Source organism: Phragmites australis, chromosome 2 (assembly GCF_958298935.1).
Source record: "Phragmites australis chromosome 2, lpPhrAust1.1, whole genome shotgun sequence".
Lineage (NCBI taxonomy): Eukaryota > Viridiplantae > Streptophyta > Magnoliopsida > Poales > Poaceae > Phragmites > Phragmites australis.
In genome coordinates, this window is record NC_084922.1 from 42,272,380 (window position 1) to 42,393,278 (window position 120,899).

General features: G+C 44.0%; 13 protein-coding genes, 1 long non-coding RNA gene and 1 pseudogene across 18 annotated transcripts; 6 read left to right on the top strand and 9 right to left on the bottom strand.

Annotated features, from left to right (window-relative positions):
• Nucleotides 1-11,433: 11,433 nt before the first annotated feature.
• Nucleotides 11,434-14,626, top strand: LOC133907331 (ethylene-responsive transcription factor WRI1-like). The gene is made up of 7 exons (XM_062349352.1): nucleotides 11,434-11,651; nucleotides 11,762-11,844; nucleotides 12,037-12,090; nucleotides 12,495-12,583; nucleotides 12,723-12,847; nucleotides 13,103-13,179; nucleotides 13,545-14,626. Exons 1-7 carry the CDS (start codon nucleotides 11,434-11,436, stop codon nucleotides 14,033-14,035), a joined length of 1,137 nt encoding a protein of 378 aa, XP_062205336.1. The 3' UTR covers nucleotides 14,036-14,626.
• An 8,464-nt stretch (nucleotides 14,627-23,090) lies between these two features.
• On the bottom strand, nucleotides 23,091-26,074 carry LOC133908981 (vacuolar protein sorting-associated protein 36-like). Its single transcript, XM_062351234.1, has 8 exons — nucleotides 25,282-26,074; nucleotides 24,999-25,199; nucleotides 24,303-24,396; nucleotides 24,162-24,219; nucleotides 23,922-23,991; nucleotides 23,585-23,720; nucleotides 23,414-23,498; nucleotides 23,091-23,336 (listed from the first exon to the last, which is right to left on the bottom strand). The coding sequence occupies exons 1-8, from the start codon at nucleotides 25,927-25,929 to the stop codon at nucleotides 23,288-23,290; spliced, it is 1,341 nt and encodes a 446-aa protein (XP_062207218.1). The 5' UTR covers nucleotides 25,930-26,074; the 3' UTR covers nucleotides 23,091-23,287.
• A 921-nt stretch (nucleotides 26,075-26,995) lies between these two features.
• Nucleotides 26,996-32,391, bottom strand: LOC133908980 (beta-glucosidase 5-like). Of its 2 annotated transcripts, XM_062351233.1 has the most exons (14): nucleotides 32,285-32,391; nucleotides 32,046-32,199; nucleotides 30,382-30,445; nucleotides 30,170-30,228; nucleotides 29,707-29,782; nucleotides 29,549-29,620; nucleotides 29,358-29,445; nucleotides 29,017-29,275; nucleotides 28,647-28,762; nucleotides 28,353-28,567; nucleotides 28,090-28,118; nucleotides 27,806-27,908; nucleotides 27,500-27,587; nucleotides 26,996-27,364 (listed from the first exon to the last, which is right to left on the bottom strand). In XM_062351233.1, exons 1-14 carry the CDS (start codon nucleotides 32,374-32,376, stop codon nucleotides 27,133-27,135), a joined length of 1,647 nt encoding a protein of 548 aa, XP_062207217.1. In that variant the 5' UTR covers nucleotides 32,377-32,391; the 3' UTR covers nucleotides 26,996-27,132. The 2 variants fall into 2 exon arrangements, 1 of the variants encoding a protein (XP_062207217.1); XR_009908282.1 differs by lacking the exons at nucleotides 26,996-27,364; nucleotides 28,090-28,118.
• Nucleotides 32,392-44,426: 12,035 nt separating this feature from the next.
• Nucleotides 44,427-51,325, top strand: LOC133908982 (probable ADP-ribosylation factor GTPase-activating protein AGD14). 3 transcript variants are annotated; one of them, XM_062351235.1, is made up of 13 exons: nucleotides 44,428-44,836; nucleotides 45,558-45,619; nucleotides 46,058-46,145; nucleotides 46,232-46,293; nucleotides 46,390-46,483; nucleotides 46,681-47,112; nucleotides 47,221-48,174; nucleotides 48,258-48,389; nucleotides 48,464-48,580; nucleotides 49,077-49,157; nucleotides 50,293-50,422; nucleotides 50,500-50,539; nucleotides 50,609-51,325. In XM_062351235.1, exons 1-13 carry the CDS (start codon nucleotides 44,741-44,743, stop codon nucleotides 50,655-50,657), a joined length of 2,337 nt encoding a protein of 778 aa, XP_062207219.1. In that variant the 5' UTR covers nucleotides 44,428-44,740; the 3' UTR covers nucleotides 50,658-51,325. The 3 variants fall into 3 exon arrangements, with proteins under 3 accessions (XP_062207220.1, XP_062207219.1, XP_062207221.1); XM_062351236.1 differs by lacking the exons at nucleotides 48,258-48,389; nucleotides 48,464-48,580 and having other exon boundaries at nucleotides 44,427-44,836; XM_062351237.1 differs by lacking the exons at nucleotides 44,428-44,836; nucleotides 45,558-45,619; nucleotides 46,058-46,145 and having other exon boundaries at nucleotides 46,226-46,293; nucleotides 46,390-46,448.
• Nucleotides 51,326-52,049: 724 nt separating this feature from the next.
• On the top strand, nucleotides 52,050-53,389 carry LOC133908984 (uncharacterized). The gene is given in 4 exon segments (XM_062351238.1): nucleotides 52,050-52,218; nucleotides 52,306-52,368; nucleotides 52,484-52,705; nucleotides 52,707-53,389. Coding segments are annotated over 3 exon segments (807 nt in total). The 5' UTR covers nucleotides 52,050-52,218; nucleotides 52,306-52,327; the 3' UTR covers nucleotides 53,251-53,389.
• An 804-nt stretch (nucleotides 53,390-54,193) lies between these two features.
• On the top strand, nucleotides 54,194-56,107 carry LOC133908986 (non-specific lipid transfer protein GPI-anchored 2-like). Its single transcript, XM_062351241.1, has 3 exons — nucleotides 54,194-54,881; nucleotides 55,230-55,319; nucleotides 55,719-56,107. Exons 1-3 carry the CDS (start codon nucleotides 54,509-54,511, stop codon nucleotides 55,838-55,840), a joined length of 585 nt encoding a protein of 194 aa, XP_062207225.1. The 5' UTR covers nucleotides 54,194-54,508; the 3' UTR covers nucleotides 55,841-56,107.
• A 1,769-nt stretch (nucleotides 56,108-57,876) lies between these two features.
• LOC133907371 (type I inositol polyphosphate 5-phosphatase 10-like) lies at nucleotides 57,877-61,830 on the bottom strand (annotated as a pseudogene).
• LOC133908985 (putative pentatricopeptide repeat-containing protein At5g40405) lies at nucleotides 61,604-64,061 on the top strand. The gene is made up of 2 exons (XM_062351239.1): nucleotides 61,604-62,809; nucleotides 63,163-64,061. Exons 1-2 carry the CDS (start codon nucleotides 61,838-61,840, stop codon nucleotides 63,988-63,990), a joined length of 1,800 nt encoding a protein of 599 aa, XP_062207223.1. The 5' UTR covers nucleotides 61,604-61,837; the 3' UTR covers nucleotides 63,991-64,061.
• An 8,314-nt stretch (nucleotides 64,062-72,375) lies between these two features.
• Nucleotides 72,376-72,928, top strand: LOC133907376 (uncharacterized). The gene is made up of 2 exons (XM_062349413.1): nucleotides 72,376-72,595; nucleotides 72,696-72,928. Exons 1-2 carry the CDS (start codon nucleotides 72,382-72,384, stop codon nucleotides 72,926-72,928), a joined length of 447 nt encoding a protein of 148 aa, XP_062205397.1. The 5' UTR covers nucleotides 72,376-72,381.
• Nucleotides 72,929-73,353: 425 nt separating this feature from the next.
• On the bottom strand, nucleotides 73,354-76,304 carry LOC133908988 (uncharacterized serine-rich protein C1E8.05-like). The gene is made up of 3 exons (XM_062351243.1): nucleotides 75,640-76,304; nucleotides 74,784-75,199; nucleotides 73,354-74,213 (listed from the first exon to the last, which is right to left on the bottom strand). The coding sequence occupies exons 2-3, from the start codon at nucleotides 75,162-75,164 to the stop codon at nucleotides 73,605-73,607; spliced, it is 990 nt and encodes a 329-aa protein (XP_062207227.1). The 5' UTR covers nucleotides 75,165-75,199; nucleotides 75,640-76,304; the 3' UTR covers nucleotides 73,354-73,604.
• A 1,067-nt stretch (nucleotides 76,305-77,371) lies between these two features.
• On the bottom strand, nucleotides 77,372-80,769 carry LOC133908989 (F-box protein SKIP24-like). Of its 2 annotated transcripts, XM_062351244.1 has the most exons (5): nucleotides 80,236-80,752; nucleotides 79,978-80,151; nucleotides 78,359-78,521; nucleotides 78,097-78,262; nucleotides 77,372-77,829 (listed from the first exon to the last, which is right to left on the bottom strand). In XM_062351244.1, the coding sequence occupies exons 1-4, from the start codon at nucleotides 80,487-80,489 to the stop codon at nucleotides 78,134-78,136; spliced, it is 720 nt and encodes a 239-aa protein (XP_062207228.1). In that variant the 5' UTR covers nucleotides 80,490-80,752; the 3' UTR covers nucleotides 77,372-77,829; nucleotides 78,097-78,133. The 2 variants fall into 2 exon arrangements, with proteins under 2 accessions (XP_062207228.1, XP_062207229.1); XM_062351245.1 differs by lacking the exon at nucleotides 77,372-77,829 and having other exon boundaries at nucleotides 78,123-78,262; nucleotides 78,394-78,521; nucleotides 80,236-80,769.
• On the bottom strand, nucleotides 79,301-79,971 carry LOC133908990 (uncharacterized). Its single transcript, XR_009908283.1, has 2 exons — nucleotides 79,574-79,971; nucleotides 79,301-79,488 (listed from the first exon to the last, which is right to left on the bottom strand). It is a non-coding gene; the product is annotated as an uncharacterized LOC133908990 (long non-coding RNA).
• Nucleotides 80,770-80,879: 110 nt separating the features above from the next.
• LOC133908987 (cysteine synthase-like) lies at nucleotides 80,880-84,142 on the bottom strand. The gene is made up of 10 exons (XM_062351242.1): nucleotides 83,791-84,142; nucleotides 83,339-83,448; nucleotides 83,203-83,260; nucleotides 82,871-83,134; nucleotides 82,619-82,756; nucleotides 82,095-82,146; nucleotides 81,933-81,982; nucleotides 81,777-81,836; nucleotides 81,574-81,654; nucleotides 80,880-81,423 (listed from the first exon to the last, which is right to left on the bottom strand). Exons 1-10 carry the CDS (start codon nucleotides 84,034-84,036, stop codon nucleotides 81,334-81,336), a joined length of 1,149 nt encoding a protein of 382 aa, XP_062207226.1. The 5' UTR covers nucleotides 84,037-84,142; the 3' UTR covers nucleotides 80,880-81,333.
• An 8,666-nt stretch (nucleotides 84,143-92,808) lies between these two features.
• LOC133908991 (NADH--cytochrome b5 reductase 1-like) lies at nucleotides 92,809-98,450 on the bottom strand. The gene is made up of 9 exons (XM_062351246.1): nucleotides 98,080-98,450; nucleotides 96,758-96,899; nucleotides 96,580-96,670; nucleotides 96,413-96,490; nucleotides 96,210-96,290; nucleotides 96,027-96,116; nucleotides 93,923-93,988; nucleotides 93,335-93,421; nucleotides 92,809-93,211 (listed from the first exon to the last, which is right to left on the bottom strand). Exons 1-9 carry the CDS (start codon nucleotides 98,189-98,191, stop codon nucleotides 93,119-93,121), a joined length of 840 nt encoding a protein of 279 aa, XP_062207230.1. The 5' UTR covers nucleotides 98,192-98,450; the 3' UTR covers nucleotides 92,809-93,118.
• A 7,350-nt stretch (nucleotides 98,451-105,800) lies between these two features.
• On the bottom strand, nucleotides 105,801-106,911 carry LOC133908992 (uncharacterized protein At5g19025-like). Its single transcript, XM_062351247.1, has one exon. The coding sequence runs from the start codon at nucleotides 106,663-106,665 to the stop codon at nucleotides 106,015-106,017; it is 651 nt and encodes a 216-aa protein (XP_062207231.1). The 5' UTR covers nucleotides 106,666-106,911; the 3' UTR covers nucleotides 105,801-106,014.
• Nucleotides 106,912-120,899: the final 13,988 nt, after the last annotated feature.

Here is a 120,899-nt window from a genome sequence, read left to right on the forward strand (position 1 = left end):
ACCATAATATCATAATAATAAGAACTAATTATTAATACACTATACTAATTATCACTGACATTTTTACCAATAATCATGATTAGACAAGGTGAATGACCTCATTTAGGCAAAAAAAAAAATGACTCATTCTATCCGACATCTATAAAGAATATTCTTACATAGCATTATCCATCTATGTTTTAACCAAGCATCTCAAAAAAGTGACATCCATTCTCATCTATCCAATCAAACACATCCAAATTAGATAGCCTACCCAACTCTCCTTCAAGCTCCAAAAACGCGAGGAATAAGAAGAGGCTAACTACCTTGCCATCACCGCGAGTAGGCCGTACCGTGGCTAACGATTGAGGTAGAAGTATATCATTATACAGATCATATTTGAAGTTGAATTTTTTTAGCTAGATTATAAGATCCTCTACAACATATATATTTTAAAAAAAAATCATGACTATTTCAATAATATTTTGAACTTTTTTAGCATTAGAATGCTGTTTTAGCTATGTGTTTTGGATAATATCCCAACTCATGTAGTCTAGATATTCGATGCCGATTTCGTCGGATATTGCTACGCCGATTCCAATGCTGATTTCGAAAAATATCGGATACTGATTCCAAACAAAAATATCCGATACTGATTCAAAAAACTATGCATTTCTGGTTCTAATCCGAATCGATCAAAAACTATCCAAGCTGTTTTCACCGTATCTGGCGCTAGTCATGACCGACACAGACAATCGCTGATGCTGGGTCATCAGCAACAAGGGCGCACGCAGCCTAAAACATAAGTGGGACCGACTAGTGACAGGGCCTTTTAGCTTTATGAAAGAAAGCCTAAGTCCACCGAAGACAAAAATTTGAGTGGGGGCATTTGCCCGCGTTAGACCTTTACTGGGTTGGCCCATTAACAATGGTCAGCATTGCAAACATTCCTCGACTGCTTTGCGAGCTCCGCTGCCACCGCGCCCTCCACGACGTGGTGCTGGCAGCGCACTAACGAGAAGACGACCGGGATCGTGGAAGCAGTGATGGTGGACCAGACCATGTCCCTCACGGTGATCGATTCGATCATGGCCAAGAGCGACTGGGCTGGCGTTGGAGTGGTCCAGTAGTCTGACGGAGGAGGAGGAGGAGAAATACGGCGACACATCGTTGTGGCTGGTTTTCTGATCAGAATGCATGATGCATTTGCAGACATTTTATGGCCGGGACAAGTCTAGTTTATATATGTTCGTAGGGACATTTCATTATCCACAAGTAGCTTCGAAAATGGATGAAAATACTTCTTCGAAGCATTAAGATGTATATCTATGTTCGGTTGATAGGTAAGTCCAAGTGTGCGTCTAATAGTAATGCGACCTGAAACAATAAGCTCGTTATTTCGCACTTAAAGATGGCAGTGCGACGTGGATTTGAATCACATTTTGTCAGCACATGCATTCCGACGAATTGAGCATCTAAGAGCATCTTGTATCAAGAAACTGACAGATGTGAGTCGAAGTGGGGACGTTTCGAGTGGCCATGTTGTGCTTCGAGCTAGAGTGTTGCATAGTCCGATTTTTCTCCTTGAACGTCAATACCAGATTAAAAAAGTAGAAAATATATTCACAACAGATTTTGTTTCGTTAAGTTAATTTTAAACAACGCTATGGTTTAAACAGATTCCAAGGCGGGCTCCTGGTTCAAGAAAAAACATGCTCAAAGTTTGCAATTCATACTAATTCCTACGTACCCATCCTTCGCCCAATCAGAGCGTGACACTTGCACACCAGATCCGGCCTGCTTGGCACCCGAGCATCGCAGTCTGCCGGCAAAAAGTGAGCTTCGAGCCCATGCTGTGTCAACGGCGGATCTACAACTCCTATACGAAGATGACCAGGTAGTATCGAAACATGACAAAACGATGATCCTGGGACTTGAGTGCACGCGGTGTGACAACGGACTTCGGGACATGAAAACTGGAAAAGGACCGAGTCATGCGTATTCTTGTCACCCCTGACGTTTCAGCATCTCCTTCGGCACGCCTCAGCATGCCATCCATATCATGATGGAGAGCATGTGACGAAGATCCTTCTTCAAGATAGCGAGGCTCCAGTGGTGCTCATCCAAGCTCGATCTCGACCCGGCATGCCTAACCAATAGGACAGCACTTGTCCCTACTGGGGGGCTGTGCAGCCTCTCAACTAGGTCAAAACTGTGAAAAACGTGTGTGGCAAGTGCACATATGAGTGAGTGCGTACTGCCGTGGTGTGGATGGCAATGTGGGTATGCATTTACATTGCACCCTTACAAAAAGAGAGAGAAGAAATTAGATAATAGTGAGAGAGCGGCCTAATGTAGGCATTTCAAAATTGGAGTCAATTCTCTCCATTTTATTATGTTTATTCATGACATCTGAAGAATATGTTTCAAAATATTTGTCCATTGAGAAAATTAAGAATATAATTATTGTAATATTTCCACTCTCTACCCCTAATTACATGTTATGAAAAAGGGAAAATAGTTATATCATGTAATTTAATAGGGTATGGATGGTCAATTCCTGTTGACTTCTTCTTATATCTAATACAGTGTGCATGATAGGTTATGGATAAATATAGTGAAACAGAGAAAGTATTTTGCATGTGTCAATCGGAAACGAAACCAATAGATAATTCCACAATAACGCGATTCACATCATGAAAACAACAGAAGCATAAGCGATATGCTTTATCCTCGTTACAACATCAATATTTGGCCTAGATTTGTTAACTATCAACTCATTACCCCCAATCACTATGGACTAGTTCTTTTTAACGTGGTCAACTTAATTTGAAGGCTTGGTCCTATCGACTCCGAATTCATTTTTTTGGGCCTTCAGCCCAACAAATGATAAGCTTTCAGCTTGAATTCATACAGCTCTTGGACTCAACAGGTTGGTGAGTCAAGGCCGACATGGCATTTGTTGAAGCTGTGACCCAAGGGCATGTAACGCGGAACGTGCCCATTGACAAACTCCCGCACCGCAAATGGTGAAATGGGTTAGAAAACTTGGAGTTTTATAATAGAGTTTGGGTCTGTTTAAATCTTTAAAGATTTGATTTTTTTAATATGTCTATATCTCTTAGAGATTTATTCTATCATTTAAGGATTTTGGCGTTGTATATATGGGGTAACAACCCTCATTGTAAACACAGATGAGGTGCGGGAGTTTGTCAATGGGCACGTTCCGCGTTACATGCCCTTGGGTCACAGCTTCAACAAATGAGTTTACAATGAGGGTTGTTACCCCATATATACAACGCGGAATTGTTTTTCTCGAGGGATCGCGGGACTATACCCGGTGACAGAGGTTTCTTAACATGTTATCAGCAAGAAGCTCCGCCGAAGATCAAGCTAGCAGAATGAATCTGTACTGCATCGACATCTTCATCGAGTGAGTAGGTCATGGCCTACCCTATATGCCCTATGTGGCACGAATCTATTTGCGAGAATTGAAAGGTACGATCGATTCGATACATATTCTCATTACTATTATTTTTGTGTCAAAATAGATATGGAATCGCATGAACAGTACTGGATCGCAAGAAGCAATAGCGAATCGCATGAATAGTAATGAATCGCACAAACAGTAGCATCGAATGTATGAACAGCACATCACAGAGAACGACATTGCATCATCAACGTGAACATGGCTGATTGGTCCCACAGCCGCCACCACGCCCCGACCGACAAACAGGCAGTCATCCCCCTACACAAGAATGCGGTGGCTCGAAGGCCACCACCACAGATCAAAACTAAAAAAAGGGTATACCACCGCCGCCGTGCCGGTCGATTGCAGCCCGTTGCTCGTCGTGCGCCCGAAGCTGCACCACCTGAAGTGGCCACACCGCGCGTCGTGCAGGCCGCCAACCGCGCCGCACCTCCCAATTGATGGAGCCGCCCCGCATGCCGCCTCCTCCCTTGCCTGGCCACGCTCGGCCGCCGTTGCTTGAAACTGGCTACCCACTGCCGCCTGCGGCATGTCGGAAAACTCACCCGTCGCCCGAAGCATGCGCCGTTGTGCTGCTGCAGCTCCTGTAGGCCCGACCAGCCACCTACAAGTGGCCGAGAAGCTGCCGGTCGTGCGCCGTTGTCTCCTCCCCGGCCAGCACACCACCACGCCATCGTTTGTAGTCTTCGTGGCCCTCTCACACCGGTCGTCGGTGCCGCTCCATAACGGCCACGCAGATGCCGCACCGCACCGCACGTATCGCCGATGCTGCCCTGCCGCCAGCTGCCGGCGCCACCCCGCACCGGCCACGCCAGCGCCGCTCGCTGCCGTCGCGGCCCCCGTCGCACCGTGCGCCACCGACCTGAAGTCGGTCACTGCAGGGTCGGAGTGGCGACTAGGGTTTGAAAACCCTAGCTGCCCTATTTTATGTGAAGTGCGCGGGCCAGAGTGAGCCAGGCCGACCCAAATAAGGAAGAAGGCTAGTGGGAATAAAGAAAAAAGAGAAAATCTGAAATTTTGCATTTAGCCCCTAGGTTTCCATTTATTGAGCGTAGTTTCTGTACTTTTGCGTTTAGGCCCCTAGTTGTTTACAAAATTATCCAGAAGCCCTGTTTTTTCATATTAGACCCTATGGTTTCTAAAAATTATGCAAATCCTGGAAATTTTGCATATAAACCCTAGGACTTTATAGAAAATCCCGAAGATACCTTTTCTTGCAGAAAAGTACCTCCAGAATTTAAACTTTGTGTCTGTTTTGCAATTATGAAGTATTTATTTCTATGTTATTTTTACTATTTAAATTGCCTATTACACGTTGAAATTCAGTAAATTTTGAATAATAGTATAGAAAATATTGGAAAATTTATAGCAATCCTATTTAACAACATGATGCACCTTTCCTAGCAGTAATACTTGTCTCATTTAAAATATGAAGATGGTTGGCATCACGAACATGGAGTTCGCTGAGCTGAGTGCAAATGGCTACAACTATCTCACTTAGGCATCGGATGTCCGGATTGTATTTGGAGCGAAAAAGCTTTGTGCTACCATTGACCAGGAACAAGTAGTGCAACGGTTCCTACGGAGGATAAGAATGATTAGGTATTTCATTTTCTCCACCACCATCTCTCCCCACTTTGAAGGATGTGTACATGGTAATGATTAGTGCTAAGGCACTATGGGAAGCAATGCGGGAGCGTTTTGAGCGTCTTAAGTACACCATTAAGCCTCTCACAGAGAAAGAATGGGTTCGACTATGTTTCTATGACTATAAGCATGTTAGAGAGTACAACTTCGCGCTGCATCGTATTTGCACAATTCTATGTCTCTGTGGGAAAGAGATCACAAGAGGAGAAAACTGAGAATACTCTCCATTTTTTTACCTGATGAGGCAGAATCCACACGCAATCATCATCAATCAAAATACAAGAAGTATTTTGAACTGATTGATGTGTTGAAGTTTAATGAAGTTCACGACAAAGTCATAAACAAGAACTTATCCCAACCGTAAGGAAAGAGCAGTGGCCTAGAAGTCAATCACAGCTCTTTCATAACACGCAAGAACTGCAATAATAAGCGAGGGAAGAGAGGAAGGAAAGTGGTAGCAGACAAGGTCAAGCCTGGTGATGATAATGGCAAGATAAATAAAGAAATCAAGCCATATTGTGAGCAGAATCAGAATCTACAAAGCATCATAGCATGTTACGGAAGCATACCAGAACAAAGAGAAGGAGCAGCCAGAAGCACACCTCACCATTGCAGTGGGAATGGAGGTGGAAAAGTAGCTGCAATTGAAAGGGAAGCATCTCACATGGATGCTGATGATGCTCCCACACTAGCAATAAAAGACCTCCCAATAAAGGATACAGCTGCCTCTACTTTGCCCTCCTTTAGTACCATAGAAGATGCCATGAAGTATGAAGCGGAAAAGAAAGCTATTATAGAAGAAGTGGTTGGATATCTCACAGACTCTATCTAGAATTAGAGCAATTAGCTATTTATCTAGTTGCTGAATTTAGAAGAATTAAATGAATAAATGAAAGCTCAAGAAGAGCAAGTTTAGCTGCAAACAATATTTTTTGATATAGAATATGTGTGGCATCCGCATGGAGAAAGTGTGTTTTGTGGATAGTGAAACCACAAACACTATCTTAAAAGAAAAGATGTATTTTCAGTCTATCAAAAATAGCTCTGGAAAGGTGATGACTATCACTAGTATAAGAGCTATAGTCATACTACATATGAGAACTACTGTGCGCATCAAAAAAGCATTGCTCTATTCTAAATCCACAAGAAATCTCTTAAATTTTATATATATTCATGCTAAATCCAGGTAGAAACTAGTGAAGAAAATGGTAGGTAGCACCTGCTCATCACTAAGCGTGATAATGAAGTGAGAATATTAGAAAAACTTCCCTGCAGGAGCAGTGGTTTATATTACACTGGCATTAAAACACCTGAAGTGTTCACTCGTAGTGCAGAATTATTCTTCCTATGATATGATATATTAGGTCACCCTGGTCTTAGAATGATGAGAAATAAGGTCATGGCATAAATTTAAAAAAAATCCGAATCATGAAGATTTTGTATGTCTTGCATGTGATATCGGGAAATTAATTATAAGACCGTCTGCCTTAAAGGTACAAGATAAAATTCCTGCATTTCTGGATAGAATCTAGGGGTATTTGTAGTCCTATTCAGTCACTTTTTGGCTTATTTTGGTACTTTATAGTATTGATAGACGTATCTTAAGTGGTCGCATGTATATCTATTATCTACCCATAACCATGTCTTTGTAAAGTTGATCTTGCAGATCATACAAATCCATTAGAATGGACAACGCTGGAAAATTTACTTCTAAAGCGTTCGATGATTATTACACTGGTATGGGAATTAAAGTTGAACATTCTGTACCGCATGTCCACACTCAAAATAGACTAGCCGAAGCACTGATTAAAATAATAAAGTTTATTGTTAGACCTTTGTTGCGACCCTGTAATTTACATGCTATATGTTGGGGACATGCAGTCTTACACGCAGTAGCTCTCATTTATTATAGACCATCCTCATATAACATCCATTCAACTATGCAACTAGTGCAAGGGTAATTATGAAAAAATTTCATTTATGCAAACCTGTATGTATGGTTTATATGACAATATCGCCGCCATAGCAAACCGCTATGGGACCTTGCATACGGTCTGTTTCACTGACTTCATATTTGATGAAAATAATTTTTCATTATTAAGGGGAGGAAATAAACCATTTGATGAAGAATATCGAGAAATTATTTGGCAGGTTGAAAGAACTATGGCACATAATCCTCGCACTAGTGAAACATATGATGAAGTAAAGAAAATTATTATTTTGCAGAAATTAGCAAATAATCTGCCTAATCATTTTTGCGATTTGAAGAGCGTGACTAAGTCGCATGTGCCTGCACGCAATGCACCGGAGTGGGTGGAAGTACCAAAAGAAGGTACCCCTCATCTTGTCCTAAGAGCACCAAAAAATAAATAAATGACAAGAAATTCGGTTCCTTAAGTCCCAAATAGCTGGAGACGTCTGATGAAAATGGGAAATAAGAGCTTACTATAGTCGATCACAGAAATGCCCCAAAAGAAAAAAGGAGAGCCAGTTGAGACCTAGCGATGGTATGGAATCTCAAAAAGTAGACATACTAGATTTGAATCTTCCCACGTAGGAAGAAACCAGTGAAAATGTGCGCGCTGAAATAGAAATTGACGCTGGTAAACAAAAGGGTCTTGCTCTAACAGTAATAAATAATGAAGAAACACCTGGAAGTGCACCTGAAACAAATTACGAAGAGCAATATGAAGAAGCACTTGAAAATGTAATCCATGATGAAATAGCAATGAACTATGTGAATTCAAGGGAATCATGGAACAGAACAACCATAATAGTCAATATATACTTCGCAAATAAAATTGCCACAATCATAGATCATGACATTGAGCCTGCATCACTCACTGAATGAAGAATGATGTCAGATTGGGAAGACTGGTAGAAGGCAATAACAGCTGAATTGTTGTCTCTGAATAAAAAAGAGGTTTTTGGGTCAGTATGCTGCAAACCTCCCCACATCACACCAATAGGATACAAGTGGATTTTTGTTCATAAGAGAAATGAAATGAATTAAATTGTGTGATACAAAGCACGACTAGTGGCACAAGGTTTCACTCAACGGCTAGACGTTGATTATGAAGAAACATATTTCCCGATGATGGGTGACATTACCTTTAGATATTTAATCTCAATGACAGTCAATCTGGAGTTGAAAATGAAATTGATGGATGTTGTGACTGTAAGCCTTGATTCGGACATTTATATAAAGTTACTTGAATGAATACCATTGTTGAATCAAGATAGAAGAAATAGATATCTTTATAATGTACAATTGAAGAAGTCGCTATATGGGTTGAAACAGTCAGATCCTAGAATGGATTTTTGCATATGAAGATGATTTGAATATCATTGGTACAAAAGAAGAAATAGAAGAAGAAAGCATGTACTTGAAGTATGAATTTGAAACTAAAGATTTGGGTAACATAAAGTTTTACTTAGGCCCACAGCTAGAGCATGTGACAGATGGAATTTTAGTACATTAGTCAAACTACACTCAGAAGTTGTTAGAGCGGTTTGGTTTTGAAAAAAAATTCATTTCCCACTAAAACCCCTATGATCGGAAGTTTATTGTAAGCAGATCAAGATCCATATAGACCTAGAGAACATGGGGAGGAAGTACTAGGATCAGAATTTCTAATACAACACATAGCCTACTAAAAGGTATTGGAAGGGCATAAAGGATATTTTGCGTTATTTGCAAGATAGAAAAGATCTGGGTCTGTTCTACAGAAAGAATTAGGATCTAAGCCTGGTTGGATACACATGTGCTGGGTATCTGTCAGACCCACATACAGTAAAATCACAGACTAGCTATATTTTTCTATGTGGTGGAACTGTAATTTCTAGAAAATTTTCAAAACAAAGTCTTGTATCTACTTCGACAAACCACTCAGAAATAATAGTTTTATATGAAACCGCACAGGAATGCACATGGATTAGAAGAGTGATCAATCATTATCCAGCAGTCGTGTGGTATGAACACCACTAACACCCCCACTATTATCCATGAAGATAATGTTGCATGTGTTACACAAGCACAATCAGAATATGTGAAAAGCAACTTAACAAAGCATATCTACCCTAAGGTTTTTTATGCTCATGAATTGCATAAAATAAATAAAATAAAGGTAATACATATTAAATTATGTGAAAATTTTACAGACTTATTCACTAAGTCTCTCCCTGCATCTAGTTTTCAAATGTGTAATCGTGGCATTAGGATGATAAGCTTTGAGAGTTGCACATTTCAGGGGGAGAATTTTTACATAATACCGATACGAGAAATTAAACCTTAGTTAAGAAGATTAAGTATCCAAAGATAATTATGAAGATTATATAAAGTATTTTTGGTGAATTGTACTTTTTTTCTCTTAGATAAGTTTTTTTTAAGTTTCTCATGTTAAGTTTTTAATGAGGCAATTCTTGTGACCATGTCATAAGCTATGTACTCTTTCTCCTAATTTTTTCACTGGGCTTTTAGGGGAGTTTTGATGAGACTATGCATTTCGCGAGAAATGCTTAAAGGGAAGTGTTAGAAACTTGAAGTTTTACAACAGAATTTAGACCTATTTCGATCTCTAAAGATTTGACTTTCTTGGAATATGTCTCCATCTCTTATAGTTTTTCTGCACTATATACACGGGGCAACATCTCTCATTATAAAAACAAATAATAAAGAATAAGTAGCTTTTCCTCTACATTATATTTTTTTTATAATTATTCTTTTAAAAGATCGCTAAATTACACCCGATAGCAACGGTTTTTCAACAAAATGGATAGTGTCTATTAGGAAATTGGACCCGGGCAGAAGGTATTGCAAATCCATATATAGCTTTGTGATAGTTTGATCAATTTATCTATAATTTTGTAAAATTTAGCTACTCAAACAAATCAAAATAGGATATAGTTAGTACGGCTTAAACTTGGTGCACTTTACTGTTGGCCTTTACAAGGAACCGAGACTAGTTGAGGAGGCGTGTAGCTATATGTGTAGACCATTCAACTTCTAAATTTTTTTATACGGATTTGAATGTATATTTTTCTTGATAAAAATCACCCGTTCTTTCTAGTTTAGTTGAGTTTTTTTTCCTTCTTAAAAAACTATTGGCCTTTACATTGGTTGGTAATGGTAATTATAGTATGGTTATTTCCAAGCAGACTAACAGAGTATAATGTGATGTACAGTACAAGTATAGTCGTGCCTTCTGTCAACAGAAGTCAACAGGTACGCACCCGCACGGGCACACGTGTCTTGTTGCGAAGGCAGACTGGAAGACTTCGCTGCTGAGAGGACCCACTGGAGCACGCAAGAACTCACTCACATCATCTTCAATTATATTCTCTTTATTTCATTTCCTTCCCGATTCCTTTTCTTATTTTCATTCCCTTTATTTTCTCTTATCTTCAATAGTTTTCATTCGAAGGAAATTGCGAAGGAAAAGTAGAGAGAATCCCGTCTCAGAGGGAATGGCCTTAGAATCCTTTCGTGATGAAAACCGTGAAGAGAAACTGTTGAAGCGCTGAAGAGAACGAAAATTCTTTCACGACGAGATTTTCACCCCGGAAAAGAAACGATTGGACATGGTCTCACAGTGAGTGAGCGTTCGAGTTCTTTCACAGTGGAGTCTCATCCACACCCAAATTTCGCAGCGCGGCCCCTCCACGTACAGCCGCGAGAGCACTCCGATACTACTTTCATTTCCATTTACTTATTACTAATATTTTACTATAGCAATTTTAATATTATATTTTTAATAAAAAAGTTATAAATATTTAAAAGTATACAATACTAATAAAATATATTTTAAAAATCTAATAAAAGTTTAGATACCTATAAATTTTTCATAAAAAAACGTAAAATTAAAATTAATATAGTAAAAACTTTTATAAAAACATAAAATTAAAATTAAGTATTAAAAAATTAATAATAGGTAAATAAAAACGAAGGTAGTCCCAAGCTTCTGCGGGACCTGACTGCAAAAGGCTCACTCCCATCGCCAAGGCCGGACTGGACAAGTGTCGATGCGCCCGCCCTCACATAAGCCCACCCACCAACGGGCTCCGCTGCACCCACTCATCGATTTAACCATGGTTAATCACCTCCCCAAAAGAGGATGCGGGTGTGGTGAGCTGGTGCTCCATTTCCTCTATATAGGCAACCTCACCTGCTCTGCCTCTGCTCTGCTTGCCATTAGTAGCAACCGGCTACCCACCTCCCTGTACGCCTGCTGCCCCCAAGCCGTTCAAGAGCACGAGTTGGAAGCGATCACACCAAGAAAGCAAAACCGCCGCCTCTGCCTAAACCCTGGTCATTCGCCATGACGAAGCCGCCTTGCGCAACTACCCCGCTTTCCCCTTCCTCTTGTTCTTGGACCTCCTCCTCCGCTTCCACATCCTCCGCGGGCTCCTGCTACGTGCCGTCGTGCTCGCCGAAGCACAAGAAGAAGAAGAGCAAATGCAAGAGGGCCCAGAACGGCGCCGGCGATGCCGTGGTCGTCCCAAGGAGCAGTTCCTCCATCTACAGGGGTGTGACCAGGTGAGTGATCAGGCCGCGGTTTCACTTTCGTTTCTCGCTCTATTGATCAAAGGCGTGTGCTTGTTTGATTTCTGAGACTAGTAGGTGCATTGTTGTGTTTGTTGGTCTAGGCACAAGGGCTCAGGGAAGTATGAGGCGCACCTGTGGGACAGGCATGCCCGGAGCCCAACAAAGAACAAGAAGGGCAGACAAGGTGAAGTCTTTGTTTGCAGGCGATGCCAAATGGGACTCCTTTCTCTTTTTTCTTTGGTCTTCCTCTATTTATTTGATTATTTGAGTCCACTGTTTTTACTTATTTTTGTAGCTTACGAGCTGACATTCTTGTTTTTTTGCTTGTTCCAAATTCTGTTCTGCAATTTGCGTTCGGCTGCCTTGGAATTCGTGTGATGTGTGGATGTTCCATGCCCGATTGTCTTCTCGCTTCCAATAGTTTATCTAGGTGAGTCAAGATCCTCTCACATATGGGAAAAAGCTCACGAACTTTTCTATGCTATGATTCACAAATTATTCGGTATGGCCCCGATTGCATTGCCCCTAATAGCAGCATACACATTGCTTTGTTCAGATTAATTTCGATTTTGGAATCTGCGACTACTTTGTTCTCTTTGAAAAGTTAGTTTTTTGAAAGTTCATTTTGGAAAGAGCGATAGAGTGGGGAAAAGGCACCGTAGGGTAAAGTGTAAAGTATTGCATCTGGTTTGTCCTTATTCTGCAATGCATACATCCTGAAACGTTTTTGCACAAACCATTAAAGATTTGCATTGCACATTTGTACTACTATTACCTTTACAAATGAAAAAATATCATGCATGGGTTCAAATCCTTAATCTTGTTTCTTCGCAGGAGGTTTTGACAGTGAGGAGGCAGCGGCCCGCATCTACGATCTTGCAGCACTCAAGTACCGGGGCTCAAAGTGTGTACTCAACTTCCCAGTAAGTTCAGGGTGGTCGGCATGTATCTATCCTGGTCTCAGTACTGTACTTTGCTACTAATTCGATGCGAAGTCAAAGTGAAGCTTGCTTAGGAGTGTCTGGTGTGAAGATAAGCTCCCTCTGTGATAAATTAATGCAGCTGGAATCGTACAAGCAAGAGCGTGAGAAGATGCAGCGCATGACGAGAGAGGTGTACTTGGCCACTCTGAGGCGCAGGAGCAGCGGCTTCTCGAGAGGCGTCTCCGAGTACAGGGGAGTGGCAAGGTACACACACGTTGCTTGAACTATCTCTGTATCTATCCAGTCAAGCAGTAGCTCAGTGGCTCTGCCCAATGCATTATCCACTTAGTGCTTCTTGAATCCAATGCGACAAACTAGCTTGAGGTTTTTGTGTAGCTCGTCTGCAATTTGACTGCGATTTTGTGCTGTCACCCTTCCTTCCTGTGAGGCCATATTGCAAGTCTGAATGATTTTTCTTGGTGATCAGAGGAAGTACTGATCCGAATTTCGGCTTTGCAGGCACCACTACAATGGCCGGTGGGAGGCCAGGATAGGCCACGCTAGCGGCAAGAAATACCTCTACTTGGGGACATTCGGTATGTGTCTCTTCTTTGGTCTTCAACTATACTATTTGGCTACTGATCTGAAGAAGCCACATTTTGCTACAAAATCATAGCACACAAGTTCACTGCCGTATCATCATGCGTTCAGCATTCTTCAATTTGGTAATACATGTGTCACTAGTAAGCTGTAGCCTGCATTTTTACACTCTGATCAGGATGACATGCTGAAGCTGCATCTGAATTTCTCGCGTTAATAATATTATACGATTTTCTTGGATGATTTGACTTTTGCCAGTGATGATTATACATCCGATAGGCTTTTGTGCATGCTGCTGCTGTTGTGGAGGTCCACAGAATGTACTCCTGAATGGTCGGTCCCCTTGGATCTTTGCCTGCAGATACCCAGGAAGAGGCAGCCCGGGCCTACGACCTCGCAGCTCTAGAATTCCGGGGGCACAGCGCGATCACCAACTTCGACATCAGCAGCTACACGGACTACCTGCAACCACCGGTCACCAAGGCCCAGCCACAGCCGGTTCTGAAGCCCAAGGACGAGGCACCGCTCCCCATGGCACATCCGGCGCCACTTCTGCAGCCCAAGCCCGAGCCCGAAGACGAGCCCGCGGCGCTGCCACTGGGCCCGGTGCTCCGCGACGCGGACGACGTGGACCACGCCATCGCCGAGATCCTACCGGCGCTCGGAATGGACCCCGCCGAATTCGAGGAAAGGTACCCGGCCCGCCGCGCCCGCGCGCCCGGCTGGCCGTCGGACGACCTGCCGCTGCCGGACAGCGTGCGCTTCGAGGACGACATCGAGTCCCTGTTCGACGCGCCCGGACCTGCCGCGGCCGCCACGATCGGCTCGCTCGCCCCCGGCCGCTGGCGGTGAACCGGTACGTGGCGTGCGCTGCATGTCGCGTCCGCGTAGGTCGTACGTGTCGCCGTGCCGCTGTGCCGCCGTGCCGGTGCCTCTGGCGGCGTAAGGTGCGTTTTGGTTTTGGGGGCGAGGCGGCCGGTGAAGTGTTGGGTTTTGGAGTGTAAAAATGCTGTGATGTGGCCGCTCTCCTTTTGCCTTTTGGAGTACGTGCAAGTGGGAGGAGGCACAAGCTTTTGGGGTGCACTGTCGAAGCCGTGGCACTTGTGACTTGTCGGCTAACGACGCACTGCAGCAGCAGGACTGCTATCCGGTTGTCCAAGTTGGATGCCGTGACAAGTGACGCACACTGTTGGTAGGAAACTGATGAACTGACAGGTTTCTTATTTGCTTTTGCGTGTGTTTAAGCCTAGTGATGAGACGACTCTCTCACGCGCACACTCGTTTTGATTTGATTGACATGAGCGTGTGTGGATGCTTAAGGCCCCATTAATGTTTTAGTGGTGAGTGGTGCCGTACTGACGCTGCGTCGATCGTCCACAAGATATTGTTGTCCACTACAAGCTAGTAGTACAAATCAAGTAAAGCGTACTTGTAGGCAGATCACTGACGAGTTGTATGTAAAATCAATCAATACCTAGAAAGTAGTGAAGAGGGCTTGCGCGAAGTAAGCAAGCATGGATGGAGAGGCATCCTCTGCAGTACTGTATTGTCACTGACACGTGGGATCGGATTCATGTGTCAGTGACTGTTACTGCACCGTGCAGTACTGCAGAGGATCTATGTCTAGCATAGATGGCTTTGCAGGGTCCATCGTAGATTCGTAGATGCTCTAGGCTTGGGACAGTTGTTCGCGTATATTCTCGTGCATGAGCGTGCGGATTTAACCATTGTGACATAAGATTCAGCAGAGGTTGATCTACCATAGCTGCGTCCGGCCCTCTTGGAAACACTCTTTGTGATATAATATCATCTCTAACTATATTCTCTTCGTTTCGTTTTATTTTCGATTCTCTTCCTTTTTTTTATTTTTTTTATTTTTTTTTATCTTCAACAGCTTCTTTTTTTAGAGGAATCTTGAAGGGAAACGAGAGAGAATCTCGTCCTGAAGGGAATAACCTTTGAAATTCTTTCGTGACAGTAACTATGAAAGAAAACCGTTGAAGCGTTGAAGAAAATAAATTGGAGCGTTGAAGGAAATAAAAATCTTATAGTAAAGGGATTCTAGACCTTAAAGGAAAACCGTTGGGCCTGTTCGTTTAACGATGCTAAGACCCGTCTCGTTTAACGATGCTAAGACCCGTCTCGTTTAACGATGCTAAGACCCGTCTGTGACAGGCCATTCCTTGTGGTACAAAAAATGATGGTTCCTTGCCATTTGAGAGAATGGATTCGGGCTTTATCTTTAGTGTGGTACTCCGTTCAACTCTAGCGGTGTGATGCTATGTGTGGTTGGTTCCATCGAAGGTGAAACAGAAGATTAGAACATCTTAGAGACTAATGTGTAATTCTACTTTTCTAAGAGGTTTCTCTGTAATCAGTAGTTTGTAATTTTCATGTTACATCAATGAAATACACCCGGTTCCTTAAAAAACTGGAGAGCGGAAGGCTAAACAAGCTGCTGATGGTGAGTAGTAGATAGTATGGACAAGTTAGTTTTGCAGGGCGTGCCGGCGTGAACAAATGGCAACATTGAAATTAAGAGCATCTCTAAAAGTATCGCCAACACACACGTAGGGTCCAGAATATCATCTATATGTGACTGATGTTGATACAAAACTATAGATGGCTCTGATATTATTGTCGGTGTATCAGGAACCAGGGGTCCCTGAGTCTTGAGACCGGGCCGGCCATCCGCCACGTGTCACCATCCCGCGAGGTCCCCCCTGCAGGATGAGAAGAGCTTAAGTTCCGGGAGGAGGTGCTCGGGGCTGCAGCCTCTGGTTTCCGAGCACCCCAGTCCCCCGATGACCCGCAGAGTCCAAGTACCGAAAAGAAAGTACTCGGAAGGGTTCTCACTTACCCCCGAGTACCGTAATCCCCCGATGATCCAGACAACCAAGTGCTCGGGAGAGAGTGCTCGGGGCTGCACGTGGCAGCCCCCGAGAGAGTCAAGTGCTCGGGAGAGAGTGCTCGGGGCTGCACGTGGCAGCCCCCGAGGACTCGGTTCCCCGAAGGTTTCACCGAAGTGCTCGGGAGAGAGTGCTCGGGGCTGCACGTTGCGGCCCCCGAGGACTCGGTTCCCCGAAGGTCCTACCGAAGTGCTCGGGGAGAGTGCTCGGGGCTGCACGTGGCAGCCCCCGAGCACTTGGTTCCCCGAAGATTCGCGCAAGATTGCCCGACGACCCGAAGGGTCCCATCGGCGGGGTGTCAGCCAGTCAAAGGTCCAATGCCGCATTTAATAGGCACGTACGGCTTGACATCCTGACATTCTCAGCTGCCCACGCCCTAGTGTCAGACATTGCCATGCTTTGGCAGGGGGACGTGGGTCCATTAAATGCACGGGTCCCGTCCCGTATCATCCGGGTACCTCGGGATAACGTTGCCAGGATCGAAGCGCTCCTCCTGCCACCCTGCCCTGACAGAAAAACAAGACAGGGTGGGCGCACCGGGCGCCTCTATGGCTGTAACACCCTGAATTTTAGCATATAAAAATATAGCAAAAATTCGCTCCAAATTAAAACTTTTTCTAATTATTAAACTAGTATAAAACCAAGGAAGTATATATTTGATATATATATACTTGTATGTATATATTCAAATATATTATTTTGGCTAAGTATTGCAGAAAGCACCAAGTTAGTTCTAAATTAATCGTTGCAATGAATTGATCATATGCATTTTGGTTTATTGGTTCTTATGGTTCTTTGCATGGTGATTCGAATTGAATACTTCTCAATTCGAATACATTTTAATTCTTCTCGGCAATTCCCTAATTCAATTCAGATCCGAATTCAAATACTCCTGTTTGAATTCAATCCCAGATATCCCAAATCCAGTTTCAATCAAATCCTTCTCATTTTCATATTCGAGTGCGGTTCAAATCATTCATGGTGCATTCAAATGCCTTCCCGTTCAATCGCTTCGCAAACTCAGTTCATTCGTTTCGAATCAAGTTCCAAATTCGAATCTCATATCAAATCCATTTCTAATTCAAATCTAATTTGAATTATGCCAATCCAATTTAATTCGAATACATTCGTTTGAATCTTTCCGAACCCGGTTACCAATTCAAATTATACAAATTGAATTACACAATCCACTTCAAATTCAATATATTTATTTGAATTATCACCAATCCATTTCGATTCGATTGCATTCAAATTGAATCACTCAATCTCAATTTGAATATTTCCAAATCCTATTACCAATTCAAATTATTCAATTTGAATCCTTGCAAATACAAATACAATTCAAATACATCTATTTGAATTATCACATATTTCATTTACAAATTCAAATACATCTTTTGCAAATCAATATATTTATTTGAATCGATATTCATACACAAATATCTCTCTCTCTCTCTCATCTCTCCTTCTCTCCAGCCCATGCCCTGCTCTCCTTCCTTCTCCCATGCCTACTCTTCTCTCTCTCTCTGAGCACCGACCAAATCACAGCACCCATGCCGTGCTCCCATACCGGCCATCACCTCCCCTCCAACCTCTGCCTTCACCTGCAAGCCTCCTCTTCCTCACACACAAGCATACATACACACCTGCAGGAGCTCAAACACACACATGCATACAAGCACAATAGCAGCACCGCGTCGCCGCATCCACACGTCCTCCCGCTGTCGCGCCGAGCTGCCCTGCGCCGCCTTCGTGTCGCCGTACCGCGCCCATCGTCGCTCGCACCGTCGCCGTGGCGCCCGCGTCGCCGCTCGGTCGCACCCCTCTGCATCGTCCCGCGCCGTTTCCCATCGCCGACAGCCCACGGTGAGCCTCCCCCTCTGCTCGTTCTTCCGCGCGGCCGGGCCAAGCTCCACCCGACCGAGACCACATCTGCCGCGCAGCGTCGCCGCCTCTCTGGCCGCGCAGCGTCGCCGCACGTGCTGCCGTCGTGTGTGCTGGCCCGCCGGCGCTTCACCGCCCCGGCCAACCTCCTCTCCTCCAGGCGCGCCACCCTCTCCAGCTCCCTCCTCCCCTTGCTCGGCCGTGCGCAAACTCCGGCACAGCCGCGCCGCGCATCCCGTCGCGCCACCGAACCTCCGCTGACGCGCCACGCGCGCCGTCCCTCTGGCGCCACTGCTTCTCCCTCCGGGCAGCCGCCACCCGCCACTCGGCCGAGAAGCCCAGCCGGCCTCTCTTCCCGCCGCCGAGCTCCCGCCGGCACCCACCCCTCTTCCTCTCAGCGTCGCCGCCTCCTGCCCTCCGGCGCCGCCTCCCTCTCCCTCCGGTCTCTCTCTTCTCTGTGCCGCTCGGGAAAAGCCAAAGGCCCAACCGGCCTTATCCACAGCTCAGGCCGGCGTGTCCACACGTCCGGTCCACGGTGGACCTTCCAGCCGAGCCGCCCTGGTTCACCAGCCCGTGGACCGAGCCCACTGCACCGAACCCCTCTCCGGTCCACGGTGCACCACCCTCATATGCCCCACCGGCCCACCAAATCTCGTGGATCGAGTTCACGAAACAGTAGCATTTTCTAAATTCCAGGATTTTCTATTCTGGCAATCTTCCGTCCGCTATAACTCCTCCAATTCAACTCCGATTTCCGCGATTCTTTCGCCAATGTTCCTCTAAAATCATAATCTACCTCCATGCCAAATCTTGTAAATTTTGGAGTTCGTTTAATTTTCTCGTTTGGTAATTATTTGTATTGCGGTATTTGATCTAGATTTAGATTTTCTCCTTTAGAATAGCCTCTGCAGAGTGTAAACCTATTCGAATCCGCAGTCTCCGTCCCGTCGCCTACCAATGGGCCCGGGGGCTACTGTCGGTGTATCAGGAACCAGGGGTCCCTGAGTCCCGAGACCGGGCCGGCCATCCGCCACGTGTCACCATCCCGCGAGGTCCCCCCTGCAGGATGAGAAGAGCTTAAGTTCCGGGAGGAGGTGCTCGGGGCCGCAGCCTCTGGTTTCCGAGCATCCCAGTCCCCCGATGACCCGCAGAGTCCAAGTACCGGAAAGAAAGTACTCAGAAGGGTTCCCACTTACCCCCTAGTACCGTAGTCCCCAGATGATCTAGACAGCCAAGTACTCGGGAGAGAGTGCTCGGGGCTGCACGTGGCAGCCCCCGAGGACTCGGTTCCCCGAAGGTTTCACCAAAGTGCTCGGGAGAGAGTGCTCGGGGCTGCACGTGGCAGCCCCAGAGGACTCGGTTCCCCGAAGGTTTCACCGAAGTGCTCGGGAGAGAGTGCTCGGGGCTGCACGTGGCGGCCCCCGAGGACTCGGTTCCCCGAAGGTCCTACCGAAGTGCTCGGGAGAGAGTGCTCGGGGCTGCACATGGCAGCCCCCGAGCACTTGGTTCCCCGAAGATTCGTGCAAGATCGCCCGACGACCCGAAGGGTCCCATCGGCGGGGTGTCAGCCAGTCAAAGGTCTAATGCCGCATTTAATAGGCACGCGCGGCCTGACATCCTGACATTCTCAGCTGCCCACGCCCTAGTGTCAGACCCTGCCATGCTTTGGCAGGGGGACGTGGGTCCATTAAATGCACGGGTCCCGTCCCGTATCATTCGGGTACCTCAGGATAACGTTGTCAGGATCGAAGCGCTCCTCCTGCCACCCTGCCCTGACAGAAGAACAAGACAGGGTGGGCGCACCGGGCGCCTCTATGGCTGCCCGGTGGGCCCTCTTAATGGCACCAGAGGATGTCCGCAGTGACGGGTGGTCGGATGCGCGCCGCATTTTTCCACCGCCCCTGTCACTTCGCCAAGACGGAATGATGACGCCTTTCTCCGTAGCGCCTTGGCACTCGCGCCCCCTCTTTCCCATTCATGATAAGTCGAGGTCGGCGCGCCTATAAAAGAAAAGGATGGAGAACAAGCGAAAAGAAGAGAAAAAAAAAGACGAGGCGAAGAAGCAAAAAAGAGATCAGACCAGACGATACAGCACAAACAAGAGACATAGAAGAAGCGCGACGAACACAATAGAACAAGAACATCACAAACAAGCTCAAGCAGAGCTAGAACACAGGAGCCTCAAGCTCTCTGTAGGCGACACACCCTTGTAACCAAATACATCCTTGAAGAATTCCCTTCAAGGAAAGATATTGCACTCACACAGGAGTAGGGTGTTACGCCCCCGTGCGGCCTGAACCTGTCTAAACCCCGGTGCATCTATCTCTTTTGCACTAGGTCGATCATCCTCCACCACCGCCAGCCGTTGCATTTATTTCTGTTTTCATTTATTTCCCGGACGAGCTCGTTCAGGATCATCCCCCCGGCCGAATCTTTAAAAAGGGGTCTCTCGGGATCCCTGCGACAGGAGTTCATCCTCTGACAATCATTGTAGGGAAATAGGTAGACTATGTTAGCTTAAAATAAAAGTTTTCTATCGTATTCACCTAGGAAACTATATTAGTAGTAGATCATAGATTGTTACCACTTGACACACAGTATAGTGAAAGAATAGTTAGAATAGACTGATCCAACACCGTGCGTGTCAAACTCCTTAAACAACTTTTTGATCGGAACCGTGACCAGTCCCGCGCAGATGGTCATGCTCCTCGACCAACTTCGAGCAGGTGGTTGTGCTCCTCGACTAGCTCCCGATCAGGTCTATCACGATCTCATTTGACCAGATCCAAGTGGTCGTGTTGTGCATTGCGACCAGTCCCAAACACGTCACGATCAACTCATCGAGAAGATCAACGCTGCAATTGCAGCAGCGCCTCTACGGTATCCACACGTACTGGGCAGAAACGCTGAGCGTCGATGTGCTAGCAACTTGCGCGCGGCTAGTATTTTGGGAGATTGTATAGAAAACTACGACTAGGGTTTCGGAATGGCCTAATCTCTGCACGCCCCACTCCATACATCTCCTTATATAGAGCTCGCTAATAGACTCCTACGTTGGAAGCTCTTTAGAACTCTAATACCTTATAGATCAAAATTCAATCAAACACATATACGAATCCAATTCGTATATTTTGTTCCAACCCATTAAGTGTGTGACCTATTAGGTTCATATACATACGGCTACGACTCAGAAACCCTTTTCAAACCGAAATCAATAGCGGTCCCTAACAGGACATGTTCACTCTCGAGTATATACAGAAGATCATATCGGCTGAATCATGATATACACATGCATCGATTTCTTCGCCTCACGATAACAGTTAAGCTCAAGTCAAGATACGTGACATCCTTATGATAGTTTGATCGTTCACTCGATCAAGTAATGGATTCATCATGATTAACTCTTTAATCATATTGATATGGTCTTGTACTTTCTCAATCCACCTACTTTGAGAGGCATAGAGATATCTTTTCTGTTATCAAGGCGAGACAAATTTCATCTTGATTGCACACACCCTACGACATGTTTCATAGCAAACTCGAAAACAACCTTTATGACTATCTAGTTATGGAATAGCGTTTGGCAGTCCCAAAATATGTTACTACATATTCTAGAAATCAATGACGATCTCAGATCGAAAGATCCTACAGGTATACTATTTGAGATAACAACTGATGACACATCATAATAACAATCCCAACAGTATCTCAATGTGAATTTATCTAACATTATGTTCTTCAACATAAATGTCCATATTATTGATCTATTATCTCTATACCTATGATCCATAAAACGTGATCATCAATCAATATATGTTAGTCTTATGTATCATCACAATGATATGCGACTAAGGATCGATTAAGAATAACATCATAATATAAATAAAGAGTTTCATAAACAAATCATATACTTACTAATCAAAATAAATAATAATCATCTTTAAAATAACACATTATTCAGAAATATATAAATATAAACGTATAATACAATTATCTCTATAATTAACTCAGAACCTATCACCTTCAATAATTGCCAACGTCGTTGTTGGCTTGTTGCCTTTTGAAGTCTATTAGATATATGCGTGCTAATGCTAAAATTAAATCCCTGGGGTGCAGGTACATTCAGAGCACTTGTGCTACATCGGGTGAAGGGCTACATGAGGGGCTTGACTGGCTTTCCAACAACATCGCCAACAAGGAACTTTAACTGCATGTGGTCATCTGGGTTGATGTCTTGTTTGTGTTTTTGTTGAATACAAGTAAACTCTTGAACTTGTTCCGATTATATGGTCCTTAGAGGTTGAAATAAGCCCTATTACATATTATAAGATTGGGACTTCAGTGCTTCATTAGGTATAGAGCAATCTGAGACAAGCATTGCCCTTCTGTTCTATGCTACCATAGTTGACAAGAATGCTTAGATATTTGACCTGCTATAGTTGTCAGCAACTTCGCATCCAGAAAATTGTTGTAGGCAACTGACAATGTTTCCACTTCATCTCTTTGCGCAGGCCTAAAGCTTTTCGGAAGGACTCCTAGAAAATGTCTGAACAACTTACTGCTGCCTTTTTACATATTATAGGATTATACACTCTACAATAGATAGTGTGAGTGCCTGTGAAGAAAAATCTCTTAGCTCTCTTTTGAGGGGCTAGTACCAGATTGTTTTTTTTTGTCTGTATCATCAGTGCCTGTTTGGTTTCACAAAATTTGTGTCGATTATATGTACTTATATGTGTGGTAGATTAAATTGACATGCTTTGCTATCATCTTTGTGTGCCTGATATCAATTGCCATACGTTTTTGAGATTACAACATTGACATGCGTTGCCATAGATCTTTGTCGATGCAGTGCTGTGCCTGACATGAATTGCTATTTTTCTTATATTACGAAATTAGCATGTTTGGTCATAGATTAACTTCTGTCAATTCAATGTTGTGACTAGGATGAATTGCTAAACGTTTCTGAACTCACAAGCAAGACACGCGCTACCACACAACGATGGTACCAAGAGAAACTCGGCAGCAGACAAAAATGTTGCTCCGGTTATATGGACGCACCAAAGTCATCCAAATCCCCACGTATTTAACTTCCAAAAAGCAAATATACAACGTACTCAAATGCTCGCTCATTAAACAACATAAATGAACTTGTTACATCGTGTCTTTAGGTGTTTTACATGATACACAATGGCTGGATATTCAGACAAAAACTCGGATCAAACATTTCCAAAGATGTACTGTAATTGCACCCAATATCTGGCTTGATCAGCTGATGTCCCAATAATCCCAACCGACCTAACCAGTGTCACTATGATGCAATGGAGATCCAAGCGTGGTATAGTCCATGAGTTTTTTGCCTGGAAAGCTCACAATCAATACAGGGTACAATTTCTCGAAAGATACTTGTGGGGAGGAAGGGGGGTGATCAACTTACGAGTAAATATTTTGGGGATCAATTTCGTTAAACAAATTGATAAAGAAGCGGAATCCATCTGGACTGACATCCCTGCACAACAGGCCTGAGGAAAAAAACGTAGTCGTTCAGTTTCATTTTCGAATCAAATACATAGCTTGCAAAATCTTGAAAGGTATAGCCATAGCAGACCGTTATTTTCTGCATTTAGAAGATGCTCCTTTGCTAATGCTGGTGCAATTCCCAGAGTGAATGCTGCATCGCTGGGGCTAATCCCCTTCTGAAGAGCATCCGGCTTTTGTGCAAGTGATGAGATTCTTGCAAATACCTGTGTTTATCAAGAAAAAGGATCAGGGTGTGCAAATGCCAAGTGCTAAAAACAATACTAGTGGAAAATGTAGACAACTGCAGGAAATAGTGGTGAGAGTATAATCCACTAACAGAGTCAATGCCGGTTGGCTGCAATATGTGGTTTAGCTCAGTATAAGCATTTAAGATGGCACCAAGGTTTATTGTTGCGATGGCTTACCTCTTCATCACTATGTGTCTTGGTCTGGATCACCTTGACTCCACTATCGAATTTCCTGAGCATGACCGGGCTGCTCATTACAAATCAACATCTATAAGCAAAACATCAAACCTATGATTACTGGCTGGTGATGACCAGCTGGAAAAACATTTAGATTACTCTTTGCCATTCCCATCATCCTGTATTGTGTGTTCAGACAAGAAGAGACCTTGGTAATGATCAAAAGCATGATATACATACACATCAACTTTCTCCCAGAGTGAACATGCTTGCAAAAGATCCTCCGGTGAGATCAACTCTAGAAACAAATAAACATAATTAATATCAGAACACAAGTAACAAGGGAATCCCATATAGATAGTCAGGAGCAAAAACACAGACCTGTTCCCCTAGCACGGTTGAAGAGACAATATACATCAACTAGTGCTATCATACCACCTGCTTTCTCGAGTGGTATTCTTACAAAGTCAGCCAGCTGGTAATGAATCGATGAAATAACCATTATTAAGCCTTAACTCTTAGTACAGTATTATGCAGCTTAAGGAGAAAAGGCAGGTCATGAAACAGTGTCTTTCAGACTAGAAGGAAACTCAGAAGACATGAACAATTATTATCCCTGACTTCCTGCCAGTAGCTTGTTGATGAGTTGATGTTAATAAATGAAAATATTTCAAAGATTTTCTCCTGCAATGTACCCCTTCCGCTCTCTGTGTGCACATGTTTCTTGAGAGAGAGAGAGAGCTGGAGCTCCGAACTAAATTCTAAAATTACTGGTCTAACTCATATGTAAGTAGTGTGAAACAAACCATGAAAATGACTAGTAATCACTACTCAATAGAATTCGAGGTCTCCAGCTAATGGAGAAGGAAATAACTGTTTCTGTCAAACATAAGCAATTTGTTCTGAAGATTACTATTGTGCATTTGCCCTATGGTGACAAAATCCTCAGTTAAACTCTAACCTGCATCTGATTTTATAAACTACACCCATTACCACTGCCATCCCAATTAAGCTACGCTAATCAGTGAAATCTTCCACCACAAAAGCAGTAAAACTATGAAGAAGCAAGTTTCTTACCTGAAGTGACAACTGTTGATGATACAAAGCACCAGCGGTTTCTTTCGTCACAGGAGACACAATGCCAACACTCAATAGCCAATCCTGCATGTCTTGCTTAGAACCCATCTCTTCATCATTGGAATTCAATTGAGCAGATGAGTTCGTTAATAGCTTTAGCCTCATTTTCTCTGCCAGCTGCATCATCTCCTTAGCTTTGCTCTGAACGAAATAATAATGATAACTGAGATAAAATTTAAGCATGGTGATCGATCGCACGCTCGCAGCAAAAGGCAATTCGAACCATGAGGGCGTTGAGATCCTGGAACGCATCCTGCAGGTTCTGTCCAGCGTTCTCCCACGCCTCCTGCTCCATTCGCAGTATACCGGAGACCCCAACCACGGGCATCCGAATAGCGATATCCTCCTCCGCCGGCGCGGCCCCCTCCGCCACCGGGGCGCCGCTCGCCGGAGCTGCCGCGGGGGCCACCTCCCAGGCCGTCGCGCGAATCGCCTCGAGCAGCCTCCCGAAGAAGACATCCACATCGGCTTTGCAGGTGACGACGATGGCGACGACCTCCGATCGCGCGGGGGGCAGAGAGATCTGGAGGCGGATGCGGTGGTGGTGCGACGACGAGGAAGACGAGGAGGAAGAGGAAGAGAAGAGGGAGCGGAGGGGGTTGTGGCTGTGCCTGCGGTGGGGAGGGTAGGCGTGGATGACGGTGGCGAGCGGGAGGGCGCGCGCGGAGCGGGAGGGCTCGTGGAGGAAGACGAGGCGGTGGGAGGTGAGCGCGAGGAGGCAGCCGCGGAGGGGCGCGAGGCGCGGGTTCTCCTCGGGCTCGAGATCGACGAGCGGGAGGAGGTTCCGCTCCACCTCGCCGGCGGACAGCACCGGGCGACCGGACGCCGTCACGGCCGCCGACGGCAGCCACTCGGCTGCGGCCGCAGACATGCTGACGGTGATCTGGTGCGCCGCTGCGGTGGGTTTGGGTTTTTGCGAAGTCCTTATTTGGGCCGGGCTAATAATCTGACGTAACCAGATTACCAGAGTACATCACACCGCAGGATACAACTCCGATTTTTCCCGCGAATTTCCTATGCACCGGTGATTAATATTTTTCATTAAAAAAGTGATTAAAACTTTCCAATGATGCGTGTGAGGAGCCCATGGTAATGAATTAGGTACTATGGGCTGAATCTGATTTTAAAACGTCGTGAGTCATTGTATTTTAAATGGATAGATAATATTGATAATATAGTATTACTGTAAACAGTGGAAGCTCTATATTATTACTGTGAACATAAACAGTAGGATCACCATAATATCCTATTGCGAATTACTATGCCATCCACACAAATTATTGTGCGTCTAGGATCTAGATACAGACTGAATCATGATTAGAAGGTACATATGATTGTATATCTCGATAGTAAGCTATTGGAGACGAGTGACGAGTGGCAACTAAGAAGCACAAGGACGGTGGAGAAGAGATATAAGCCCTTTGACACATAATAGAGGATCTTTACCGTGCGTTATGATACCGGTTGATGAAAAATATCAATGATTCCATCTAACCGTCTATTTACTAAAATAATTTAGTAATTATATTATTAATTGTGAAACAAGCCACGTGTACCTAAAGATAATTACTTCTTTCGTTGTTAACATTTCATCACGTGTGTTCTGCCTCACGCGTGAAGGCACCGGTGTGATCTGCCGCTGCCACAAAGTACACGCCGCCTCTCCCGTTCTCGCGACCTCCAAAGTGCAGCAGAGCAAGTGCGAAAGAATCCGGGCTGGAGCCATCAGCCATGCATGCAGTGCAGGACTCTGGCCTCCTTCGGTGCTCGTCGCCGGCCGGCCCTGGCACCACTCGCCGACGACAAGGCCAGCCAGCACCTGCAACAAAAGCAACTACACTTCGTCCAAGACCTCATACGCACGTACGAAGCTCTTTGATTTCATACATGTTCCGTGTGATATCTAGCTAGCAAATTATGAGTGTATCGAGCTCTGATTACATCACAAGAGAGAACTCTACTTTATTCTGTCGATATGTATATCTATACAATATATGTTTTATTTCTTCTTCTTCAAAAGGCTATACAGTGTGTGTATTGAGAATGGATAAATAAGTGCATCAAACTTAATATCTCATTGTTGAGCATGCGATCCTGCATCGTCGACGTCGAGCTCATTCCCTACACGGGTCCCCTTGTTCTCGAGGAACTCGGAGTACCAGCGAGCAGAGAGCCTGGCTTGCCTTGGCAGCGCCTCGTCCTCGAAGTCGACGCGGTACAGGCCGTACTGCGACTTGAACCCTGACAGGTACTCGAAGAGGTCCAAGAAGCACCAGGAGAAGTAGCCTTTCACGTTAGCTCCATTCCTGCAAAGAAAAATAGCATCAGGATAAATCTATTTACCATTTGGTTTCGAAGGATAAATCTTTCTGAACAATTCGTGAGAAGTTGTCAACTGCCTGGCATGACATTGCTGAGTTTTGTAATCTGACATCTCTCACCTTAGTGCAGTCAGTGTGCTCTCTATGTGCCTCTCCATGTAATCGACCCTGTCAGTATCATGGAGGCTGCCATTGCTGGTTGCAATACCTGGAGAGGAAGGAGAGCGAAGAATTTATCGAACAAGGGTAAGCAAGATATGTGTTCTTAGAAGAAAAAAAACATAAAACAAGATGCAGTGATGTCTGGATAGTCATTTTTTTTCTTTCCGAGAAAAGATGTCTGCATAAGTGCACAGTCATTGAGAGGTATTTCTTAGACTGCCTGAACCAATTTTTTCGAGATTTATAGTTGGGAAATAGACTTGCCGGTCTCTTGGATGTAAATAGGAAAGTCCCCATAAGCTTCGGTCAGGTACTCCACCACATATTGCAATCCTTTGGGATCAACTGGAACAGATGTTGGGGCATGCTGCAGTCGAACGAAAAAGCTGTATCTGTCACAGTTCTCAAGATGAAAAAGTTCCAATATATATCTCTCATCTAAATGATCTTTGGCTGTGTTGTATTTAATCTCTTTCGTTATATCAGCACTCGTAATTACACAGCTGAAGTCATCAGCTTCTCTGGAAAAATGTTGATGAAAAATTTACCGGACCAATCGGCGGATCGGTTCTAGAACCTGTTTCAGAGAATCATTTCATTAGATACAGCATTTGGCTTGTTGATTTCACAAAACTTATATATCGTTCAGAAACATCGACAAAATTATTTGGTCCGAATGTTATGTTACAATGTGGATTTTTTGTTTGCATCCTGCTGAGATTAGATAAAATAATCAAATTGCCTACGGATGTATCCACAAAATTACAAGCAGCACAACAATAACCCCTGTATCAACAGAAAAACTGCTTACCTCTGAAGTAAGCGGACATGTCCGTTGCGAAGTTGCGAGCACCTTTTTCTAAAGGGCGATCATTCACATAAAGAGAATAATAGTGGTTTATTCCAATGAAATCTAGAGCTCCCATGACAGCTTCAGATTGGACTTTTGTGAATGATGGAAGGCGAGAACCGACATTCTTCTTCATTACCTGTGGATAATCTCCGAACACCAACGGTTCTAGTATCCTACAATCCGCACATGTTGGTTTCCATTAGCTCTGCAAATGCTTTCACATTTCTGATGCAACAAGAGTGAAGAGTATACCAGCCATAATAGAAGTCCTTGCATCTTTGAGTTGCTTCTAAATCGGCGGTGGAGTTTGTTAACGGGTAAGGCCAAAATGAGTAAATATTTATGCCAATAACTCCTTTTTGCACGGCCTACAAGCCAAACTCATTTTATGGATGCATAAAATTTTGCATCTGAATTCTCAAAAATACAATTTAAGAACTAATAGGAATGGTATTTGCGTAGTTAGGTAAAAAAAAAAAAACCTAGTACCTTGGTTCACGAGCAAAATTTGTTCAAATGATATAAGTTTTCTTTTATGAGAAGATCAGTCTCAGTTGTTAACGCAAAACTTATGCTAAGACACTACTGCTATATTCAGGAATTTAGGTACAAGATTACTCACTTGATATTTTCCTCTGTACAGTCTGGTAGCTGATGCATGTGCCAATATCATGTTATGAGCTACTATATATGGTTCCACACTTGAGTTTCCTACTGTACATTTTGTTATTCCGAATGGATCCGAGCATCGTCCAGGTGGGAATTGTCCAGTATCATAGGATCCAACTGCATCGATGTTGGCTTCATCCAGAGTAGTCCAGTACGAAACCCTGTCTCCGAACTCCCTGAAGCACACATCTGCATATGCTGTGAAATCCTCCCTGCGTTTTGCAGTGCAACTGGTGAACAGGAGAAGTTCATTCTAGGGAAATATAAGTAACAGCTGAAGTCACTGGATCTTACACAATTCTGGAGCTTAACCATCCACCATACTCGTCTTCTAGAACCTGAGGGAGATCCAGCTGGTAAAGCATAACATGGACTTGGACACCTGAAGAACCAATAGTTATGCCAATGGTCCTACACTGCTGTCTTGAATAAATTAATATTTTACCAGAATAATACTATTTGAATATTATTTGCGATAGGCGTACCACGTGTAACTAGCTCATCTATAAGATTGTTGTAGTACTCTAGCCCTTTAGGATTGACAGCTCCCCTTCCATCTGCATATTTCAATTTAAGAAAGTTTAATTAAAGATTCTGGAAAATTATTGCTTACATCATTATTTTTTTTAAAAAATGCTTGTACTTGGTATAAGCCTGGACCAGGAGATGGAGAATCTATAAGCCTCCAGGCCAGTGTCAGTAATGAGCTTGACATCATCCTGAAACATCAGATGGTTTAGGTTAACTGAAGCAACAAGTCAGAGTTTTCCTTTCAGAATGTCGAAACATTCAGCCTACAAATTACAGTAGTAATAGTACTTCAGTACAGCAAATTGTCCTGCCAGAAAAAGATAAAGTTTCTTCTTTATATATTTAGAGATCAGAAATTCTTAAAATATATATATTTAGAGATCAGACGAAAGGTTAGCGTGTTAGGCATAGTAATAAATCATCACCTCAATCAACAGAAAACCACCCTCACAGACAAAGAAAAGTACAGCGAGATCAGATCATTCTCTGAGTATCTATTCTAGAAGAAAGGCTCCGGAGTAGAGAACTGTTTAGAATTCGACAGCAGCAATGAAGAGAGATTCAGCCAATTTCACCTTGTACTTGTGGTACCCATCGGCGGCGACATCACCATTGCTTTTGTCCGGTATTCTCCCTGTTACCAGACATGAAAACATGGCCAGTAATATCAGGCTGCATAGTTAACTTGAACCAATGTTTCCTTCAAAAAAAGTTAACTTGAACCAATGCAACAAGCGTAAATTATGGACAACAATGCCCAGTTGCAGCAAACTGAGGATAAATCAACCTGCGTGCGTGAAGGTGTCCCAGATGCTTGGGCTCCTGCCATCCTCAGCAACGGCACCCTCATACTGCAGTAGAAACATCTCAAAAGAGGTGAGTAAAGTGCTATGGCGTTACTGCAACGCGTGCTACTGTAGCACCATGTCTTTATCTTCACTACTTAAAAACTATTTTTCAACACATATAGGATATCTTTTCACAGACAGGTCATATGACAAACCGTTTGAGTGATTTTCATAAACGGATGATATATGAAGCCACATATGTAAATGCCATTTCACAGACGGTTCACATAAAGAACCACCTGTAGAAATAGAGTGAACCGCATGTGAAATAGTTGCTTATATAAACCGTTTCTAAAAATGACCCTCTATTTCCATAGGCCGTTAGTAGTATTGGATGATATTTTATTTTAAAAAATAAAAAAGTCGGATGAGGATAAACTTTATATGAACTTTATATGAAAATTGTAGATCTCGACAAGATCTACAACTTTGTAATTAAAATCATTTTAATTTGAAATCATTTAGATGCGTAAATAATCGTTTGAAGTTTCATATAGAAGATATCAAAAGGAATGCATATGCTATTATGATTAGTAGTAGTTCTGTGGTAGGATAGTGAAGAGCGTTCGCGCGAGCTAAGATATTTCGAGTTCAAGTGATAAGAATCGCACACATTTGTATTTCGTGTGAAAAAACTTGTGACTTGCGACGTCAAGGCCCTAGGGTGCCTGGTCGATAAAAAAATTGCTTTTTTCAGCCAAAAAATAACGATCAGGCACTGATTATCACAGATGGTCAATATTTCGTTTTTTTGGGGCAAAAAATATCGATTCGGGGACTGATTATTACATACGGTACGCTTAAAGAACCGATTATGAAAACCGATTTCCGCATGTGGTTTCTTAGATGAACCACATGTGGTAATAGATTTTCACAGGTAGTCTCTTTCGCGTCAGTATTTTTATAGGCATTCAATCACATGTGGGTTAGCTTTTGTCTATGAAAACGGGTTACCACTCGTCTTTAAAAATAGTTTTTGTAGTAGCGCTTTTAGAGTATGTTTGGTTCACAAACGAGCTTTGCCTAGCCTCGCCAGCATAAGCAAGCCTCGTCTTGCCAGCGTAGGCGAGCAAAATCAGCTCTCTGGTGGTATCCTTGCTAGCACAAGCTCCGAGGTGAACTCGCCACCTAACCAAACATCCCTCCACCTTTATATTTTCGCTCGGCAAGGCAAGGCAAGACGAGCCTTGCTAGAGGATCTAAACACACTCTTAGTTAGTTATTTGGAAAGATTAAATAACATTTAGAAGATAAGTTTGGTAGGTCATAATTTGAGTTGATTTATTTAGAGATAAATTTGGTAGAAGATAAATTAGGAGTTAAAATTAATTTATGATTGTAATTTCCTCTTTCTATGTAAAGAGACAATCACATATCATTGTAATCAAACAAAATAAGTATTAATCTAAATCTTCTAAATTTATAGTCTAATCTGTTCGCTACCAGCCGGCACCGTTCGGCTATTCTCTCAGCCGTGTGTATCCTAACATCAAAGTAATCAATCAAACCCATGAATCGCCGCCGCACCAAGGTACTCAACTAGAGCGCGCGCAAGAAAACCTCGGACCTCAGTCAAGGGAGCACTCGTTAGATAATTCGTTACCTGATACGCCGAGGTAGCAGATCCGAAGACGAAATCTTCAGGGAAGTCGCTCCTCGTGAAGCCAAGAACGGGGGCCGCCTCCTGGGCGGCGACGAGCAGGAGGAGGGAGAAGGCGGCAATAGCGGCAGCCATATCGTCCCTGCACCATGCAAGACTGCAGCAAAGACAGAGGAAGACGAGAATATAAGATGCCGGGAGGGCTTCGCCTCTTGCAAGTGACAAGAGTCCAGTGTCTCGACCTGTCCGTTTGTCTGTGTCGCGCTCGCTTGTGTGGCGTACGTGCAGCGCCGGACCTCCCAGCGGATAGATAATGGAGAAGTTCGGCACGCATCGCTCTTGCAGCAGCTGCTCAGTCAACCTCAACGACTGAACCGCCGCTGTCTCGTGTGTCTCGTGTGAGAGAAAACTAGGTGGCGCCTCTCAGTCTCTCCACCGCTGTCTCCGGCTCCTCCTCTCATTCTGTGCTTCGGGGTCTTTTATAAATGGTTTTAGCTTCAGGTTCTCAATAGAAAACAAAATTAGTGCTCCAAGATGCATGATTCTACACTAGCTTTTACATAAGCCACGTGATCGAACGAAGAAGCTGAAGATAGAAGCTGTTCGTTTTTCGCTTCGTTATTTACATACAATATCTTGCTATTTATATCCGAACAGAAGAGCAGTGACTTGCGCATCTTAGAGTTTGCTGTTTCGGTTACATAAATTTTAACGGAGGTCACTGAAAAAACCGAAAAACGGATTTTTCAGATGAAATTTTGGATTTTGCATATGAGATATCAAACAAATTTTGAAATGCAAATTTAGATTAAATCGGTTGTTTTTGGCCAGTTTAACCTTTATCGGCACCCACCTGCAACACCGAATTTTCAGTGGTAACTGGCCGAAAAAGAAAACCCTGCATCGTATGATCTATGGATATAACATGTTTTCTTTGGAATACCTGTTAGTATAAACGATATAAATGTTTTACACCGTTTTAACATTTTCAGCAGGCTCACGGATGAGATTGTGCCTTCTGTGTCATATACCGTTAACGGTAACACATATGACATGGGCTATTACCTATGAGACGGAATTTACTCTGAATGGACGATCATAGTGAAGTCAGTTTCAGCACCAAGAGGGAACAAGAGCATGCATTTCTTCGCCATGCAAGCAGCAATCCGGAAAGATGTGGAACGCGCATTTGGTGTCATACAGTCGAGGTTCGCCATAATTTGCAGATCAGCGAGAGTTTAGGATCAAAGCACGCTGCACAATATTATGACCACATGTGTCATAATGCACAATATGATCAGTGAGGACGAGAGGAGCGGCGCCGATGTGGAGGAGATGTACGACTATATGGGTGAGAAAGCGACAATGCATCGCGATTAGGGGTGGCAATTTCCCCCATCGGGTCGGGTCCCCGCGGGTTTCAAACCCGACGGGGGCGGGTTCGGATGCAAAAAAAACCCCGTGAAACTATCGAGTCGGGTCGGGTCGGGTCCTTAACTCGGGTTGGGTTCGGGTTCGGGTATGTTTTTTCACCCGTGGGTGCCACCCGAAACCCGAAACCCCGCCCCACCCGCCCGCACGCCCCGCCCCGCCCGCACGCCCCGCTCCGCCCTGCCCTGAACCGCCCGCCTGACCCGCCGCACCCGCCCCGCTCGCCCGCCCCAACCCGCCCCGCCGCCGTTACACTGTCGGGTTTCGGGTTGCCCGTCGAGTTTTGGGTCCCCGTCGGGGTCGGGGGCGGGGGTGGTTTTGCGCCCGATATGGATTTCGGGTTCGGGTCGGGTTTGACGAGTCGGGTTTTGGGTTCGGGTCCGTTCCAGCAAAACCCGACGGGGGCAGACCCGTTGCCACCCTTAATCGCGATCCAGACCAAGCTATCCTCTAGTACATCGAAGTCACTGAAGCAATCAGGAACCGAGCATTGCACCACCAATTGCGTGATGACCTGATGGAGCACCTATGGAGTCATCATGGAATACAGTAGATCTAGTGGAGCACCTAGGGAGTCGTTATGTCATCTGTCATAATGTTGTGTGTCATTATTGTTAGTTTTAGCTCTCACTAGTTGCTTTTTTAATCATTAATGCCCGAAGGATTTGTATCGTTATTGTACCTTATTTGATAAGTCTATGTGAGCCATGTTTGTAATCTTTGATCGATAATAGTCCTGTGCATTTTGTAAATCAGAATCTTCGATCGATAATGTGTGGAAGTAAACTCAGCTTATAGAACCTGCTACCTCGATCCAGAAAGTAGGACAGGATAAAGAATATGAGCTTAGTTTGTGTAAGCTTAATATTTATCACATTGCACACACAGTTTGGATACTAAATATTTCGAATTTCAGTACACATAGTCTGTCAGGACAAAGAGTTCTCGCCAATTCAACAAAACCACATTGCAAAGAACTGAAACATGGGCGACTACGGATTCTGCAATACGATCTTCCATCGTGCCAGGATATCTTCATGCCTCTTCCTGTAATACTCTCGAAGGGGACCACTAACACTTTCCAGGTCGACCTTCATTATACGCTCGTCATGATCATTTACTTGAACGGATGCCTGCAGACGCATGACAAAAATTTGCTCCTTCTTCAACTCCACCATAACCTTCTTTGTTTCACTAAGATCAGCAAGGTGCCTTTCATACATCTCAACCCGATACGGTAGACAAAGACGTAGTGGAAGGTGATTTGCGAGCACGAACCACTTTAGCTGCCTCCCTTCCAATAGGCCTAGGAAGGTCAGTCAATGCGTTCGATGTTGCGCCGTTCGCCACTTCATTGCACACAGCTTGGCTGGACTGTGCATCGACTACATCTTGCATCTTTTGCGCCTTCGCGAACTCGTGCGCGTGCCACTTGGGGTGGACGGAAAGCATAACCCAGCAGTGCGTGTATGCGAACGGCTTCCCCTCAATCCCCTTATACGTCGTGCAAGCTCGAGCCATCTGCGAAAAAGGAGGCATGCTAAATGATACAATGGTTATCTCAGTATACTACTAGAAGCCTCTTACCTTCCTTGTCCCTTTGCATAAAATGTTGTGCAAGGTTTTACAACTATATAAAATACTATGTAACATTTAATATGATCTACTAATATAATGGTTATATCGGTACATTGATAACACAGCTCGTGGTGAACAGGTTATATGAGCATACCTTATCACGCTCGTTGGTCCCGCTAGGATTGAGCTGCTCAACCTTCCTCACATGCACCGCAAACTTGCTAACTACATCTGTGATGAGCTTCATGTGGTTGATCAAAGCCTTATCGGACCTAGTCATCATGGTTGGCTTACTATAAGTGTTGAAGTACTTGGCGATCCTACCCCAATACGACTCTTTCGACTCATCAGTTCCAACCACATGATCCTGGCTCACGTTTAACCATACCGACACGAGCAGATCATCCTCCTCATCTGTCTACTTTGTTCGATCTGTCTTCGGCTCCGCCTTCTTCTTCTTCTTGGAGGTGGTCACCTTCTTCCTACCCTTCTTCTATGTCCGAAACCACAAACTAGGACATGTCCGAGGGAGGTGCCACAACTGAGGGACCCTGCCCCCCATCTCCTGCCCCGGCCAGGTCATCCGATCAAAACCATCCTAAAGCATCCTCTTGTAAAATGGATCCATGAAGCCCCTTCAAATCACAAGAACAGACATCAGTAGTTTTGGAGATTGAAACCATAAGTGTACTGTCGAGGGTAAATCCTTGACAGTGATTTCGGGATATGTTGAACAGCGGGTGTATGATCTTTGTTTGAGGAGTACCTATTGAATTTCTTTGTGTATGTGTAACTTAAGAACACTAAGCATTATCCAGGTTCAGGCCCCCCTTAGGGTAATAACCCTACATCTTGTGTATTCTTTTCTTGTGATCTAAGTTGGTTACAAATGATGTTCTTGCCCAACCTTCTTCTCTTCCGAGTCCAATCCCTTTACAAGCCTGGTACTCCTCCCTTTATATATCAGAGGGAGAGAGGATTTACACGTGAATCAAGACATAGACACATGCCTAGCTAGAGCTTCCCACCTAGGCCCATCATTAATTAGAGCAGATGTATCCCATTACTCTACGGCGCTACAGAGCCTGTCCCATCGGTCCACTGCCTTCGTCATCCTGGTCGCCCGGACTACCCTGTCCCGTCCCCACGCACTGCCTGCACACCTGCAAAAAACCTCCTGACATGCCTATCAGGCCGTCCCGTAGCATTATTAAATGCTACGGGATGGGACACGGTAGCTCTGCGCCGACCACGCCTCGGTCGACTAGAAAGAGGATCTGGGGAAGGAAAACACTCGAGTGAAAAAGCATTTATTGTGATTAGACTGTTTAGACATATACCTGCCCTGCGACCAGGGGAGACTGGTCATGGGGTTTGCTCTTGTGACCTGGAGACTGGTCACGGAGCTTGATCAGAGAGCCTGGTTGCGTGGTCGCTGGCTGGTCGTGCAGGGTGGTCACGATTTTGTACAAACGTGGCATGCAACACCTACTGATACCTTACCGACGTTGGTCCGCTTGCGAGAGGACCTCACTATTCTTTACACCGATAGTAGCCCCAAGCTCCTTCGCAGATACGGTAGACTGAGTAGTTTGTCAAATAGTCGTGGTTGGACCCAGTTGAACCACTTGGGCCTAATGTGGGAGAGAGAAACCGCATCCTGAGGGGAGGTTAATCATCCATAGAAAAAGGATAGTAGGAGAGAGAAACCTTAATAGACGCTGAATTTTGAGGGAATTTTGGTTCCCCAGATGGATTCTCGGGAGCCAGGGAGGCGGAACCGAGTCGATCCTATAAATGGGAGGACTAAAGGCCCCAAAAATCTCTCCGCCACCCGAGCTCTTGCGCTAGAGACCTTCGCCTCCAGCCCCCACCAGAGTCTTTCAAACCCACCACAACATCCCCATGGCACCGCGCACCGAAAAGGAGGCTGACTTCCCCAAGTCCAAGTGCACCGCTGCGAAGCTGAAGCAGATGTACGAGAATCGACTGCTTCCGCATCGCCTGTCCTCCGAGTACCGCCCTAGGGAGATCGTAATTTTCATTTCCATTTTCTTAGGGGGTCGCGTTCCCTGTTTATCTTTGAACGGGAGTGGACCAGCTGTGAACATGCCCTTTCTTCCACCATAAACTGGCAATCTTCTGTTTAAGTATTAATTGTGCAATTTAACGAGCTTGTTAACTATCCATCTGTTTCTTTCCCGGGACTTTGATTTCGGAGTAATCGACACATCGTAGTGGTAGATGTCCTTGTCGGCGGCCTGGACGAGGAAATGGTTGGTGCGCACGCGGCACCTCCGCCTGACCGTCCCGTACGCCGGCCGCGCAGGGAACACCAATGCCTTGCTCACGCCGGAGGAAGCCTCCCTGCAAGACCGCCAGCGCCAACTTTTCATGTTCCTTCACCGTCCCTTTCCAGGGAACTTCTCGTTGACGACGCCTCGTGGTGCGACAGGGTCCGGGCCGGACGGGGCTCTCACCCTCCCAGGCGTCCCTTTCCAAGGAACTTCTTGACTCTGCAACTTTGCTTGTTTGTCGTAGGCCCTTGGTGACCACCGTGACCACCTCCCCGACGGTGCCCCAGCCTGATACCCCGGCGCCTCTGCTAATGTTGGCTTTGCCCCGCGGTGTACCAATGGCGGCTCTAGGCCCCACGGGCTCGGTCGAGGGGTCTGTTTCGACTCTTGACTTGCTCTCGTGGGTCAGCCGTTTCCCGACCACCGTCCGCAAGCTGGTTGAAGAGAAGGAGACGATGACCAACAAATGCGTCAAGCTGGAGAAGCAGCTAGCCGAGATGCAGAGGAGGTGCAATGAGCTCTCCCAAGAGAAAGTCGCGCTGGCTGTCGAGCGCTCCCAGCTCAAGGAGGATGATCGCACTACCCTCAACATTCTCCGGGAAGCCTTCAGAGTGCTGGTGGATCCCCTGGGTAGCCTCATGCTGGGGGTGATTGAGCCGAAGGATGACCGCACCGCCCGAGCCTGGGCCTACGCCCTCCGGGTCCTTGCAGAGCACTTCTCTGAGCTCCCTGTCACCCTGGCGTTGAGAGGCATGGAGGACATCTCGTAGGCGATGAGGGCGACCGCGGAGTATATCTTTTGGTGCAACCGCAGCTGTGACCCTAACTTCAACCTGGGCTTGGTCCGGGAAGGGGCCGCGGTTGCCGGACCAGAAGCTGAGGAGACATTTCAGCGGGAGTGACAGGGGGTGGTGGACTATGTAACGTCCATCTTCTGAGTGGAGGCCGCCGAGGAGTAAAAAACTTGATTTTAACCTTTGTTATGTAATATTTTTTGAATGGAGCCCCCACGCCTTTGTTTACTGACAAGATTGTGTCGTTGTGGTCGTAGAGTTCCCGGAGTGTTCGAGCCTTCCGCTCGAACTGATCCACCGCCCACGCTGATTGCCCCCCCAGCCCTCATCGAATCCCTGACCATATTTGTCGACCACCCTTCCGACCGACAATCCTTGGAGGCGGCGGCCAGACATGTGCGGGGGTCTGTGGCCGAGCGGGCGAGTACGCCGAGCAACCATCAAGGTGTGTTGCACCGACCACTCGCATCACGTGATGGTCCTAGGTTACACATGTAGGATTCGACCAGCTAACACCGTTGTGGATTACGCTCTGTTTTTTTACTAGCCTGCCGGGAGGAGTTACTCGGGGCGCAGAGGGACCTGGAACAGGTGACCAGGGAAAGCGCCCACCAAAGGGAGGAGTTCTACGACCGCCTTCGCCGCTGCCATAAAGATCTCCATGCGGTGCGAAGAGAACTCGAGTGGTTTTTGGTAGCCTCTGAGGAGGTAGGTGGCCTCGAGCAGAGGATTTGTGAGACCGTCGGGGACCATCTTTTTGAGGTTGGAGTCTCCGGTGCCTGCCTGGCCCTTGCCTACGTCAACGACCACTTCCCTGACCTGGACCTCTTGTCGGCAATCGGCGCTGGTTTTGAGGATACTCGGATGACCACGGAGGAACTCGGTGTCCGGACTGATTCATTTTTGTATATCGTTCGTTCCTATTTTTGGACCGTCTGGTTCGACCCTCTCATGGGTATTTTTGGATCCTAGGAGGAATGTCGTAGGTTCGTCTGGAACCAGCTCACGGGCTTTCTAATGACAGGCATTGGCCTTTATAGGGGTCTTCTCCGTGTTTGGATGATGAATAGCCTTTGGAGTGCCTGTATTGCTTAGGGAGGATCGCATCAAGCCGCTCGCGAGCAACATTCCTAGTGCTAAGGGAGACCCTTAGCACGACAAGCCTTTCGGTGGCGACCAGCACTCAATCCGATTTAGGACTTGCGGCCTTGTGGTTGTTAACCCTCGGGCGCCCTTACCCTATCATCATGCGAGCGGGTTAGCATTGGATCTCGTCCCATCAACATGAGCGACGGGCTAAACAAATCTTGAAATTGGCGGGAGACTACGTTTGTCCATGGAGTCCTACAACATAAAGAGTTCAATTACTTTTATTTGGAAAAACTTACAAGTCATGTCCACGCTCGTCTGGAAGGTCCTGAAAAATAGGCAAACAGGATCGTCTCCGAGCAGCCTCATACACAGAGCTGGCGCTCCGCGAGCTGTATGATCGGCGACCGACCACCACAGAAAACCCTATCGCGTGAGGCCGGGAAACTGGAGGTCTCCAGTGACCTACGATCAGTTTCACGCGTGGTGGTCACAACCGTGCCGGAGGTTAGGAATTTAGGACTGCCTGGGGCTTTAGAGAACGGTCCCACAACGTCAGCCCCCAAATAGCGAAAAGCCGAGAGAGTGGTAAGGTTTGCAGTGCCCGGGTTGGTAGGTAGGTTGGTATTCTGGTCGTGGTGCTGGCACGACTCGCACCTTTTCAATTGCTCGTGAGCATCCTGGAGGGCGGTGGGAGGTCTGGCCTCCACGTCTGCCTCCGAGTATGTTAGGGAGCGTTGTGCTCCCCCCATCCTGAGCGATGTATTTCATTAAAGGGTCGTTGATCTCTTGGTGGTAGAGGCGTCCCTCTACCAAGAAGGATTCTCGCGGTTAGCTCGCGTGACCTTTTCTACTGACACATCATCGTCAGGGGTTGCTTAATTCTGAAGGCAGTCCGAGATCTGATCCATCCAGATCGTACCCGAATCGAGTAGGGCGACCACATGTTGGCCACCCAAGGTTGACGACATCGAGGGAGGCGTTTCCTCCAAAGGTGTTACCTCTGGTGTTCTGTTTTCAAGCGGAGCATCCCTTCCGTGTCAGCCTGAGACCGCAACGGGTGGCCGTGTGAGTATTTTTCTCAAAGACTCTGACCGGGACAGGTTCACAAGAAGAGGCTAGACGGGCCAGTCCATCAGCCAGGGAAGAAATCCTTACGAGGGATATGTGACTTCCCGATCGGTGGAGCGTTGCTCTAGCTTTCTCACTTCGGAGAGGTATGTCGTCATCGTTCGTTCTGAGTACTGAAAACCCCTTGGCAACGGGGTTACACCTAGTAGCGAGTCCCTCATCGCTAGTACGCGTTTTTCCCCGCGTGGGTGATGCTCGTGCTCCGGTTAATAGGCCCTCATACTCCACTTCGTATTTAATAACTGGAAAAAATAGAATTGAACCATGTACTTGATGATGCATGGTCATGTACCCGCTCCTTCCTGGGCGGGGGAAAGCAATGTCTCACTTAGCGACCAGTACCTCGTTTGTGACCCTTTGAACTCCTGCAAGGTAGGACAAGGATTCCCCCTTCTGATCGAAGGGTGATCAGCATCGGGAAGAGATAGGGTTACCTTTTTAAGATTCTGGTAAGCTGCCTTCCTTACTAGTATCTTACGGGGAGTGGTCGTTACTCATGCCAAAAGTTCGAGGTGTAGACCCTTCTGTTCGTCCTTGGGTTGAACCTGCTTAGAGAAACGACACACACGATTAGTTCCCCGATATTCTTTTGCCGGATCGAATCATACATGCTCGATGGTTTCGGTTCACGTCATGGGGCTGGGGGTTGGCAGTCCCGGTGCGGTGAGCACTCTTCCGGGTGAGGCTGCCACCGAAGAAGCGAGTTCCCCCAGAGCTTGCGGTCCGTGAGCTCTCCTTGGCACCGAGAGCATGGATGCCTCTGCTGCCTCCCGAAGCCTTCGGATCCTGATCCGATGTCCTAAGTTTGGGACATATCAGCTCCGTTTGGGTCATACCCAACGAAGAACACTTCACAGCAACTTGAATCCCGAACTCGAAAACGCGCCCCCCTACCTAGCATGCCCCATGTCGAGGGTAAATCCCTGATAGTGATTCTGGGGTATGTTGGACAGCGGGTGTGTGATCTTTGTTCGGGGAGTGCCTACTGAATTTGTTTGTGTATGTGCAACTTAAGAACACCGAGGTTATCCAGGTTCAGGTCCTCTTAGGGTAATAGCCCTACATCATATGTATTTTTTTCTTGTGGTCTAAGTTGGTGACAGATGATATTCTTGCTTAACCTTCTTCTCTTCCGAGTCCAATCCCTTTACAAGCCTGGTACTCCTCCCTTTATATATCAGAGGGAGAGATGATTTACGCGTGAGTCAAGACATATACCCAGGCCTAACTAAAGCTTCTCACCTAGGCCCATCATTAATTAGAGCAGACGTATCACATTGCTCTACGGCGCTACAGAGCCTATTCCATCGCTCCACCGCCTGCGTCATTCCAGTTGCCCGGACTGCCCTGTCCTGTTCCCACGCGCTGCCCTGCGCACCTGAAAAAAACCTCTTGACATGCCTGTCAGGTCGTCCCGTAGCATTATTAAATGCTATGGGATGGGACACGGCAACTCTGCACCGACCACGCCTCGGTCGACCAGAAAGAGGACCTGTGGAAGGGAAACACTCGAGTGAAAAAGCATTTATTATGATTAGACTATTTAGACACGTACCTGTCCCGCGACCAGGGAAGACTGGTCGCGGGGTTTGCTCCTGCGACCTGGGGACTGGTCGCGGAGCTTGGTCGGAGAGCCTGGTTGCGTGGTCGCTGGCGAGTCACGCGATCGCTGGCTGGTCGCGCGGGGTGGCCACGGTTCCGAACAAACGTGGCATGTAGCACCTGCTGATACCTTACTGGCGTGGGTCCGCCTGCGAGGGGACCCACTATTCTTTACATCGACTTGTAAAAAAAAATCATCTGTAACATCATTTAAGCAAACTATTTCAGACCTAAAATGATACACATAGTTCACACTACATGCCACACATTATCTCAATTTCCTATTGTCAAAGCACAACTACTCAGTGCCACTAATGCAGTGATACTGCAGTGCATTTTAGTGCCAATTCAAACTGATTACTTGATCTTATTCACTATCAAACTCACTAGTTGTTGATACAGTTCAGTGCACCTTTCAAACTAATAACATTCTTATATACACTGCTTTTCGAAGCTATCTACATACTTCCATGATGAAGCTATCTAAATACACCGCCCTCTGAAGATATCTATATAGCTGCAACATGATACTTTCCTGCATTATGGTCTTAACACTTTGAGTGCCCTTTCAAACTGATAACAGCGGGAGACCTACACTAGATCAGTTCAGGTTTGCAACACAAGATAAATCATAACACATGCCCAATTCATAGTTCATACATTGCATGCAGCTTCGTAGTTCATACATTGCATACTAAACCAACTCATACATTGCATACTAAACCAACTACATTAACCAAAAAAAGCATACAGGCATCGCAACAATAATATCAAAAGGCCTGTTCTCCACTAATCGACACCATTTCACACCACAACTGCACTTCCAAAATATCAAACGGCCTCTTCTCCACTAATCGACACCATTTCACACTTGTACTACCAAACACTCGACCTGATTACAGCCTCCATGAACGATCCGATTCAATCGACACGGTATCCTCTGTACTGGAACACAGAACCTCATCCAAGCTCCATTTAGAAAGAAGGATATCGTTGCCGTCATTGTCCATGGATCCCGATGCTTCATCTTCAACGGCCACGCTGCTACTGTCTGGCAAAGCAACATGGTTGGGCACGACAGTACCGCGCAGTGCATCCTCCACTTGGAAAATAAGCTGCCCCAAATTCGCCACAATGGCGTAAACCTCTAGCAGTGTCATGTTCAGGTCCACAACAGCAGGGGTGCTGTTCGGACTCAAGTTGTCATTCACAATCTTCTTCAACGCGGTAGCCGCCTCCTGCACATGGTCTTGCATCATCGACACAAGCGCAGCAAGCGCTATAGAGTCCATCTACAACATGGAGCAGGGGATTCCATGAGCATGCAAGCCAAGTGACCCTACTTGCCGAGGCCGCCGTCACACGGTGGCGACGCCCACCCAGCTGGCCCAGGCCGACCAACCGGGACGAAGGCGATGCCAGAACCGGGCGTGGGAACATTCCCTACCCAAGACGGATGCCAGAACCGGAACTAAAGCAATACCAGTGGAGCCCTCGCCTCCCCTACCCCCCTCACCGCTAGCGCCGCATGGCCCCTTACCCCGCACGACAGGCCACCGCCCCACCTTTCACCAGATCTGTGTTTGAACTTTCACACACTCAGATCCGCAAGAGTGTGCCGAGAAATTTGTACCTCCTGTAGCTTGTAGTCGTCGCCGACGTGCCACCTCCGTGCAAGTCCCCGCTTCCCTCAATGCGCGCAGGATGTATCCTCCGGGAGCCAGTCGCCCTTGCATGCACTGCCGCCTCGTTTCCTCGTCTTCCGCCCGAGAGCGCGAGCCCAACGTCCGGACCCTTCCGCGCTCGCCGTCTCCGCGAAGGGTTCCGTCCCGCACCGCATTGCGGCGGGAACGCGTTGGAACGCGAATTTGGTTTCTGTCGAGCTCGTTTTCGCATCGCGAAGGGAACGGCGCCCGGGAGGGGAAACCCTTAGGGTTGGTCTAACGGGTTTTGTTACTCCCTAACTTATAGGGAATTTTTCTATTAGAGATGAGTCTGAAAAAAATTAATCTTCATAAATTTATACGGGAACGAGATGGAAATATGCTTCCTGTCATCACTTTCCGTTATATTCTCAATATCACATGTGTATACATATATTTTTAGTATATAAATATACAAACATTATATTACATATGGAAAATAATATATTACTCTTATATTTTTTCTAATCTAGGATATTTAACATATCATATATTAATTATTTTTATATATCAATAAATTACTTATTTATACTATGAGCAAGTTGTTAATATATAAAAATAATTAATTATAATTTATTTTTATATTTTTATTAGGACTTGATCTCTGGAAAATTTCTGTAGGAATAAAAATGAGAGAATTTCTTGTATAGCTAAAGAAGAATAGGGACGGAGAAGCATTAACCGGTAAGGATTGGTGTGTTGCCCTTCCTAGTCACGACGCCGTTAAAACCTTTTCCCAAGTTAAAAAAAACTCCCGGACCCGTCGGCTTGCAGCCAGAGCCACTAATCCCCAAAGCCTTTATTTTTTCTCGCTTCGCCTTCCCTTCTCCCATTTCCATCTCTCCCTCTCTCGAAGGAGCTCGCCGTCGCCGTCATTCCCATTCTTCGCCTCCTCCTCCCCCTCCACTAAACCCTAGCCGCCGACCCCTCCAATCCCCCATCAACGCCCAAATCGCGGCTCCAATCGAGCTAGGGCTCGCCAATTTCGGACCGAGGCCGTTAAGAGTTTCGGTCGGCCTTTCGGGTGAATCCTTCGATTTTTTTTAGGGGGATTTTTGCTTTCTCCGGTGGGGATGGGGAGCCGGAGGGAGGAGGAGAGGAACGAGAAGATCATCCGCGGCCTCATGAAGCTGCCGCCCAACCGCAAGTGCATCAATTGCAATAGTGTGGTAACGTCTGTCGCCTGTTTGCTTCGTTGCTAAGCTAATCGGTGCGTCTGTTCTGTTTCGCTTCGTGGATCGTTGCATGGGAGGCAGTGGAATTGGCCTGTTGATTGGAATGTTAGGCAATTAGCTCAGATTTGCAGAAGTTTATTGAGTTTGCTGTGAACTTTGGCTCGTTGGTCCGTGTGTTTAAGCTGCAGTTGTTGGTTAAATGATGATAATGATTGATCCTTTGTTTCCAATATCTGATCATGATGAATTCATTGCTATTACCTTTGATCCTTGGTGGTTTGATCAGTAGGGGAGGTAGTCCCTAGGTTACTTTAGATTGGGAAACTCCTAAATGTTGCTGCCGTTACTATTGCTGGATTAGTCTGTTGATTCATAGTACATTGATTCATTTAGAGCTACTTATTGATTTCATTACTTTTATCTATAGCTGCTGTTTGTATTTTACCATGAAGTTGCTTATTGACTGAACTGCTGAACTTTTAGTACTTTGCATGTCAGTAAGTGCACTTCGTGTTGCTTTCATCAGTTTTATGCTATTTAGTGAGGGAGTAGAATGGGTTCTTCCATTCTCTAACTGTTGTTGAAACCTACCTTTGCTGTTCTGCACAAAATATAATCAGTGCCACATTTTGTTTCAGTTCCCTGTCCAAGTGATGTTAGATATCATTCTCTTGACTTTACTCGAATCACACAATTACCTTTTGTTTCGTTTCAGGGACCACAATATTTATGTACCAATTTCTGGACCTTCGTATGCTTGTCATGCAGTGGAATTCAGTGAGTATCTTGTTCCCTACCGGTTTTCAGCTGCTTTCCTTCCTCTTTTTATCTTGTAGTTCACATATTAGTTCTATTCAGTATTGACTTTTGCTAGAAGATGTGTTATGTGGTATTCTATGCTTCAAACAAGGCATATAATAAGAATGAGCCTAAAAAGGAGAAAGGAAATGGTGTGGTCTGTTGCCTATAAAAAAACATTTATCAGTTAAGATCACAGTATATTCCAGCTAATCTTATTCCATTTGGAATTTTCGATCTTGCTGTCCTAGAACTTTACTCTTTGATATTTTGCTTGTACATACAACCAGTTTTCCCTTGGAGAAACAGATAATCAAGTTCTATTGCATTGTTAGGCTATGCTTGTTTACTACTCTTTGTAATCCTACTGTCTTTACTTGATATTACCATTTTAACATCTTGTGGTGTGATATGCAGCCGTGAGTTCACTCACCGTGTTAAGTCGGTGTCGATGTCCAAATTTACTACCCAAGAAGTGCGAGCTCTTGAACAGGGTGGTAACCAGGTAAAAAGCACGCACCTGTTCTATCTTGTTACCTCTAGAGCACTCTGTTCAGCTTTTATGACTTAAAATTGAGGTCATGACTGCAGCGAGCACGTGACATCTACCTAAAGGACTGGGATTGGCAACGAATGAGGTTGCCTGTCAATACGTGAGTTTTGTTTCATTCTAGAGTTTTTATGGTTACTTCTGTTTTATGTTCTTCGAAGAATGTTATATTTTGTATTGCCTCTGTGTTTTCCTTCAGCAATCCGGATAGGATAAGGGAATTTATCAGGGCTGTTTATGTGGACAAGAAGTATGCTGGTGAGTCCTCTAACAAACCAGCCGCAGATAGTAAGGTAATGAGTTCATGTGTCTTGTGACTACTGTTGTATTGTCCTTTGTCTAAGTCTAGTGAGCATTGATATGGATGTACAAGTAATTGTATTGTCTTTGTCTAACCTATGAACTTTGCTAAATCTTAATATTCATTCTGCACACTTTTTCAGTTTTTCCAAGCATATGTTTTAACTGTAGTTTCCAATATTTTTGGCAGAGTGTGAAGAACAATGACAATGACATGAGAAGAGCTAGCTCCTATCATTCATACTCTCAAAGCCCACCTTATGATTTTCAGTATGAAGATAGACGATATGGTAAGCAAGTTGACACGCTTGCTCGAAGGCCTTCAGATAGGGCGCTCTTCGACGGGAAGCTTGGCAACTTACTATTCAGTCCAGGTCGTTTGCGAGATCAGATGAATGAAGACCGATTTGCTAATGAGAGTTCTGGATCAAGGTTTTCCGACTTTTCAGCCTCAAGCACCGGTGACTTTAGAAATGATGTGCTTTCTCCTAGCTCGCAGGAGACAGGGTACAGCAGTCCTTCTGTCCACCATTCAAGAAATGTCTCTGGTGAAAATCTTCAATCCCAGACATACCCTAATGCAGCTTTACAAATAGATTTCAATGGAGTTCGATGTTCACAGGTTTTTGATCCTTCTGTTCACATCTTCTCTTTCTAGTAAATGGCCATTTGACTTAATAAATTCTTCCAAGAGGATTACATACAAATTATGCCTTCTTTCCATGTGCAGCGAACAGCTTCTTCTGGAAGTTTTGGATCATTTGATGGTAGCTCAGTGTCTAACAAATCAGTTGAATCAGGTTACCTGCCTGATGCACCTATAGAAAAGCCAGTGCATTCTGTTGTAAACCATCAGACTGTGGCTTCTCCTGTGTCTCATTCAACACAATCATATGCCTCGCTGCCCATCAAGAGTACTATGAATTCATCAGATCACAACTTGATACCCCAGAAACCTGCTGATTTACGCAGCCAAACTGCTCCCACCAGGGAACCTGTGCAACATGGTGGGGTTCACATTGAAGCCGTGGTGACATCGCCTGTTCCAGCACAACCAATGACTTTCACAACTCTTGACCTCTTTGATCAATCTACTGTGCAACAGCTTGTCACTTCTGCTGCACCAATAGATCTGTTTGCTAGCTTTAACGACCAGTCATCAGTTTGTTATAAATCAGTTGATTTAAGCAGTCATTCTGATGTTGCCAAAGAACCTGCTCATAATGTTGTTGTTCAGAAGGCTGTGGCACCATCATTTGTTCCAGCAGAAGCGCTCACCACATCTCATCCTTTGCACCAAGATCTCTTCAGTTTGTCAGTTTTGCAGGAACCGGCAACTTCCGCACCCCCTCCGCCAATAGATCTGTTTGCTGGCTTTGACCAACAACGACCACATATGTCTAGTGTTCAGCAAATTCTATCAGCAGCTTCATTGCCTGCTAATGAAGGATGGGCTTTCATTGACGCACAAAAACCTGGATCTCTGATGTCCGTTTCAAATGTGCAAGCTCAGGTGCCTGCTGCATTCCCTTCAACTGATGGCATTGCTAAAGGAATTGATCGATCAACATTGCCAACTTCGCCACCAAATGCCAGTGGGTCACATAGTGCTCCAGCGATGATGGATAACTGGAGTTTAAATGCTGAAGAAGTGAAGATCTCTGTCTCCAAAGAAAATTCTCAGGTAATTTACCATTTGACATATGAGGCTGTTAGTGGTTTGCTATAGCTTTACATGTTTAGTGAGTTTTTCCTGGTTGTTTGTAGTCTTGGAATGCCTTTGGTGAATCTACTCAGAGCACATCAAATAATATGTTCACATTTAACGCTATGTCTCAAGTGGCTCCTCATCAATTCACAACACCTGGTGCTCCATGTGTTGGATCTAGAACTCCGCAGGTACATAAGTTTTTTTTATAAAACAAAAGAGTATATCTAATAAGGCTAGACTGAAATTTTGAATCTTTCTTTAGGTTCTGGCTAGGGGCGAGCCTGAAAGGTCAACTCTTGGGGATATGTTTTGTGGCTTTAATGTTTCACCTGGTGACATGGCTGGGCCTTCGTTTCCTGCACCACTTCAACCCCATTTGGTATCTTTTATCCATGATTTTAGATTCTTTCCTACGCTAGCTTCCTTACTTGTTTCACATTAGTTTCATTTTGATTGGGAGCAAACATGCATGGACATATTCAGTCATGTGTTTGACATATAATGTGTTCTTTTGTGGGTTTCTTGAGGTCTATTTGACATAATTTTATAACTTATCATAAAAAAGGAACAATTCATTAAGATGATTTCGAGTTTGACTATGTATTATAAGGTGCCCACAAGGACGCACCACCCTTATGTGCTTCTACATGTATGCCATTTTGTTGCTTGCATGTTCTTTTATCTTATTATCAACTTCGTTCATCTACAAAAACTACTTTCATATCTTTTTACAATATATTTGTGTGGGCAATAATGGCAATGTTGTTTTGCTTTATTGCACTGTCATGGAGCTACTGGATAAATGAAGCTACTTTACCCCACAAGTGTCAAAAAAGGATTTACCTCTTTAACAGTTCTTTTGAATTTTATTTCAGGGTGGCATGGTGTCTCATCCTGGAAGGTCAACAAATCCATTTGACATGGCATTTGAATCTGATGTTGACGCCAACAACATGGTATTTATTGTTATTTTGTGCTTTGCAGTCATACCAATTATAACATGGGCTAGTAATTGTATTCCTTATTTATAAGCTCCTTCCCTTTTTTGGAAGAACAGTATTGGTGGCCCTACTGAATATACGATAATATTGATGGTCCTTCCTTTATTTTTTAAACTTTTTTCATCCTCTTTTGTGGATCTTGTTGGTTTTCGTCTCTAGCCTACCCCAACTTGCTTGGGACTGAAAGCCTTTGTTGTTGTTATTGTTGTGATTGATAATACAAAAGAAAACTATACAGAAGTGTTCACAAAACTGAAGTCAGCTTATGATGCTTCAAACAGAACTAGACTATAAGAGATACAAATCTGACCTCCTAACAGCCTTGACCAAAGTCTCCTCCTAAAGCAAGGACTAATTCTGAACGCTAAACTTCTTTGTGGCAACTAGTGTCGTAAAGCAGGCAATGAGGAGACTCTTGGGGTCTAGTAAGGTAGCACAATTGGTGTGCTAGCCCACCTGGGTTCGAATCCTTCCTTAAGAATATACTGAGAGGATGCTTTTCCCCCACAATCTCTCTCTCTCTCTCTCCTTTAATTTATAAAATAAAATAGATTGGGCAACATTTTTGTTATGGCTCTCTCCTTAAGCAAGTCCATATCCACCACAGACATTTCTTCCATCTACATTTATCCTGAGGATTTTCTTGAAAAAACCCTTGATTCTCTGCAGCCAAATGAGGCAGCATTCAATAGTAATTAGCTCTGGTCAACTTCACCGAAATCAATTTATTCTTAGCAGCTTTCTATATCTTCAAGATTTCTAAAGAGGTATACTGAGTTATACCAATTAGGCTCCAACAACTTTGGTTGAAACTAATAGAAAAGAAAATATTTGCAATCTTCTAGACTGTTTTTAGTATAAAGTACCAATTCAGAAAACAACATGGATTTTTTTTCTGATCATAAACCTTGTGTTCTTTTCTTTTAATGTGATTACTAGCCCACATAAGATCCTAGGACTATTTTGAGTCCGTTTACATTCTTCTGTTCTTGACATTCTAACTTGAGTGCTGTTGTTTCCATGTTGCCAAAATCTTTGTTGTCTTTTGTTGCTTCGTAATTTGTTGAATCTATTTTATTCCTTCTTTCAGTTCATGGATTTGACCTCCCTACAAGAGACATTGCCAGATCTTCATGCTCCTACCGATTACTCTAGGAGCTTCACTGAGCCGTGGGATTCTCAGAATTCCACTCTGCCATATATTCCTTCTATGCCTCAAGGTATGCCTCAAGTACACAAGCACAGAAACACTGAAACTATCATTGTTTATGCATCATTGATTGTCTTATTAATTCAGGAGGGTTATCATACATGGCGGGACAAGACTCACACATGTTGTAAGCTCCTTCAAACCTCCACTTATACTTGGTAACAGACATCAGTTTCTAAATGATCCCCTGTTACAGGAACTCGACACATCAAGGACCTTTCCCACCGAGAAATCCATTTGAGTGAGTGCTGGTAAAGAATGTGTTGCTGATAGTGTTGGACAGAAGAGGAAGGCAACTGGCAGTTGGCACTGCTCGAAACTCAAGTGGATAATCGGGTGTACTATATGCATTGAAGTATTTGTGCGTGGAATCTGAAACCAGAAGTAAATATGTTCATTGTCTCCGCTCCCCTTGTATTTGAGAAAAGAAAGCATAGAAGTCGAAATACAAGCGCGCTGGAATTTTTGCCCGAAGCAAGCTGTCCTCTCCACTGATGTCTCTGGCAGGCAGTGCTGTTCAAACATCCTAATTTGCTTTCACCTGTTTCTGTCATATGCCCGTGGTTTGTCTTCTTGTTAAATCCTGTTGTCAATCAGAAAATCAGAAAAGGAACGGCATTTCCATCAACGACTAGATCATTACCATTCTTTCGGTCCTTAATCGTGGGTAGTAGTAAAATTACGCTGGTTCATCAAAGGATCGATTTGCCGTCGCATGTCGTGTTAATCAAGGATAGTTATATGTTTGTTACATTGGATCTGGGCTTTTTTGTTTCGTCTTCGGACATTTGTCGTGCATTTTCATCCTGTTGTGCAGAAGAGTAAGCATTTCCAAGCTAATGTGCTGTATGTACAAAGTTAATCTCATTGCTATATGCCCAGTTTAATAGCATTGTATATTTACAAAGTTCAATATTCCTCTACCCATCGATCATATAACAGCTATGTCCTGAGAATTGTGTTTTGTTGGTTGATATCCAATCCAGTATGTTGGATTATAATTTCAAAAGCGAACCCAGCTTGTATCACCATCTTTTCTGGCATGGCAAATGCATTCCACGGATAACCCAAATCTTTTTTCTTCGGTCCATGAACCTTTTGGCTATGTCACGGCAGGTGGTGTGGCAAATGAACACGACCACCCGATATCCCCATGGCAAAAAAAAAAAAAAAAGTTCAATTTTTTGGACTAGTTAGCGATGAGTTGATTTCCAAATTTTCGAAAAAAAAGAAAGAATAACAAAAACTTTTCCTGGTTGGTGTCAGATGAGGGAGCCCAACACAGGTTAGGTTAACAAATTCGTCGGTTACCATCCGTAACTGATCTTATCGCTCCGATAATATAAGCCAAATTTGAATTAAAAAATTAAAAAAAAAATCAAAAAACAATTCTTAAAAAACTAGAGATAATTTTAAGAACTTTTGCGAAAAATATTTCAAAAATAATGTCGTTTGCATCATATTCTATAGGGAAGAAGTTTAAAAAAAAGAAAAACTTGAAACGCGCAGCTCATTTATTAACTAATGTTACATGCAATCATATATATATATTTTAAGGATATATCTTAAGAGGATCTTTAAAATTAGTTTAACTTTAGTTAGAGTTTTATTAATTTCTCCTATTCTGTGTTTTTATACAAGTACAAATACAATTCAATCCTCGCGTTACCAATTCTTAGGCAGTTATACAGATAATATTTAATGTATACTTGCAGGCGTTCTCTTATAGTTTATGATGCAAATGAAGTTAAACAGTGGGTAGAAGCACGAAGGAAGAAATACCCTACAAGTGTCAACATAAACAGGGTCCATATTTATATATCTTTATACTTGGCCCGAGTAACTTCATGATAGGAGCATTTACTGACCAACTGCTTTTACTCCATAATGCAGAATTTGTCTAAGAGTCAGTCAAATGGTCAAAACAAGGACAAAGATGCCCAGATACGACGTCAAGTGAGGCAGTATTGCGTTATCATGAATTTATGATCACGATGTACCTTCTTAGTTTTAAAAGAAAAGGGAATTGATTTAGCTTTAAATGGTTTCTAATTAGAATCTTTGTCCACAGTATTCAAGTTGTGGGGATATCTGTGGATGATGCAATCTCATTATTTCGATCTGGAAATGTATGTGTGTCTGGTTCATGGATGGGGCTGTTTAATTTGGTGCGGGAACTGAAGGAAGTCATAGCAAAGCTGCAAGAATTGGGTTTTGAACTCCCTGAACTACCACCTGGCTATCTATCTGAAACTGAGGATCAAGGCGATGAAAGGAAAAATAAATGGAAAACTCAATCGCAGGTATTCTCGTTTTCGAAACCGTACCAATACTGATAAAAGACCGAGGTATGACCGTGGAGGTTTTCGGTCTAAAAGACCCAAGGTATGGAACCATACCCCTTTTGATGATGGTGCAATGCCCAAAAGCGGGGAACCAACCCTCCTACAGAAGCTTCTTATCTCTGATATCAAGAGGGACAGGCATAGACTTCACACGTTCAAATTCATGGCCTTGAACAATTTCTTTAAGGATTGGCCTGATATGCCCTTGGAGTTTCCTAGTGTTAAGGTGAACCAGATTAAAATTGAAGGTAATATTGCCGCAGACGACTTAGAGGACCTGCAGAATGCTGAGGTGGTCAAGGACAGTAGCCTTGAATTAAAGGAAAATGGTGATAGTAAAGAGTTGAGCTCCGTAGATGGAGAAACTGGCAGTGCCGATCACAATGAAGAAGAAAACGGTAGTACTAGTGCTGAAAGCAGCGACGAGGAGGATGGGAACGAGGATGCTTATGAGGAGCAGTGTGATGAGTCTGAAGATGATGCTGCGGCCTGAAAATTTTAGTAAACCGGGTATTCGATATTGAAAGTCCGAGTGTTATTTTCTTTGTGTGTAAAGTTGAGTCGGACAAAACGTTTTGTAGCCTTTGCACATTTTCCCGGTGAGATCAGATGCTTGAAGAAAAGTACATTTAGTTTAATTGTGATATTTTCTCATGAGAATATACATTGTTTTCAGCTGATGCGTTCACATCTTCGATCAAGAACAAATGTGCAAAGCACTGTGGCGTTCTCTCAGAAATGCTCTGGCCCTTGTCACTCGCAACTGTGCACTCAAGTGGCCGGTCTGCGCATAAAAGGAGTTACGAGAGCTGATTGCGACTGTACTGCACAGTAAAGCTTGCTATATCCTGCAAGGTCAGTGGCATTCCTGAGGCAAAGCGACAGTATTTTATTATCAGAAAACTACTACGAATGCAATGCTACACATATCACATTGTCCTGTTTCGTAGCCATCTTTTCTGCTCTACTCCAGATGGAAATATGCAATGCTATACACTGACGCACTGTCGTGGGCATGGATGCCATGTCACTGATGGTCTGCTTTTACCCATCTTCTTTACCCTCCCGAGGACGGCCCATCAATGCCGCCAGCCTGAGGGATTTCTCAACTGATTTTTGGAGCACAGTAAAGGCGAAAACACGGCGCGCTTCCCACTCCGCTACCTCTCCCGCTGTGCGCGAGCAGGCAGCCTGTCTGGACTGCCGCTCTGATGCGAGCATTCAAGGTGGGTGCTCGCACGCACATGGCGCCCGCTGTCCTTCCAGCCACGCATCGCCATCGCCGTTCCCAAGCTGCCGCAGCGGTGGGCTGCCTGCGTCACAGCCTCAGCCTGCCGCGGCCTACAGCGCAGCCGCATTCAACATCGCATTCATTGGCGCGCAGTATTAGTCGGTCCTAGCGGCCAGCACTGGCAGGCCGAGATCGGTCGGTCTGCATCGATCGCGATGGACCCACCCGACCGGGCGGTTTCGTTGGATTTCACCGGCCCGGCCACTAGCACGTAACCGTGCAAGCTACCAATTCCAGAAGTGAGCTAAAGACAGTCAGGCTACAACACCGCAAGTGCAGCTCGATCAGGCCCTGTTCGGTACACACGCTACACGCCCCAGCCACGACACTGGCACCCACGCTGCTACTCGCACCGTACATAAACACACGCACCAGTTGGGGTGCTTCTCAGCGAGCACCGGGAAACACAAGCGTGAGCCAAGAAACTAAGCGCCACAGCCTCCTCAGCTAGCTGATCCCCATGGCAACGCTTCGGCGGTCTGCGGCGTCGCTTGCAGTGGCGGCACTGGCCGTGGCGCTCGCGCTGGGAATGGCGGCAGCGCAGGGGCCGGCCGCGGCCCCGGGACCGATGCCCGGGATCAGCGACGAGTGCCTGAACGCGGTGCTCAACATGTCGGACTGCCTGTCGTACGTGACGGCCGGGAGCACGGTGCGGCACCCCGACAAGCCGTGCTGCCCGGAGCTGGCCGGCCTGCTGGAGTCCCACCCCGTCTGCCTCTGCCAGCTGCTGGCCGGCGGCGCCGAGTCGTACGGCGTCAGCGTCGACAGCAAGCGCGCCCTCGCGCTCCCGGGGATCTGCCGCCTCACCGCGCCGCCCGTCGGCGCTTGCGCAGGTATACGCACCGCGACGTTGTGTTCTTGGTTCTTTTGTCGTCTCGATTAAATAAATGGAGCAGCTTGATGCTGGTCAGCTGATCAGCTTGAGTGTTGCTCAGTGAGCACAGCAAAACCTCAAAGTTGCATTGAACAACCGATCTCGGAACCACGGTTTAAACCATGAAAGAAAGCTTGCCGAATGGAGTATATTACCTTTGCTCATGTCACCCTGCTGAAACATTGCCTGTAGTACGATGACAGATTTATCGAATGAAACTTACTCTAGTTACCCTATTCAGCTATCACTTAGCTAAGACCATGGTCTGAATACGTTTCCAATTCCATTGAGCTATTTTCCCCTGCAGTTTTTGGAGTCCCTGTCCCCATGGGTTTGGTGCCATCTGCAGCGCCCATGTCAGGCATGTCTCCATCGTCTAATGGCCCGGAAGTGCCTGGTAAGTTACTATACTTAGCCTGATTACTTTGCGCACCTCTGTCGAACCAGTTCTGTACAATCAAGCGATGAAGTTGCTGACGCTCCAAAATTGTCCAACCATAGGTTTCGAAACCAGCATGTGTGCTAACAAAAGATGGCAAAGCATACCAGTTTTCAACTAATCTTAGCTGCAAAATCTATAGATCCTTGAGCATGCTACTACAGAGAAGATAATTAGTAGAGGGTGGACGTTGCACTAAATGTCCATCGTTGCCAGCTCTCAAATTCTGCGCTGCTGATGTTAGCAGATGCTCTGTAGAGGTCTCAACTGTTTAGGTGTCCTCAGTCGTTAGTCAGTCACACTCACACATTCTTAGGTGTCCAATTTACTCCGCTAACTTTGCTTCTGACGTTGCAGCGAACCCGCCGTCCGGCTCGGCGAAGTCGTCTAACCACGCTCCAGGCCGCTTCACCGCCGGCCGTCTCATCGCCCTCGCCGCGCTGCCCCTCGCCGTCACGGCCGCGGCCGGGATGCTCTAGATCACCAGGCCAGAGTTCATCTGGGAGTGGAGCGATGATGTCGAGGTTTAGCCTGATGATTCTTCTTCATTTTTGCCACACATATGGTTGTGCATTATGATACGTACGTACAATTCCATGGGCGATATTTTTTCCAAGTTTGTTTCTTGTAATAATTCCTTCGGTGTAATTCGCTAGAGATCGTGACGTTATGTACTTACAGCATTGCCTTTTCATATCTCTCGTCGTTCATGCTTCACATTTTGGGGTTAATTGGTTCTCTCTATTGAGGATCTGTAAAATCTCAAGTAGAATCATGCTTATTTTAGTTTGGTTTGACAAATGTAAATGTACGTCGTCAGTTTTTCCTTTGCAACATGATACGACGTCCGTTCATGCAGACAAATCCATTTGTCAATATCGTAAAATCAACTTTATACGAATAATCAATTACAATATTGATTCTTTACATCCACTCATACAAGCTCATATTCTATTAATCAAATAAAAACTCAGCTCAATCTATCTTAAATAGATATAATTAAATAAATACTATTTTTTTTAATAAATATAACTATATTTAGATTGCTTCACTTCAACTTGCATATACCATCTATACAGACAAAGACCCTGTACAGACAATCCATCACACCCTTTGTTTCTGCATCGGCTCACATGTCACAATCGACAGCAACGTAGCAAATGCTAGCAAACAGTAGCAGCGATGAATTGAGATTGATTAATTCGAGAGGGAAATTGGAGATGAGCTGTGAGAGGGGAAGAAGCAGTGGATGCGGCGGTCGGCAGGGCATTGTGGGCAGCGACACTCCGGCGCCGATCGGCCATCTTGAGCGCTGGCTGGTGGAACATCAATGCTGAGATTCCCCCCAATTCAATTCCTCAACTGTTTTGCATTTGCTTGCCCCCCATGTGATTTAATTTAGGCTGCATGTAGATTGGGACTAAGTAACAGGGGTCACAGGACAAAGATGCGAAAAGATTGCTCTATAATTGTAGTACTTGGTCGGGTGCACAGGGGCGGCGGCGCAGCCCGCAGGAGAAATTTCAATTTTTGCCGCGGTAAGGAACGAGCTTAGCTGATTTGCCATGTTAAAGATAAGATTGGCTTTGTAAAATTGATACTCAAAATATTATCTTTTTGATTTTGTTATTATGTTAATTCATGGTATGTATAATGACACTTAAAATATTATTTTAAAACTATATATTGACAAGAAAACCAACGAGGGAATATTTAGAGTGTCAATTCTGGCAAGCTCACTCTTTATGGTGGCAAAGCTGTGAAGCCTATTGTTTAGAGTGACAAAAAAAAAATCCAAATTTCTCAGCTCGGAGAGGTTTCCACACAGCTCCCGTTCGTTTCGGCAAGTCCTTTCATGCGCCTTCGGCCGTCGGGCCACCCACGCGCGGCCGCGGCGGCCGATGTGCCATCCGCGTGCGTCTACGGCATCTGCCGACCCGCGGCACGGCCACCGTCCGGACCACGTCTGCCTCTGCCACAACTGGTTGCCATGAGGAACAAGGGAGAAGACGAAAAAGGACATCGTACCAAGACGTCTGGTGGATCACACAATTAGCATTCCACACTTCTAGTTGAATCAACACAAGGGAGAAGAAGCGTCGATCTTGTACATTTCAAAACATCGTTCTACCTCAGTGTAATTATGCATCCAGGTAAGCTAAAGGAAGAACTTCCTCGCAAAAAAAGGAAGAACGAACCTAAAAAGGGTCACTGCATAGGTATTCGCAAAGCTATACATGCAATGGATCAAGTGGTACACGTGATATTGAATATATAACCAACCATTTTGTTGGAAATAATACCTAATTTTCCTATACAGGTTAAACATTGTGGTTCTTCAACCGAAGGCATTTTGCAAAGACACCAAGCACTCAAGCCTGCTTGGATGAGGGGTTTTGGTTGTGGTTTACCCCTCATCCAAATAGGCCTCCTTGGAGTGCATAAGCTCCAACCTTTTTCTGGTACTGGAAGTCTGGAACAAGCTATATATCTTCTCGACATACTCTCGGAGAACTCACATTTCGTGCAGGGCCTGCAAAATGGGATGAATAAATACTGATTATAATTCTGAATCGGTCCTGGACTTCACTGCATGTTATGACCTAAAGACCACGTATTCAAAACATTTCCATTTGTTCCAGAGAACAAAAGTTCAAAAATACTTCTATCAGAAATAGGGTTCAAAACACATAAGCCCCACCCCTGAGGCAGGTATCTTACTAAAAATGCAACAGACTTCTGTAGCGATACAACTAATGCTTTGAATCCTGGAGTAATTAACAATGGAAACGAGAAAGATTATGTGCTCAACATATTACTTTGAAACAGTGCCTCTTACATGCCCCAATTTTTCTTGACTAGCCTACCGTACAAAACTTGGAAATATGAGAGAACGATGACTGTGTGAGCAATCGGTATAAAATACTACCTTTACCCTTGTCCGTGGGTAAGAGCTCTTCAGCACCTATTCTCATGTCAGCATTTGATGAGCGCCTCATCGTCTTTCTGTTTAGTACTTCAACCTCAACAATGAAGGTTCCACGGACAGGACGATGATCAGAAAATCTAGACTCCCTACGGTAGTAGGATAATTGCACAATACCATCACCACGCCACAATATTCTATCACACCTGAGCAAGTTCAACAACTTAAGAGGGATGCAATGCGATAAGTGAATAAAAGGATGGTTCAGAAGCAAAAATTTCATCATAGTGCAACACTGTATAAAGTGGAAAAGAAAACCCAGCCAAATCACAACTGTAAAGTGAACAAACTGTAGGAACATGTGTAGTCAATTGAAGCATAGCAATTTTGAGCTCCGTACTTAAACAAGTAAGCTTATACAATATGAAAACTGCAGGATGTGGCGTTTTTCATCATACTATTGCAGTGGAAGTAATAAGAATGCTTCGTTTCTTTGTGGAATACCAAATTATGTTGCCTTCTACACTTGGAGCAAACAGTAATATCGCATGCTATGTTTGTATCCAATAAGTATAACCCTATAGCAACAGCAGAATGTAAGATAATTGCATTGTCTAAATAAGTGCTTTTGTATAACAGAAAAGTAGTATGAAATTGGTACATACCACGCCGGTGTTCTCTTTTTCTTTGATGTTGCAGTCTCACCAGCATAAGCATCTGAGTCAAACAAGTACTTGCATGTTGGAGCAAAATATATCTTCCCCTCATTCCACCCCTTAAATACTCGTCCAGCATTCCGTTCAATTTTAATCTAAAGAAAAATATACAGATTACAGAACATAAGGGGAGGGGATAGCTTGACTTATGGAAACCTATCTTGGGGAGGGATTAACTGTCACAAGATTTCCTGGCAATTTTCGGATTTGTTTTGTTTCTAGTGCTTGTTAGCACATAGCAGTACCGTCTTCAACAAACAAAATTTTAACTCTTTCTACCTTCTTTCGATGAATAGTAGTCAACTTAATTTTTTTCTATGACCAAGTAGCTTGGACGAGAGGCATACCTAACAGATTTAGAACTGGCTCCATTCCTCCAATGAGTCTCAGACAAATCCTAGAAAACATTGTGAGCCTCAGTATCTCTAGAACATCTGAGTTTCTCCTGAATTCGTCGCTTTCTTTCTGGCCTGAAGCCAAATGGCTCCAGATGAAACAAAAGCTTGTCTTGTGCAGTGTCATGCTTACTGATATACAACCCTGCAGTAAAAGAAGTGCATTCAGGAATAGAATGATTACTTACAGGATAACTTCAATCTGATTCTGTCCTAAGTCTTAACCTTGTTTCCAAGACATGCCAGAATTCCACGCCCTCTGAAAGACATTCTTAGATGGCCAATATGCTGCACTAGTTCTTTCTTCACCCACACAGTAACAAAAATACCAACCATTTGTTGGCATGCTATGAGATTATATTTTAGTTGATCCCTTGTGGCATGAGCAGAAGTTACTCCATCGAGCACAGGGCCATAAGAGTCATTTGATTTCTCTTTGTCTTTCACTTCCTCTTCTTCATCGTCTTCAGAGGAATCGATCTCATCTGCATATGCTTTTGGACATCCAAAGCAAGCATCCCTGCAGGATGTTTTGGTCATTTCTACTGGACAGTTGCAGGCCTTAGTTGTTTTCTCCGGACTGGCATGAAAGATTTGCTAATAGCTTTCAACAAGGACTTTTGGAAGATTGTAGAACCACTAGCTGTCTTTGATAGGTCAGAGAATCAAGTATTGAGGCTTGACGAGGCTCGAGAGGAAGTAGAATCAACAGAGGGAGATGGCTCGTACTGAAAGATGTTGGCATCGGTGTCAGCTGGTCGGTTTAGTGCTTGGTTTATAAGAACAAGCCATCTTGCAGCTGGTTCATTGTCTTCTATCACAAGCACGTTACCAGCATTGAGAGGAACAATTTCCTGAAAACTGTTTAAATATTAAACAGACAAAAGCAATGACACAAAGACTTGTGTTAAACTAAAAACTCCACTAAAATATCCTTCAAATTAGATATGCTTCATTGTGCTTGATATAAATACCAAACACGTCAATGCAGTATAGTACCACACAGCAATCAAGGACAACTTCAGTAGTTTGTCTTTTTCATCCGTGTAGTAGTATTTTTATGTGAGAAAGTTTGGACTGAAGAACTAAGCATCAGGTCGAGAAATAGAAAACATCGGGGATATAACTAATAACATTGGAAGGGATTTTCATAGCTATTAAGAAAAGATCGTTGAAAGACCTACCCCAAAACATAAATATCTGAATGGTCATTGGGGGGAAGAAAATCATCCTGGTTCAGTGCAGCAGTAGGTGTTTTTCCTCCAACATTCCAGGTGGAGACAAATATTCTGCATAATGAAAGCAGAGAGTGAAGAATCTGGTCTGGTTAGCATAAAAAGGACGCAAGGATGATTAGATATGAAGCTTAACCATTATTAGTTAAAAATAACTTTTCAGACCAGTCACAAACACAGTTTTTCAGAAAAACCTAAAATAAAAATCCAAACAAAAACAGAAGTCTAAACAAACAATGCGTCAGATAATTTCCGTTTGAGAAAGTAGGCGAGGAGTAGGACACAATGACACTGTCAGCGATGGGATTTTTCTCTAGATTCGGGGCGAATCAACGGTAGAAAGCTGGTGTGCGTCACGGATTCCATGACGCGTCCTCGTAGATGGAAATGGATCATGTAACGTGAAAGCGTAAAGTCATAGGTAAACTATCATATTTTTAAGCCAACGACTCATAACGGAGTAAAATCGTGGCACTGGAATAGAGGGTTCTGGCACCTATACGTGTTACTCATGTGCAGTCACAAAGTCGCAACCCTACGATCGTATGGAAACAGGTAACTTGATTCAGATATTGAATCATATGGCGGATCAAACATTTTATGGTTCTAATCAGGGCCGAAACTATGTAGACTGACTGACTCGTGTACATCGGCACTAGGGTTAAAACAAAAATTCATTGATTAGCAACTAATTCTCATATCTTATATACTCTCTCTGAGAGCAAATATAGGTTATTTTAAACTTCTCAACTATTATTTAAATATAAGTTATTTTTAAATTTTTATATATTTTTTTCTCTTTTGTTACCTTCTTACTCTTGTTTAATAAATATTATCACTCTCATAAATAAATAAGTTATTTTTTTCAATACAGAATAAATAAAAAGTAATAAGATCATTTGATAATTTTTATACATATATCTAAAACAATCTATATTTATAATAGGAGGGAGTACCTCTAAGCCCAGACGTGTGCACCACTACGCTAGCTTCGCCACTGGTTCTAATCCAAACTAGAAAAGCATCTCAAAACACTAGCAAGATCAATCCGGTCAGCGCCCCCACTTCGGATAGGCTCGCCGCTCTACGCCCAATCCACCCGAGTTACCGGCGGTCCGTCGTGCCACTGCCGCCCGCCCGGCGCGACGCGACGCCTGACGCCGTGCTAACCCGCAACGCCCTTGTACTGGTGGTCATTTCCCACATGCACCGGCTCAAACCGCACGAAGCCGCCTCCCTCCCGCGCGAAGTCCTCGAAGCCCACGTCGTGTCGCTGGTCCGCCAGTGCCCCGACCTCCTCGCGCTCCGCGGCGCGCACGCCCGCCTCCTCAGGCTCCGCCTCCCGCGCCTCACCGCCGCCTTCGCGCTCTCCAAGCTCCTCGCCTCCTGCGCCGCGTCCGCTGCCACCACGACCACCGCCGCGGCGTTCTACGCCCGCAACCTGTTCGACCAAATCCCCGACCCGACCGCCTTCTGCTTCAACTCCCTCATCCGCGCGCTCTCGACCGCCGGGAGCCCCGCCGCGGACTCATTCCTGGTCTACCGCCGCATGCTGCGCGCCGGGTCTCCACGTCCCAACAGCTTCACGCTCGCGTTCGGGCTCAAGGCGTGCTCAGCAGCGCCGGCTCCAGGCGAGGGCCGGCAGCTGCACGCGCAGGCGTTCCGCCAGGGGCTCGAGCCGAGCCCCTACGTGCAGACCGGGCTGCTCAACCTCTATGCCAAGTGCGAGGATGTTGCGCTCGCCAGGACAGTGTTTGACGGCATGGTCGGGGACAAGAATCTGGTCGCTTGGAGCGCGATGATCGGCGGGTACTCGAGGGTGGGGATGGTGAATGAAGCGTTGGGGCTGTTCCGGGAGATGCAGGCGGCAGGGGTGGAGCCGGATGAGGTCACCATGGTCAGTGTCATCTTGGCGTGCGCCAAAGCAGGGGCACTTGACCTGGGGAGGTGGGTACATGCTTATATAGATAGGAAGGGGATCACAATTGATCTGGAGCTGAGCACCGCATTAATTGATATGTATGCAAAGTGTGGGCTGATAGAGCGGGCGAGAGGGGTGTTTGATGCTATGGTGGAGAGGGATACAAAGGCATGGAGCGCAATGATAGTCGGATTGGCGATACATGGGCTTGTAGAGGATGCGTTGGGACTTTTTTCAAGAATGCTAGAGCTCAAGGTAAAGAATGCTGCACTGATACGCTTCTAGCGATTGGTTGGTCACTTGGTTGATTTTATTGGTTAGGTGATAATGAGGTCATATGCATTGCACATGAACTTATTATTAGTTCAATATCCAATGCATATGACCAGCAGTAGACACTAATTTATATACGAGGGATGTTGTTTTAGCTCATATGCTCAACTTAGTTCTCCTAAGAAAGTACTGGTACCTCACATAATCATCCTAGTTTTCAAATCATTAGAATTGCATATATTGTCTTCACAAGGGCTCTTCTTCTGATTGGTCTGCTTTTTCCTAATAAACCTCATAGCTCTCATCTAAGTTCTTGTGTATATGCAATATTTCAGGTGAGACCTAACAATGTCACCTTTATTGGTGTGCTGTCAGCCTGTGCTCACAGTGGGTTGGTGGACGATGGACGACGGTATTGGTCTACTATGCAAAACTTGGGAATCAAACCTTCAATGGAGAATTATGGCTGCATGGTTGACCTCCTGTGTCGATCTGGACTTTTGGATGATGCTTACTCCTTTGTTACTGTTATGCCTATCTCACCAAATTCAGTAATTTGGAGGACTCTTCTTGTGGCTAGTAAAAGCTCAAACAGGATTGATATAGTGGAATCAGCATCAAAGAGGCTCCTTGAGTTAGAACCTCTCAATCCAGAGAACTACGTTCTGCTCTCCAATTTGTATGCATCGAACTCCCAATGGGATAGAGTGAGCTATATGAGGAAAAAGATGAAGGGCAATAATGTTACTGCTCTTGCTGGTTGTAGTTCAATTGAAATTAATGGCTACCTGCATAAGTTTGTGGTGAGTGATGATTCACACCCTGATATCAAGCAGATAAGACTGGTACTGAGGGAAATAGCTGACCGGGTGCTACGAGCTGGCCACAAACCTTGGACTGCAGCTGTGCTACATGATGTTGGTGAAGAGGAAAAGGAAGTTGCACTTTGTGAGCATAGTGAAAGGTTAGCCATTGCATATGGATTGTTAAAGACGAAAGCCCCTCATGTCATTCGGGTGGTAAAGAACTTGAGGTTTTGTCCAGATTGCCATGAAGTGGCAAAAATAATAAGCAAGTCATACAACCGAGAAATCATTGTTAGGGATCGTGTTCGTTTCCATAAATTTATGGGAGGAAACTGTTCTTGCAAGGACTTTTGGTGACTGCTTGCTTGAATGGATAATTTATATTTGATTTTTAAAGTCGGTTGCATATTGGGAACTAATTTACACAAGAGCAAGTATTTTCAGTGTTGTTTATTTATAGGTGTGATGAGGAGCGTACTCACATGTATGTGATTGTGATGTGTGTAGTAGTAGTGTGAGCATGCGCGTGTCATCTTTATAATCACAAAAGAAATGATAAGTTGCAAAAAAAGAAAATACTTGCAACTCACGGGGGGTATTCTTTTACCCACCTACATCTACTTCTTTTTGTTGCAGTCCAACACATGCAACTCATATGGGTTTTCAAATTCCCTCTGCGACGTGTCTAACAACACATGCACTCTTAGGCCTTGTTCGGTTAGGTCGGGAACAGCCGGGGTCGCGGTCCAATCCCTGTTGATCAGCCTGGTGCAGAACCGTTTTTGGCCTAGTATTTTTTCTATGTTCATTTAAGCTCGGTTTGGAACCGTTCTTGGCCCATCTTGTTGTTTTCCCCTGAGAAAATTTCATTGCCTATGGAGGCGTGGAAAAATTTCTCAGAGGAGACGGCGATGCGACTCGACTCAGAGGCGATGGTGACTCAGAGGCGACAACGACGCGACAGCCTTCCCTCCAGTGTCCATCCCCTTCTGTGGCTACCTTCTCGCCGGTAATCGTATCGCTCTCCTCTTCCTTCTCCTCTGCTCTCGCGTGCTGGGTTCCTCGCATCGGCTCTTGATTTGCATCGTTCTTGATTTGGCACATCAAAACGTTGCTGTTGATGGCATTCTCCCTGTGAATCGGTCATTGTTGAGCGATTTGCGATCGATTACGCTGGCCTTGTCGCCTAATCTTGTGATCTGGCAGGGTTGAGCGCGGTCTCTCGTGTCAGCCATGTCAAGGTGCTTCCCCTGCCCGTCACTGGGGTACGTGCAAAACCCAGTGACCGTGGCCAAGGTGGAGTCGACCGCTAAGGTTTGTTGAACCGTCAGATTTACACACGCACATGTCAAATCATTTGTTCTTACCTGTTGGTTTGATAGAATTTGTGGGTTGTTCGTGTGTGATCTGGGTATCGTACATGCCGAGAAGCTAACCCTTGCGGTGGGTAGAAGACACTGAATCTTGTGTAGCTTTGATGTGCGGGGTTGGTATGATTGATTGAAAACTTTTAGTGACAATCACAAATTCAGATCGGCTTCTAATCTTGGTTGAATGGTTATGTTTTAAATAACAAAAAACCTAGAAAAACAAAATTGACTTGGCAGACGCACGTTGCATTTCTAAAATTATGTATCCTGAAATTGCTTTGCTCAGAAAGATCCATTATGACTTGGTGTAGCCATATTGGAAGCTCTTGCTGCTGGTCTTAGATTGCATGGCTAATTATGGTTCTAGAACCGAATTTATTTGGATTTTGGAGATGAGATAATCAATTGTAGTGACCAAATTTGATTTGGAAATTTGTGGTTGGAAGATTTTTTGTAGATAAAATGGAGTGGCTGCAATATCATAATGCACTATGTAAGTTCTTTTGAAACGGATTGTGTTACCAGGACCAACAATTGTGTTTCTTAGCTTTGATCACTTTCCTAAAGTCCTGACAAATGGTTTACAACATTCTATACTTTCTTTTGGCTTGCAATACTTGAAAACTGAAATTACTCCAATATGATTGCTTTTCATTGGCTATACTCACATGTTTCTTAGCTTCTGTTTATCCGCATTTGGATGAGTCATGGACTCACCTCACCTGTTGATTGAGATTGCTTTGGAAATAGAAATATGGTAAACATTTTGTGGGTTTGATCAATGTCCGGACTTGATCATTTTGTTTGGTAAACATTCTGTTATGAGATGTAGTAGGGATACAAATAACTAAAGAACCACATTTTAAAGTGCTGAACAAGTAAGGATGAGCAGTCAGCTACTCCCTCTGGTCAGAAATAATTGACATTCCAACCGTAACCTACTTCGTTAATTGAAGTGCAACCACTGGTCGGAACATCATGTATTAAAAACCAGAGGGAGTAGTATACCAGAGGAATAGAGCAAGATCCATTTTCTTCCCAATTGTGAAACAGTGCCATTGATCTATTCAGATACAGTTCATCATCACATGAAGCATTTTTTCGACAAGGTTGTCCATACCATCTCCAAGCAATTTTTGAAGCCTCCCAATCCTAATCAAATGCATTTGAAAATAGAAATAGATACTAGATTTTATCCCTACTTCAAGGTGTTTACTTTAACACTTCTATCCTGATGTAGTTTTTTTTAAAATTTTAGAAAATTACATGAAGTTGCCAAATTGGGGTCACTGAATCTGTAGTGCCAAACTGGGGTCACTGAAGCTCCCAACAATTGGATGTCCATTGGCTATAACATATCCTCCATTATTTATGATTTTGATGTCATAGTTGCAAACATTATGTTATATGACTGTGTATTTGACCTCTGTTTATTAGTATATGCAAGTTAGTGGAACTTGGCTTTCAGAATATGCTGGTGCACTTTACAGAAAAGAGCTGCACATTAGCTTATAATTTTGCTTGCTTGGGTGTCTTTTATACACTGTGACAATTGTGCAGGGAAGCTATTCGTTACAATGAAAATGTTGGGCATATTTACTCAACAATAAATGATTTCCATTACAAGTCAGCTTTGAGCAACTGAAGCTGTGACTAAAATCAACCACATTTATTTACTAGCATCCTAGTTTTTTTGTGTAATGACAGATTAGCCTAGAGGTATATGGAAATATATTGTTGTCGTGTCTCAACTGGTTGTTTTGCATCGTTTGATGAACTTATGATAGTGATGATGAGTAACTCTTTGGTTAAGTTGTGATAAAGTTATGGTAGTGATGACGAGTAACTCTTTGATTTTGCATTCAGGTTTGTGCCATTTTGTTAATGAGATTAGGCGGTGCTTGGTAAGAATGAACATGATAAAGTTATGGCGTTGTTCATACACGACTTGTATGGTTGTTCATACACAACCTGTATGTTGCCATTTATGATAAAGTTATCGTGATGTTCATGCACGACTTGTATGGCTTTCTAGCAGGAAACATGTTCATGACCACAACATAGAAGATGATCATGTATGGTTGTCTTGTTCTGATCATGATATATGACATGTATGGCTGTATGGATGATCATGTATCCTGTATGACCCCTTAACAACCTGTATGGTTGTATAGATGATCAAAACTGAACTCCCTGCTTGACCAACCGATGTAGAGCAGAGCAGGCTAATCTGAAACGGGACCAGAGTGAGCTGCAAAGCAGAGCAGAGCAAAGCATGCACCTCCACTTCCACTACAAAATTCCTCCCTGAATAAACCGAACATATTATTCAAGATAGGGATTAGGAGGAATCAAGGGATTTAATTCCCATTGGGTTTGGATGACATAACAGGGATTCACTCGATCCCTCCATGAATAGGTTCCAATTGATGATTAAATCCCAAAGAACCGAACAAACCCTTATGATTTTTTCCCCTGATCCCCTACGGCAGTGTTGATTGTGGCTCTTGCTTGGCCTCCAACTTGGCTCTGGTTGTTCAATTGTGGCTCAACTATCCTTTAATCTGATGTAGCATCTCCCAAACCCTATCTATTTCATCTCCGTCACTGGCATCACCTAAACCCTAGCCTGGATACTACAAGCGAAATGGAGAAGAAGAGAATAAGGATTGCGGAACTGGTATGCGTCATGTAAGATTTGAAGCTAACCGAGCCACGATAGAGTATCTGTAGCCACGGTAGAGGCTAGGTGGACACCGCTAGGGTGGAATATGAAAGCCCGTGAAGGTTGCATGTTAGACGGTAAGATGTAGGTTGGTAAATGAAACCCCTTTGACTTGTAGGATTCTTTTCTTTCTTTCTTTTTTGCAATTTTGTAAGGAAAAAAATTGTGTGCTGCATGTTGCATGGCTACCATGACTCTACATGATTTATATATTCCGTTGTATACGTGCCACGTGACAACATTACTAAGATATATATTTTGCTTACACGTATAAATATTCTAGATACATAAGCTAAATATTTTGCTTTAGAAATTTCCACTGTGCTAAACATATTCATCTTTAATATCTTATCATGGCAAAATACTTACCTTATAAAGTTTCTCTTCACATAAATCATCACCATACAATTTTCAATAGTTCCTATTGAGTATGCATGAGCATGACGATTTTTTTAATATTATTTTTTTACAGAAATTTTATAAATAATATGGAAAATCATGAAATTTAAAAAGTATCACCTGTTCGAGCGACCGTTTAGCGAGAAACAAAAATATAAAAATTGTAGCGCAAAAAATAGAGTTTTCGCACTACGGTTGAGCGAATTTTTTTTGCAAGACCATATAGCGAAAATAGAAAAGTTTTTGTAGGACCATATCACGAGAATAGTTTTTGAAGGACCATTTGCGGGAAAAATAATTTTTGCTAGTCCGGATCATGAAAATTATAATTTTTGCTGAACCGTCCAACGAAAATTGTTATACAATCCACTCGTGACACCCCATGCCTCCTTCTTCTCTCTCTGTCGGTTGACGTATTCGACACTGTCACTGAGCGCATAGGGAGAAGAGAGGCCGATGTGCGGGGGGAGGAGAGAGGAGCAGGGAGAGGGAGGAGGCCGGTTGGGTGAGAAGAAGAGGGAGGAAGAAGAGCAGGGAGAAGAAGGAGAAGGAAGGAAGAAGGGGGAGGAGGAAGAAAAAGGAAGACAGAGGAAAAAGAGGAAGGTAAAAAAAAATCTTTGTAATTTTATTTTTAATTAAAAATTAGAAAGATTTAATTATAGATTAGAAATTATGTACTGTGCTTCATATGTATATATGTATGATTTAATTACGGATTAGAAAAAATGATGGTAGGTTATATTTTAGGTCACATAAAATTTTATTTTGAATATTAGGTTAAGAAAATAAATTATATATGTGTAGAATTATTAGATCTAATTTGCTAAGTTGGTCAAATTAAATACATGCAATTTCTTTAGAATTAAATATATGTAAATTTTGTTATTACTAATTAGTACAAAAATAACTTTATAATTAATTATATTATATCAAATTTAGGACTATAATTTTGGTTAGATTTAGGTAACAAAGATTATAATAGGTCACATTTTAGGGACAATAATTGAACGTTATGTAAGCAATTCTAAGTTAGTCACATTAGATAAATGTAATTTCTAATTAATAGGGAAAATAAGTTTGGTAATTTATTTGATATATTTTGTTAGGTTGCAGTTGTGTCAAATCCTATATAGACATAGAGTTTGCTATGGAAATAATCAAATCCGTAATGGTCTATCTGTTGTTGATCTGAGCAAATTTTCTGTTTACCATCCTTGAACACCCAAACCCTGAAGGTACAAGGATGAAGGAGATGAAAATGTGGTTCACCCAATATTTTTAATTGGACGCTGAGATTTATTCCGTTATGGTGCAATGCATGTGGAGTCGTACGTTATATCTAGTTTTTTTGGATTTAAAGCCGGTGTATCGGACAGATAAGTAGTTGAAATGGTGCAGGCGACGCCGGGCTGAGTTCAATATCCTAGTGCTAGCATTTTCAAGAGAAGTGTATGACAGCAGCAGTGCAATGACACCGGTAGAAGAAGATAATAGGCATGGGCATGCAATGTTGAGGGAAGAAGTTGAGAAAAGATAGATAACTGAACTAGATGATATTGTGCATAGGCAGGCGACAAAGGTTGAGGGTCAGGCTAACGCAGGGGAGAAAATTGTTGTTGAGCTTGAAAACGTGGATCGTAACGCAAGCCGTGAAGAAGAAGCTTTATTGCAATATGTAAATATGGGGGATGATGATGATGATGAAGGTGATAATTTCTCTAATACTGTCATCCTAGATGGCTAGATGAATGGAATCTAATTCTCATTGAGAGTATGGTTCAAGTACGGCTCACCTCAATTAGGTCTTCTCCAATCAGTCTGAAATGAAGGATGTAGTGGCACGGTGGGCAGTGACATCAAATAGAGAGGTGTTGGTTGCTGTCTTAAGCCTAGAAAAGTACAATGTTAAATGCAGAACTCCCGGATGGAACTTTTATATTCATACATACAAGCCTAAGCATTCGACCCATTGGGTAGCCTCTAGAGTAGTTCAACACAGTTGTAAGCTGCAAAACGTAGGTTGAAAGCATCACAACATCACTGCTACACTAGTTGCAAATAAATTGTTCATTGAGATTATTCAGAAGCGGGACATGGAATACTCGTTCATCCAACGAGCAATATTACTATAGTTCAAATATGAGATTACTTGTCAATAGGCTTGACGTGCGAAGCAGAAAGCATTAGAGAAACTCTAGGTAACAATGAAGCCTCTTATTGCAACCTACCTCATGTGTTTCCAGATGCCCAGACACGACCGCCACGAGCCTGATTGGTACACAACTTCCGCATAAGACCATCGCTGAGGAGGAGGAGGCAGGCGTTCTAGTGTCAGCATGCATGCCAAAGCGTGCTAGAGGTAGGGCCCAGGGTAGGGGCTAGGAAAGGGCAGGCGTAGTCTATTTTACTAGTATGATTAGTCAATGTATTTTGTTCAGGCTGCTACATGACTATTTATGTTGTTTAGCTTTTTATTTCATTAGTTCAAATTGTTGTTGCCCGATGAAAAAGGAACCACTCTGTGTTCCAATAATTGGCAGATCAGTCAGAGAAGATGCTATAGCGGGTGATTCATCACATCCATAGCATTGTCCGTTATAGCCAGCCTACACCTATAGCTTGGACATATCCTCGCTCCATGCAGTAAAATAATGAGGAAACACTCGTCCATAACATTATCCCTTTTGCTATAGTAACACACAATGAAAAGGAACTACTCCGTGTTACCAATCATCGGTGGCCTTGTCAAAGAAGATGCTCGAGCGCGTGAATCATGGCTTTAATAGGATGCACTCAGTCCATGCACCAACCCCTAACCAAATAACTCCATCCTGAACTATGGATAGATCACTCATTTCTTAGCTCTCTCAACTGCAATATCTTTCTCAGTTCCACCAAGCTCACCCAAGAAGTATTGAGGGACTTTCACCCCTCAGGGTGTCAAACCGCTAATGTGCTTCTATGGCGATCCTTATAGGCTTCGCGAGTTCTAGGATATCTCTTACACCTATAGCAGATGCTTCTTTATATGTGCCAACTACCAGTATGATCCATCTCGAAATGTATCATATGAGTACCCACTAGTATAGTGCTATAGATCACTCCTATATCACTTTACGTATGATTTCATGCACTATCTTACTAATCTTCCCTCTTATTTCATTTGTCCAGTCGCTTTCATCTCTATGTGACTTCATGGTATGATTGGAAATAGAGCAAAAATAAACATCAAAAGCGATGAGTCGACATGAACATGCAATGGAGGAGGAAAGCTTACGAACGCCACAATACGAGCAACAACATGAGAAACTACTGATGAAATGGTAAGAGGAAGAGCATATGAGGAAGGCCACGGAGGAGAATGACATGGCTCAAGCACGTGAAGCAGAGAGAGAAAGAAAGCAGGAGATGGCCTATCATGCTAAGATGTGGGAGGGGGTGATGCTCTGAGGAAGGGCAAATATCTTATGTGCACTCAATAAGGAGTATCTATTGTAACCAAGGCTATATTCACATGTTAGGTTTAGCATCGGTACACTATTAAATTAGTCTTTAGATGTATCGTACATGCCAATATTTTGTTGTCGTCATCTTTGTATGGTTAGGGTCTATTCGCGTTACGATAAAAAATCTTACGTCCCATGTAATATTCATCAGCGTATGTAACTTTCATACCGAGTTTGATGATAATTATGTTTTACAACTACTATTCATGATAAGAATTTTTTGCATACATAAAATAAAATTTAAATTAATTTTTGTTTTTACAAGATATTTTCACCTAATGAAAAAGCGACGCAATATTTTCACGGAACCGGATCGTAAATACCTATTTGCGCACTACCGTTTAGCAAAAATTTGTTTTTTCCATTTTTAGGATCACAAAAATATTTTCGCTGTTCCGTAGCACGAAAACTTCTATTTTCGCAGAACGGTCGCATGACTTTTATTATTTTCACTTTACCGTTTTTGCACAATGGTCACACGACGGGTAATATTTTTGAAACTTTTGTGATTTACTGTACTATTTCTGAAATTGCCGTACAAAAAACTAGTATTAAGAAAAGTTCTGAGCATGACGCACTACTCCAACATTGTCGTGTTGTTTCCTAGAAAAGACGTGCTGGAGTCCCATGCATGCATATAAGCACATCGAACCTGCATCGTGTGTTGTGCTCGCACACCACTAATATATGTGCCTTAACGCGCAGGTGTATTCGTTGCCGATGCAACGCGCTGTCCGTCCAAACGTCGATGTCTGAATCTACGTCGTCGCAGCCGCCGGGTGACCCAGCGGCGTACAATGAGGCCTACCTGGGCGCCTCCGGCGGAGGCGTCCGGTTCGCCCCGTTGGACCAGGAGCTCATCGCCGGGTACCTCCAGCGGAAGCTGCGCGACGTGCCGCTCCCCACTGCCAACGTCGAGATGAGCGACCAAGACGTCTACGCCGAGCACCCCAAGAATCTCGGTGAGTCGATGGCTAGCTTGACGCAGCTAATCGGATTGTTCTCATTTTGGGTCGGTTTTGCTCCTGTGCTTTTGCTTGTCAGCTTCGTTTACTTTTGCAGTGCGCGAGCTGGACAAGAGCTTCGAGGGCAGGCGTTACTTGTTCTCGCCGCGGTGCCGCATGCAAGTACCCAGGTGGGATGCGGCCGAGGCGGAGCACGGGCGACAAAGCGGGGCTCTGGAAGTCGGTGGGCGCCAGGCATGGTGCCGCGTCACAGGACGAGCGGCAGCAAGCGACTCCGGAAGCGGCGGATACTGCTACCGCGTCACAAGTCGCAACACCAGTGCCGGGTGATTTGGAAGAATTGGTTGGTGATCTCCGGATGAGCCGGGAACGCCTCAACGCTGACGCACTATGCAAATTCGACTTGGACGATCTCATCAGGACTACGTGGTAGACAAAAGAAGTTTCTTCCCTTTTGGTTTTTGTTTCTAGTTAGTAAATTGTTATCTCCTGGGCGATCTTCACCGTGAGAATAGTCCGTTTTGTCTTGTGAGGATGCTTCATAAACTTAATGTCAAGGGCAATTTTTTTTTAATCTAGGGCAGTTTTTTTTATTCATCTAAACATTGTCTTGTGAGGATGCTTCATACACTTAGGTTTTGGGAACCAAGTGAATACACAGAGGAAATAATTTTTCTACCGAAACCACTGCAGCTTCAAGCATATACCGGTAGTAATCCCAACATAGCCAAAACACATAAGACCGCACAATGTAGTAATGTGCAAACAGACAATAAAATACACATGGAATAGGTAACAATTACACGAACGAATGAGGAAATATAGTAAACAAGCTCAAATGTAAAAGTACTTCGACCGACAATTTTCAGAAACTTGGTCTCTGAAGTTCAAACACAAGTTGACCAAACAGTTCAACGAACGAAACACCAAACAACGAGCTCACATGTAAAAAAAATGTGTTCCAACGAAGACTTCCAAGTGAGCGACTTGTGGCAGCAACTGATGATTAAGAAGCCAGTTGGTTTTGGCTCCAAAAAGAGAACATTCCCTTGTACCTTGCAGGGGAAAACTGGCGCGACAGCAAGGCAAAAGGCTTCTCCTTGCAGCAGCTGGTAGCGCATTTAATTTGCTCCATGGCTTTGAGTATAGGAACGGCCTCTGGCAGTGCAGCACTTTCAGCTGGCACCAATGGAGATACCTTAGTAGATTCAAGAACTCCAGCGTCAGTTCTGCTGCCACTGCTGCTGCGGGCGCTGTACTCGTTACGATATTGAGGAACACTAGAGCCAGTTCTGCTGCTGATGCAGCTACTGGAACTGCGGTAAGAATGGTTCCTATCTTTTTTGTTGCTACTGCTGCTGCTGTGTCGAGAATGCTTCTTGTCCTTTTTGCTGCCATTGGTACTGCGGCTGCTGCTGCTGCTGCTGCTGCTGCTCTTGGAGGGCTTGTATTTGTAGTGGCCCTTCCTTGAACTCATCTGGTGCCCCCTCACAGTGTGCGAGTCAGAAGTAACAGGAGGATCATATACATCAGGGGCCCATGAAACGCTCAACTTTGTGATGATTCCCTGCTTTGCACGGGTTCCTTTAATCGCAGAAACCAAGGTTGGAGTGCCCTGCGTGTAAAAATAATGGAAAATAAGTTTGGCCCGTGCTTTTACTTTTTTGACACAATCAGCAGATACAATATGGAACTTAAAAACCTAAGAGGTGCAGGTTCGAATAAACAAGACTCTAATCCGGCTGGCGACTATACTGAATTAAGAAGTTATAGTAGCAATAAGAGAAGTGGGTGAACAGCGCACCATCCAGATATAATTCCCACAAATATTAAACTTCACAAAAATGGCATCAACACCATCAACTTTTCCAAAAAGACAAGCAGCCATACCAACTACCATATAATGTGTGATGAGGAGCAGCAGAAATAACAGTAATTACATCTATATTGTTCTTCAATTATCAAAGATACTAAAGCACATGCAGCAATAAGACAAGAGCTAGCATCTGTGTCTAAATTAAGTCCCTAATTATAGCGAAAGCTTTTGTGACTAAAAACAGAGCTACATAGCTACCAGTAATATGGTATTAAAATAATAAGAATATGGTGCAATTGTGCAACTATTGGACTACAAATATATGCATAGAATGAAAGAATCTATACTTAACTAAAATTAGAAACTTACACTTGAAGAATCTCCATCATCTTGTTTACCAATTGATGATTCAGATGCATCACCACTAGGGAAGGCAGGAGATATGACCAATTCAGTGTCAACCGCTAGCTCATCAGTTGAATCAGAATCCAGAGAAAGAAGCAGGTCATCATCTTCATTAGAATCTTCACCCAGATCTGGACCATCATCATCATAGACATGCATCACTTCGGCAAGAGCTGCTTCGGTTTCCTTGACAACCAAGTCATCTTGCCCACAAGCTACTTTAGCTTCAAGATCTTTACAGCAGGCACAGCTGTGCTCGCAACCTGGATTTTCACAGGTGCTGTGGCAGAGAAATGAGCTGCTGCTAACACCTTTGGCACTAAAGTCCGCCAGAGGTTCACCCATCCACAAGCTTAATCCCGAATTCTGAAGAGAAGTTTCTGTTGAAAAGGAGAACGGGCATAAGTAATAGTCAATGTATGCAGTTACAACAAAATTACTGGATACAGTTTTGAAGACTAATATATAGAAATAGGTGCACAACCATGTACATGCACATATGTTGATTATATTTCAACTTTCAAGAATATTAATTCATTCAACCTGGGGAACAGTATGAGAACATATGCAGATTAATGAACCTAGTATTAGACTCTTTTTATTTTTGTCAGATAGTTAAGCAAAATAGATGTTACAACCCACGGGAAAGTATATATGACCGTTTATGAGGTGTCTGGATCACATAGTACGATGATCTCCTACAATATGCCTTAGACATTAAAATTCAAAACCTATTTCCTTGATCGTTATCTAAATGATCCATGGCGCCGAATAGGAATGTTTCGGTAACAAAAAATGAAAGGTAAAGTGAAATCAATACCTATTTTCTCGTAGCAACGACAATCACCACGTCTAACACCCCAAATTGCTTTCTTTCGAACCTGCAGATCGAACCCAGAGACCAAACTCTGACAACCCGAGATCCAGCACCAACCTCTCACAACCAAACAAGCCTCAGACTGAGCACAACCAGATCGAACCAGAAGCCTCAAACAACGCGAGGTAAGGACCGAAGGGCGTGTGCGACGAGGGGAAGGCAAACGTCAAAGACAATTACTACTACAATTACTACTAAAATTACTACTAAAACGATGCTTGAGGCGGTGGGAGCAGGGGAAGGACGAGTTCCCGGAGGCGATGGCGGCTGCCGCGCGGAGGCTGGCGAACGCGGCGAGCACCGCAGGCATCGTATCCTCGCCGGGCGCCCGCAACGCTTATGCCTCGAGATCCAACTCGGCGGATCCCGGCGACCACGATCGGAGGCGACGACGGCGAAAGGGGTGACGACGGCGAGAGGGTCCCCGAGGTTACGAAGCTTTGCGCATGGATCGGATCACGGCTCCGCTTGGATCAATTCGGCTCGGAGAAGAAGACGACGACGACGAAGGCGAAGGATTGGGGAACTGGATCGGGACGAGGAGAACGCGGAGCGAGAGCGCGAGGTGCGGATTGGCTATTGGAGCGGCGAAAGGCGTGGGTCGGTGGGTCTTGTAAGTACCAATTTTATCTCCCTGACGGGTAGGGCAGGACCGGTGGGTCCCAGTACGCGGTGAGATTGGCACTGGGACTCGGAACCGGACAAACGGGGCAGCTTTTATAGGCGGGATTTGGATGACAGGTGGGGTAACCGCGCGTCGGCCTTCGGGTCAAAGGGGCGCGCGCGCGGGGCGGCGGGAGGGTGCGGCACGGAAGGCGTGCCACGTCGGCCGGGCAGTTCAGATGGGAGAGGAGGAGCCGTCTTCGTCTTCGGTTGTGGTCCAAGCACGCTGGTGATGAGCTGCAGTTGGAATCGACGCGCACGGTTATCCCTTGCTTCAGATCTTTCCCCGTCCGATTTGGTTGGGCATGCTGGAAATCCGTAGAGTTCAAGTCCTCGTCTCAAACTCGTGAATAACGCATGAAACGTTTTGGTTCGCATTCCTACTTGCTGCTGGAGCATCTCGTGAAAGAAAATTGTAGGAACAGTTGCAAACTTGAGGGCTGTTTTGGAACGCGGGATAGAAAAAAAATGTAGAAATAAGCAAAACGCAAAATTTGAGATGTCACGTTTTCTGAATTCTATAGGAATTAAAAACATATGAATAGAAAAGAGAAGCCTATAGGAATTTTCTTAGTTTCCTTCCAGATGAAGGTGTAATGCCAAAAGTTTGACCGCCACGAGCAATACGAGTGGAGCAAGTGTCGCGGGAGCACGAAATCATTTTCTGCTAGGATTCTTTCCAAAAGATTTGACCACATTCTTGTTTTCCTGTGAAACTGATGCATAGAAAAGGATTCCATATGATTATTTCCTTTCCATTCCTATGTTCCAAAGAGTCCTCATAGGAAAAAAATCCTTAGAAAGTAAATCCTATAAAACTCCTATGAAAATCCTTCAATCCAAAGACACCCTCAGTGTCTTAAACAAAAGCAAAATATCCTGTGGGGTTTCTTCTCGCAATGGTTGGTTGGGAATTGGGATATGCTTAACACCAGCTTTTGGCCTTTTGTACAGATCCAGTAATACAAACAGTAATTCACTTGTATAAGCAGAAGAGCAGATCAAACGGGAGAGATGGAAAAGTTTCTTTTCATTTTTTAAGTAATGGAAAATAGACAAGTTGCGATGCTAAACAGTTGCGTACAAGTTAATATTCAACTGAACGAATAAAGTCAAATCTGGCAAGCTTCTGCTATAGCCCACAACTTCGCGAAGGATAAGCATCGACGCCAGACTATTCTGCCATAGAATAGTCGGCGTCTTTCTGCGATAGAATTAGCTGGCCGGTGGACGGTGTACAGCATATGTGAACAAGATTCTTTCAGCAACATGGAACGACCGAAGGTGCTTCCTATCATAGCATCATCGCCGCGCCTGGCAAGGACGAACGCCCCGGCCATAGTGTACACATGCACAAGCAAACGACCGCACGCAGAAGCTTTGCCGTGCTGTCCGAATCTGCAAATACATCAGCACCCGCCTTTCCCCGAGATGAATGCATTATCTCTTCTGCGTCGCAGGTTTTGTTATCTGTGCAAGATAGAATAAAGAAGCTGACATTGTTGCACACCAAATTTCAGAAAATAGGTGTTATATGTATTCATCCTTATCAGTTATCAAGTTTAATGATGGTAACGCTGAATTACATATACATAAAAACAGACAAATAGAAGCGTGTGTCAGGCACAATTATACTCTATAATGAAAGTAAAATGAGTTGATAATAAATTGAGCGAGCACACTATGCAATCAACCTTATCCATGTAACAAGAAAAAATAAGAGTTATTCTTTCGTACCTTGAGGCAAAGGAGGACCTGAAGACAAGCAGTAGCCTTACTTTAGTTTCTTCCTCTTTGCATGCGGTTCTTTGGCAATTGCGCCTGTATGACTATTCCGCAGCGGATGATATTTTGCTCGTTCCAATGTTTCCTCATACTCACTCAACTTCTGCTTCTCCTTGTTCTGACAACAGTAATAAAAACGCAACTATAGTAAGGCTAACCTTTTCACCCCCTCCCCCCCCCCCCCCCAAAAAAAGGAAAACCAATGATCACATACATAAATATTCTTAGATGTTGCTATTTGTTGCTTACAAACTTTCAGTTCCATGTTTAGATCACTAAGACGGGAATCAACATGAACTGTGCATTGCTGAACCAACTGCTTCTGACGCCCACGAACAACTTGCGGTTGCCATACATTTAATGCAACAGAAGCTCTCCTGTAGACATTTCAGAAAACAATTAGTTATACAATCAGAATACACCAATGATAAAGGCATGAGAATAATGAAAAATGACTACAGGAGCCTGTTTTAATTCTCTCCCAGCCTCCAAGCCAACAATGCTAGAACACAAGTCTGACGATACACTAATGAAAGATGAACTAATCATTGACCATGAAATGGAAGACTGTCTACTCCGCAATATAGTGTCTCCATAATGATCATCCATGATCCAATGACTGTTTTACGAGGTTTGAGTTTTTCTCTTTACAAGGCAGGGTTGAAGCACTAGCCAACGAAGGAACAATGCCAAAAAGGAGCTCAACTGGATCCAGCCTGTGGCTGGATGGTAAGAGGAGCAATTATATTGTCGGCATCCTGAGTTTGAATCCTAGGATTGACTCTAAGGTGCCCGCCACCTATCTTTAAAGGATGCCGGAGCTCCAGGCCATTTTTTTTTCCAAGAGGAAGAGAGAAAGAATAAGCTCAATACATCTAAGAGGTGGCGAAGAGGATAGAATCACAACCTACAATGCCCGGTATGACTCTGTTTGGCTGAAGAACATATGTTCCTTGATGTTTCAATCAACTAGTTTTAGGCATCCTCTTTTTCTAATTGTGTGCCGCGGTGCTTGGGCTGCTTTTGCTTTTCTGTTCATGAACACAAAGACCAGACCTGAGTGTTGGTGGATAAGCTACAATCTCCTTTGTGAGCCTGTTTCAATGCTTCCCTAAATAAAAGGATTAATGACCATAGATCATAGATAGGAGCTAACCAGAGTTTTACTATAACGGTTCAAAAGATGCCTAGCAGGTGCAGCTGTTTTTTTGCAGAACATTTGAGGCAAGAGAACAATCTCAGCCAAGAGCAAATTATGGAAGCAGTTGCCATGAGCAAAAATTCGCCAATTTAATGACCATGCAGCAATACACAGCTGCTGGACATTGGTGCAAGACGCTGATCCTGTAATGAGTGGAATACTAGAGGTCTTTAAATAAATAAATTGGGTGGATGGGACAAACAGCAGAAAAACATTAGATGACCTAACCGGCGGTATGAGTGATCTGAAAGAATAATCTTGGCCTAGCTCTTGCCGCCTTGCGTAAACAAGCAGCTCAATATATCATGGAAGCAACTGTTTGAGCAATATTTGTGCTCCCGTATCGAGTAGCACAACACAACTGGTTAGCTATGAGCCTATGAGCAAATCCACACACACACTATATTTAAAACTGATTCAATGCTCTCTAGCTCGGACAGTTCCTTATTGGTGGTAAATTGGTATTTCTACTTTCTAATCACACTACAATTTAGAGCGTCCATAACACATACAACACAGGAAAGAAAAACTATAATTTAGGAAGCAGAAAATTAAATCTTAGGAGAATACAGTGATAGCGTTTCACATAAGAAAAGTGATTGACATGAAATGATGAAACCTATCAAACCGACCTGACCCTCTCGAGGTTGTCCAACTCCTGCGCGGCGGCCTTCATCCTATCCCCCTCCGCCCGCATCGATTCCTCCAGCTCCGCTAGCCGCCTCCTGCACGCAAGCACCCGCGCCTCCGCCTCAAACACCACCCGCCGCCTCGCCTCCGCCATCCGCACCTTGTGCCTCTCGAACCTGCAGCAGAGAGCATCAGTCGAGCACACCCGCCCACGCAAGACGAACAAAAACGATGTAGGGGAAGGGGGGAGGGGAAATTACTTGGTTTTGTACTGGGATTTGGGGTGGACCTGCTGCTGCTGCTGGGAGGAGGAAGAGGAGGAGGAGGGTTGGGATTGGGAGGGGAAGTCGCGGGAGAGGAGCACCGACCAGAGGGAGGAGTGGAGGGAGAGGCGGTGGAGGCGGCGGGAGGTGATGGCGAGGCAGCAGAGGTCGCGGAACCCCAGCGCGGACGACGCGGCACCCAGCTCCAGGACGCGCGCCCACAGCTCGTCCGGGAGATCCGACGCCGACATGCCCGGCTTGGGTCGGGGGCGCACGAGCACGTCCGCGACGCCAAGGCGGCCGGCCGCGCGGGAGAGAGTTATGCCGTTGCGCAAGCGCAGCCGCCGCTCCTCTTCTCCTGCGGTTGTGGTGGGTCCAGCCTTCGTCGGCGGACTAGAAGAACCATGAAGGCACGGCGCGGCCGAATCGGTCCCTGCCACTGGGCCCGCCTACGAGTGCTTGGACTTTGGACGGTTGTCTATGACAACTTCCCATTTGGACCTGCAGATCTCCGATTAGCCTGACCTCAGCAAACCATTCCAGGGCATTCACAAACTCAAACTTAAACTCTGATCTTTGCAAGAACTAATTAGTTAACCAGAGGCCAAATAAAAGATGAAATAATCTTTTTTTCGAAAACATAATAAGAGATGCAATAATCGAAATTCAAAAGACAAGAAGAATGTGCTGACAGTGGTTTGCTAAGATTAGCTCAAATATGTATCAGATTACAAGCCTGGTTCGTCACCGGTCCTAGGCTACTGGAAGAAAGATCCTAAGCGATCTGCAACACCTAATTTTTGTTAGTGTCACCAAGGATGTGCAGGCAGGTTCTGAACGTGTGAGTGGCAGTATATCCTGGAACCAAGCTGCAGGTTTGCAGCTCACTTGATAGCAATTGTGCAGTTTAAACGTTCTATGATCAGCGGTTTCGGCGAAAGCACGTTTCAAAAACTTCGGACCCTGCTTGTTGCAATCTACCAGGGTCTTCACTCTTTCATGTTTGTCATGTTGTGGAAGCCTGTCAGGCTTCGAGAAGGGAAGCTTAGGTTTAGAGAAGGGAAGCTTCATCCGCTTAAAGTTGTAAAAAGTTGGCTATTTCTTCCTCATTCTTCGAACTGAGTCATATATCGGACGGAACAGAATGCTAGAGATATATCTCTCTCCAAAGCTGGGGAAAACAACCTGCAAATCCATGTGACTAGTCAAATTGTCTGAGTGGGTTAAAAGAACGCTCTGTTAAAAAGGAGTTCGTTTTTTATTTAGTAAAAACCTAGAGTCATGGCATACATAATATCAGCATCTTTATAAGAAGCGAAATTAACATGCTCTCACCACAATCATCTTTCCAGCATTTTCAGGTCTTTTGGCGACATTAATAGCAGCAACTGCTGCAGCACCTGAAGAAATGCCAACCTGCAAGGCAAACCACGTAAATGAATCACTGATCTCATAACAGAGAAATTGAAGTTGATGGATTGAAATCAAGATAACAAAAAAAGCTAAAAAATAATTCAATTTACAGTGCAGCTACTCACCAGCAAACCCTCTTTTAGTGCAAGTTCCCTTGCAGCATCAACGGCTTCTGCAGTGCTAACCTGCAAACTCAACAATCAAGACCAACTAAGCAGACTGTACGAACAGTCAACAAAATATGCTGATATAAAGAAAGCACTAAATTTGGCATTCCAGACCTTCACAACCTCATCAATCAACTTAACATCTAATATGCTTGGAATGTAACCTGTTGTTTGTTGGCATGAACCCACAGTATGTCAGTGACGAGGAAAAGGTATTCAACAAGCTAGTTTCCCAAATATGTTGAATTGCTTATTATAAAGGACTACTGCATTTACCTGGGTTGTCACCAGAGATCACACTAGTTTCAGCAGGTTCTACCCCAATGACCTGAAATGATGAGGAAAAATATATGAACACAATCAAACAGTTTCAGGTGCGTCAAATATTATGACAGCTTCCTGGTCAGATAAATCACAAGACAAATTGATATCGAATTTGTGAAAAAAGATGCAGATATGGTCGGGGATGTTTACAAATCAACGTATTTCTAGTTAAAAGAAATCACTCTACTTCCTGAAACTATGTAGTTGAGTTATACAAAAGGACGGTACTGACATATTTTTGCTCAAAATAGTTAAAAGTAGTGCCTCTATGCCCCCCCCCCCCCCCCACAAAAAAAAAGATAATTTGCACATATCAATTTTGGAGAAAGTACTCAAGGCTTCAATCGCTTCAAGAAGGAATAAAATTTAAGCACAACAACATTGAACAAGACACATGAACTATTAAGTTGACATGACACAAGATAATCTATTGAATGCAATTTTCTTAAAAAAATAATCAAGTCAAGATTAGAAACCTTAATATCTTCCTTCATCCTTTTCAAGTAACGCCCAGTACCAGTAATAGTGCCGCCTGTCCCTATGCTTGCAACAAGTATGTCAACAGTACCCAGTGTGTCTTCCCATATTTCTGGGCCTGTGGTTTGAAAGTGGATCTGTAATTACCCAAGTGGCTTCTCAAACATCTTTAAAGAAAACGTTGGTGAAATGAATTTCACATGCTACATTACAGATATCGTATGAGTAAATGATAACGCTTAAGTCTCAACCTCACTATTTGCTGAATTGTTGAACTGCTGAAACATATATGCATTTGGTGTCCTCAAAACTATTTCTTCAGCTTTATCAAAAGCTCCTTTTAGTCCTTTTCTAGGATCAGTTAACACAATCTCCGCTCCAAATGCACGTAGAAGAATTCGTCTCTCAACATCAATCGATGCAGGCATAGTTGCTATCAGCTTGTATCCCCTAGCTGCAGCCACAGAAGCAATGGCTATACCAGTATTCCCAGTGGTTGGTTCTACCAAAGTGGCCTGCATGGGAAGAAAATATCTGCATAAACTACAATATTCATAACAATAATATAAGAATGGTTTATAACCTTATTTGGAGAAATTAATCCCTTCTCCTCAGCATCATTAATCATGCTTAATCCAATCCTGTGAACATACGCATTAGAGTTGGCACACAAAAATTGCATCATGGGCATAAAATCATGCTGCAATAACAATTGGTACCTATCTTTGATGCTTCGGCAAGGTCCCATGTACTCAAGCTTTGCAGCGATATTAGCCACACAACCATCAACAACACTATTAAGATATACCATTGGTGTTTTCCCAATTAGCTGGTTAACAAGATAGACAATGTTTTTATCAGAAACGGAATTAGTCAGGATGAAAATGAGAAAATTATATTTAGTCAGATATCCCCTATGCAGTTGTAAATTCATGCAAAGTAGAAAATCGCCAATTTTTACCAAGTAATTCAGCAGCATCTACTTTCATTCTGAATCGCATTTTCAGTGAAACACAAGAAGTTCATATTCCAATCGATTAGGCAAATCATTTCCATAGAGTGCAATTCCTATGCTTAATGGGCTCAAATATCTTACAGCATAACTTTCCTACCCCCATGCCACTGTACAGAGCAAGAAAAGAAACAGTAAGGACCGGAAGCGGTTATGCACCTGGGTGACGTCCTGCGCAATGTTCACCGCGTCCATCTCGTCGACGTACTCATCCGGGATGTCGATGGCAGCGGGGGGCGCGGCCTTCGGAGACGACGCCACGGTGAGGGGGCGGCGGGCGGAAGCGGCACGCGGGGAAGGGCGGAAATGGGGGGCGCGCGGAACGGAAACGGATGTGGAGGCGGTGGAAATGGGCGCGGCAGCGGCGACCCGGAGGAGGAGCGAGCAGGCGGGCGGCGGCACCATCGCAATGGCCGCGTCTCTTCTCCTGTGGAGCGCCGCTACCCGCGTGTTCGTGTGTCGGCTGCGTGGGGGTTTTAGAAAGGGCAGTTGTGGATAAGGGAAGCGGGGTGGGTTACCGTTCTGCGGGTTCTTCAGGCTGGTCCCGATCCGCGCTTCTGTAGTTGACTGTAAGCTTTTTTTTTTTAACCTAAAGTGGGTATAAGCTGGGATTTTTATTTTAACCTATTTAAAACTAATATTTTATTAACAACCTACAGAAAACTAAATTTTCAGAAACTAGCTTATTTGATTATGCCAAAAATATTAACGTGATCCAACACCTGTGTCATACCAATCTCTTTAGCGTGGCAAGATACAATACTGACACGGCACCGTGATAGCCAACCGACATGGCATGCTAGAGTTGTGTCAAGTCTTGGTGTGATCATATGTCACGCCAGTAGTATTAGCATGACCGGCTATCACGTCTAGCCTCTGGGCATGACTGAGATGTTTACAAAGGGTCGTGCCGGTCATTCCCTCCCGCGCGATGCTCTTTTCCTCCCATCTCCCCAAATCGAGCGCACCGACGAGTCTCCTCGGCCAATCCTTCATCATTCGGACCCGATTCAAAGCGGATTTCACGAGAAAGTATCCTAATAAGGTAGCTTGTTCATTCCCTCTATCTATTGTCAGTTTTTTTTCTTGCATTCTTAGGTGAATAGTAGGTAGGATTTAGTATTTTAGTAATGATGATCTATTAAATTTGTACGTTTTGAGTTAGATCGGAGGTTAAATATCATGCTATGGATGTATAGTTACGTATTTATATCGTGTGAATTTTTTTGCATGCAATTATTTGAGCGTAGGTAATTGAGGCATATATGGTTAGGCTGTATGTATATGAGCGATGCATATTCTTCTATATATGAGTAATTTTGAATTATTGTGATAAAATGATGAGGTGTAGAGATTGAAATTGATTATATGTAAAATTTGCATGTGTTACATATTTTTGCATATATCAAATGTTTGGTAGATCCGACTGATTCTATCCTGAGGTTTGTAGTTTGATTTCCGCTTACATTGTATTTTTGTTATTATTTGCAAATGTCATATGCTATATTATAGCTGTAGGTTTGGGAGTTCGAGGATGAAGACTCGATGCCAATCGTTGCTTTCCTTTGAAAGAACGTCAAGTTTGTACATGGTAACACAGCTAGGCGGTACTTCTTTTATACCAACGAGCTCGACTGCATTATGCAAAGTCATGTGAGTGCAAAGTGATGGATATTTTTTTCAATATACTTGCACAAGCCCGATGACATTGTTTACTTTGTTCATTTTCATGTCACGTGAGAGCCTTACGACCGGTAAAAGATTCTAGACATGGGACTTAGCCCATTGTGCACACGGGATATAGTGTATTGGCGTTATGTTGTATCGCTTATTTGTTTTTTTATTGTTGAAATCCATCTGTCGAACGGTGTTATGCGACAGTTTGAGAGGTTACAGCGTACACCTCCAGAGGCCATCTCCACATCAGTGACCTTGCACAAGTGAGTCAATCTAATTGTCAATCTAATTTGTGTTCATTCTTACATGAATCGTTTGTGTACTTACCAATTTATTTGTGACTATGCCATCTTACAGGATTGACCGGAGAAAACAACGGGGTGCACGAGATTGGCAGGATGTCCACCACGTATACTTGATGTAGTGGGCAAACTGGGGACAGACTATCGTGCAAGGTCGAGTCGTTCACCACTCGGGGGCGTACCATGACTACTTGAGGTGGTTGCATAACAACTCCAGGTTGGCAATCAAACCACCTCAAGTTGTGGTTCAACTAGAAGATTTGCTAGATTTCGACGATGAGGATGACCTGGTAGATGAGTACGATCATATCACTCATGGTCGTTGGCCTGAGTGTGTGTAGGATCAAGGATACCAACTAGAGGGGGGGTGAATAGGCGGTTTTAAAACTAATAGACACGTGATCAAGAAAACTTACCAAATAACTAAGGAACACTAACAACAATAAAATAGGACAACTAAGAGCTATGACAAAGGTTTGCAAGCAAGGGTGATATGCAATAACTTAAAGACAAAGAAAATAAATTGCTTGATGTAAATTGCATGAAAGATAAATAGCTCAACAATAACGTAAGTGCTCAAGGAAACACAAAGGATTTTTCCCGTGGTATCGGTGATTTGCCGATCACCCCTAATCCACGTTGAGGTGAGTTCAAACTCCAATCCGCTTCTTTATCAAGTATTCAATTCCCCAAGGAGAAAGGTCTCTCAACGAGCAACTTGATCTTAAGCCGGTATTGACAAGAACTACTCAAACCTCGATTTCACTAGGGATGCATTTTGCCACTCCAGCAAGGTGTGCTCAAACCTCTCACAACCACCACCGCAGCTTCTTCACAATCTTCTTGAAGAGCTCGACGGTGTTACAATCTCCAAGCCGTCTAGGAGGCGGCAACCTCCAAGAGTAAAAAGCCGATGTCGCTTACTTGAAGAATCACCAGTGTCCAAATGCTCAAACTCTTGAAATTATGCACTAAATGCTCTCAAACCTCTCAAGGATGCAATACTAAATCAAGAGAGGGAGAGGAGGAAGTCAAGAGCTTCAAGTGTGTGTATTGAATGACTAGAGTGCAAGAGAGAGCTCACAAGAACCAGCCATCCTCATATTTATAGCCTTCACATTAAATTCGACCGTTACAGCCATTCTGACACACACGCAACCTTGGCGGTCTCACCGCAGGCAAACTCCCGGTCAGACCGTCGGCTTCCCAACAGTTATTTTGACTTTGGACACAGGGTGGCGGTCGGACCGCGGACCACTACGGTCAGACCGTCACAACCCAAAACCTTCTGCGCCAGGACAGTCAGACCGAGCTACATGGCTGGTCAGACCGACATTCAAGAAAGGCCGACAACTCTATAAAGTGGTCAGACCGACTGGAGGCACGGTCAGATCGCCATACTGAGATACAGCGGTCAGGCCGCCTTCCGACCAGTCAGGCCGCCAAGAACAAAAGACTCAGATGCAGCCATATCATGGGGTTCTTTAGAAGCTAAGAATTTCAATATCTATATGAATGCAAGTTTGAGCAAATTGGCACTATAGAGACCTCAAGTAAACATACACCAACCCCTCTTTATAGTACGGCATTTATCCCATCAATCCGGTTATTTTCTTCTCTAGACACCTTTGACCGACAAAAATAAAATGCCCTATGAAAATACCTTTGCCTTGAGCTACCCTTTTTGTGCCTTCCATTCATGAATTTTTCTAGTTCCGCAACATCTTCGTGCCTAATCTTTTACAACTCAAATAACAAAGTTAGTACACAAAGATATATTGTCATTAATTACCAAAACATAATTTAGGGGCCTAGATGCTTCCAGTGTGCCCCACTTTACAACTACATGGTACTTGTAAATATTAGATATGTACACCATACTGACTCAGGGTTTGTACTCATACTTAATGTATTGTATCGTGTTTGCAAGGCCAACAGGTCGGACGCCTTGCAAATGAGGCTGGACAAGTGTTTCTAGTCCCACGAGGTTCTGATGAGGAGGTCGTCCACCTCCGCGCCTTCGTGGAGGTAACAATTCATATATAAGTTTCCTCTTTTTTGCTGCATTTGAGTACGCACTGACATTTTTCAAAAACATTATGGCAGAGGGTTCGTAGGAGCTGTTGCCGCCTGGCGTACAAGATGAGCTGCATGACAACACCAGATGTGACTCTAGCACCAGGTATAGGGTCTACCTAGCCATCTACTGGACACGTGGTAACTTACCGGTACACTATGGTACCAGGGCATGCAGTCGTAGTGGTAGTGCTACGCGCACGTCATCGCGCTCTAGCACAAGGAGTGCCTCTGCCTTTGTGGGTGCGACTACACGTGTGAAAGGTAAGGCCCGACGCGAGGAACCCTCTGAGAATGATGAAGATAGCTTGGAGGGTGGCGACCCTTCCTGCAGGCCTGATGATATTAGGAGCTCGTGGCTCGCAGGCACTCCTCTGCTGACACAGCCTTCACAGCAACCGCAGCGTACACGTGATAGGATAGACATTGCGAGTGCCAATGCCCTTGCTACCAATCCAGGGCGTGAACGGAAGAAGAAGTCCTAAACACCTAGGGACTGAGTTGTGAAGAATGTTTGAGACAATGTCATGTGTGTGATGCTTTTATGCGGATTCTATATAATTAAACATTAGTGTTGTTTTGAACCATGTAAAACTTTACCGTGTGATGCTTTTATGTGGATTTTATGATGTTTTGAACCATGTAACACTTTATTGTCACATTATCACTTTGCATTTCGATTGATTGCATTTGGATATCAATTGCATTTCGGTTATTTGTGAAATTCTATCAATGGCATCTCGCTTGTCTGCGAAAGGATATCAATTGCGTTTCGATTGTTTGAGAATGGATATCAATTGTATTTCCAACAATTACTACAACCCTCGGCGAATTAAATGTATCTGCGAGTTTCGCTGCAGGAATGCCTCTACTCAACCTAACCGGCGTGACTAGTAATAAAGTCATGCCTGTAGGCTTGGCATAACACACTTGTACATGCCTGAACAGACTTCGAAGAAGTATACAGGCTTATCACACCAATCATATTGGCATGATAGAGGAAGAGGTCACGCTAAGACCTATGCGCGTGACCCAACATTCCGCCATGTCGTAGGCCCCCTCAATCAATGGATCGCAGTGACCCCCTAAAAATAGAAATGGGCTGGCACAGCTCCAATTTTAGTCACACCAACGTCCCTGGCATGACCCAAAATGGTGTCACGCCACCCCTTCTCCTCCCCCAATCGATACTAGTGAGCCCCTGCAATTAGGGTGCCTCTGGCGTGACAGCTCAAATGTGTCACACCAATGGACCTAGCATGACAAAATCAGTAAGTCACACCAAAGGACCTGGTGTGACACAATGTTCATCATTCTTTATTTTTCTATTTTGTAGATCGATACATTTACTCTGTTGTTGATACGTATCGTACCCTAGTGATGTCTTGTCACAAATAGTTCCTAACATAGTATGTTAATATAGGACACTAACAATATACCCATCGAACTAACCCTGCATGCTAATCGTTCGATCCTTTATAGAGCAACACATCATCATTATCATCATCGTCCGGGACAACCACATGCAAATTAGTAACAAGAGCCTTCATTATCTCTATTTTCACCGCATTAGCTACTGCCTCTTCAACCTCCATGGCTCTCCTCTTGTGCTGGGGATACATAGTAGGGTAAAAATCATGAGTTGCCTTCTTACGATTGTCCATATAGCTTAACAACGCCATCAAATGACACTTACTCCTCTATGCGATCTCATGATCCACCTCATCTTTATCAAGGTACTCCTCGTATGAACATCTCTGCGTACTCTATTCCCAAAAATAAATCCATACGAACTCCCATTAATAAGGTACAACCAACATAGGATATCAAAACAAAAAATATAGATAATATGCATCAAATTAACCATGTCTTTGCTAACCACATGCCCACAGTAATACCTCACACCAAGTTTGGAGGGCACTATCCCGTATCGAGCATTGACATCACAACTGCACTTCCTTGGATGACATGCTTCTATCATCCTATTCCCCTTGACTTGATCGTGGTCCTCTATCCATTCGCCATCGGGACCATACAGTAAATCTCGATAGTTACAAGTAGCACCATGGCATTGCATTCAATTTCATGATATAATGTATATGATATCTCAAACTACCTCACTCAAATTATAAACACCAAACATGTGCAGTTTTTACCTATCATCCCTTCACAACGGAAGTAGAAAATCCCCCAGAAGGTTAACACAGCATGCTATGCTTCCCGCAGTTGTATAACGGAGGATCCACTAGACATCTTTTGCGCACTTTGCACTTCTCTTTATCTGTCATTTTTGGAGGATTTGGTGGAGGAGGAACCCAACGAATAAACTTGTTGTATGGCTTCGGATACTAAGTAAACCGTTTCACCTTCAATCCTGGGGTCGTACATCTCAGGCCCATCAATCCATTGGAAGAAGAAGCATATCTCTCACTCTTACAAATTAATGAAACACAATGTCAACAAAAGTAATGAGATATGCTTCTATCCTAACCCAAAATAAATACACACTCACACGATAATCTTTGTATAAGTAGTAAGTACAGCCAGCAGTATCTTCATGTAACGGCTGAAGGACAACGACAGGTTTACCATAGTCACAGGTCAGAACGGGGAGAGTGGGAGGAATAGGGGCAGCCTAGCAACTAACATCGGGATTTTTTTTGCCGATGTGTGTCCAACCACAGGCAAATTAGCAACAAGAGCCTTCATTATCTCCATTTGCACTGCATTAGCTGCTGCCTCTTCAACCTCCATGGCTCTCCTCTTGTGCTGGGGATACATAGCATGGTAAAAAATCATGAGTTGCCTTCTTACGGTTGTCCATATAGCTTAACAACGCCATCGAATGACACTTACTCTTCTATGCGATCTCATGATCCACCTCATCTTTATCAAGGTACTCCTCCCATGAATATCTCCGTGTACTCTATTCCCAAAAACAAATTCATACGAACTCTCATTAATAAGGTACAACCAACATAAGATATCAAAACAGAAAATATAGATAATATGCATCAAACTAACAATGTCTTTACCAACCACATGCCCGCAGTAGCACCCCACACCAAGTTTGAAGGGCACTATCTCGTATCGAGTATTGACACCACAACCGTACTTCCTTGGATGACATGCTTCTATCACCCTATTCCCCTTGACTTGATCATGGTCCTCTATCCATTCGCCATCGGGATCGTACAGTAAATCCCGATAGTTACAAGTAGCATCATGGCACTACATTCAATTTCATAATAGAATGCATATGATATCTCAAACTACCTCACTCAAATTGTAAACACCAAACATGCACAGTTTTTACCTTTGTCATCCATTCACAACGGAAGTAAGAAGATCGCTTAGAAGGTTCACACAGCACACTATGCTTCCCGCAGTTGCATAGCGGAGGATCCGCTAGACCTCTTTTGCGCACTTCACACTTCTCTTTATCCGTCATTTTTGGAGGATTTGGTGGAGGAGGAACTTAACGAATAAACTTGGTGTATGGCTTCGGATACTAAGTAAATCATTTCACCTTCAATCATGGGGTCATACATCTCAGGCCCATCAATCCATTGGAGGAAGAAGCATATCTCCCACTCTTGCAAATTAATCAAACACAATGTCAGCAAAACAAATAATGAGATATGTTTTTACCCTAACTCAAAACAAATATACACTCACATGATAATCTTTGCATAAGTAGTAAGTGCGGTCAACAGTATCTTCATGTAATAACTGAAGGACTATGACATGTTTAATGTAGTCACAGATTAGGACGGGGAGAGAAGGAGGAACAAGGGCATCCTTGCAACTAACATCGGGATACTTTTTGCCTATGTATGCCACTTTTGTTTATGCTACAAATTGGAAGTCATACTATACAACTACACAAATACTAGACCATTACTATTTTAACACTACTAAATCCTATACACTATATTAGGAACAGTCAATTTCGCACCACCATATACAAGAGTGAAATGGTCATTATACAAGAATAATAAACATGCTACATTAAACATTAAATAATAACAAACAAACCATAGCTAATCTTATCAAATTTTAATTTTCACATCACCTAATCTCCAAACCCTAAGTATCTCAAAACCAACTAAAAATACATGGAAAATAGAAATTGAACGGATGGAATGGAGTATTTACCTTCAATGAGTATTCTCTCGTGAAATCTCATTTGATTTTGGTCCAAAATTGCTGAATTTGTTGAAAGATTTCGAGGAGAGGGAAGGCGTGAGAAAACAAGCCTTGGAGAGGAAGAACAATATACGGGAGGGAAGGGCTTGCGTGACCCTCTATATACAACTCAGTCACATCAAGCCCCTTGATGTGATAGCTGGTCACGTCAAAAATACTAGCGTGACTCAAACCTGCCACGTCAGCTGGCTGTCGCGACGCCGTGCATGACGCTTTGATCATGCCAAATAGTTGGCGTGACACAGATGGAAGTTCACGCCAATACTTTTAGCGTGATCAAAGGAACGAGTTTCTGAAAATTTAGTTTCCCACGTACTATTAATAAAATATTAGTTTTACATAGGCCAATATAAAAAAAATTTATAAACTGTAGTATCTAAAGGCACATACAAATACACATCACATCTAACACACATTACAAAGCTCACACTAAACCTACAACTTATATTCACACACGCCTACTAAAGAGATTCATGAAACCTTAGACTCTGCAAGCGACGGACACACGCCACCTTCTCATTTATACACACACGGGCTCGAAGCTATCCCTAAAAATATAATTAGGAGCAAGCCGCTATAAAACATCGGTGGATCCCGAGGATCCAACGCAGAGAGGTGAGAGTAAACACAAACGCTCCTACGTTGGGCTATCAGCCCGTTCTCAGTTGACTGGAAGCTGGATCCTGAAGCGTGGCCTGTTTCAGACCTGCTTCATACTGTACTTTTGCCAGTTTCCATAATCCAATCCCAGTTGGAATATGGAAATCACCGTTCACAATGTTACCACCTCTATGCCCCAAAATTGACTTGTTAAACAATAGCAATCCCAGTTTTTTGGGGTGATTTAGATTATACAGAAACAAATATTTGCTCCACTAGTTGAACAGTGGCATTCTCAGGCCACATCATGAAGTGCCGGAAGTCCAAAAGTGTAAGGTTCATTGCATTGCTAATTGGTGATTATGTGATATTTCTTATAGCATCCAATGTTCCACATTTCAAATCAATAATAGTAACAATTCACAGGAAACGTGGGCTTCCGTCAAGGGAGATAACATTTGCCCTCAAAAATGGAGATTGCACAAATTGCTGGCGCACGCTAATCGGTCATGTAATCCTGAATTCCTGATGTCAACTAACAAACTGGGTCAGCCACCGTTTCCCACACCAAAGAACGATGCCGCCCACCGGTTATTATTCGCGTACTCAGCCATCAGGATAACTTAGAATTGGAACTGCATCTCCTTTGTGTACTTGAGCTCCTCAAGGTGTGCAGCCATGGCCTTGTTCATCGGAGGAGGACCACACCTCAGGACCTGAAATAAGCAAACATATCTCTGTAAGCCTCCAGGTTGGATGCAAGAATACAGAAAAGAGTTACAGGAAGCAATTACATGATTATGAAACAGAAGGAAAAACAACTAAGACTCGACATTTACCTGAATGTCCTCAGCAGGCGCTGGACAATGAGTTCTAATCATTTCCTTGGACACAAACCCAACACCACCTTTCCAGATTTCCGGAGGCTGCAAATGTAGAAACAGAATATGAGATTCTGTTACAAATGTCTGGAAATAATGCCTAAGTAGTACACTGCAAGCCAGAATTCTCAGTATAACTATGTACTGGGACTCAGAAGGAAAGTTATTTTGTAGCGGATAAAAATCAAAATAGTAAAGGTAGTACATTCAAATATGATCTACCCAAACAAAATAGTATTTTTAACTCCTGCAATCTTATACTTTTAAATAGTCCAGCAATCCTTTAAACTAATCCATGTGATCATCTTTATGTATGTTTAGCTCTGCTATGCAATTATCTGGACATGCTGTGCTGTGCTGTTCAACAACCCAACCCTTGTTTTAGTCATAACAGGAATTCTGCAGTAATTTCTAAAAATTCCCTAGGGAGACATTGAAATAGTGAAGCCCGCTTTTTGGCAATAAGCGTTTCATGCGCTCCTATGCAAGAAGTCCAGAATGTTGTACACTAATCTCTTTAACATTCCAAAAGCAAATGATGTAAACCTGATTCAAGACATAGTAGATCTTAAAGCGGTCAGGATAGGTGTTGGCCAAGTTATCCAGCTCTTCCTGCATGAATAGAATAGAAACTAGGGAATTCAGCATGGAAGCACATCGTAAAGAACATTTGCAATTAGTCTGACAAATTAAAAAAAAAGAATGCATAATAACATGACAAAAACCATTAGCAGGCAAATTGAACAATGGCTTGTCTTATATAACACTATCAGGCAATGCAAGATATTTTTCAAGAATGTTGCTCCCAAGGATTAGCGCCAATCTATCATACGTCTACTATGGAAGCTTCAACATAATGTCAAAGAGAATTCTCAGAAAGCTATGTGTTAGCTGTTAGGCTTCAGCTCCTGAATCCCTGTGTGTGACTCGGAGCAATTTTGTGGAGAACAATTTGCAGAGGTTCAACGTATCAGATGTTTACGCTGAAAAATATCTTAAGTATAGCAGAAAGAGAATAAGTATGGTTGAATATTTGAGTGTCACCAGTTCCCATCAGCAGCTAAATGAAATGCATAGATCTATATATAGAATAGTAAATGTCACAACAGCCAACTTAACAGGGGAGCTCAGATGGATGCTCCACCTCCCTCCCCACGCTCCCCTCCAACCCGCCTCCAGCCTCACGCTGGGATCTACTCCGAACCTGGCAGCCACTCTTCCGGCCGCGGCTCCATCTCAGCAACCGGTCACCCACCCCTCCTCTACCCACCGAGAGCCCCCATCTCTCTCTCTCTCCCCCGTCTGCACCGCCGTATACTCCAATTGGCCGTTCCAAGAAGTTACGCTGACTTGATGCTAGCCCGATGTCGGTGAGGGGAAAGACGTCGGACATCACCGCTTCGCCTTCCCCTCCGTCGTGTCCGAGTCCTCCGTTACTTCCGAGCTTTGCCAGGTGGAGTGGCCATGTTGCCGGTGTGAGGACTGACCGAGTGCCGCATGAACAACCCCCCCCTAACCTGCCCGCTTCGTCCACTCTGAGATATATCGGGTTCTTATCGCGAAATAGAGTCCAGACGCGGATGGCAGGCCGCTGGTAACCAGTAAATGTTCTAGAAGGTGGGGACGTCTTCAACCCCCGCGCCAGCATCGGAGGCCGGTTCTTGAGGATCTCCAGGGCAAGTGGTTTAACTGCTTCACGACAAACCACCGGGCGGGCGACGTGATGACTTCAAGCCTGTTACTTCCAATACCAGTCCTTGGGTCACAGGGCTACGGAGTGCTCTCGTTGACACACGCTTTCGATTATCATGGCTTCGTCCCACCAACCTCAAGACAAGTGGCAATTTGAATGGTGTCGTATCACTCTTGCGCCGTCACCGGATTCCAGCGTAGCCCCTGGTGTCAGGGCGCCACTTGGAGCCCAATCACAACTCGTTGGCCAAGGCGGTCAAGGGGGCATAAGTGTCGTCGGCCACGAAGATGCCACTCCTCTGCTGCCAAGGCGCCACCTCCTTCTAGTTCTGAGGATGGACGTGGCTCGGACTCCCCTACCCCATTAGGTCCAACTGCTGACAACAAGGAGGTTGCGGCTTACGGCGGCCTCAACCCTCAAGCTCCCTGCTCCGTGCTTCATCGCTCATGTCCCATTGATCAGGATGAAGCCGATCTACACCGGGCAATTTTCGTGACCATGATCAGCAACAAGCCCTCATTCACACCATAGGAGGCAATCGCGGGCACGCTCAACCTCAACCCCGACTCCCTCACCATTCTGCGGGATTTTTAAAGAGGCCTCGCTTTGGTGCTCGGCGGGGGCCTCCGGTCTGGGCTCTCTAATGCCTTGAGCTATTTTGGTTGGGTCCTTTTCTTTTTCATAACTCGGCGGCACGTTTGTACGCTTAAAAAGGGACTTGTGTGTCTGTGCGCGTGTTTGTTGTATTAGTGTTTTATTCATTCTTAATATAATGATAGGCATCTCTCTTGCTGGTTCATGAAAAGAAAAAACAACCAACTTAATATGAGCAGCACAGAAAGCACGGTTTGATGAAATACTAATGGTCATCAGTCAACAACAAATACGATATCTTAAAAATGTTATTTGACTAGACTGAATCAGAACCACCACAAATGAAGACAAGGGTAATTCTACCTTCAGAAGAATGTCCTCGTATGCGACATTTGCGTAGATTAAATGAACCTTTGTGCTGTCGTTAGGGTTCTCAAGAATTGCTCTTGCAACCTATGAGAACAGAGAAAAGACCATGAATCAGTACAAAAGGAAGTAATTAGTAGCATTATCAATCGCAATATAGAATTCGAGACTAATTGTTACTTGGAACATTGGAGTGATGCCCGATCCACCAGCCAGCATTCCAAATGCCCTCACTTGGCCAACTTGGTACTTGAAACGACCCTAAATCAGAGAAGAAGTCGTGTTAAACTGTTAGACTCCTAATCGAAGGCAAATGTGCCTGGCGGAAATTGTGGGGATCCTCGTAGGCTGGCTAAATCAGAAGCTTAGAACATAATAATCACCTTAGGTCCCTTCACAGACAAATAATCACCAACTTTCATCTCACGGAAATGATGGGACATTCTTCCTTGAGGATACATCTGCATTATGGAAAGAAATGAAGAACTGACTCATGATTTGTCCACACAATAGAAAGTATCCGAACAAGAAAATCAATATGAATATTAACCTTTATAACAAGCTCAAAATATCCAATATCAGAATCCAATGTAGTAGGGGTGTAAGGCTTGATTACTTCTTCGCCAGTAGCATCCTGTCCTCTGCATTAACACAAGGGAACACAAAGATGGTTAAAAAGATGACACACCAAAGAAAAGCAAAATTTACGAGAAAGACAGAATCAAAACCTGCAACTGATATGTTGGCCGATTGGAAGGCCTAATACAGAGGTTGGAGTTGGTAGAGCAAATTTGAACTTGGCCACATTATGACTTATTTGCTTCTTTTCAACAAGTTTGAACTCCTTGAAGTTCTCAGGATGCAAGCAGCCTGAGGGCAAATGACAGCTGAATTATCAAATTGAGCTACAATGTAGGAACCTTTAATTACAGAAAGCACACTTAAGCACAAATAATTTTTGGGTGATAAACAAAAGAAGTAATGGATGCTAGGATGAATTACCAAGTCCTGCAAACAACTAATACTTTTCCGAAGCATCACTAAACAATGAAATAACAACAATATTGCTGAGCATCAGGCTCTCAGTCATTAAAATCATATCGGTACTATAGTATCAATAAGAAAGCAGACATTTCCCACTAGGCAGGTAAAATAGACCAATTAGTTTTGGATCCTGTAGTTAGGGCTGGTAGGTAACAACTTTCCATAGGTAATTTTCTCACAATAACATCCTAAGATTAGAGCTATAAAAGACACCATAGGGAAATTCAGCTCAAAGCTCCACGACAGACATTCAGAAATGGAACAGTCAGTCAGAATAAACGCAGTATCAAGTGATGAGAACCGCTTGCCAACACATGAAAACAAGTAAAAACTACTTACAATCTATATATATCAGCTAATCGTTTGACGGTCTACTCCAAGCAGAACCAATACTTCAATTCAATGGCTCATTTTTATCAAAATAAAAATACACTTTTTCATTACAACAAATAGCTTGGAGGCTGCAAATGGTAACTCTGCAGATCGAATCAACTGTCCCACTAATAATTACTTAATTAGGTCAGGGGGAAAACATCAAATCAACTCAGGATGATATACAGTTAGGCGCACAGAAACCGCTGCTCCAGTCACTTAGTCACATAAGAACTACAACCGATGATCCCACATATAAGTCCATTTAGGATTGTTGTTGGTCAAACCTTTATAGATTTGACAATCGATATCTAAAAAATCATATTTATTGACAACATAAGATTGATGTTTCTAGATTCATCATGAAAAATACTTTCATAGTACATAATTCTTTTTGTCTGAAATGGTATATTTGCATAGATATTGCTCGTCAAAGCGTCATATTCCGCGTCGATGAATAATGGACTTATATTTTAGATTAGAGGAAGTAGCACACTGAACAGCCCAAACTAATGGGAAATGGAAAAGGCACGGAACTCGTTGGCAACCAGATCTTTACACAAATCAGAGGCGTCTCGTGTACGCACGCCTATACTAAACACGTGCCGACGTGCGGATGTATACATGTACATACCCTTGGGCTTCTTGGATCGGAGGAGGAGGAAGGCGCCGCCCGCGGCGACGGCGGCGACGGCGACGGCGACGGTCACCGTGGTCTCGAGGCTCTGCCCCTGCAGGAAATCCATGGTTGTGGCCTCGCTGCTCGCGACCACGCCTCGGAACCGGTGGGCGGGTTTGGTTGGGCCTCGCGGGGTTCGGTGCGGGGATTTTAGAAGTGGCGTGGGAAGGTAGGTGGCTGCGGTAGCGGGAGGAAGACGGGAAGGTGGCTGCCGGCGGAGATCGCGAGATTTTCGTATTGCCCTCGTCAAAACTGCGAAACACAAGGTTTGAAAAGAGATGACACTCTCTAAGGGTGTCAAAGGTATGTGTGGTTGGTGTATATAACTCACAGTCTATGAGATATAATATTTTAGTATTTGGTGTAAGATCATTATGCGAGTCTGGTTTTTGAGAAACAGATTCCAATTGTGTTTTTTCCGAGCCAAGCTCGTGAGATGCAAATTTAACTTAGCTAATGATAATATTAATATATTATCTATGCATTAGTACATTTCAAATTAGATTAAAATTTAATATGATAAATTAAAAATTATAAAATATATTTATACAAAATAATATTATATTAATATTTATTTTTTATTTTAATTTTATAATATATATACCCGTACGAACAATCAAATACAACCTCTGTATACACTCAACCTAACTAAGATGAGCCTAGCTCTCATATACAGATCAAGCTCAGACAGGCGAGCAACCAAACATTCCATAGTTACCGCCGATCTACAGAAGATCACGAACCGTAAGTTGAAATCTGAACTCTCCGTTTCTTCGTGTGTCGAACGATACTATCTGCAATGGTACGATATTTTCACTGTCCAATCTGAAGCCTTGGGTCTCAGGTTATTACATGTGACCTGACTAAGCGGTAGGCGACTGAATCAGTTGTTTATGCTTCCAATTTCTCCTTTCCTGTGGTCGGACCCCGAATCAGCGGCGGATGGATGGGTGGTATGCAGCATGCCACACCGCCACCGTAGAACCGGATCATCTGCGTGCAGTCGCACAACGCCACCGTCCGCTACATTGGACGGCTCTGTCGACTCCAGCCTTCGGCTCCCTATTGCAAGGCTGCAATGGCGTCGGCAGTCGTTGCCGCCTCTCCGGCGTGCAGTGGTGCTCCTCCGCGGTGAGGCGGGGCTGCAGACAGGGTTAAAAACCAACGGTAACCGAGCAAAAATCGCGATAACCGACTATCTCGGTTCGGTTCGGTTTCAGAAACCAAACGGTAATCAAATTTGAAATAAAATCGAAAAAAAAAATTCAAAAAAAAATTTATGTGAAAAGAATTTTAAAAATAACGTCGTTCGCATCATATTTTATAGGGGAAGTTTGAAAAAAATGAAAAAAAGAAGAAGCGTGCGCCTCAGTTATTAACTCATGTTAAGGAAAAGTTTAACATGTAAACACATATTTTTCTTGTGTAAAACGTATTTTAAGAGGATCTTTAAAATTGATTTCACTTTATTTAGAGTTTTATTAATTTCTCTATGATTTTTACAAAGTTCACAAGCATAAAGTGAATACGTTAAGAAACAACACTGTAATTAACTTTTTTATGTCTACTATTATTTTTTCTATGTAAATAATAGTATAAATAAAATAATAAAAGTAGTTTCACTAATTTTTGAGATGTGATGAGTCAGTTATGAATTAACCTAGTTGCAACACACTTACACAATCCTACATGTTATAATAACTAATTCATGAGTTTATTTATTTATAAAAGATATAGGATCATGTAAGAAGACTAACAAAATTAGTTTCATGATTTTTGGATTAGCAAAGAGTAAACTATGCATTTGACTTGGTTTAACAAATACATTCTCTCACATAAAATTTTAAACTTTTTTATGAGTATAAATACTTTTATCATGTAGATCATGTTACAAGGAAACCAACAAAATTTGTTTCACTTGATTTTAAACTCAGATGAATTAGTTATTGATTTTACAAGATTGAGATAATTTTTGGATTTTTTGTCGAACTTCACTGAAAATCGAGAAAACCGCTCGATAAATCGAGAAAACCAAGCGATTACCGAGAAAATTGAGCGGTTACCGACAATACGGAAAATTCAAGAAAACCGCTCGATAAATCGCAAAAACTAACCGGTCAGTTTGGACCGGTTACCGAGTGACTAAAATCGTGATTTTTTCCCTAAATTTCAAATTTTGTCAAATGAATTTTGTCTGATTTTTTTTTGAATTTTCGACCAGTTACCGCGGTAATCGTCAGAGCTCGGTTACCGAGCTCCGATCGGTAAGCCGAACCTTGGCTGCAAGGGGCTCGCGAGGAAGGCTTGGTACAGGCGCTCGAGGACGGGAAGGAGGATTTTGAGGTCAGTATGTGAGTTCGAGTGGGGCCTGAGCGAGGAAAAAGCGGAAGGCGGCGAAGATGGGGATGATAGGAGGAGAAATTGAAGGACGAGGATGATCGGAGGAGTGCTTTGAGGCCGGCTTCAATGAGTGCGAGCGGGGCTTGAGCAAGGACGACACGGTCGGCGATGGCGGCAAGCCGGCAATGAACCAATGACGCAATGTGGCCGGGCGCTGGCGTCGTTGTGGTCGGGGAGGCCCGTGCCTTGGTGCGAGGTAGCGCGATGCGGCCAGGAAGGAGATAGAGGGGAAGGGGATTTTAGACGGTGGAGAACAAGCCGTGACGTTGGGACGCCAACATGAGGATCCGCCACCGACCCACTGTGATGGCAACACATCATGGTCCCGACTCTTGAGCATAGAACAAAAAATCGACCCAGTCACCGTTGAATTGGAAAAAATAGTAACGGTTGACCTCACTTAAAAAGTCGGCTAACAATTGAACCGGTCAAAACCAGATGAACCGGCAGTTTTACTACTAAACCGGTATTGGTTGGACCGGACACCTTACTGGAAATGAGAAAAAATCGTGTGGGGAATGGGAATCGAACTCTAGACCTGAGGCAAAGCTACATGGAGTTAGTGACTTTCTAAAGGATGTTATTCTATTTAACACTTTATTTCTTCTCCATGTCACAACAAATCACTTATTTATTATTTTTATTTGAACCGGTAGTTGAACAACTGAACCAGTGATCTGATTAAGGCTATCAAAGAACTCAAGACTTGCGAGCTATTCGAACTCGGCTTGATTCGAGTCAGCTTAAGACCTTAACGAGCCAAACTCAAGCCTAGCCATAAGCTCGCGAGTCTACCGAGCTCGAGCTTGAATTGGTCGTCAAAAGCTTGGCTAACTCCAACTGCTATCCGTCGAGCAAAGTCGGTATCCATTCACTTCAGTCAAGTTTATTTTTTTAACCTCGTCATCCAATCCAAAATCCAATCGTCTAACTTTAAAGTCATGTGACTACATACATACATAGATAGAGTTATCAGAAAAGCTCGAAGCTCACGAACTACTCGAACTTAACTCGTCCTAGGCTTGAGACCCTAACAAGTCAAGCTCAAGCTTTGTGGTAGGCTCGATCAGATCTTTCTCTTAGATCAAGTTCGACTCGAGTTCCTATCAAACTTAAGCCTAAGGCGATAGCTCACTCGACCTCGACTCGTTGACAACACAAAATCTGATCAGCGAACTATTGAACTAGTGTGCCCACTGGTTCTTGTATGTGCGCAGGTGCCTTCATAAAGCGCAGGTGCACCCAAGACAATTTCTTGTATGTGCGCAATCTGCCGTGAACCTACAATTGAAGCCGCACCCTAGCATGCCTTTTCAAAATGTATATTTCAAAGGCTTTCGACACAATATCCTGGGAATACATGTTTGATCTCCTACAACACAGGGGTTTAGTGCACGATGGAGAAATTGGTAGCTACTCTCTTCTCATATGTGACTTTAGTAATCCACCATGCGGGAGGGCTGCGGCAAGGCAACCCTTTATCCCCCTACTTGTTCATCCTGGCATAGATACCCTGCAGCGCCTCTTTGAGTTGGCAACAGAGGAAGGAGCCATCACCCCCTTCGTGGACGGCATACAACTCTACACTTATCACTATATGCCGATGATGATGTTGCTTTCACAAACCCAAACAAACAGGACATTAGCACGATGATGGACATTCTGCGCTACTTTGGAGTAGCTATAGGATTGCAAAGCAATCTAAGTAAGAGCGCGGTGTCTGCCATTCGTTGTCAAGGTTTTGATATGGAGGCAATGCTGGAAAACTTCACTGGCCTGCGAGCGCCCTTTCCAATTACTTACCTAAAAATGCCACTAACCCTTGGTCAGCTTCGCCTTGCTCGATTACAGCCGATCCAAGATTGGTTGGCTGGTAGGGAAGATTGCTTATGCCGACTGGCAGGCGAGAGCTTGTGCGCACAGTCCTGAGTTCACTGCCCACTTATCTCATAACGGTGCTTCAGACGCTAAAAAAATTCGTAAAGGAATTGGATAAGACATGACAACATTTCCTCTGGGTAGGTGATCAACACCTCACAGGTGGCAAGTGTAAAATGAAGTGGTCTCGTGTATGCCGGCCCATCCAGAAAGGTGGTCTAGGCATTACAAACCTAGAGTATTTTGGTCGCGCCCTTCGTCTCCATTGGCTCTGGTTCGAGTGCAGGCACCCTAAGCGCCCATGGCACGGAATGGAGTTACCGGTCGACTCAGTTGACATTGCACTCTTTAATGTTGCCACATCAGTCCAGCTTGGCGATGGCAAGAAGGTGTCTTTCTGACGGTCTAGCTGGTTGCAGGGTTTAGCATCGGTGTCTCTCTTTCCCTTCCTTTACAACCATAGCAAGTGCAAAAACCGCACCGCGACAGATGCTTTCACTGATGACAGATGGATTTGGGATCTAGACCAGAACCTAACCCCGACTCTCCTAGCTGAATATGTTGATGTTTGGACCCTTCTTTAATCAATGCACCTGGATATGAGTAGCATTGTTCCGGACTCGATTACCTAGACATGTACTGCTACAAGGAGTACTCCGCTCGATCGGCTTACCTCCTTCGGTTTGAAGGCGCCGAAATGATCGAGATGGACAGCATAGTATGGCAGCCTTGGGCTCCTCCCCAATGTAAGTTTTCCCATGGCTACTCCTCCAAAGCTGAATTTGGATTACCGACCGATTGCAAAGACGCGGATGGCCGAACTGTTACTTTTGCCAGTTACGTTTGCGCAATCTAAAATGGTAGATCATTTGTTTTCTGAGTGTGCAATTACACAACAAATTTGTAACATGGTTGCCTCTTGGGTGCAACGTCCTTGCCTATTGCCATGTAAATGGACAACAATGCCACCTGGGACAAGTGGACTAGATTGGTTCAGGTCCCTCACCCAGTCGCATCATGTTGGGCAGTCAAGGGGCTTCGCTCGCTATGCATCCTAGTCGTATGGACTGTCTGGAAAGAGCGAAATAATCGTGTTTTCAACCGCAAAGAAAAAACAGTATGCCGTATTGTGTCTGAGCTCCAGGAAGAGACACAGCAATGGACCACGATGGGTGCAAAAGACTCGGATTTCATACTGTCGTCCATGGTCCATCCCAAGGCTTAGTGTTCTCTGGCCACTCAGCTCTCTAGTTCTTAGTTGCTTATGTTTTTAGCGTGTAATCCTATTCCAATTCCAGAGTGGGAGAGCACTCAGCCTGGCGTAAACCACCTGAATACCTGATTGCTCCGTTTTCTTTGTAGTATGTGTCTTACATACTGCCTGTACTTCCTTCTCCTTAATTAATCTAGGCCATTTCGGATCTGTCAAAAAAAATTCGAGCAAGTCAGGTTCATGATCGGAATTACCATTTTTCCCCGCAAAGAAGCTCGAGTGAGAACAAAGAACAGGATGTCAATGCTCATCTGCACAATGTGAAGGAGGCAGCAGCAGCAATAGTTCTCCATCAGAAAAATGCAAAGAAACAAACAAGGGAGTGTTATCCCAAGGACCAAACCATGAGCAATAAGCAATTGAACAGCTTGGAGAAACCAATCGACAAGATTGCAAGCCCCAAGTTATTGGCCATATCTTTGATTCAAGCACTCACAGAATCAGTAATGCTGGCTGTAAGCATTTGGCTTGAACAATTTCAGTTACAGCTGAAAACATACAAGATGATCCAGGTAGGAAAAAAGGAATCCAAAAACGATTTTTGGTAAACGTTTGTATCACTTTTACTAGAAGATCACATCGTATAATGCTACCATATCTGAGTTCTTTTCATAGAGTGCAGAAGCCCAGGAAGTGTTTGTTCATAAGACTGAACATAGTAGTAATTCATGAACAACTATGGGAGTGAAAGCCAGCTAAGATGACAGGTCAGTAGACCTGTTTATGAAACTGACATGACCAAAAGTATGGTTAGGTTGGGAAAACAACAACTAAAGAAATGTACAGTTATAAGTATTATAGTCCACAAAAGAAATAAGTCTTTTTGCAAAGGTCTGCTACTCTGTTTATGAAACTGAAGCAACTAGACTAAAAGTATATTTTAGGCTGAGAAGTAAAACTATCCACCACAAAAGTGCCAAAGAATCAAATGAGGAAAATAAGGTTGAAAAGCAGATAATCCAGAAAGAAACATGAAAAGGGCATTCAAAACTCAAAAGGTAGGTTCTCTCGCTGAAAACACCCAGAGCATGAAATAAGTACAGGGAGTTTACATAAGAAGACATGAAATATGGATCAGGGTAAATCTATAGGGGAAAAAAAGGGTACTTTTAGATTGTTATATGGCATGAGGCAATAGAATGACATGGTAAAATAGGCACACTATGTTACAGAATCACTCCCACGAAACAAAGAATGAAGAATAAAAAATTAACAGGACAAAAGGAGAGAAATAACGAAAATAATGTGCTTTTCCTTAAGATGATATGTGACAATATGAGATATGATTGGCACAAACTAGTCATGAGTTCTGCACCACTATAACTGGTCGATATGCCACAAGCATGTTCAAGTAGATAGAAAATAGATCATTTGGGCACATGAATTCAAAAATTCGCAAAAAAAAGGATCGCTTGTCCTACTCATAATTAAGATAAAATGAATCAGCCTATTTTGTAATAAAAGAAAACTAACTGTGGTACATGTACTTACATTTGGAGCTGCAACTATTTGGGTGTGAGAGAGAGAAAAAAACAGTGTCAGAACTCTTCAGGGAGAAAACATATTCTACTCATGTATACTCTCAGCTTTTATACTGGAATTCATAGAAACTTGGTTCAACTTGACCAGTGAATATCCAATGTAAAGGGTTCTTTTGAGGGAGGCATATGCATTTCAAATTTCAGTTCGGCAATTGATTTTTTCAGTTTCCACTGAAACAGTAACATAATAGGAACCACTCCATAGTCACATTTCGGAGCATTCATATTAAAACTTTGTAAAGTGCACTGGATTGGCAATTTAGGAGCCAGTGAATAACGCATATTCTACCGCACTCGCAGTAGGGACTAGAGAAGTTCAGAAGCTACAAAAACTTTGCAATCTCAACTATAATACTTCACCTCAACACCAATTAAGTAGCTAAAACTTCACCTCAGAAGACGTTGAATCAACAGCCAAAAACACTTCATATAGGACACATAACTACAAACTAAACCCAGCAGAATCAAATAAACTTACCATCCAATAAGTATAGGCTGAGATCAACCAAAAAAGTAACACGGTATTCACATAAGACAGTGTCTATGTTCGATTATTTATCCAGAATCCAATGAAAAACCGAGAATGAACAAGTAAACTGCATATATTTATGTCTCAAATCCCCACTAGATCATAATACAAGGAGTATGTCTGTAATCTATCTGTGATATAACTAGTTGTATCATCCATTTATTTCCTCTTCCCATACTTATTACTAAGGGTGTAAATTATGTATTTTTCTAGCTACTTATTAGGAAGGAACAGCAGTACAATAGTAACCATCTGATCCTTCTCCCCTTTCACTTCTTGATCCGGCGCACCTTCTTGGTGCCCCAGACCTCCATGCGGCCCTTGGGGCACCCGCAGGGCGCGCGGAAGATGAGGACGGTGCGGCCGTTGGGCGGCGCCATCTTGCGGAGCTCGACCTCCAGCTCCCGGTGCTCGTCCCCGAGCTCCATGGGGCGCGCCCCCGCCGCCGCGAGCAGCGCCGATCGCGCCGCGGGCAAGGGGCGGCCGCGCACGCACTCCTCCGTCTCGAGCTGGATGTCGAACTCCACGGCCTTCTTCAGGCCCCTGCACCTCGGCTTCCCGCACTTGCGCGCGTGGTGGCCCAGCAGCTCCCACGCGACGACCGCCGCCGCCACGGCGACCGCGGCCCCGACGAAAGCGGCGGCCGAGAGGCACGACGCGGCCGGGTGGAGCAGCGCGCCCATCTCGAGGAGGAGCAGCTTCAGGTACGGGATCACGAGGAACCCGAGCGCGGCGAGGACGGCGAGGAGCACGAGCGCGTCGACCGCTGCCATCGGGGAGTTGTCGCAGAGGGAGCCGGTGGTGGGCCTGGGCGAGGAGGCCCGCTTGGATCGGGAGCACGCGGAGGCGGAGCTGTCCGCCGCCCTGCGGTGCTGCTCGAACGCGCGGAGGAACTCGATGAGGCTGCGGCACTCGGCCATCGCAAGGGTCGGGAACGGAAACGGCTCAGCGGCCAGGCCGGCGGGTAATTCGCCACCAATTCTGGTGCGAGTTCGGAAGGGAAGGAAGCGCGAGCTCTGTGTGGTGGGGGCGCCGGGATCTGAGGGGGGATTTGCCGATCGGATCGGTGGGGTTGGGGACTAGGCACCTCGCGGTGCGTTTGCGCGTGCGGACGCGTGGTTTTCTGCGGGGCTGGCTCGGTCGGCGCCTGGCACCGCGTGTGACGTGACGTCAAGGCCGTAGAGGGAAGGGGGCAGGCCCCGGGTGAGGAGGTCACGTCCGGCTAACGTGTGCGGAAGGACTAGGGAGCGGTGACTGAAACAGAGGCGGCACCCGCAGCCGCTGTGGGTGAACGAACGGCGGTCGTGCCGTGTCGGAAATGTCCACGCTGCTGAGCTGAGCAGGTCACGGCGCCTTTCGCTGCTGCTGAGGTGTAATCGGATGTTTGTATGGACGGTAAATGTAAGTTGCGGAAAAATGTTTGGTTTGTATGGACAGTACACGTAGGTTGTGAAAAAATATTATATTTATTGAAAAATAGATGTTTGATTAGTTATATTTATTTTTTATTTGTTTATTTAATAAGAGATCATATAAATAAATATAAGAAGTGAGATTGTGATCGGTTATATGTATGAAAATGATTTTGTGATATTGATAAGTATATCTACCTATATGAGTCAGATCAAATTGGAGAAAGAACTTACTTTTCGAGTCAGACTATAAACGTATATCTACATCTATTAAGTAGACTAAAATTATATATACATATAATCAAATATATATCTTTCTAAAATTATATTTATTCACCGAGTCTCTATTGGTACGGGTAACTAATCCCATCGTAATTATTCAGCTCCGGTCGTACTCCACCGACCCTTTTTTCGCGTGCCCTGCGCCGATGCTTCCGTCTTCCTGCACGCCGATTGTAGAAAACGGCTTCGCAGCGCACGCCTCTGGCAGGAGGAATTTGAGCCATCAAGAATGGTTAGCGACTTTCGGCTCTTCCTCTTTTGCCTGGTGTGGTGTCGTCCTGATGTGGTATTTCCCTCTTCCATCTTTCGACGGGACCTTTCCTTGTGGCGCATTCTGGTTTAAGGAGTCTCCCATCTGACAAGCAATTAGCCGGCTGGACGTCCATGCAATGCTCACTTGAGGCATCATCTTGGTGACACTCCACAATCACGTGCCTCATCGTTCGAAATCAGGAAATGAAAGATACCAAACCGGCTTTTTTTTTTTTTTGTCTACTGGAAAAAGGAGGAATTCGGCTGGGTTTTTCCCCCAGTCGGTCAAATAATGACGTTTTATGGTGGTTCACATTGTGGGAGAAGATAACTCCGGGCGGCAAATCAACGGACGCGTGTGGAAGCATGGTCAAGCAAATTGATCAGTGGAGGCACGACCCTGGTGGCCGCATGCCATCTCAAACCGAGAAAATTTCCACGACTTCACATGGGATGGATGCCCGGATGAGAGGAGGTCGCCTTTGGTTCGGTGACCAACTGAATTGAGTACCACAGCCCCATCCTCGACCGTGCCTGTACGCTGACGATAATCAAGTCTCTGAAATGTTTGGCGTTTGGATCCCTTTGATTGTCACCTGGGGATGTCACAGGCAAATAATCCACAGGAAACAATAGTGATTCTATGCAGCGTCTCGGATCTTCGTCGATCACGCGCGTGCGTGTATGGTTCCAGATGGAGTTGGAACTTTGGGAGACGTGGTCTCTGAACTTGGAACGTATCGTTTGTATATTCTTGAGTAGGGTTCTGTGATGGACTTCGTGGTGAAACCGACTCCTGCAGAATGAGTCAGCAGGGCTAAATAGATTAGTATAACCTGCCGTCAAGATTGCTAGTGAAGCTGACGAATCCTCCACGGGCTAGATATCACCTGAGACCGGCAAAAAAAAAATGGAGCTTATCCTTCACAAAAGCAAGCCATGGTTGTCATGTTGCAGTGACGCATTAGAAGGCAGTGAACAGCACAGTTAGAGAGAAGGAGAACGATGGAGAAAGCGACTGGTATGACTATTTACCTATTTATGTAAGTGACCATTTTCTTCTATGTCTGTGGGTGAACAATGTTAAAAAAAAGGACCCCTAACAACTTCATTACAGACCATACAAACATGTTCATTCGCATCAGTCTAGCTCACAACTGCTCGGCCTTCTCCCTCGTTACCGACTGCACCTTCCATCCATCGAATGGTCCAACAAGAAAACATGCCTAGCAAGGAAATGGAACAAACAGAAGAGGTACAACCTAGCTAACCATCACATACAGTCCATCTTCCTCTTGATCTGGCACATTGATGGCTACACCTTGATTTGCATGGCCAAATGAAATAGAAATTCCTCTCGATGCACCCGTGAATGACCAGGTACCAGTGTCCATGGCCACGCATGGGTGCAAGGATTTCAGCACCGGGAGCTTCGATTTCCATGATCCTATTCCTGGGCATGTGACCTCACATGGGTGGACAAATGGAGGTCCATGTTGATAACGGGTCCAAGGAATTAAATTTCTTGCTTGACTTTGCAAGCTTGACACCTGCGAGATGAGATCCCGTTTCGGCACGCCAACCGCGAGAGGTTCATGTGATTCAGCGCCTGACTGTTGCGGATTTTTTTCTGGCACTTATGAACAATCGGAGATTTTGGTCCAGACCCAGGAGGCCAGGACCAATTCGTTGCCGGCCGGAACGTGTCTGCACAGTCAGTCAGAAGAAATGCGGAATATTCAAAAAAGAGAAGAAATGCGGAGTCGAAAAGGACTGGGCGGGCACCGGGGAGCAGCCAATGGGTGAGAGGTGAGAAGTCTCAGAACAGGACGATCGAGATAAACAGAATCTTTCACTTTGGTCAAGTCTGAAATGTGCATTTATGTTTCTAACATCCATGTTAATTGAGCCTAGCCCCCGTGAGGGGGGCAACTCGGCGGCCACCGTTCCATCGTGCAGTCAGGCCCTCCTTTTGGCATCCCCATCTCGCCGCTGCCTATGCATGCCACCAGAGGTTTTGTGTGGTTGCAAGGACAGCGGCGGCAGGTCTCTTCTTTTCGGTGTTTGAAGGGAACGAAGGGTTCGGCGGTGCTACGTCCAGGAGCGGCTGGATCTGCGCCTCGTTTTGGCTAGATCTCACCGGGTCAAGCCGGATCGGGGCGTCCACGAAAGTGACCATGATGGAAGTGGTAGCGGAGGAGGAGGTGGCAGCACGCCATGACGGCTAGATCTAGCTAGGCCGGAGCATCCACGGAGGTCGCGGCGGCGTTGTGGCTGGCTAGCGGTGGTGGCGGCGATGGTGGAGTTTGCGGGCGCCATAGAAGCTAGTGCTAGTGATGGGGCTGAAGACCTTGTAGTACGACGACATCTTGGTGGTGCTTCGACTTGGAGCACGGCAACGCGCTGGTGCGCAGCTCGGGCGTGGGCCGGTTCTCAGAGGTGGAGATGCTGCCGGTGCTACAGTTGGGCATGTCGCTGAGGTGAGGTGGTGGCGACGGTGGTGTGTTGCTGGTTGGCTGCCATGGAGAGCGGTAGATCTACTCCCGATGGGGACCATAGCGGAGGTCCCGGAACCGTACGTTCACGCTCTCGTCGACAGAATTCCCCGCGTGCTGCGCCGATTGCGTCTACCTTTGTCGCGGTGCGGTGGAGGCGTCCATGGGGCTCGGCGACCTACGGCTCGGTCCTTGTTGCGGCGCACGTCGGCGGTGGTCAATTGGTGTTCAACATGGGCGTAGGATGCTAGGTGGTGGGGGGCTTTAGGCGCAAGCCTAACTTGGATCTATCAATGCTGGTGATGACGACGCTTTTGGGTGCCGTTATCCTTCCTAAATGCGTCGCTACAAGATCCTTGTCCCCCTACCCTGAGAGGATTCTTTGGGTGAAAACCCTGACCTCTTTCGAGGTTAGGCAATGACGGCATATTTGACGTCGTGTCCTCCGTGGAGGCATTACCTCGGCCCTGCGCTGGATGAGACTGACATTAAGATTGGTGGTGATGAGGTTCGGGGCTAGGGTGATAACAAGGCTTCTGCTTCCTTGAGTTGCACTTCATGCTTCATGGAAGGCGGCTGACAGGCTTGGGTTGTTCGTGTTGGTGTGGAGTTGGAGCTTGTATGTCGTTGAGGTGCAACGAAGCTTGACAACGATGTCACGCAATATGCTCTTTCTCGAGGCTTTTTCGGTGGTAGCTGTGTGTGTGGGTGCAATGATAATGAGGTATAGGCTGAGGTCCATTGTGAGAAGTCGGAGCTGTTGTGTCGCTATTGCGACTAGCTTGACAACAATAACTTATGACAGGCTTCGTCATCTGTAGGTTGATAATGAATAGTGTGTCGTGGGTCTTTACCGTGCGTTTGTAAGGTTTTTGGATCTAATTTTTTTCATAAACTGAATCAACTCTTTTCTTCTATAGTGAATTGCAGGAACTTTTTGTCTTAAAAAAATAGGGGTATGTCATTAAGAAAAACAAAAATAAAAATAAAATAAGAAGTGCAGTTGTACACTGGGCTATCAGCTGAGAAAAGGCTATGAACTGGGCTACATGTTCGACGAGAGATTTGTGCTGGGCCGAGCAGGAAGAATGATGATCGTGTTCGCTAACGATCCAACAATACGGACTGTCCGGACTTGTTCGGCTTAAGTTTATAGGATCCCCTTCCTCAAAAAAAGAAAGGTTTAATAGTTATAGGATTCATAATAACGAGGGCACTATACATAAGCGAAAATTCCGCACTTTCCATTCCGCCGCGATACGTAGCCAATTCAAAGTCCACCAAGGCACATAATCTTCCTGGCCAGATTTCTCTTTCAACTTTTTTTTTGGTTTAGTTTTGTTTTTTTGCACGAGAAACTCGTGCATGTTAAAATTTCGGTTTGCTAGAGATCATACCAGCGTGACGTAACAAACATGAAAAGAGAAGTCAGGCCCAAACTGACCGATGGCGAAAGTTGAGCGGTAGTCCTGTCCTTTTGAATTTTTTTATATATATTTCTTTCTTCAATACTTACAAGAATACAAATCCGCTTAAAAAAATCACAGAAATATAATACTGTCGTCTGTACATCGGGCGAGATCAAATTCTCGTCTGCTAAATGAACGACACCTTATAAATCCTGCCTATCAAGTAATAAAAAACCGATGGACATGCGAGATCCACAAGATATCACTCGTTCAGTGGACGAGACATTAATCTTATCTGCTGAACAGGTGAGATCTAAGTGCTAGTAGACCCACCAAAACATATCACCCAAGGATTAGACAAGTACTTTTCATGTGTACTGTTCACCCAACCATGTCTGATGTGTGTACGTTTGTGTGTTTTCATATTTTCATTTAAATTTCGATTTTATCTGTGAGTACATGAGTGGTCTAAATTTTTTTAAACGTTTTCATGGGCAAATTAGAGCTCACTAGCAACCCATTTTAGTTAATTTGATCCAAAAAGTCTAAACCAATATTTAATTAAAATTCTCCAAAGCAGCCTACTTTTATAACTTATAGAAATTTTTAATGCCTTGAATAAATTTCTAAAAATCATGAAAAATCACTAATATTCTTATCATATGATATACTAATTTATAAAAATATTTCGAACCCTAGTTGATTTGGTGAAAAAGTAAGTTACTTTGTAATACCCTATTTATTTACAATTTTATCATTTCAAGTGATATTCTTTTTTTTTTAATTCAATTTGAATTATATCTTGAATTTGTTTGAATTCAAATTGAATTTAAAAAGTAGTGCAAGGTGTCGCACGTTTACTTGATCTCGTCCGATGGACAGACGACGATAGCCTACTTCTGCATTTTTCCAAACAGACGTGCATTCTTGCAAATATTAAAGAAAAAATATAAAAAAATTATGTCCTTTTCGCATAGCTAGTTTGCCTGGCCCAAATAGATTTCCTAAAAGTGTCCGGCTTGTGTTTCCACGTGCAGTACAGAAAATACTACTGGGCCGAGTGGACCCGTTGATGCCGGCCCTGCAACTTGCAAACGGCGAAACGCTCGACTAACGCAAAAGTGGCACGGCCCCTGCAGCCCTGCCAACTTTTGTGGAACCGTGACGTCGTGCGTCGCAGCTCAAGGGGTCACGAGACCACGGCATGGCGAACAAAACCGGCGCGTTGAAGAACGAGTTACTTTGTTGCGCTGTTCAGTCGAGCAGTCACTGGTCAGTTCACTGCACGTACTGGGGCGAGTTAGGGCTCTGTTTGCTGTAGCTCCAGCTCCAGCCTCAGCTTTGAAATGGGTCCGAACTGAACTCGGCGAGTTGGAGTGGACACTGTCAGTAGCTCTAGCACAACCTTAAACGACGAGGATAGTCCTTAAACCAGGTCCCACGTGGCAAGGAGCTGTCACGGGTGTATGCGTTGATGGGACCCACCCGAGTTTATGTCTAATCATGCTTAGGCCAAGTTCATTGTCTAACCAACCCGATCGATCTCTCTCGTTTGCCTTTTGCGTCAGCTTCAGGTAACCAGGTAGCTCTAGAGACTAGAGCCCCCTGAATCGAGCAGCGACACGAGCGGAAGTGACGTTTCTGACGGATCCCCTTGGTCCCAGATGCGACCTTTGTCTTGGTCCGTACACGATAGTTTTGATGGCAGGATAACGAGAGCCCAACCAAGCCAGTGTCAGCTGCCAAATGCTTCGTCAGCATTCCTTCGGAAAGATGTTTCATCAGCTATACTGACTCGCGGACCGCAACATGCAACAAGAGCTGCTGTGCTTTGATGGTCATCGGTCCGAAGCCGAAGATTGGGTAGCAGCTCCCTGTGACTCGTGAGGTTTGATTGAAGAACTTTAGCACAATGGTTATGTCTTAAATTGTAATGTGTTTATTGTTTGGGACTAACAAGAATATATGTCGAATTTCTAAGAACAGAGGGTTGCGTTGCCACGTGAAATTTTTAGCTTCTGTTGCATGCATGTCTCTTGAATCTCTAAACTATTCTTGTCGTGCCTTCGAGGCAGCAGGACTACAAAGTCAAAGTAGGTACAAACAGAAAGAAGACAATGGAATATGAAAGAAACACGAGATGTACTGTTAGTATAAAGAGTCTACTCAGATCTGTGATTTCTCCTGCGCCAATCGAGTAAACTGGACGAATCTTGCTGTCATTTCTGTCGAAATCCGTAGACAGTGTGTCGCCGCCCCGAGACAGAAGGGTTTTGTATGCTTCCGTCGTGGTCCATGAACTGTTCATCCATTTTTAACATTTGATAGCGTGCAAAAAGATACTCCTAGTAGGATATAGCAACTATCATGTCGTTTATTGCTTCATGTACACGATGAATTATTAGCTCTTTGCAGATGTTGGTAGCCGATTCAGAACAGAGGCAACCGTTTGCTCTGTACTATTTTTTTGAAACAACAGGCACGAGCTCTACTGATTTTATATTAGAAAAGAAAAGAATTAATCAAATTTATAAGAAAAACCAAATCACAAAAGCATATAGTTGTAAAAACTGGCAAAAAAAAGAGCCTCAAACGACTGAACATAGCTCTAAAAATGACAGAGTACAATACCTGTTATCGTTGCCAAGCTTACCGCTCCAACAGCTCAGCAGCTCTGACTTCACAGAGCGGACCTTAACCCTTGCCTCATTCTCGTCATGCATGCGCCCACGACCACCATTGACATCACAAGAAAGAGCTCTGTCTCATCTCATCGTTGTCAAGCTCTGTCGAAATCGACTTAGCAGCTCCGACTTCACCTCAACACGTTCTTCCCGATGCATGTCAGCTATCCACCCGAACACAAAGAGAAACTCCAAAGAAGCAGCAACCTCGTCAAAACTTCTAAGCCTCTGTCAGGTGGCTCAAATAGGGGGAGAGACCTCCAAGGCGATGCCTCTAGGGAGGATGCAACGTCAAAAATGCCATCGTCGCCCATCCGAAAGACTGAACTTGGGTTTTCACCGGAGAGTCCCCTAAGGGTGGTGGGTGACACCACGATAATGCCTCAAGGGAGGGGAGTGGCGCTAGAGGGTGTCGCCATTACCGGCACCAACAGCAAGTCGGGATAGGCTTTCGCCCATAGCCTCCCACCCACAAACCAGGCATTCAAACTAGCAACATACAATCATCGAAACCCCGTTGACACCTCATGCATGCATCGCCTGCAAGGCCACCATTAGCCACACGGCTCCTCACAGACCAAAAATGGTGGGAAGAAACCAAATCAGCAAGGCAAGGAGCCCAAATGGCACAGAGCGGCTACCTTTGATCAGAAGGAGGAGGATCATGTCATCAGAAAACTAAAGGTCTGTTTGGTTCAAATTTAAGATACTATTCATCTAGGCTTTTATAAAATGTGGTTTATCTAGAAGGCTGATTCTAGTATAAAGATATCTAGACTTATTTATGTCTTCTCAGTTTTCTGTAGTAATAAAGGTTACTTTTGCTTCTGAAAAATCACAGCTAGAAGCCAACAAATGTAGACTATTTGCTTCAGCTTCTGGCTTCTGATAAGCAGAAGCTAACGAAATCCCAAACAAACAGGGTTTATGTTTGCCACATCTAAAGTTAGTCACGTAATATGTTTTTAGGCAGCTGTTTGGTTGACTATCACAACTATAGCAAATCACATTTTGTTAACCTCTGATCGACACGTCATACACTCAATTTTTTAACTAACTTGATCATATTTGTAGTTAAAAATTTCTTAGCCACATTTTTTATGGTAAGCCACATTTGATTAATTTTAGTGTAGCAAACTTAAACACGAACCAAACATGCTTAAAAGTCTCGGAAGTTACCAAGGAAAAAATTTCGATCGAAAATCGGTGATAAACCTGGTTTACTAGATCTACCGATGGACTCTAGTAGAAAAATTTATCATGTTTACTAGTATTTTATTTGAATTTATTAAAAATTATATCAATTTTATCCAGTATAGCTAATAAATTATGTTTACCAACACCTCCAGTAAAATTTATCCAATAAATTCGTCCGGTCACCAAAATCTCAGCACCGCCGTGAATCCAAGCTCATGAGATCAGCCGATATCTTCGTCGAAAGGGACCGCGATTCAAGTTCTTTCCCCTTCGTTCTCGCCCTCAAATTAACTAGCTCTGGCCCATGTAAACCCATCACTTTCGCGTTTGCTGCTCGTTGCTCTTATTCAAATGTGCCAACGTCGACGTGCGCCATTCATCACTCGTGAGTCCACAGTCGACATGGCACTAGCTTGCGCCGCTTCTATCCATTCAATCGCGGAGTTCATGGTTAAAAAATCAATGCCGGTGGTTAGCGGTGTTTATTTGCAGGAGAATGCGACATGCAAGCATGCTATTGACACAGTTCAACGATCATGACATGACATGGCAATACATGACAATGCAGGGCTCCCGGGAGAGCCAGGCAGCGTCGACCTAGCTCCGGTAGGTCTGCTATTAACATCGTAAAGCACGAAAGCACGACATGTACATTGGACGCAGAGTTGCACTGCCCGGCTAGCGTGTAAAATCAAAAATAGATAATATACGTTTAAAATAGATAATATATTAATGTATTTATAAATTTAGCATATGTATTCAGCACTTAAAAACTGAAAATTCAATTTTAGAATGTAAGACACCAAAAATGAATAGGTCCTACCGTATTCGGTATCTACTTAAGGTACCGAATGCGGTACTGTGTATATTATTTGGCACTTTAGATGCCGAAAATAGCATGTATTCGGCACCTCAAGTATCTAATATGGTGCACATTATCGTATTCGGTATCTCAGGTGCCGAATACAGTCAAGCTGTGCGTTGTCGCTCTCTGCTGTGCGTCATCACTCGCGAAGAGAAGCTAGCAGCTGTGTTGTACGTGTGTTTGAGTTTTTTTATTTAACTCTTAATTTTATTTGAAAGTATAAAATAGTTCAAAAATTCTAAATATTTTTATGAGTAAACTAGAGCTCACTATTAACCCGTTTTAATTAGTTTGATCAAAAAGTCTGAGCCAATATTTAATTAAAATTATCCAAATAAGCCCATTTTTATAAATTCTAGCAATTTTTAATGCCTCAAATAAATTCTCAAAAATCTAGAAAAATTCACTAATATTCTTCTCATGTGATGTACTAATTTATAAAAATATTTCCAACCCTAGGTTATTTGAGAAAAAAGTAAGTTCTTTTATAATGCTCTATTTATATGTATATTTATCATTTCATGTGATATTCTATTTTTAATTCAATTTGAATAAAATAAATAAATACACACAAAACCTAAAAATTCATAATTGAATACGGTGCCGCACTGGCTGAGCGTGTTCACCGCCGGTGACTAGTTCTGGTTCTTACCTAGCATTGATTCAAGTGAATGTGCATAGGTGGCAAGATGGATGGCCTCAAGGCTTTTCTTGATGTGGAGAAGCGGATCATGTTATGTTAAGATACGTATAAGATAACTGAGATTAGCATGATCTAGCTAGCTTTATACAGTTTTTTGCTCCGTCCTGGCTTAGCCAAGTGAAACATGTGCTTCTTGGTTCTGCAACGTTGATCTGAGCAATGTAGAACATTAGACTCATATCTCGTCGAATTTATATGTTGTGGACTTGTGGTATGATCGTATTATGCTCTAAGGTGACACATAAGTATGTTACTCCCTCCTTTTAGCTATATTTCTCAATGCCCACCATTGCGCAAAGGCCAAGAAAATTCGGCAAAAATCCAAAATAGACAAAATAGGTGACAAGATGAGAAAATTCTGATCCACCATCTGATCATTCAAATATGCACAAAAACTAAAAAAAAATCAAAATAGAAAACATACGGTACCATATTTATTTTTTATTCAAATTGAATTAAAAATATAATATTACATGAAATGATAAAAATACATATAAATAAATTACAAAGGAACTCACCCCCCCCCCCCCCCCAAATAACCTATGGTTGGAAATATTTTTATAAATTAGTACATCACATGAGAAGAATATTAGTGAATTTTTCTAGATTTTTAGAATTTATTTGAGGCATTAAAAAATCCTAGAATTATAAAAATAGGCTTATTTGGAAAATTTTAATTAAATACCGTCTCAGACTTTTTGGATCAAACCAATTAAAATGGGTTGATAGTGAGCTCTAGTTTACTCATGAAAACGTTTTTAACTTTTGGACTATTTTTATACTTTCAAATAAATTTGAGAGTTAAATAAAAAACTCAAACACACACGTACAACACAGGTGCTAGCTTCTCTTCGCGAGCGACGACGCACAACAGAGAGTGATGGTGCATAGTTCTGCTGTATTCGGCACCTGAGGTACCAAATATAGGTTGTTTTCAGCATCTGAGGTGCCGAATACTGTGCACAGTGGCGTATTCTGAAAACGGTTGGGCCCATCCGTTTTCGGTATCTCACGTTCTGAAATCGGGTTTTCGGTATTTGAGGTGCTGAATATAGGTGCTAAATTTATAAATACAATAATATGTTGTCTATTTTGACAAATACGGTACCGTATGTTGTCTATTTATTATTTTCCCCCTGGCTAGCTTACATGATGTAGAGACATGCATATATACTACTGTAGAATCTTTTCATTGTCAGCCCCAAAACCACTTTCATTGTCGGTTTTAAAGCCGACAGTAGGCAACGGACAGTGATAGTCAAAGAATATTAATGTCGGCTTGGTGGACCAGCAGTAGAAGAGGTTATCACTACTGGCTAAAGGATTTGACCGGCAGTGATACCCAAGGTATCATTGCCGGCTGAAGGTTTCAGCCAGCAGTGTTTTCCCTCTCCTCCCTCGTCGGTCCTCCCTCTCTTTGTACTCTTTGTACTCCCTCTCTTTTCTCGATCTCTCCGTCTCTCTCTCAATACATGCATAAAATGATATATATATTTACTGTAAATCAATAATAAAAGCACATTCATTAATACATAGAAATGAACACATATTACAAGTTATGCATCGACAAACACACATATATACATAACAGTTCTTACACGTCACCTCTTGAAAAGTCAGTCGAGTTGAGCCAGTCCAGTATCCCTCTATCTCTCCCGCGATGAGGACAGTGTCTCTGCACTAACGACTGATGGCGTGTGTACGTCTAGGGACATCATGGGGCCGATGGTGGTGGAGCGAAGGACCTGGCCACGCCTGATTGACTGCAGCGTCGCCTATTCTCTAGGCTCGCCGGCGTGTAAAAAATATCGAAATCTGACGTTTGAATGCCTCTATGGTTTGAGCCTTCAGCTTCCTCCGTAGCACACTAACAGACCACCCTCTCGTCCTCCACCTCCTGGGTACGCTTACAGGACGCTGCTTCTTACTCCTCCGTAGTGCACAGCTAACGAGCCAGCCTCTCATCCACCTCCTCATAGGCACACTTATGAGACGCTGCTTCTTGCTCCTCATTCACATCATCGTTGGAAGGCTATTCTGTCGAAGAGTCACCCAACAATACCAACTTCACATCATATATAGTAATTTATATCATTCATTATAAATAGAAATTAATGTCATTCATTAATATTGTATCAATTGGCAAAATATAATACATCGGCAAGCCCCTTGGTAGTCTTTCTCGTTATCGCATACTCTTTACTAGAAGGTACAGTGTTATCTAAAGGTCTCTCACATGTGGACGGTATGATCGGTTCATGAAACTTGCCGTTTAGGTTGATAACATGTTTCAAGAAGAACCCAACCATCTGTTCTTGAAGGGTATGTATTTCTGCAGGTTGTAACACACTTGTGCGTAGTTTAGAGTGTTGCGTTTGTAGAATCGAAAGAATTAGTCCTTGAACACATGTAGAAATTGAAAAGAATGCATCAATATGTTATTTCGTACCTCAAGATTATTGAACCTAACAATATCTCCGTCTGGGCTGAATGCGTACATGAAAGTAAGAACATAAAACACGTAGATATTGTTGTCAGGTGGCTGCCTCATACACTTCAAGAGGAAAGGATTCATCAATGGAATGAATTAAACTTTTTTATTCAGTAAAAAAATGCAAGACATGAATATGGATCATGTACCAGAAAGCCAGTTTTTACATCGTACTGCTTCCTAAATGGAAAGTGGATAACACTGTTTTTGTAGTATCTTGTGTACGTCCTATATGTGAATATGAATACCAATTAAACTTAGATGCAATCATCGAGAAGATTAAATGATTGAGTTAACCTGTTTAGCATGTCGATGAGGTGTTGCTAAGTTGTCTTATCTTTCTTTTTTGAGTCTAAGACAATAATCTTGCTCAAGTCTGGGTAGATGACAAATAGGATCCAATGAAAACTGCAGAATATGTCACCATAGCAAATTAGTACTAGAATCGAGTTGCCCATAAAATGAGGATGCCCTAACGCACAAACATGTACTCATAGTTATAGGGTAAGAGTATGAATTTCTTGTATTGGTGGTGAAGTAGACACTTCAATAAGTAGTCCTCAGTGAAGTCTAGATTACTCGTTACAAGTTTTTGGTTCCCAAGCCCAGGATTATTGAATCTTACTTTTTTATCTAAGCCTTGTTCATATGCTTGGATCTCTATTGTATGAAAGAGAGAAGTTAGCTATACAATTTCAAAGTACAAGATCATATAACGTGAATTATATGCGTAAGTCACTTACAGAGTCCATGCTCTGAATATAGCCACATCGAGGGCATCTTTCTTGTATACCTCATAAAAGTGCAAGAATTCCAACAAGAAGTCGTCCCTGTTGAGGAACTATTCATCTCTGTATCTTACAAGAAATGCCTGAAAACCATGTCTGGACTGCCCCATTTGAGTTGTAATGTTTTTTTTTCCTATATCTGGTTTGACCATATGTTTGCTCAACTCAAATGGCCATGAAACATCCAACTTTGATATACCCACTCCCACAGTAAGACGTGCTAGTTCATCTGCTGTTATTCTTGAATCAGCCAGGAAGTCTGCAATGCTTAGAGCATTCTTAATGATTAGGCCTAGTTTGCTCTTGGCCTACTTCTTGCTGATACGTTCATAGTCAGTCGGCGGCTTACTTGAAGACGCCTCTGTCTGTTTAGCTTTGGCCATTTTCATAAAAAATTTCAAGGCATCTTCAGGCATAACAAGTTTCGGTGGAGGTGGTGGAGGATGGAAATGAGACATGACACTGGCATCTACAATCTTTTTGGTTTCGTCATCAGTGAGTGAATAGACATCTTTGGGTTCCGCCAGTTTCTTAGATACCATTGACTTCTTAGATGATGTTGTCTGCTTGGATGTT

What these genes read in the sequence shown, in the direction of transcription:
- LOC133908986 (XM_062351241.1), top strand. Translation starts at nt 54,509, where the DNA reads ATGGCAACGCTTCGGCGGTCTGCGGCGTCGCTTGCAGTGGCGGCACTG. An exon ending in GCCCGTCGGCGCTTGCGCAG is followed by an intron (nt 54,882 to 55,229) that starts GTATACGCACCG and finishes TTTCCCCTGCAG; the next exon opens with TTTTTGGAGTCCCTGTCCCC. An exon ending in TAATGGCCCGGAAGTGCCTG is followed by an intron (nt 55,320 to 55,718) that starts GTAAGTTACTAT and finishes CTGACGTTGCAG; the next exon opens with CGAACCCGCCGTCCGGCTCG.
- LOC133908992 (XM_062351247.1), bottom strand. Translation starts at nt 106,665, where the DNA reads ATGGCCGAGTGCCGCAGCCTCATCGAGTTCCTCCGCGCGTTCGAGCAG.
- LOC133908981 (XM_062351234.1), bottom strand. Translation starts at nt 25,929, where the DNA reads ATGTCTGCGGCCGCAGCCGAGTGGCTGCCGTCGGCGGCCGTGACGGCG. An exon ending in AGGATCTCAACGCCCTCATG is followed by an intron (nt 25,200 to 25,281) that starts GTTCGAATTGCC and finishes TATTTCGTTCAG; the next exon opens with AGCAAAGCTAAGGAGATGAT. An exon ending in CAACCGTGCTAGGGGAACAG is followed by an intron (nt 24,220 to 24,302) that starts GTCTGTGTTTTT and finishes ATTTGTTTCTAG; the next exon opens with AGTTGATCTCACCGGAGGAT.
- LOC133908987 (XM_062351242.1), bottom strand. Translation starts at nt 84,036, where the DNA reads ATGGTGCCGCCGCCCGCCTGCTCGCTCCTCCTCCGGGTCGCCGCTGCC. An exon ending in TGCCGAAGCATCAAAGATAG is followed by an intron (nt 83,261 to 83,338) that starts GTACCAATTGTT and finishes GTATGTTCACAG; the next exon opens with GATTGGATTAAGCATGATTA. An exon ending in ATGCTGGAAAGATGATTGTG is followed by an intron (nt 81,424 to 81,573) that starts GTGAGAGCATGT and finishes ATGGATTTGCAG; the next exon opens with GTTGTTTTCCCCAGCTTTGG.
- LOC133908985 (XM_062351239.1), top strand. Translation starts at nt 61,838, where the DNA reads ATGCACCGGCTCAAACCGCACGAAGCCGCCTCCCTCCCGCGCGAAGTC. An exon ending in CAAGAATGCTAGAGCTCAAG is followed by an intron (nt 62,810 to 63,162) that starts GTAAAGAATGCT and finishes GCAATATTTCAG; the next exon opens with GTGAGACCTAACAATGTCAC.
- LOC133907376 (XM_062349413.1), top strand. Translation starts at nt 72,382, where the DNA reads ATGTCTGAATCTACGTCGTCGCAGCCGCCGGGTGACCCAGCGGCGTAC. An exon ending in CGAGCACCCCAAGAATCTCG is followed by an intron (nt 72,596 to 72,695) that starts GTGAGTCGATGG and finishes TTACTTTTGCAG; the next exon opens with TGCGCGAGCTGGACAAGAGC.
- LOC133908991 (XM_062351246.1), bottom strand. Translation starts at nt 98,191, where the DNA reads ATGGATTTCCTGCAGGGGCAGAGCCTCGAGACCACGGTGACCGTCGCC. An exon ending in CCGATCCAAGAAGCCCAAGG is followed by an intron (nt 96,900 to 98,079) that starts GTATGTACATGT and finishes ATTTGCCCTCAG; the next exon opens with GCTGCTTGCATCCTGAGAAC. An exon ending in GCATCACTCCAATGTTCCAA is followed by an intron (nt 96,117 to 96,209) that starts GTAACAATTAGT and finishes CTGTTCTCATAG; the next exon opens with GTTGCAAGAGCAATTCTTGA.
- LOC133908980 (XM_062351233.1), bottom strand. Translation starts at nt 32,376, where the DNA reads ATGCGTGCCGAACTTCTCCATTATCTATCCGCTGGGAGGTCCGGCGCT. An exon ending in TGTACAGAGGAAAATATCAA is followed by an intron (nt 28,763 to 29,016) that starts GTGAGTAATCTT and finishes TTTGGCTTGTAG; the next exon opens with GCCGTGCAAAAAGGAGTTAT. An exon ending in AGCACACTGACTGCACTAAG is followed by an intron (nt 27,365 to 27,499) that starts GTGAGAGATGTC and finishes TTTTCTTTGCAG; the next exon opens with GAATGGAGCTAACGTGAAAG.
- LOC133907331 (XM_062349352.1), top strand. Translation starts at nt 11,434, where the DNA reads ATGACGAAGCCGCCTTGCGCAACTACCCCGCTTTCCCCTTCCTCTTGT. An exon ending in GAGTACAGGGGAGTGGCAAG is followed by an intron (nt 12,848 to 13,102) that starts GTACACACACGT and finishes TCGGCTTTGCAG; the next exon opens with GCACCACTACAATGGCCGGT. An exon ending in CCTCTACTTGGGGACATTCG is followed by an intron (nt 13,180 to 13,544) that starts GTATGTGTCTCT and finishes CTTTGCCTGCAG; the next exon opens with ATACCCAGGAAGAGGCAGCC.
- LOC133908988 (XM_062351243.1), bottom strand. Translation starts at nt 75,164, where the DNA reads ATGGGTGAACCTCTGGCGGACTTTAGTGCCAAAGGTGTTAGCAGCAGC. An exon ending in ATGATGGAGATTCTTCAAGT is followed by an intron (nt 74,214 to 74,783) that starts GTAAGTTTCTAA and finishes TTTTACACGCAG; the next exon opens with GGCACTCCAACCTTGGTTTC.
- LOC133908982 (XM_062351235.1), top strand. Translation starts at nt 44,741, where the DNA reads ATGGGGAGCCGGAGGGAGGAGGAGAGGAACGAGAAGATCATCCGCGGC. An exon ending in TTGTCATGCAGTGGAATTCA is followed by an intron (nt 45,620 to 46,057) that starts GTGAGTATCTTG and finishes TGTGATATGCAG; the next exon opens with CCGTGAGTTCACTCACCGTG. An exon ending in ATGAGGTTGCCTGTCAATAC is followed by an intron (nt 46,294 to 46,389) that starts GTGAGTTTTGTT and finishes GTTTTCCTTCAG; the next exon opens with CAATCCGGATAGGATAAGGG.
- LOC133908989 (XM_062351244.1), bottom strand. Translation starts at nt 80,489, where the DNA reads ATGTCGGCGTCGGATCTCCCGGACGAGCTGTGGGCGCGCGTCCTGGAG. An exon ending in GACAACCTCGAGAGGGTCAG is followed by an intron (nt 78,522 to 79,977) that starts GTCGGTTTGATA and finishes AAATGTCTACAG; the next exon opens with GAGAGCTTCTGTTGCATTAA. An exon ending in CAACATCTAAGAATATTTAT is followed by an intron (nt 78,263 to 78,358) that starts GTATGTGATCAT and finishes TACTGTTGTCAG; the next exon opens with AACAAGGAGAAGCAGAAGTT.